We start from the raw sequence: 140981 nt of genomic DNA, 5'->3' as shown, positions 1-140981 counted from the left end.
AATATATATGTTTACACATGAGGGAAATGCAAAGTCTGCATCCAGCAGAAACAGTGTGGTGTGAAAGAGTGATGGCAGTGTAATGGCTGTGTTCTTGGCTGTATTACAGTTACCTATGGCAGAGATCGGTCAGCGGCTGTGGCTGCTCGAAGCCTGACTCGCAACCAAAACCACCGGGAGCTTTCAAGTGTCTCTGTTCATTCATCCAGAGACTGCAGCCTGTCCAGCAGGAGCAGCAATGGGACACTCTTGAGTAGATTAATGGCGGAGGCAAAGAGACGGGCCAAGGATGGAAGTCATACAGTTTGGTTGTGCTCGTGTTTTGTCAGCAGCGGGGGCTGAAGTACTGGAACAAGGCCTAGGTTTGGGTTTGGTTTTGCTTTGGCTCTGGTTAGTGGATGGAAATGAGCTAAACGGAGGAGCAGAGGTGGAACTTAAGCCAAGGTGCTCCTGCGTTTTGTCTGGATCTGTGTTTGAGAAGGAGTATGGGCTGTGACCAGGGGATAATATGTAAGTGTACCTGGAGCATGGTCACCCAGAGGACTTACTTCCCTTATCCAATAGCATAATACTCTACCTTTGTGGTCTGGCAAAGCCCTCTCCTGTGCTGTCTGACCTTTTGTCTTCTTAATAAGCAGCATGTCCAAGTACACTCTCCTCATTTTTAAAGCTGGAATGATGAGAAGGCCACAATACATGGAGAACCGCAGGAGAGATATCTAACAGGAATTAATGGGCCACTAAGGGAATCTGTGGTTTTGAAGGCGGGGATGTTGTAACCACTACACCTTCTCTGGGCTTTCACTGTTTACTTTCTCCACCCCCTTCTCTTAAAGTAGACATGTCTAAAAAATATATAATCACAAAATTTCCATTTTGGTTCACTGTAACTCTAGATTTCAGGGTTTGTTTGAAAAAGACACTTGCACAAATATAGCACTAACTCACAAGAGACTTGGCCTGAATGAGCTATAGATAAATCACAAAAAACACACAACATGGTGATGCCTCTACATGCTGAGAATATGCCTGTTTTAAGTTCCAGCACATAATTTGTTTGGAATGCAAAGGGAATTATCAGATGATCAGATGATGATGATGATGATGAGATGAGAGGGATTTTCATTCAACTGTCACTTTGTGTTTTTTCTTTTTATATTCTTTTTATGTACAATAGGGAAAGGCACCAAGTACAAGAAACAAAATAATACACTTGACAAGATGACAAAATGGAGTTGGGAATACAGTTGACAAGAGTACAAGAAAAGGGGTTTAGTGGCATTGTGTGCGGTGTAACCTAAGAAAAGTATGCAGCTACATCATTATATGGTATGATATGAGCAGGATATTTGCAATTCTGTGACAGGCATCAGTTCGAAGGACGTTAACTGACGACTTTGTTTCTCTTTATCTTTCAGAAAGCAGTGTTCACGAGGGAAGCACCGGCAACGACAATGATGGCAGCGTCTGTGGCAGTGACTCCGCCTTCTACAAACAGAGTGAAGGTGAGCGATTAGGTGATGACAGGGCAGCATTTTAATTTAGGCAGTTCAGATTAGTTATTTCAGCAACAGTATAGCAGGAATATAATTACAGTATAATGGACATAATCTTTTTCACTTTACAGTTCTTTCTTGCCCGATGTTTTTGCCATATTGATTTTTTTTCTCCACCATTTGTCCTTTGTTCCATTTTCTTAAAAGCCTGAGCTTTTATGTTTATTACCCATTAATTGTTGCCTTAACAAATGGAGACCATTCCGTAAAGGGCAAGAGTGTGGGGGGGGGGGTCTCATCGGTGCAACACAACACTGACATTAACAGCAAACGCACTGAGACAGTCGTATTTTCAACATTAAACTGCACACACATTAAAATTCACACACATAGACAAACATAAATCCACTGCACACATAAAACTGCTGACAGGCCTTCTCACACAAATGCACACACACGCAAAATTACAGCCTCCTACACACCACAGACAACACTTTTAGACCCACATGCTTGTTCCATTTACACAAGCACACACAAATAAATATTTAAACAACTAAACAGCCGCAATGTCATGATAAACCTCATTTCATTTATTAGGCAGTAATTACCTATGGGTTGTTTATGCAATGATCAAGATCTGCCATTTAGATAATGGCAGCTCCCACAAACAAACAGTCTCTATGTGTGTGTGTGTGGGATCTATGCTCTTTGCAGATTGTTGTGTTTAAATGGACCATACCAACAGAAACCCTTTTTTCTTTCAGCTAATGGTTTAAGGCCTGTACGAAATCTGCATTTTGATTTAAGTGCGGGTCAAATTAAGTGCTGTAATGCACAGCTGCTAAGCAGGTGCATAAAAAAATGAAATCATGCAGAAAAAAAGTTCATATTCCAGCTCAATTGGCACCAGTTTTATTGAAAATGCAACATTCTCGTCATACACTTTCATCAGGCATCAAACTCACTACACTGTTGCCATTTGTATCTTCAATCTTACCTTAGAAAAGGTAAAGTTACGTTCAGGCTCCCTCCTCCACCACTCTCCTCTCACCTTGAGACACCTCTGGACGCTGGTTGCTTGCTGTCATTAGTTAGCACCTAAACCCAGCTCTAGGTACTGTGCATCATATTTTCAAAGTTTTTGTTGGGTGTCATTTTAGTCTGTGATGTTCTTAGTATCAATAATTGCTTCGTTTTGCTGCCTCATGTACCTTACTTAATTGCCTCCAAGAGCTGTTTTCCTCGGCCACTGTTGCTGCAATTGCTGACCAGGTTGGAGAGTGGGCTTAATTAGCAGGCCAAATTCTAATCACTCAACATTCATCCTGAGGGAAACATGAATATCTGTACCAAGTGTCATGGCAATCCATACACAGCAGTCCATGAGCCATTTCACTTAAAAATAAAAAATTGTCAAATTCACAAAGGCACTAAAGGAAAAGGCAGAAATGATTTGGAATCAGTGAATTCGTTAGCATTCATCCCCAGGGAACTATGAATGTCTGTGGAAAATTGAAGGGTAAATTCATCCAATATTTGTTGAGTCATTGCCGTTCAGAGAGCTTTGCCTCAAGCACCAGTAAACTTGGTGTTGGCAGCGTGCAGGAATCAAATTTTTCTTCTCCATGTGGGCAAAAAGCACGGGTATGCATGTGTTTTATTGAATTAAAGAAGGTCTGTAGCCCTGTTGCAAAGGTGTATGTTTCACAGATGTATCTGTTGATATCAGGACACAGTATGGCAGAGACTCTCACAGTCGCCCTGCGCGTTGCTGAGGAGGCCATAGAAGAGGCCATCACTAAGGCAGAGGAGTTCAGTGACAGCTTGGTAAGAATCCTTCTGTTCCTCTTCTTCTTCTCCTCTCTCTTTCCATCCCTTTCTTTTCTTTTCTTTTCTTTTTTGTGTTTTTTTTTTTCCTCTTTGCTTTTCATGCCTGTATTTTCTATCCCCACTGCCTCTGCCATAGCCTCTTACTTCTCCTCTCCTCTTGCCTCTCTGTCGGTGTCAGTATCAGCGGGATGCAGTCATGGTTTTTGGCTAAGACGTCTGCACAGACCCTCTCCTGGTAATTCACAGTCACTTTGAACTGAATATATTTGTGTGTGTGTGTGTGTGTGTGTGTGTGTGTGTGTGTGTGTGTGTGTGTGTGTGTGTGTGTGTGTGTAGGAGAAGCAGAATGAGGCTCGGTATCTGCGGGACCACAAAGAAGAGCTCATAGAGGAACTTGCAACAACCATTGTACAAAAAGTAGGTTGAGTAAGAGAGAGTTTTATTTTGGCATGTTTACTTTCCCGCTTTTATATGAACACACTGAGTGTGGTTAACCTTATTTATAAAACGTATTCGCACACTGAAAAGTGATGCTAGGTCCCATCTCTGTCTTCACTTTCTCTGTCTTCACTGTCTGACTGACAGATCAGTAGACCACTGTCATGTTTAACAAAAGCATTTGCATTGATGATACCTTTTAGAGGAGACATGGCTCAGGAACACAGGAAGTTTAAGTTCTTTTGAAAGTCCTTTTGAAATTGAGATTACAGTATTATTTGAGAAGAGAGCAGACAATCTTTGAAAACGATATTTTATTCTGTCGGAATCTGCATACAAGTACATTAAAATTCAAACAACTGCTTTAATTTTAATCATATCTCCTCATTTGCATACACATAATAAGTGGAGACAAAGTTTGCAGTTGTTTGATTGCTTTTCAGTTTTAATTAACTTTTGTTGGCCATCAAGTCTTTGAAATAGAAACTGTATTTTTATCTCTACTTTAACGTTGTTGGTGCATAATATCACATGAAAATTCAAATGAAAACACGATTAATGGTTTTAGGGGTTTCATTATAACAAATTATTCATGGCTAAATGCAAAATACTGTTGTGGAATTGTATTTCCATTTTGCAATTTGCATTTATTATTACAATTCACTATTTATATAAGGCTTGCTATATGCCGACATACCACAAACCTCTGTCATTCTGTCTTATTTCACCTTCTTCTTCCCCTTCCTGGCTTTTTTTCTCAGATCATCCAGAGGAGGAAGCGTTCAGAGATGCAGACAGAGTATGACTTTGTCTGGCCTCAGCCTCAGTCCTTGATCCAGCCCAGTGAGCTGCCCTCTCCATCTCAACCTCACACTTCTTCACAAGGACCACAGGACCCCCTCAAGACCCCTAACTCCCTCTGGGTCAGTCCATACTGTCACTCAAACTGTACAAACTCGCAAAACACAGATGACACGACAACTGGCAACCATATGAAGTGAGGTCAAAACAAAACTGCTGTTAGTGGGTGTAAACTGCTGATTCTTGACCAGAAGGATTTGCTCTTTGATTGTGCAGCATGTGTTTAAAGAAGGGTGTTTTTTTTTTCAGTGTACAAACTGTACATTCATCACTTCATTTCACAGTACATATAGTATAATGACCTCTGTCTGTGTTTTGGTATGTCTTCATTGGGGTGGACCAGCCGTTGTCTCAGTGTTTTTGCCAGGTTTGAAAAACACAGGAATGTTGTGGTTGGCAGAAAATGACTTCAACTTTTCAGTATCACCAGCCACTTTGTCGATGTGGTCCCATTTAGCATTGTATTTTGTAGTCCTAGCGAAAACCTGTGGTCATGAGTCTGTCTCACTTATAATTAATCCTTTGTGCAAAGATGTGATACTTCCTGGATTAAAGTGTTTTCTAAAGTGACCACCGTTTTTATTAGGATGATGTTGCAGAGCCAGATACAGATTTAAAAACTAATTTAAACTAATTTAGAAGATGGTTTGGACTTGGCAGAGATATGGTGTCTCCATGAGGAATAAAAATACACTATGAGGCAGTAGAGTAGACCCAAAGGTGTATGGTTAATAGAACGTTTTCCACTGTTTTGAAGAATTTTACAGTGGATTTTGTTTTTAAGTAGGCAAAAGCAAAGCATGAAAAGTATTGCAAATGTGATTTGTACCTAGTATGAATCAATTCTGATTCATATCTTAAGAGTGAGGAAGGAGAAAAGCCAGAGACGACAGCTTACCTAGCATTGTTTTGCTAAATGTTCCAGTTGGTATACAAGTACACATACACAGCAGCAAACAGGTTGTACAGATACATAGAGAAACATAGTACGCACAGGATCGCATTCACAAGAATCAGCAGTACACACACACCTGACAGTGGTTCACACTACTAGTCAGCAGGGACTCACAGAGATTTGTCATCGTCCCATGTGAGAGAGGCATCAAAGCTGCGCTCCCCAGGCCTCTCCGTTCTGTTTCCTGCTGTTTCACTCAGCGAAGATCAAAGTCCTGTGAAATTCGGAGGGATCCTCTTCAACTGCTCGGCCTGCCATGGGACGGGCTCTGTTTATCAGCTCTTTCCAAACACACTCAATGAAACACAAAGCGTGCACACTCAAATCTGTGCTTTACCTTAACATTGATCCTTGCTGTAATGGTAAATACAGTTGTGGGTAGTTGCATGCTACCCATTATAATAATCACTTTTTTTCCCTCTTATTCTTCTGTGTCCTGCAAGATCCTGCTTTTTGTTCTGATGTTAAATCAAGATCTGCTTCAGATACACTGATTGTTCACCAATAAGACTGCAGCTGCATTCAATATCCCAATGACATAATGGCAGAAGCTCTCCCTCTCATACAGACACACGCACGCACGCATATATACACAGACACACACACACACGCGCGCGCGCACAGGCACGAAGAGAGATTTGTAGCGCTTCCCTTGTCCAGCTTGTTATTTAGTTGTTTTCTAGCTCCACCTGCTGTTGAGAATTATGACTCACAGCCACAGTTGTAGTCTTTTCCTTTACATCGTGTAATTACTATATCACTCTACTACCATTATACTTAAAAAATAAAAGCATCTGCCCATTGAATAAATGTAAATGTACTTTATCTGCTACTGTGCCACTGCAGTATTGCACTGTCTGGAGCTTCTTTGACTGGAAGTCTGTTTAGCTTTAAATTTCCAGAGCTGTCAAACATACCATTCATTCTAACAGTTTGATCAAATTTATCTGCTTGTGTGTGTGTGTGTGTGTGTGTGTGTGTGCAGCGGTCTCGGTCAGCGTTCTCCCTCACCAGTGACGACTCCCCAGAGAAGGGTCCAGAGGAGGAGGGCGCCGGAGCAGGTGGTGGCTTGCAAGAGTACGCTTCTCTGAAGAGGGAGGCCAAGGCCACGTCTCTACCGAGCTGGAAGAGTGTTGATCGCCTAGACAACTCCAGTAAATATCACTAAGGCTGAACAGACTTCATTTGACTTCTCTTGCTGCCAAAGTTGTTGCAGCCACTAATGTCAATTCAATGAATTCAATTCAGCCAATATTCTGTACCCACTTGTAGTATCTTTTATGTATGAGTTATGTATGAGTTGACTACACTCTCGTGTATAAACAGATGTATCTATTCTTTTTTTTCATGTTAGATACTGTATTTTCAGAACATGAATTAAGATTAATGCAACCTTTTGATTCATGTCTCCCTTTATGTCCGGGTCATATTTACTGTCTCTCAGCAATGTATTCAATTCTAATTAGCCTTTGTTTTACATTGCACTTTTAGTGGTACTTCACCCAACATCCCCCTTTTTCATTCAACCTGTTACTCTAATGGGTCAAACTCTTGCATCCCCAAAGGCTCTTGTAGGAAGTACAGGTGGAGATACACTGTAAGACTTTCTGCTGCTGTCTGCTCATGTGCATCCAGGTGCATCCTCAGTGCTCCAGAGCCCAGACGGTAACTGGATCGCTCTGCACAGTTCTCAGCTGTCTCGGCCCAGCCTGCTCACCAAGAGGAAGAGCCTTGTGTTCAGTGTGTTGGAAAAGGAGTCAGGCGTCGTCTCAGCATACGACGAGATGGGATCCGACTCTGACGAGGACAATGAAGGCGGCTGGGGTGCAGCGTTGAGACAGTTCCGGCGCAAATTGTCCGACGAGACTTACTACACGGACTCACAGCACGACCCAGAGTGGACGTACACCCAGCACCTGCCCATTACCTCACCATCCTCTGGCCAGTACACCAACACAGAGACTCTCAACTCAGACTCTGAGGCTTCGTCAGTGTTGTCCGCGTGTCCTCGCAAAACACCTCATAACCTGTTGAGGAAGAAAGGACCACCGGAAACACACCTGCATCCTCAGCACCAGCCCCTATACCACCAACACCATCAGCAGAACTGCTCTCCGTATCCTCTCCATTCAGATGCACTGGATGTGAACTTTAACCCTAAGGTGATTTGTTTTTAAATGTGTAACATTACATAGTCTAGCATACAAAGTCTGGTGTAAACATAGTCTTTTATGTTGGTAGATAAGATGAATTTACACAGAACGTATTGTGTCTCACAGGTTGGTCATGGAAAAAACAGTATATCTACATAAATACATTAAAAGCATGTGAAAAAGTAGACCATACAATATCTACTTTTCAGAAGTTAATAATAAAACATATAAATCTATAGGCAGCAGTAGAAGAAATGTTCACATCCTTTGTTTAAAAAATATCAATATGGGCCTCTCGGTGGCTCACCTGGTAGAGAGCACACCATATGGACTTAGTCCTATCTGCAGTGGCCCTGGGTTCAAGTCTGGCCCTTTCCTGTATGTCATCCCCCCTCTCTCTCTTTGACTCTCCTGTCTCTCTCTCACTGTACTATCAAAAATAAAGGCAAAAGTGCCCAAAAATATAACTTAAAAATAAATAAATAAATTATATATATATATTAGCAAATTAACTTAAAGTAACAAAGAATAAAAATAAAAATACTCATACTGCAGAAAAATGGTTCCTGTAAGTGATGTAGTATGTGATAAGTGATACTGATAATAATAATAGCTAGTAATGATAGCAATGATATTGATGATAATTATAATAACAATGATATAATATAGTATATTATTATTACTATAGTAATAATAGTAAAAATGTGGTATGTTTTGTGGCGGCCACAAGATAAATCGTGAGATGTTTAATGAGGCAGGAAAGAAGAAAAAGCAAACTGTGCTACACAACTTTGTATTCGTGATGTGTATTTTTTCTTATCTTTGCTCTTTCTGTGAAATAACCATTAACTAAGAGATCATCTTTGAGCCTCTGACAATTATTTAAATGAAAAGGGAAATGTCTCTTTAGCTTAAACTAGACTCTTAATCGGAGAACTAGGTAGTAAGTACAACTGTAGTGGAGTGGAAGTATTGCAACATCAAATGGAAATACCCCAGTAAAGTACAACGACCTCATAAGTGTGTTTAAGTACATTACTTGAGCAAATGTACTCAGTTCATTTCCACCACTGTTCCTAGGTGATGGGAGACAGCAGTGAGGCCGAGGAGAGACAGAGCGATCCTGTCAGGAGGTCACGGCGACGCAGGAAAAGCAAGAGGGAGTCCTCCACAGAGCAAAGCAGGCTTGGAGGCCAGAGCCACACACAGTCCATCTACCCCATAGTGCAGGTAAATTATCACAAGTATAGTTGATTATTAATAATGTTTTTGACTTGAAACTCTGCCAGAGAAAAAAGTCTTTGTGTGGTTGTAAAATATTGTTTTACCAGTTAGAGGCAGTATTTGTATTTGCAGTTCAATCAATTCTCTTCAGTAACTCTGTAGTCTTTAGCATTTTTGCATTCATGTTCCTCCCTCTTAATTCAAGGAGAACAGTGGTTTTCTGCTCAACGCCCTGCTGAAGAGGGGTTTAAGTGAGGAACATCCAGTACCAGACACTATGCCAGTGGCCACAGCTGCACCAGACGCCTTCAAATTAGATGCCATGACACCAGAGCCAGAAGACTTGGACACAGTGGCCCCGAATTCAGCGTCCCTGAGCCCCCCCCAGTCCCACTCTCTAGCTCCAGAGTCCCAGCTCTCGGCCAGCAGCTCAGGGCCCGGAGACCCTCTGGAGGAGGAACTACGTTCCAGACTCAGCCAGCTGGTCCACCGTGCCAACAGCAAAGACAGCAGCTCATCTGAAGAGGAGTGCTCAAAGTGGCCTGTGGACAAGCAGATAGATAAAGAAAGTGACAGACAGAGAGAGAAGATGAGGCTGAAGGACACGGAGAGAGAAAGGCAGAGAGCAAGTGACAGATTGAGAGAGAAAGCAAGTGAAACAGTGGAACAAGTGAATGGACAAGAGATGAAAAGAGGTGAGAGACTAATAAAGAGTCCCTCTGTGAGAGAGGAAGGAAGAGTGAGGGAGAGGAGGTTAGAGAAAGCAGTGGAATGTTTGGAAGAGAAAGTAGATGACCAGGAACAAACGAGAGTAGACAAGAGAGAGCCAAACAGACAAAGTAAGAGACAGCATAAAAGAGATGTGGAGAAGGAAGCCGCACAGAGAGGAGGAGGAGGAGGAGGAGGAGGGAGGAGGAGTGGCTCAAGCACAAGTTCACCTGCTATTACACCTTCATCCCAGGAGGGGGTGCTGTCAGATAACCAGGTAAGGAGATTTTTTAAAAGTACCATATATATTTGTGTCCGCTGCTCATCTTCTGCTTTTGTCGCTGCACTGCTAGAGCTGTACCTTCTGTCTGTCTGCCTTATGATACATTTCTTTTCCTTTCTGCTTTACTTCACCCTCTTCATCTTCTCACCGTATCCATGTATCTGTGTGACAATCACTGCTGTCCCTCATCCTGTCTTCCCTCTTTGTGCTTCTCTTCTTTTTTGCTGGCCTGTGTCTTTCTGTGTGTGTGTGTGTGTGTGTGTGTGTGTGTGTGTGTGTGTGTGTGTGTGTGTGTGTGTGTGTGTGTGTGTGTGTGTGTGTGTGTCAGGAGGGACAGAGTGACTTGGAGCAACAGCAGAGGCTTCAGTTGCTCTCCTCTCTCTTACAGCAGGTGAGATATCGACTAGAAAGCCAAGGCATCCTGTGATATCATGTGCAGGATGCTTGATGACAAACTACTGTAATTAAACCCCCACCCCACTTCAGTGCATAAATACAGCACACACACATTTACACACGGATGTATGTGTAGCGGCTTTGTACTCTCTCTTTGCGTAACTTGCCGTTTATTTCGGACATTGGCTGGCCTGGCAGAGGGATTAATAATACAGTCAGTCCCGATTTTCCTCTCACACACACATACACATCTGAAAAATGTAAAATGAAAAGAAAGTGCCGGTTAGCTAACAACGTGTAGCACTAGCCATTTTGTAAACAAAAATAAAAGAAAAACATCGTCAACTTTTTATGAAAAAGGACGTGCTCGACCTTTCGGGAGCTATATGTTTAAAAAAAATTCAACTTAAACCACCCCTTACTATTGAAATTAAAGTAATTAATATGACACAATGGCGGAGCTCATAGCTCATGCACCTACCAAGGGTACCGCGAGGTCCGACTGTTGCTACCCCCCGGGGTGCACGACCCTAAACCACAGGGGTGCTGCATTTAATTACCTTAAGGCCAAACAAGTTTGCGTGTTTTGAGATGATTTTTTATGGCAAGTGGAATCACACTACTTCTTAACTCCATATGTAACATATGCATGCACAGATGTGTAAATATGTTAAACCTATTCAGACAACACATCCATTGTCACTAAATGCACTGTAATGTATTTACTTCTCGCTTAAATGTACAGGCATGCTGGTTGTATAACGGTTCTGTACATGTGTTTATAATGGTCTAACTTTGTGTACTGGTGTTATATTTCTGTATTTCTTTATGCAAATAATGTAGACAGTATCACGTCACATCCAGAAAGGTAAAATTCAGCCCCTTTAAAGTAAAATGGCAAAGTCTATTTTCTAGAGTCATGGCTTTGCATGAATCATACAGGAAGGCATCTGACAAAGAAGAGCTGCAAATTTAATTATTCCATTAATAAAAACCTCAAAAGGTCAGAATGCAACCGAGCCACAGGCTCGATTGTGTTTTGTGTGAGAAGCAATTTTTTACTCTTTCTGACTGGAAAAACTGCCTCTGCTCTGTTGCTATCACTTTCTTCATCTACAGGTTTAACCAATACAACATCTTAGCTGGTAGTTGCTCCGTTCTGTGAAATGTAAGAAACAAAGGCAGGCTGAGTTAAAATGGGTAAAGTAAATTTAAAATACTTCCTAAAATGCACAGAGCATGAGCATCCTAGATGAAAGTAAGTAAATTCAGTTTTAGTTTAAGTTTAACCAAAACAAGTTCCAACAAAAACAATTAAAATTTACTACACAGTGAAAAGAGACATCCATATTTCAAAGAAATTAAAATGACACCCTTTAAAATATTTAAAAAAAAAAAAAAAAAATCCCTAAAAAAAGAAAAATACAGAAACTCCCAAAGTCAACATCAACATCTGCTTTAATTCTAGTTCTGTTCTATTTATGTCATTTTAACACATGAACGATATCACAGCTTTATAATACATACTAAATCTGAGCAGGTTTGGGAATGTACAGTAACTGTAACTAGTATTAACCTACTCAACCTATGAAAGAAGAATGTCAGTATGCGTACTAACCTGTCTAACCATTCCTGAATGTGCTGCTAATCTACACTATTGTCCAGCAATGCAATGTACAAAGGAAATAAGGAAATACTAAGGCTTCTGCTTTTCTTCTTTGTGAATGTGAATTGGCAGTGGCATCCCAAAGTTGCAGTTCGATTGATGTCTGCTGGCGAGCACATTGCATTATTTCCTTTTTAAATTGTTGAAGTACATTGATTCCTAGTATCCTAATGACACAAGCCCGTATAGTATATATGTAGTAGGCTGCATACTGAATGTTGTTAGTATGTATTGTGGTATTAGAGGACAGTGTAAATATCCAAAAAATCAGACACTGCCCTCACTTCATCAACTAGATGTCAAACCTATATTCCCTTGGGTTAAAAGCAGTGTTGATATTTTCACATAGTTAATCCATTAAATTCATGAGTCTAAGTCTAAACCCACTAAAACTCAAGCAAAGAAACACACACACACACACACACACACACACACACACACACAAACATACACACTTGGGCATGAACTTATGAGCTCACCTCCTGTACTATTATATTTGATGTGTGTGGGTTGATGTTGTGATGTTGGTCATTAGTCAGACGTATTATTAGAGCTGCTGTGAGTAATGCTTGTCTTTTACAATGCAAATGGCACATGTGGTGGGACCCATTTCTGCTGGTTTTTTAAATTTGCCAAGATGCCTCAGTTTGATGTGAATTGAAGAAAACATTTTTTCATTACATACATTATATGTATATACATATATATATGTGTGTGTGTGTGTATGTGTGTGTGTATGTACATGAACTGACACATACATACATGGTGAGCAGAGATTTTCTAAAGCTTTTATTCACTGTATCATTTGTATAGATAGGTATGAGTCTGCAGCTACGCTAACACCTCTTGTACTTAGGCGCAGCAGTTAAAATGTCCTGAGAGAAATGAGCAGACAAAAGACAACAATGACCTTTACACTGAATCTATCAGACTGTGAAGGACTGTGACAGTGTAAATGAGGTGTTGAACCTCAGGATGCTGAGCAGCATATTGCTTGTCAAGAGGAGAAGGTCAGTGAGTTTTCTACCGGGCTGAAAACGGAGACTAAAGAGAACGAGTCTCTGTCAAAACAGGGAGGAGTATCTTACCACCGAGCTCCAGAGACAGCAGACCTGGAGACTGCAGAACTCATAGAAGCAGGAGAAGTTTGCATCCATCTAAGACTCCTACATCTCAGCCGCTTCCACTATTAACAGCTGTATGTACGCCACAGGGCAGCATGTATTTTGTTGTAATCGTAAAGTTAAGTTGTTAAGTGGTATTACACACAACACTGAATGATCCATTTTGAGGGCAGCAGGATTGTTGGACACAAAACGTTCAAATTGTATTTATCACTGGCTCCCTATCCCCGTAGCTTCCCTATCTTGTGGTATATTTTTCCATTTATTTTAAGGTCATAATTGTGTCAGATTTATGCACTATATAGTGTTCCCCAATTCCTCACAGTTAAGCAAAAAGAGTACATTGCATGTACACTACTTTCTGCAAACAATCCCCTAAAGGTCTTGCATTTTACATGAAAGGTGCAAAAATTATCGCTGAATGACAAAGGAAGTGATTTCAGACATGGCCTATATTTTACTGTCTCATAGCACAAATATCTATTTTGATTAATATCGGTGTTGTATAGACACTGACAAAAGTACAATACATTATATTTCTGTCTTAATATGGAACCACAATAGAATTTTTTTGTTGAGTTTATCTTACATTCATAGCATTGAGACATATATGTATCTGATTTTGATCTGCTTGGTGACGGACTGGTTCTTTGGAGTGGATGAGAACAACAGACTCTCACCAAACATCCATTTCTGCATTGACCAACCCAATAAATCAATATCTCAGAACGTCCATCTCTGCTGCTCGGGCTCTTCTTAAGATCACCGAATGGTGATTAGACAAAAGATAAGAGGTTTGGTCCTCAGCCTTTTCATTTCTCATCCAATTCTGTATCTTGTCTTTACCAAAGCAATGCCCCTCATCTCTTACTTATCCCTACCTGCCTCTCTGGTCACCAGCTTAGACAGACTGTCCCACTGTCTGTCTGCCTGAGAGAGATCAATATGCGTCCGATCCCAAGATTAAAGCTTTAGCCAGTGATTCATTCATTATTGATTTACATCTGTCTCTCTTTACTGCCCTCTCCTTTTCTTGCTCTGTGTTTTCATCTATTCAGAAAAAACAGAAGCTTTCTTTAAAAGGCATTTCCATCACTGAATTATTATTTGTCAGAGACAGCCTGAATTTGGAAACTATCTTGGATTTGAATGAACAAGCTGCTCTAGTTAATCAAAACATTGACAATGACAATGACTCACGTGGTTTTTCATTTTTCTAGTGGCATTTTCTCAAATTAATTAACTGACCTCTGATATTTAACGACTTTATTTTTTACTGATTATTTTTTATCAGCATGTTCTTATAAATATTTTTTGCTTTTGCCTATAATGGACGGGCAATTGATCACTGTTTAAAATTTATAGCTGATTGAATTCCTGATTCTTTAGCTGCATAAGCACCATAATTCCTATTCTAGAGATCATCATACATCGCTTTTTGAAATGGGCTGCAAAGTAATAAGAAAAATTCTGTCCATTGCGACATTTAACTGTTCAAAGCCCGAAAAACAAAAGATAAATCATTCCTCTGATTCAACCCTTCTTTGTTTCCCTCGCTCCTCCTCCTTCCTCACTACAGCATTTTTTGCACCGTCCGATTTGTCTTCCAGGTCAAGCATGTGCAGATGTGCGTGTTCACGAAACACTTGATTAGACGTCAGAAAAAGTGTGACAATAATGTGTGTGTGTGTGTGTGTGTATGTGTGTGTGTGTGTGTGTGTGTGTGTCACCTGCACAATGTTCTTTTACACAACTTTGCAGCTTGAGCACACGGGGTTAACACAGGGTTAAAAAAAAAAAACACAAAATGTTTTAAGCGGTAAAGGTACATTAAGTTTATTTGCTCCTCTTCAGTTTCAAATGTTTGTTCCTACTCTAATCATTTTTATAATATCCCAAAATTATCATTGCATAAATGTATTTTGTTACATCCCCTTCCTCATTATTATTTCATGTCATTACACTACATTAAACCCTTGTTTTGTCGTTAATGTGGTGTTTATAGATTTTATGCACATGCCTCCCAAATGTTTCCCCATACATTAATGCCTTTGTCTCTTAAAAGGTTTCTCTGTTCTCAGGATGTACCATGTAGACTAATGATAGTTCTACTGCGTGTGTGTATGTGTGTGTTTTTAAATGAAGCAGAAGTACTCGGCGGCCTCTCTCTGCAGCATCACTACAGAGGTGCTGAAGGTTTTGAATGCTACAGAGGAGCTGATTGGTGAGGCCGGAGGTGAGAGCTACACCCCGTCTGAGTCCATGAGCGCTTCTCCCATCTCCAGCAGCTCGGAGAACCGCAGGCTGGACCAGAGGCTGACCAAGATGGAGGAGAATGTAAGTCCAATATTTTAACATCTCTACGGATTTCTGCTCAATAGAAAAAGGACTTGGTGAATCAATCTTAATGGGAACTAAAAGTCCAGGTCATGTTCTCCATGCAGGTGTACCTTGCTGCCGGTGCTGTCTACGGCCTTGAGGGGGCACTGGGAGACCTAGAGCAGTGTGCCCGCAGTATTAGCAGTGGTACCACAGACACAGAGCTGGCCTTCCTGGAAGACCAGGTGGCCACTGCAGCCGCTCAGGTCCAGCAGTCTGAATTACAGGTACTGAAGGAGAACACACTTCTCGACCTTGTATGCAACTGCTTTGATATTAAGTTGGCTTTGCGCCCCAAAATATGGGGGCAATGTTCTTCCAGCTCAGATTCTGGGATTTTATGGCATCTTTACACGCTATCTCCTGGCTAAAACTAAATAAAGATTACAAGAAGTATTGCATGAATCATGTTGTATTGGTCTATCTTTGTTGAATTAAATCTTTTTCTTTTTTGAAGATATCAAACATTGAGGCCAGGATATCATCTCTGAAAACAGCTGGGTTGAATGTGACTGTCTGCAATCGCTTCTCCAAGTACAAGCCAAAGGCCAAGGTATCCCGCTGCCCTTCAAGTTTCCTAACCACTGTCACACACCGCCATGCATACAGTACACTTAATACCAATTTGTATATATATATAAAATCAAGAAAAATGAGTACATATAGAAGCATATATAGCTATGTAATCAGGATGATTTGCAATTTTTTTTTAAAAATGTGCTTTAAGTGTATAACACAAAATTCTCTGATTACAGCCTGAGACTCTGGACTCATCACGCCATCAACGGAGAAAGCTTCCAGCACCTCCACTGAAAGGTACCCAACAAGTTTATTTTGCTCTGTTCAGAAAAACCATAAAGTACACACACAAAATAAAAAAAATGTGTAAGCAGAAATATATAAAATGTAATAAACAGTAAGGATAAGTATCATTTTCAATTTGACAAATCTGCCCCCAAATCTAAATATTTATTGAAATAAATTGATGTGAAATGAGACTGTAATTTAGTGTTTATAATAAAAGAATAGTTTATTATGTGTCTTGTCACTGATTATTAAATTTAAACCAAAATAAAAGTATTTGCTCAAATTGGATTAGCGTAATTAGAGTTATCAGCATTGAAGCAAAATTAAGGGGTTGATGTCTAAATTCACACCAAATACAATAATTACTTTTCAATTGTTATTACTGGGGAAAACACAATCATCTATTTCACTCCGCAGTAGTTGATGTAAGGATCCAAGATGTGGAAGGTGTGTACTGCTGTGATATTCTACCCACCTACTACTTAATACTTACCAGTCATCAGGTTAAGCAAAAGTAAAGTGAGTTATACAGTGCACCGCATCGATCCATACTCTCCTAACCACAAACACTGCTTAACAGGCTTGTACCCGCTCTCTAAGTGTGTGAGTGTGTGCATGAAAGAGAAACAGCTAGAGATGGACAGTGAGACAGAGACGTGGGGACACTTTTATTCACCTTTAGTTCACGTCACACATTTTGCGCTTTGTCCTAAAAGAAGAGATCGGCCGCTGAATGGATGCAAAAGTGAATACATCTGCTAGAAAGGGACTAAGGAACTGAAAAGCTCCATTAGATGTAACGCAGCCAAATGGAATCACGCACAGCACAGGAGGATAAGGCTGTTTTATCACACAACAAGAAGTCGGTTCCTTTTCATGTCAGTGAAAGCCTTTTTCTGTTGGGGCTTTTTTTATTTTCTTTTTGTCTTATTTTTTTCTTCACCAGCATCCACACAATAAGCTCTGATTCAGGGTGTCTTTTTCAGCGGCTTCACAGCTACAAAGCCAGCATGCCGGACAATGGGGCAAAATCAGTGACCAAGACATGTAATCATATCATTGATTTCAGCTGAGAGTGCCCTTTTTATCAGTCCGTCATATAGCATGCTCTAAATTCATGGCCAGGAAGATTGTCCTGACATTTTAGTTATAAGTCAGCTGTGTTCCTCTGGATCATATGTGACTGATAGTTTCTCTTTTTCTGGACAACCCAAGCTTTTTTGCAGGAGATTTCTTTTTAAAATGCTGCTTTTTCTTAATGCTGGGCTATCTTGCATTTCAGAAAAGTTGGAGCCAGAGCAGCAGGTGAAAGTGTTTCGGCCATAGTGACAGTCAGGCAGCACAACGAGTCCCTCAGGGCCACTTCAGAACCCCAGGGACGGGGGCCGTTCTCATCCAGTGCCTTGACCCAGCGTCCGCCTTCAGCTCCAAGCCGAGCAGGGACCAACACCTGCCCTGTGTGACCCACCAAGCACTGGCTCTTTCCCTATTTCCACTTTATCCTCCATTTTCCCCTCACATAATGCGTCAAGCACGGATGACTCAACAGCTGGTGTCTCTGCCTTAAAATCTGCAAACACTCCTCATGACCCAACTCCAAAAGAATACCTGTACAGACAAAGAAAAAACTCTCATTTCCTTTTTCTATCTGTTTGCAAGAGTATTGTGGTTTAATGTACAATGAAGATGTGGAAAAATCATGTGAAACTTTCTGTGATTCAGTGTCCCTAAAAGAGGCTGAGCCGTGTTTTATACTGCATCTTCTTTCTCACCAAATGATATGTCATGAGGAATTTTATCATACTGTAAGCCCCTCCCCTTCAGAGCTTTTTTGGATGATTGTCAGTTCACACACACACACTCACACACACACACACACACAAAGCTATCATTTTAGGGATGATTGTAAAACCTTTGACATCTTAACCATTTTAATGCACTTACCAGAAAATAGTGTTTAATTGAAGAAAGTATCAGGGTCAAATCGTTTTTGTCCTTTCCTGCCGGTAAAAATACTAAACCATAATAAATGAAAATAAAGCACAGTTGAGAAATATGTCAATCATGGTGGACAGCCTAAAACAAACCAGTTAAAAGAATAATGCAACATTTATATAATGTCCTTATTCACTTTCTCACTGAGAGTTAAATGAGACAGACCACTGGATTGCACACTAAATATAAAGAAACTACATTATAGCTATCTGATGGTTAGTTAAGCTTAGCATAACAATGAAAAACGGGGAAACAGTTAAAACAGTTAGCCTAGCTCACAAAAAGCCTACCTCCATCTCTGTAAGTGGCAATAAGTGATTTTTTAAATCTTTTTTTTTAAAAAGCAGCTGAATCAACGAACACATCACTGATCACATATTAAGTTGTTGCTCATTTATACATATTACAGTTATGGATTACTATAGTGATGGCTGTCATTTGGATTTTGCCACCCAGTGAATGTAAGTCCAACATACACTTTACTTTTAGCCCTGTTTTTAGTCTCTAAAAACTCTTGAGGGAAGTATCTGGCTCTTTAGCTGCTAAATGCTCCTCTATTTTCACCAGCTAGCCACTAACTGTGTCTGTCTGATGTTTTAGTGGACAGACATGAGAGTGGTGTTGGTCTTCTCATATAACTCTCAGCAAGAAAGCAAATTAATGTATTTTCCAAAATGCCATACTATTTCTTAAATAAATGCCAAATGTAATGAGGATTTTTTTTTCCCCAGTCAGCGCTCTCCCATTCATTTAGAAAAGGAAATATTGGTAAGACCTGATCAGTAGATATACGTATGCTAAAGCCTTAATGTGGAAGCTGTTGGCTTTTATAGTGAAATTAGTTAAAATAAGGTTTGAAGTCTGAGTGTCAAACCCATATTGGGCTCAACATAAACCTGCATAGGTCTGACATTCAGGTCTGGTTTGAAAGAGTTTTTTTTTCTTAACTTTATTTTTATTTGGAAAGGACAACATCAAAGAATATACAAACAACTGCAGTATTTTTACAGGAAGCCCTTTTCCATTTTTTATATGTATGCATATGTATGAAAAGAAGCAACTCAAGACAGAGTAGAAATTGTGGGCCATAATTCAGACTTCAGGTACATTTCCATTCACCTCCACTTCACCTCCAAAAAGAGTTTATCTACCTCTTTATACACTTGTCCTTATATAGGTGTTAATATATACTGCATATCTGCACCCACCCACATACCCGCAAATAAACAGCTAATAAATACGTGGCCCTTTTTCCTCTCTCCATCATCAAAGTTTTCAATTTTACTTTCTTAGATATGTTCCTTCCCCCTCTGTTAGAAATGCATTAGAACCATGGGAGCTTAATTTATTTCCATTCCCATAATGAGGAGGAAAAAAATAGAATACAAGATATTAGTGGAATCAAACAAAGGCTGCTCGCATTGTGGTTATAAATTCTATTCTCTAAATACTTTTGGATTGGAGTGTCAACTTTTTCCAGTTTAAACATTTCTAATGTGGGTGATACTTGGTTTAACCGCTTTCTAGTAATCAATATATCTATATCTGTCCTCTGTTTAAAACAAAACATGACCCAGATAAAGTGTCCCCAAGTTCAGAAGTATTTGAGTGATGAATACTGTACTTAATGTTCTGTGAATAAGCTCATTGTAGTGCAGTCCCAAAATAACTGAAAATGATTTGCATCCATTGATCCACATTGTCTCCAACAAGCCAAATTTGTGTTCTTATATTTTTCCAGGTGTGGGGTCTTAAAATATTTTATAATATTTTTCCAGCAATGTTCTCTCTGTTCTAGAGAGTTAGGTGAGGACCACTGAACGCTGCCAGTTCTCCCCCAGGCCTCCTCAGAAAGCATCGTCCCGGCCTCTCTTTCCCACTTTTTCTTTAATGAACAAGGTGTTTTCATTTTTAGCAAGAGAGCATTGTACAATTTATCATTGTACAATCAATGGACTTGAAAGATGATTTCAGGATTTAAAAAAAAAAAACTCATATTCTGCTATTGATATGTCTGTAGATTTACAGTTCTGAGAAAGCATTCTCATTTTTGATACTTTTTTTTTTTAAATTCTTTTCTCAATGCAGTATTCTTCAACGCAAAGTTATTTTCTTCCTCTCTGTCATTTTCTTTGTTTACTTTAAAACATTGTGGCCTTTTGTTTGAACAAAAAGGTATCTTCATGTTCTCCCTTTGCTGGGTCATGTCTGAACTTTTTGTGTTGCATTCAGAAAATCTTGTAAAGATTTTTACAAAATGAAGTCTGATGAGCTTTATAAACAAATGCCATGAAACCATGATTTTGTTACAAGCAATTTATTTTTGTATTTAATGAACGTTTTTATGCAATACCACTGAGATAAGTACTATTGCAAATTAAAGGCTTTATTCCCTCCTCAAAGGAGCCCTCCTCAGTCAGTCCTATCATATGTGATGACTCAAAGTGCTTTCAGTGTATGTCTGCATTTACCATTTGATATTCTGCAAGTAATGACGATGGTAAATGCTACAAAAACACGAGTGACAACAGGCATTTTAGGAGCGGCTGGTACGATTCATACTGTGTTTGTAGTTCTTAAATGCTAGATTTGAGAATACTGCCTTTCATTTTTTGGGTTCTTTTACTTTTACTCTGTGACCACTTACATCAGTTTGAATATCAGTTAGCCATGCACATAGTTGTCAAAGTTTTTGCTTTGGCTACAGCTTAAGAGCAGGGTTGGCTTTCCTGCTGGACTGCTTGAACTAAAAGGTGTGATGATCTTCTGTATGAATGCTCTGCCCCTTCTATTAGTGACCTTTTCATCCCAGCCTTTCACATCTCTGGTTTTGCACACTGATCCTGTACTTTTGTCAATCTTGTTCTCCAGAAGTGTTGATGTATAAAAAGCATGTTTCTGGTTTTATCAAATTGATGTAAAAATTTCCCATGAGAAGCACAGCCACAAGGGTCCAATCATCGGTGTCCTGTATTTTTCTAATGTAAAAAAAAAAATATTATCTCACCACAGAATTTGTTAATATATGTATATGTGTGAAAAGATGGATATGATATAGAATAATGTGTGTATTGCCCAATCATAGTTGACCAATCTTTCAGTGTTGTGTGCAAGAGACTGTGTATAATTGTTATGACTGGATTCGCGCAGGAAATCTAATTTTCTACCGTAACTGTGTCCCAGATAATCAGAAATAATGAGATCCACACAGCTAAAAACAATATGACTTTTGTTCCTGTTTAAATCCAGTGTGAATGACTATGAAGAGGTTCACTGTGCACAGCTCCACAGGCGGGCCATCCACTTTTATGTGCAATTGTTTGTTGCGATCCATATGACATGTTGGGGAAAATATTAACGTGCAAAAAATACAGATTCTCTATGTGCCACAGTACTCTGAGAAAAAATGTATAATGAAATGAATAAAATTTCAAATGTAAAGCTTCCTCTTTTGAAAGAAAATCTCTGTTGCGCACCTGCAGATACAGGAAGGGGGTATCAACACATGTAATCACAACATCCTTATTTATTAATCAATATAGAATACATTTTTATGTACAGATACATTTGGAGAAGGATTACATCAAGGATACTTTCAACCAAGGCCTAAGAACAGACACCAGAGAGAAATACAGTTTAGAGGAAAAGAGTAAATAACCTTAATCAAGATAAAAAATAAAGACAACTCGGCGTTTGTGGATGGGAGGACGAGGGCTCGCTGTCACGGTAACCAATCTCTGTCTTCCCCATTCAGCACTTTCCCGAGGTTCTCCTTATTCCTCAGGCTGCTGAGGAGCAGCTCCAGCGTCCTGACCACAGGCTGCATCCCCCCGCTGCCCAGAGCCTCCACGCTGCTGTGTCTTTTCCCAAAGCGCCCGATGGGTCTGACCCCGCGCCCCACGTACCAGAAGGGGTCTATCTCTGGACCTGGACCGCACACAAGTACATCATCATCAATGTATCATAGCATATGTTCAATATCAACTGCTCAGTTTGGGGACAGAATTCATGTTTGAAAAAGTGTTGGTGCGTACTCAAAAATCATCTCAATAAGTGATGAAAAGACCAAAATTACTGCCACAACCAATGATTTTATGATGGGTACATTTTATAGTCTTAAAACACAAAATACTAATAATAATGATCATTTTGACATGAAATTTGAGAGATATTCTAATCCATAAAGTCAAACATAAAGCAATTTTTAAAATCTCAACTTTGACTTTTCAGGTTGTCTTTTTAAAAATTATATAGATGTAAATATTATTTTCCCAGCTGGTTTAATGCTCCAAGAAAAAAGTATATGGAGAAATTAGTTATCGGTTTTCAATATTTAATCTTCAATTTATTCATTTAAATCAGAATAGGAGAGATCGTGCTACTAGATCCTAGGTACTAGAACATGATTGTCCTATTCGTTCTACAATTTCTTTGGTATATATAAAAGAATTATATACTGTGTAATACAGCAGAATTATAAAGTATATAGGAAATAATATACCAACAAAACATTCACTCTTCATACTATGTGTAAGCAATGCAGACATTCAAATTATGTGAATATATAGATTTAAATACAGTAACAGTTACATTAGCAATTTAATAATGACAATCAACACCTCAATAACACTACCATTTTTGTGAATTGTGACAAAATATGATACATTGCAGATTAGATAATAAGATACATTATTGGTAAAAGTGTACCACAAATTACCAGACACTGCTATGCCCTCATTTTTAGCTAAATACAGTCTAATAATATTAAGATTCTGTAAATGCTCCCATTAGTTAAAGAGAGGTTTTGTAACTCACTGACAACATCATAAAGTTTAATAGTAAACACTTTGTAAAGAAGGATATTATTCCGCATGTAAATAATAGGAATATTGATGGGAAGCCATACATATGAGAAAGTAGTAGAAGGTCACTGTAAACTCACCACTTAGAGTCAGAAACAGACCATAAAAACTTAGGAAAAGTAATAAAATATGAACTGTTTTCTTTCTGTCCTCTTCATATCTTCACACTTAGAGGCTTGTCACATTTCCCTCACAAGGGAATTTCCCTCGCTAACCAAGCCTGAGAAAATCCAGCAAATAACAAAAAATAATATATTAAACAAAGCCAAGTCTTACTTCTGTTGTCGACATTGTGTACAATGTGGAAGTCGTGCTCCACCGTGGTGCTGTGAGCACTGCTGAAGCTGGAGGAGAGGAGGAGGAGCAGCGCCAGAGCAGCAAGCAGCCAGCGGCTCATCAGGACGCAGTGCCGGACATCAGCCACTCTCCCAGGCAGCATGCTGTGGAGTCACTCAAGGAACTGAAGAGGACAGAGGGACGGACGCTGGTGAGTAACAACGTCACTCACTGTTACAGAACACAAGACAAGAAAGCCTGAAGAAAGCTGAAACTGATGTAGTTAAAGATCAAAAATATCTCTAAATCAGGTAAGATTATTATAAATTCAATTTTGAATACCATAAAAACTGTACTTTAAGATAGGAACATGGTTGAACATTATTGGTATGAGAAGAAGAAAAGAAAAAAAATCAGATTTAGTCACCTAAACCTCATTACTAAGCACCACAGGAATATTATGATATATACTGAATTTACTTGGGTTTGAAAAACACACTGTGATGACCATTAGAAACTCAAATTTGTCATCATAGCTCATTATATCAATCTATCAATATCATATTATAATTATTCACCCTATTTAGTGATGCAGTCACACAGTTTTAATTGTCAGAGTAGTTACCACAAATCCACCTGGAGCATGTAAAGATCATAAGATAATTGTCTAAACACATAACCTAAGGTATCCTTATTATCTTGCATTGAATAGAGTGAATTGTCAGGCTGTAAATATATATAAATACATAATGTAATCTCCAAACAGCAACCTCTTACCCTGCACTTTGGTAACAGGCTGAGGTCAGTTGGCGGAGGTCTGAAGTCGTTATTGTTGAGCAGGTGTGCTCCAGCTTATATATCCATGCTGCCCGTGAGGTTGTTGAATGATGAATCAAGAACGTCAGTCACACACAGTGATCCCAGACTACAGGATGCATCACCCCCCTCGCTTCTTCTCCTCCTCCCACTCTTTAAACCCCCTCATCCCTTTGACAAAGGAGGTCTGGTTTTGGAGTTTTCCTGATGTCTGTCACGTAGCAGAGCAATCCATCAGGAAGTGGATGACATGCGGACAAGTTTAAATTAGTGCACATGGGGAGACCCACCATCTCGAGTAGGTCTGTCAGACAGTGACTGTGGTGGGTGGTTTTTGATGAGTCTTTCATCAATCAGCTTCTTTACAAGGGACCGAGCAGGACCAAATCAGCAACTGCAAAAACCTCTTGTCACCGGAAACTAAGCTTTTGTAACTGTCTTTTTAATTTGAAAGAAAGTCTTTTTAATTTTTTGGCTGCATCTACTTTCACTTTTACAATTGATGCGATACATTTAAGACATTTAAGAAACAATCTGTCATATCATACTGAAATACAACATTAGAGCTTAGTGCTGCAGCTGGAACAGTGACGGAATAAACAATGGTATCAGTGAGTGAGAGCTTTAAATATATATGATACATAATATATGTATGTACGTGTTGAATTTTGTGTTGAGTACATGTCACCACTACATGTGCTGAGAGGTGAAAGCAATGAGTCACAAGTGAGAGTTTATGTTGAGGAGAGCTTCACCCAGTTAAATGTATTCAGGTGTAAAGTCGCCCTCAGGCCTAAAACAATGACTGTAAAGGTCAAGTTACATGACAATGGTATTCAAAATGCAACACTAAGATGAGTGTGACACACAGCAAGGGGTTTTGGGTATAAATACATTATTTTCAGCTTAGATAGTGGTTTTTAGTGAATTATTGAAGGATACATGCTTGTTCATTCTGACATTTTCATGAATAGAAAACCAAATAAATAAATTCTTTGAGAGATGTAGAGCTAAAACAATGCATTAATAAGTCAGTTAATCAATAGATCAATAAGAGGTTAAGCTGTGAACCATCAAGATCCAGTTGAAATAAACATTTTCCATGTACGATACTCTCAAATATAACTACACAATTTATTAGAAGGATATAATTTTCTTATGTAGCGTGTGATGCGACTGCATGTGTGTCCATGTGGGTGTGTAGAGTTTCACCCTGCAGCAGCACTTTGGTTCTCCTCCACAGATTTGGGCAGGCATAATTTGTCACCGACTGAGATCAGATTGTATGATGCAGACTATGGCTGCTATAATGAGAAGATAACTACCCGAGGATTTGTAATCACACAGCAATGTGGAAACACAGGTAAATAATAAAGCAGATATGATTTATGACAGCTAGTTCTTATTCGAAAATGAAATTTGTGATTTGTTGTTTCCAGGTGTCCAGTAACAGGTAGGTGTGTGAGGTTTGGTGCTCTGCTGAAAATACATTCAGGAACAATTCATATGGCTCTGTTGGTGTTATGAATGTATTTTAGGGAGAAATCAGGGATAAATCTAAAAACTCTTCTTATAATTGACACATATGTAAATAGATAGATAGATAGATAGATAGATAGATAGATAGATAGATAGATAGATAGATAGATAGATAGATAGATAGATAGATAGATACATACTCTATCTATCTATCTCTCTACATCACTCTTCATATAGGGAAAATATGTCAAAGTATAGTATACTAGTATATGCATAAAAAACGTCATAGTATAGTAAGGCATAAAAAAGCCATAATATACTAATACATAAAAACATGAGAGGCGACAGTTCTAACCACTGCACCACCCTGCCGCCCCACAAATGAACTATAGTATAGTTAGGCATAAAAACGTTATAGTATAGTATGACATAGAAAAGTCATAATGTAGTAAGACATAAAAACGTCATAAAAACATCATAGTAGAGTAAGGCATAAAAAAGTCATTGTATAATAAGGCATAAAAACGTCAAAAAGACCTCACAGTATAGTAAGGCATAAAAAAGTCTAGTGAGGTACCCATAATACATAGTTATATGTTCTTTCCGTCTCTGATTTGTGATTGAATTTCCCTCTCTTCATGGTCTCATTAGCACCTGATTGAATGGCTTCATCTTGCCTGTGTCATCTGTGTTTCTGTGAATGGAGGCACAGAGGATCAACAGTCAAGTCACAGCATGTGGTACCTCCCTACCTCCTGCTTCATTACACATGGTGTGTAAAATCTCTGACATTTGATGAGCAAGAATATTGTTTTTTAGTAAGAATAAAGGTATTTCATTCATTAAAAAAACAACAGTAACAACATATATAAAGTTAAAAGAGATTCCCTTGGTATTGTGGGACATGAGAGCACTGAAAAATGTGGTATTGATTGAGAAAACCCTGCTTGCAGACTGATTAACAGCTTGACCCAGCAGTGCTTTGTGGTCTAAATCATTCCCTTTTTGTGCTACAGTATATTTTGTTAATTGCCTCACAATTCCCACACAGTGTGTGGGCTGGGACATTCATTGACCATGTTTGGGTTCCTCTCTCTCCTAAAAAAGCTTCAACTGGGAAGTCAGCTTGAGTCAGTTACACTGATGGCATTTCCTGTTGAGCTTTCATCCAGAAAAAAAGGTATCTGGATGGCAATTTTACAAACATGAATGCTTCACATTACGAAACAAATATCTTAGCGGTTACACAGATAGTAAAAGCGTACATGTATGCTGTGCATACAGCAATACATCAATCAATCGACATCCAACTAGGAAATATATTCAGAAATAAAAATTTTAGCATTATAGTGGCCCAGTGGCCTAATGGATAAGGCATCAGCCTCCGGAGCTGGGGATTGTGGGTTCAAGTCCCACCTGGGTCATGTGATTATCACCTGAATGGTGAGGATTTATAGTTATATGACTGCATCCTTCCCATACTTGAAAAGTCAAGTCGGAAATAATTGCATTGTGATTCACATTTGTGAATTGTGAATTTGTGATTACAGATGCAATGCAAATGTAAATAATACAATTAATAATAGAGTAATTCCATTAATATTGTAATTGGACAAATCTGACAGGTCATTGTCTGCTGTGGAGAAGACCGATATGAATGAATGATAACATTATCCTAATATATCTCCATAGGTTTGTGTCAGAGATGACTGTGACGAGCCAAGAAAAGTGTATGAGAACAGTGTGGTAACTTCTAAGTCTGATGTCTTGAGTTTTTTTTTATTTATTTGAGAAACATTAGTACTAGAACTATAAAGTTTTATTTGTATTTTTATGTTTAATATATATGAAAGATATAAGTTACATCATAAAAAATATGGTTCTAAAGTCATAAAAATTGATTCTCAAAAGAAATGCCACAAGATGCAAAAGACTGATTTGAGCAGAATTTTTAAAATGAAGATGAGGGAGGACACAATACTTTTTCTTTGCTTAAATAAAAGTAGCAATACCACAATGTAAATGTACTTTGTTACAAGTAAACCTAAAAATGTTTGTGCTACAAACACATTTCATGTAAGTTTTTTTATGGGATCACTTGCTGCCCCTTTGTGGTCAAATATGTGCACTGTATGCATCAGCACAAGGTTTAACTGCATTGCACTGAAACCACAGACTTAAACACTCCTCTGATAAACAGCATATATGGCTCCAATTTAAATATTACATTTATTAAACATTAAGTTAGCTAATATGGGAACAAACCGAACTCCTGAGGGTCATATCGCAAAAAAACAAACAAACAAAAAAAACCTTCATAAATATTACAACAGCGTACGTCACCCCCACCCCCCACCACCACCACCAAACAACGCATGCGCAACACGGAGTTAAAGCGTACGTACATAAACACACTTCAGTGTTACTAGTATCAAACTACTTCAATAACCTTGACAGTTGGAAGATGTGGGGTGCCCCTAAGGATACTCTTAACGCTTGGCAGTCTAAAAGAAACACTAAATCTGCCTGAAACGGAGCTTTAGCGACAACGGAAGAAGGGAGAAGTGAAACCTCTAGCTTGGGCTGTAGTTTTTTGAAGTCGCTCAAAACAGTTGTCAGACTCTACGCACTTGCTTCCTGTTGTCAAGTGAGGCTATTAAATATCTAACAGTGAGATACAATGTGAGGCGTATCGCGAAAGAGTACTCAAACCAAGGGAAGGAGAAAACGTGGGAAAAGAGGTAAACAACCCAGCGGACCCCGTGTGTTTGTGTTTGCTTTCTACATGACTATGTTGGCAGGATGTCGCTGAGTTCAGGCGGTTGGACTTGCACCCCTGGAAACACACCGGATCAGTCCGCTGCTCTCCCAAGTCACTATGGGGCCTCGCAGTCACAACCAGGCTGCCAAACCGTCCTCATTTCAGTTCGGGTGTCGGTGTGCCATTCTGGTATTCGGCCACTGTGTCTTCCGGGGGCAGGTGATGAGTCACTCCGCCTGCAGCTCAGCATGGACCCGGGGAAATCCGGGGAATTCCGGTTGTCGCTCCAGGACAGCAGCGGGACTGGCCGGAGTGTGGTGAGTTCACGGCAGCACTAGTGTTGGGCTTGTTTTGATGTGTGTCTCAAACACTCTGTTTTATGAAAGATTTTTGATTAATGCTAGACATGACTCCATACTAACTGCCATCACTTGCTGTGTGAAAATTGGTGGAATAAACCCAAAGTTCAGTTTATATATAGCTCTGGCTTCTGACCAGGGCTGCATCACGAGGTTAAAAAGGAGTTGTGGACCCTTATTGACCCCTCTGTTCCTCACGTCTAATGTGTATTGTATGTTCCCTGTTTAGGAACCCATCAGTTAGCCTCCACAAAACAAAGTGCACAACCCTTGGCAGCTTTATTACGTTTCACATTTTTATTTGCTAGTTTGTGGGAATTTTTGTCATTAACCATAACTTTTGGCATATGTGTTAAAAGTTTAGCACAGGACCCCTTTACAAGACAGGGCCTCAACACTGATTAGAAGTGTTTTTTTTTTCTTTCTTTTTTATATATAGAATATAAATACTTTTACAGGCCTAAGGAGGTAAAACTGTCCAGTATTTCACATGAAAATAGCAAAGAAGACAAAGAAAATGAAATAGTGCAGCTACTGAGCCCTTAGAGGCTCCTGACTCTCAAGTTAGAGATCACTGGCTGAGAGGATGAGGGTTTAAGTCACTGTGTTTACCAGTTTACCACTGTGTTTACCAGCATCCAGCCTTTTTAGGAGTCCTCGAGTTCAGCTCCAAGGGTGCTGATATTTAGAAAGTATTAAGTACAAACACACCATCAATTCTAAAACCAACTAGTCCTTGAATAGTGGTCACTTTTGACAGTTACATGGGAAATTTACATACAGAGCCTTTATTCTTTTCAGTCATTGCCTTTTTGAAACAAATGTTAATTATTACTCAGTACACTATACTAAACCTGTTGTAATATAATACAACAGTTTTCCTTTCTGAAATTTTCTAATGTTTACATTTTTCTTGCAACAGTTTCAAATTAAACCTGATTGTCATTTTGGAGAATGGAGTTGGTGGTGCAGCTGAAATGTACTGCATTCCTCTAAAAAGCTTTTTGCATAGTTTGAACTATGGGGTGGAAAATATATGACACACCTCTCAGTATGATGCATTGCAATTCAGCAGCTTGGGAAAGTTTCATGCAAATCCGTTATTGTTTTCCATTAATTGCATTTTAAACTAATTCATATTTGTTCTGTTTTTTTATATTTTTCTTAATTACATTCAGTAACAATGTGTATCTATATTTCAGTTTGTTACAGTATAATGGAATATTAAAAGTAGGTTTTTACCAAACCGTGTGCGCACATGCAGTGATGCACATAGTTGCTATTTTGGAATAACATAACCTATGATTCATTTGCCTTCCCCATTCACCCTGCCTCATTTCATTTCATTGTTGCTCGCTCTTCCTCTTGTTCCAGACCATCGCCGAGTTTGATCTGAGGGCAGTACACTATGAGGTGAAGTCACCAAAGTGCCATGAGCTAAGTTTGGCAGCACCACCACATGACCGCATCAGCTTTAACTTCCGCTGTGAGCAGGAGGCTCATGAGTGGGCTACCGTGGTGATGTCATCACTGAGAGAAGCACATAGAGGTCAGTAACCTATCTTACCAAGTACTCACATTTCTGTTTGAGAGCAGCCACAGAGGAACGATGGTGAAAAACATAGATATTTTCTTGCAACAGGGTCATGTGAAGATTTTCAAATCCACTTTCAAATATTGAAGGACACTTTTGTTTTGTATTCTCAAGTGCTGGAATTCATTTAAGGAAAATGAGCTTGACTTGTCAAACAGAAGACCTTTTCACTGGCTTGGTCAATGCTTAGTAAAATCACTAGCGTCAGTCTCAACCACTGTAACCAAGCTTCATATTTTGGCTCTGAGGGAAATTCAATAAATTGGTCTGTGCTGACGCACATAATATGTCTTTTTGGTATTGCCAAGTGTATGTAAGTAATAAAGTAAAAGAAACGAAAGATGACAGTGAAAAACATATATTTATTATAAATATAATTGTAGAATGCTAAAACTGGTAATAAAACAGCTTTTATAACCTATATAGGCTAACATCATAATGATACTTAAACAGAACTGCACAGTATACAGCCATGGATTATCATTGAAGTCAACAGCTGTAGCTGTAACACAAACCTAGGCCCTTATTTTTCAACTATCTTAATATAGCAGAAAGTGCTGATGTTGGAACCTCCCCTGGGAATCTCCCTGTGTAGGTAAACTGGACTTTACCAGCTGAGAAGAGACCTTAAAATAGATGTAGGACATGCATAAAGGACTATATTTCCTTCCCAGTCTGGGAGGATCATAAAATACTACTTCTAAGCCATGGGGAAGTGGTCTGAGAAGTACAGCGTTTTTTTGGGACTGACAAAACATTCAAACTGACTTAAAGAATGTGGAGGTGACGGTGCGATAGACAAATTAGCCCTGTGGCACCAGACAGAGAAGCCTTTCTTTCAATTGATCTCATTTTAACGCTTTGTAAGTGAAGATAGAGTGGGAGTTGAAAAGCTGAATGTTTCCTGTTGGTCTATTGTGTTTTCTATTTAAATGTTTTCACTGGTTTTCAACATTTTTCATTGGCTGCAGTTCCACAAGATAATGGTCCTCAGCCCCCCCTGGATGGTCTCCATCTCCAGAACACGTTGGCCTTGCAACGAACAGGTGTGTACACTGAACATTTTCCTGTTAATATAAAATATTATATATATATCTTTTAGATGTGATTTAACTAATTCACTCATTTGGTCATTCATTCTACCCATTCATTCACTGAACCATTGTTAGCCCCATAGTGACTCTTTGGAGGTGTGGAAACATCCTCTGCACAGTTGCCTGTACTGTATGTTCACCTGTGTGGGCTTGTCTGTTTCCTTGTGCATGCATGTGTGTATCCATCTGTAGAGGAAAACTGCATAGAGTTGACCCAAGCCATAGAAGCAGGTGACATGCAGTCTGCTTCTGTCATTGCGGTCACACTTGCCCGACAACATGCTGCGCTCAAGATTAAGCCCTTGGCCAGAGACCCTGAAGACACTGAAATCAAGTAGGAACATGATTTTTAATATAACTGATGCTCAGTGATTGTTTTACGTTGTAAAATGTGATATAAGGTATAATATAGATTTGGCTGATGGTTTGTGTTTCGTTTTATTTAACAGTTTGGCTGTTGTAGTTGAAGATTCTTCCTCATCCTGTTGTGTCACTGTGAAAGTTTTCCCACATATGACGACCGCAGCACTGAAACAGCAGGTTAGTCTGAACCTCCTAATTTATTTCTCTCACAAAACCACTATTATTCTGCCTAATTGTTTCTTTATTTCACTGTTATTCTCTCCTGGTTGCTTCCTTTCATTTTTTACCACTTCAGATGTTTCTTGAATATGGCTTTCACCCGCGGGTGCAGCGCTGGGTGATTGGCCAGTGCTTGTGCACCAACCAGCGTTCTCTTGCCTCATACGGTGTTCGTCAAGACGGCGACACCGCCTTCTTGTACCTCCTATCAGCCCGTCATGCTCATTTGACGCTCCAAGTCCTGCAGCAGGACCAGGAGAGTGCCCTCCTCCTCAGTCCTCCATCATTGTCCCTCCCCACCTCTCCCCTCCCTTCTACCTCTGCGAACGGCCCCTCATCTCAGGACCGGAGGCCATGCACCACCCTGCCCCCTAGACTCAATACCGGCAGCAACATTGGTGAGTGAAGGCATTAATATGTTGGATTGATTGATGCACATGAGGAACAACAAATGGTGATATCAGTGTAACTTGTTTCCTGTCACAACACTCATGAAAACCCTAATCCACTGGTTTATTTCTTTAAGTTTACTATAATCCTCTTTAATTCATCAAACTCTTCTTGGTTTTTAGGATCCACTTAAAACAGCTTGCAGATGAATACTGTACACCAGACTTAACAGGATTCTGTTTCATTTTATATATTAATATGATGTCACAATTGAATACATTAATTAAGAAGAAAGAAGGTATTAGAAGAAAATGCTTCCATTTTTAGTTCTAATATACATCTATATATCAAATATGATATTTGAGATGAACTGTTTGTAATTCTAGCATGACTTTATAGCACCACAGTCACACCAATTTTTAATTGAATCAAAATACTGAATGTAGAGATCAGTGCTCCAGATAGACATTGCCTGCCGTATCTGTTCCTTGTGCTATCACTGACTATATAGTGACAATATAACAATGCACAGTAATGGAATGTGTCAGAATAGACCAATTTAAATGTGCTTAACTGTGTATTGAAGTATTGTTAAAAACAAAAAATTCGATAATCTAATATTATTCAAAATGATGTATTACTTTCCATAATGCAGCGTCGTTTCCTTTAGACCTAATAAAGAAGGTCAGTAGAACAGACAGTGGTAACATCTATAGGAAGGTTTGCACTTGCATGCAGTGCTTGTATCAAAGCTTATGTAACACATACAGATACATAGACATTCACATACTAGTTGAATGGGTACACGCATTCATTGCAGACCTTACCGGTTGCTCATTATTTACTTTTTTTCCCTTTTTTTATTTCAGCTGGGTCAGAGAGAGGAAACATCAATGAGATCAGAGATCTCATCAACCTAGAGATGCCTCAACTCAATGAAGCACTGTGCGCCAACATGTCTTCCTCCCAGGTAATACACAGGAGCAGTTATGGTGGTATTGTAATTGTAATATGTTTAAGTGTTTCATTATTCAAGTTTATCTAGGCAATTGGAAGCAAAAAATAAAAGTGCTAATGTGTGTTACAGGGTTGGTCATGCCCCTCTTGCACTTACATTAACAAACCGACTCGGCCGGGCTGTGAGATCTGCAGCACAAACCGACCTGAGAACTACATCATCCCAGGGGGATACAGACCTGATGCGCTGGAACTTAGGCGAATCCAGCAGGAGAAGGAGGCTATCAGACAGTACCAGCAGGTAGGAAATACACACACAACTGAACACACTATGCACCCTTACATATACAATCATACACCTGTATGCATGCAACTACAGTTTGTGTCACCCATATATACTAAACAAAACCTTATTTTGGCATATGCTCCAAGGGATAGAGATATAATGTCTCGAACAAACACTAAGAGTAGCGTACCTTTTAGTGACAATTACAAAGAAGGTTTCCATAAACAGGCCTGGATCAAATAATATTTTGTATATAAAAAAAAAATAAAAAAGGTGCTAGGCAAAAGAGGGTTCCAAATTGGACAAGATACTCAAAACTAATAATGAGAGGGAAGTATGAAACTGATTCCAAGCTGACATTTGAATACAAACTTGCAGGCTCTCTCAGGTTGACTCTCTTCTCTTCTGTCTCTGTCTTTTTGAAGGAGAAAGGGAGAAGAGAGGTGCTGAGGAGTGCTGGGGCTCAAAACAACTCACTCCTGTATAACCTGGACCAGGACTACTGAACACACAGAGACACAGGCATACACACACACACTCCATGTTCATTCATGTTTCATTCACAGACAGTTTGAACTTGTAGCACCAGTTTTGTTGCACTCTTCAATCGCTTCCTTTTAAATCAAGTAATAAATCATCATTCACAAGCCTATGTCTCGATGCATGCCTACAGATATGCTTGAATTGAAAGCATATGGTATTTCTATAATGAAGTTTGAATGTTGACTCATTTGAGATGCACGGATTCCACTGCAGACTATTTAAGCCTTATTTCTGCCTAGTATTGGCCAAATAAGCAATATGAGTGATGGTGTAGGTGCATCTCCGTCTCCAGTGTTTTGCATGTTCATGATACCCCACCGTAGAGAAACTGTATGAGAACAGATGATTTCACATTTTATGAAAATGTGCAAACACTGTTATGGTGAAAGAAGACCAATATAAATCTTCTGATGCCATTATTTACATTTAATCTGAGGAAAGATGGATTTTTTTGTCACAAATATATAATAATGAACTTGTTTGGCCCTGGTGATAATTATCAATCAGGATTTGATGATAAGACTATGAATGAATATTTGTCTTTGTATTGACCCATCCAGCTGGATAATCATGATCACTGTTGACTTTTTACATCAAGTGGCTTTTTAATGGACAGAGGTTGCCACTAAATTGAATGTAATATTTGTTAATTTAAATTGTCTTATTGTATATACCCTGTGAAACAGATAATAAAATGTTTATACACAATGTGTGTGTCTGCATGTATGAGCATGCCTGTACATGTGTGTGTGGATGAAAAGTTGTAAATTTAGCCCACAGTATTTTTTATGCATTACCAGTCTCATTGTGCCCCCTGAGGGGAAGTTGTTTATGGAATATACTTTTAACCCTCCCAACAACACCGCTCCTTGTCTCAGGCAAGGGAAGAGGAGCGCAGGGAGAATTTTGCTCGACTGGTGATGATGGACGGCCAGGATCTGGTGCCTAACCCAGGGCCTGTGGACTGTAGGATCTGCTATGTGGACCTGCAGCCTGGAGAGGGGGTCCTGCTTAGGGAATGTCTTCACTGCTTCTGCAGGTAAGAATCAGGAGGTTTGGAGGAATCAAAAAAAAAAAAAAAAAAAAGTGACAGTACTGTGTACAATACAATTGAGTTCACCCCTGGTCAATATCACTAAAATGTTGAGTAAATCTTGTCAATTTAATACAATTTTATTTATCTTTAGCCAAAGCCCAAGAAGAATGAAAAGAATCAACTGCAACAAAAGTCAGTACACCCCTCATTAGTGAGATTCCATTATTGTATATATTTTTTTATTGTTTGTATATCTGTCTTTATTTTTGATGATGGATTTGGTCGTCTTTGCTGGAGGGGTTTTGTTGCTCGAACTTCTGCTTTAAAACACTCCTAAGATGTTCTATTGGATTCAAGTCAAGTAACATTCATAGTCATAGGTTTCACTTTTTTTTTTTTTTTTACATCTTTATGAAATCTCACCATCTGGTTTACTTGTTCAGGCAGTTCCTTTTATTGTGGAGCCATGTTGTATTACACACAACCCAGGCCAAAACTGAGAAAAGGAGTTATTTATTAACGTTGTTTTATAAACTTGTTTATGTTAGCCTTAATTTGAAATCACAGGAGTACTCACTTTTGTTGCATTGAGGTTTTACTCTGGGTCCCATGTTTTCAATGTAGTACCCTACAGTGTAATACCCTACACTTCATCTTTAAAAATACAATCATTCTAAGATGATACAATTTTTAATCATTTCATGTTTTGGTGATATTGAACAAGGGTGTACACTGTTTTTTTGTGGTGTCACATCAAAGGAGGGAGCATAAGGGTAAAAGGGAAGAAGCAGGTGTGTAGCCGGGAGAGGTACTTCACTGCTTTTGCTAATAGGATGAGGAGTAAGTGTTTGTTTTTTTTTTTTTAGACCGATAAAATATCCTGGATGTTTCACTTGATTCAAACAATTCTTTTTCTGTGTTTGTGTGTGTGTCTGCCCAGAGAGTGCTTACGCTCAGTCATCATGTTAAGTGAGGAGCCTGAGGTGCCCTGTCCCTACAGAGACGACACATATTCCTGTACCTGCTCCCTGCAGGAGAGGGAGATCAGAGCTGTGAGTTACATCAACAAACATCTTTGTTCTGATACAACAGGTTAAGATACAGTACCTTTTGTAACTGGTATATCAGCAGTCAGTATTAGCATCCTAAACGCATCAGAATGTTTAAATCAAACTGTAAATGATGTTTCAATTTTGCAAGAAAAGCTCCTTTCAACACAGTCAGTTCCAGCCAAGAAGCTGGAGCTACTGCTCTGCTACTTGGTTTTAGTAGTGTTTGGCCTCTCCCCCTGTGGAAAGTCTAGCTGCTCCAACTGTGATGAAGAGACAGTTAGCCATATGGACATAGCTGCTATGTGTTAATCAATAAACTGTGATCCAACCAGGACAGGCAGTGGTTTTAATTTAGCCTCTGTGTGAAGCGTAAAGTGGGTTGTAGGAAAATGTGTTTGAAATGACCACCAGTGAAGCTGGTTTGGCACTACATGAGGATTGTGTAAAAGAAAAGTACAAGAGAAGAAGTCCCACTCTTCACTATGCTTTCTTTCCCTTTCTGCTTTACAGTTGGTGCCAGCAGAGGAGTATGAGCGCTGGCTGCAGAGGGGTCTGTCAGTGGCTGAGTCTCGATGTGAAGGCAGCTATCACTGTGCCACTCCAGACTGTCGGGGCTGGTGTGTGTACGAGGACACAGTCAACGTCTTCCACTGCCCCGTCTGTGGGAAACACAACTGCCTGATTTGCAAGGTATGAAGTATATAAAGTATATACACAGTGAATTGTCTTGGTGTGCTCAGGGTTAACACATGAGATTGTGTGTTAAATGTGCATTTATGAATATATGCACAACTGTAGTATAACTGGGGTAAAGCTTGAACCTTGGATTAATCAATTAGTAAAAGATGATTAATAACAAGTCCTTTGAAAAAAAAAAGAGAAACTACAGAGCTGAAAGTAGTCACAGTTTTGTAATTAGTCTGGTCACCTCAGGCTAACTTCTGCTTAAAGACAGAAAGGTTTCTATTTTTGTGCATCAGACTTCCACTTAAGTTGAATACCCACACATCTTTTTCTGTTCTTGTTACTTCAGTCAATTCATGAGGGAATGAATTGTAAGCAATACCAGGATGATCTTGCAGCCCGTGCTATAAATGACTCTGCTGCAAGGAGGACAACGCATCTACTCAAGGTGAGCTGTAATGGGATCTTGTTAATATGTGTATACCAGTAAGAGAAAAGAGATAGCTCTTCTAAGCAGTCCATCTCTGTTTTTGGAACTGTGATTACTAGTACAGTATTAGTCAAATGTATCTGTGGTATAGCCAATCCATGTCGAAGTGTAGAGGTATGTTATAATCCATTGATAGATGGCAGAAACAGAAACTGGCATCTACGACATCCTTTCATCTCATATTCTCTCTTTTTTCCTCTTCCTCTCCATCATACACCTTCTTTCTGTCTCACAGACTCTTGTGCAGTCAGGGGAGGCAATGCACTGCCCCCAGTGTGGCATCATTGTGCAGAAGAGGGATGGATGTGATTGGCTGCGCTGCACTGTCTGTCACACTGAGATCTGCTGGGTAACCAGAGGGCCTCGCTGGGGACCTAGGGTAAGACATATTTCTTTTCAATTTTTTTTTCCAAATTAACCTACCTTAGCTCCTACATCCACCGGATTTGTAAATAGTGATTTAGGAACCAACAAATTATTGTTGATGGTCTACTTCTTGGAACGGTGGCAATATTCATTCCTCAGTGTCGACAGATTCTCAGAAAGACTGAATATCTATAAAGTCCAAATCGCTAGTTTTTCACATAAATGTGATTATCATCTTTCCACTCTTATTCTTTTTCCTTTCCAAGGGTCCTGGAGACACTAGTGGAGGCTGTCGCTGCAATGTCAACAATCAGAAATGTCATCCTAAATGTCAAAACTGCCACTGAGAATCTCTTGTGGTCAGATTGAAGAAAGGAATGAGAGACTGAACTTGAAATAAACTATTCTCTAAAACAGGGAAAAGAGCATCGAGTTATATAAGAAGATATATTTAAGCCAAAACTGACTGTGCGGGATTGTTACATGCAATACATCCCACTGGTTATAACTGGAGACATTCTCAGCGAATTTCTAACCATCACTTACTGCCAAAATAATCTGTGCCCTTGGCTTTTCAGTGTAATCAGAATGACAGGAATATGTTGACATTTAACTCAACAAGGAAATGCAAGCTGTGTGAGTTTAACAGTACAGTGTTACGCATAATTTCACTGATCACATTTAACTGTAATCATAATAAGTATGGTTAGAAGTACGCAGGAAGAGTATTTACTTTTTTGTGTGTGGTGCCTTTTTAAAATGACTGCACTGCAGATTTAGCAATACAGGGGTGTTTTCTGTTTTGGTAGTTACATACCAGGATGCATTAAACTGAAGTGACCTTATTCTTGTGCACAAAAGCTGTAGCAGGGTGTTTATGATGACATTTTCTGGGAAAAGTCATGAAATCCTTGTTGTGTCCTTGATATGCAATTTTCTGCATTGAGATAGATTAAACAAGTGTAAGTTATATATAGTGTATTTTTTTGTGTCCGTGTGATAATGCAATTGCATGTGTTTCTCGTCACCATACACGTTTGAAATGAGAATGCGTCTGATTGTTGGACTGATTCTGATTCGCTGTTTATGCACCTGACCTAGAGTGGAACGAGACTGTGTTCTGTTTAGCACTCACAGGCTTTCTGTATTTGACAAGAAGTGCAAGGATGCAGCATTCAGAGGCAGTATCCCTCCTGCTGACAAGCTGAGTATTGTATGGTAACATTCCCGTTTAGGTACTCTATAATAGGATGTATATGGTGATATTAGCTCGCATACTTAACTGCTTTTTGTAATGGTTTGTGAAAACTTTGTATCCTTATTGATATTTTGAATATTTTCTAATTCATGTGTGCATGAATTTGTTATTCTAAGACGACAACAGATTTTCACATCATCACCTTAACTAGGATAAGAGCAAGTATGTTCACCAGCTGCACCATGTCCACCAGAAAAAAGATTTAAAAAAAGAATAATAAAAAAAAAAGAATACCACAGTATGCCCTCAACTACACTACTGCCCTGCACTGAGAAGCCATGAATAATTCTTCACTGTTACTTGTGTTCAAATGACAGCAGTGTTGCTGATGTTCTGCTGTGCCTTAATGATCAATAAATAACCTTTAAACTCACAGACCCTTTGTGCATGTTTCAATGTCCAGTTTTGACAAATCTGAAAACTACCAAACTCAGTCATCATGTCTTTGTATTGCTGGAATGGCCAAATATGGAAGAGCGAAAGTTGGAGAACAAACCCACAGTATCAGGTTAGTGAATGTGAGACCTTCCTTTTTTTGACAAAACAAAGAGAACATTATCTCAGTTAAGTCATCAAATTCCCCTTTTGGGGGATTTTAGAAATACAGACCTCAGTGTTCCTAAAATCCTGACTACTACCCTAAAACTATCCTGTATTGTGACAGATGTTTTGCTTATAAACCATACATTTTAAAATGTTATTTCTTTTAATAAAAGGGATAGTATTTCAGTGCCAAATTCAGGAAACCTGCCCAACCATGCCCAACCCGTACCTTTCTGGACACTCCATTCAAATTCAAATGTGCTTTATTGGTATGAAACTTTCAAAAACGCTGTCGCAAAAGCATCAAAATATAATTTAGCTGAGTGGATGACAAGAACAGAAAAAAAGAACAATAACACATCATCAAGCTCAATATATACTGTATTAATATATTTACAGCACATTATGTGCATGTGCGTGTGTGTGTGTGTCATTCACTGTCCCTCAGTTTGTGGCATGCTGATGTGCCCTGTCTCCTTCTCCTAGGAGTATTTTTAATTTTGAGAAACTAAAGTAAATGTTTCACTGTATTCTTAATTCAAATGCGAAGTCATACAATAACACTAATGTGTTATGAAGTGGTGACTAGTTGATAATAATTTAGATAACAATGTTAGATTCATAAGTTAGAGTAGACTAGATTGTGCTGGCTAACATCCACAACTGTTATCACCCACACTCCTTATTCTTCTGTTTATACTGACTTGTATCCTTACTCAAAAACTGACATGGACAGCAAACACAACAAAGTATAATATATTGTGCTTTAACAGCTATGCCCAAGTTGTTGAGATGTTTTTTTTTTTTATCTGTGAAGATTCTCTTTCAGGTTGATGGACACAAGTCCGTCCACAAGAGGCACTTGCATTTCATGAGCAACCATTTAGTCATTAAATAAATCAAATCTTATAAAGTTCAAATCTTAGGATCCTTGTCTTTCAATAATGAATGAATTAGCTACAGTAACAGCACTTACATGAATTAAAATCCATCTTTACTGTCTTCACCTCTCATGTGGCTGGTGAAACACTGGAGCATTCCCTGGCTTCATCTTGTCTTCCTTGTCTTGTTATCAGCTTTGTTCCTCTGTAACACATACTCAGACACATAAACACACACACACACACACACACACCCCTTAATTAATAACTTTGAAACCTGTTTCTGTTTGTTATTGAAAACAATCTTCTATTCTTAGCATTGTAGCCTGGCACTGAACAAAGAAGATAGAAGCAGCTGTTGAGACACTGGAGCATCTACTGGCTTTGGACAAAGTCCTTGCAGCATATGTCTTGTCTTCTCAGTCCATATTTTATGTGCAGTATGCTGCTAAGAGTGTCTTGTTCTACGTCAGCATTCCTCAAAGGCATTGCAAACAACAGCAGGAAGTTCTCTGAAGGTTGAGTCTCAACTGCTGTCAACCAAAACCGCCTCTGCCTGTCTGACTGACTGTCTACCTTGTTTGTCCATGGGTGAGATGTAACAGCCTGATACTGTCTTTGAGTAGAGCTTCGGCACTGATACTGATCTGAGCAATAATTTTGCTTGTGAGTTTGGACAGATTGTGTCTGTCCTGCTGGAACAGCTAGTTGATCCTGTTGAATTCCTGTAAAAACACCACTACAAACAGCAGGTACAATTTGTTAACAGCATCACTGTATATGTGGTGCAGAATTTCAGCATCATAACATCTTTGGTGGTCTTTGGTTAGCTCAAAGTGAAGCTTCAGTTCATCCCCTGTATGTGTGAACAGCAGTCATGAATGTAAAGCCACCATGTACCAGACATCTGTACCAGCGTCAAAGGGATTTCACCAGGATTGTTGAGGTTATATATTTTTCCATATTCACAGTGGCGAAGAGCACTGTGTGAAAACCTGTTGTGACAATAAGAAACCAAGTGTTCAAGGTTGTGGTTGATCGACTATAGTGCTTACACACAGCTGTAAGGAATAGCACACACTTTTTTCAGCAGCTGAAGATTTTGAATAAGAATTCTCGTTATTAGATTTTTACTGATTGCTCTTGTAATAATGTAGTAATGACTACTGAGTACTCATTGCTGGTGTGATCCCATTGCAAGTCTCTAGTTTCAGATTGCAAAAGATTGTTGTCATGTAAGCTTCTTATCATTTGATTTCAGGACACTCCTTCCCTTTTTTAAAAATTTAAATATTATGGTAATATTAACAAGAGACCATCTTGCGATGGGATCATACCAGCTGCAACGCCTGTTAACATGTTGGATTCAGAAAGTATGATTTGTGCTTTAAAGAACAGCCATGCTCAAGTCACCGTACCCTGCAAAGAACCCAGTAACTATTTTTGAAAATATACCCACTTTCTCTTCATCTTCCTCCTCTTGATTTTCCTCTTCTCTCCCCTTCTCCTTCTTGCGTTTTATTTTTTCTTCCATCTTTTGTTGTTTCTTTAGCAGCTTCTTTCTTTTACCCTGTTGCCTCCATGTTCTTATCTCCTTCATTTCAGAAGTATCATCTGAAAGAAACAGAACAACAAATATAAGCCTGGAGTACAGTTGAATACCTGCAACCCACCAATCATTTAAGTGTCAACATTAAGACCTTGTGAATCTGACATCTTGGAAAGACATTGAAAATGACTGTTTAACAACAGGCAGCAACACAGACATATATGAAATACATTGTACAGTATGGAAGCTGACTCTCTTACCACCAGCATCAATGGCCTCCTCCTTCTGGTAGGTCTTCGTAATGGCCTTGATGATTTGGTCCTTCTGGTGTTCGAGGTACAGTATTTTCAAATTTGAAACTAGTCCCTTTTTTTGAAAAGATTTATTTCTTTCTGTCTTCTCCTCCTGTATTTCTCCATCATCCTCATCTTCCTCCTCACTCTCCTGTCTTTCTCTCTCCTCCCTTTCCTGTGTCTCTCTCTCCTCCTGCTCCTGTTTTAGTCTCTCCCCCCTCTCCTGTCTCTTTCTTTCTTCCTTCCTCTCTTTCCTCCTTTCAATCTTCTCTTGTTCCATTTCCTGTCTCTCAAGCCTTTCTCTCTCCTTTTGCTCCTGTGTTCCCTCTCTCCCCTTCTCCTTCTTGTGTTTTATCTTTTCTTCCATCTTTTGTTGTTTCTTGAGCAGCTTTTTCCTCTTACCCTGTTGCCTCCATGTTCTTATCTCCTTCATTTCAGGAGTATCATCTGAAAGAAACAGAATAACAAAGATAAGCCTGGAGTATAGCTGAACACCTGCAACCCTCCAATCATTTAAGTATCAACATTAACTTCTTGTGAATCTGACATCTTAATAAAAAATACTGAAAGTGACTGTTTAACTACAGGAAGCAACACAGACATGTATGAAATACATTGTACAGTATGGAAGCTGACTCTTACCATCAGCATTAATGGCCTCCTCCTTCTGGTAGGTCTTCGAGATGGCCTTGATGATTTGGTCCTTCTGGTGTTCGAGGTACAGTATTTTCAGTTTTGAAACTAGTCCCTTTTTTGGATATGATTCTTTTCTATCTGTCTTCTCCTCCTCCTGTTTTTCTACATCATCTTTCTCCTCACTCTCCTGTCTTTCTTCCTCCACCCATGCATGTCTTCTTCTATGCTCTCTAAGTCTCTCTCTCTCCTCTTGCTCCTTGCTCTCTCTCTCCTCTCGGGCCTGCCTCTCTCTCTCCTCCCTCCTCTTCCTCCTTTTCTCCATCCTCTCCTGTCGTTCAGCTTCCTCTCTCTCCAGTCGCTCTCTTTCCTCCCTCTCACTCTCTCTCTCCTCCTGCACCTGTCTCTCTCTTTCTTCCTGTGCCTTTCTCTCTCTTTCCTTCCTCCTCCTCTCTCTGCTATTCTCCATCTTTCCTTGTCTTTCGTTCTCTCCCTGCTCCTGTCTTACTCCCTAAATCCTTTCCAATCTTCCTTCCTCGGTCCTCTACAGCCTTTCTCTCTTCTCTTTCTGTTTTTCTCTCTCTGTCCACTTGTGTTCTTCTCACTGCGTTCCCTTCTGTTGTTTTCACTGTCCAGTATTCTGAAAGATAAATTAATAATATTGGTTTAATTTAATTGTAAAATAAATTTTAATTAGACTTTAAAATTTTACTTTTACTACATTTCTATAGTCTGTGATCATTTTAGTTTACAGACTGCTCTCTTTAAAGATGTGTAACAACAATTGTACCAGCTATAAAGCTCTGGCTGGATTTAAGACCCTCGCTACTTTTAAGTCATCAGGAATGGATGCACATTACTACAAAAATGTAATCAATTACGCATTATGTATTGCTTATTGAAAAAGTAACCAAGTTATACTTCTTCTTATGGAGAAGAAGCAAATAACGCCACACCCACACAGGTTGCATTTACCTAATACTGTAGACCTAGCAGCTAGTCTATGGTGGACGTTTTACTGACCACCAGAGCTAACGTCATGGTGACTGCACTCCACAAGTCCTGTCATTCCACGCGGGTTCACACACCTCCCATCTCCTAGAAACTCCCAAACCCAAGTGACCCCTAGGTTGTCACAAACCGCTCCCGGTCACCTCCAGCACCAGTGCCTAAGCTACCTGACAGGTACCGATCTTAATATAGGGTATTCACTGTTCACAGCAGCAGTTAATATCAAGCCTCCAAACAAATCCCGGTGAGACTTCAAACATACCGACCTCTCCAAGTACGGTAAGTATTAAGTATAAATACCTTATTATCATTACTGAAAAATTAGGTTATTATTGTTATGCTTACACTTCATTGTTACTTAATGAATTGTTCCTCAACATTGTAAACTAAAATGTATGTAATAAGACATTAAAATTATTTATTTTCCGACACTGAAATGGTTAGCTAAGATGCTAGTGCTAGGCTAATGCTAATGCTAGCAAGCTAGCTAGCTAACCAAGCCTAGTTCGGTGAACTAAATTTGACCTACCTCTCCGAAGGTCTCGGTGATAGTGATGGATGCGAGCTCCACGCCTGTATTTATAATCCACCAGCATTCTGGAATGCAGTTGTTATGGGTGATCAGCAGGTGGTTTCCATGCACATAATTTTATTTTATGTTTTATGTAGTTTTACTTGGTTTTATTTTTGTTTTATCTGATTTTCATAATACCTTGTAGTTCTGTTTTGTTTGTATATGTTTTTATGTACTGATCTCTAAATTAAGAAATGTTGTGGCGTTAAGGGAGCTGCTGGTTGCTATCGGTTGCTATGCACACAGTTGACGACCAATTTGTTTACATATATTATGCATGTTTGTGCACTTGTGTTAATAAATAACGGTAATAATTTATTGAATAATAAATTGTGAGTGTAATATAGCATTCATAAAAAAGATTTTGATGGTTGTCACTGACGATCTGACTGCAAAATATTAAATATTTATAAATTTTAGATTTTACGATCCCCCTAGACATGTTTTAAGGCATAGAAATACTATTTTAAAATTAATTTGTTTTATCCACAATAAGTTTACTGACAAAGTCTTAAGATTAGCCTACATCTAGCTACTACTTTGTACTTCATTAAATATCCAGAATAAAAAAATAAAAAAAATGTGTACAGAGAGACAAAAATAAATATTGGTGAGGTTAAGAGGTATTGTAGTCCATATCTTACTTATAAATCACTCAGACTTTCTCTCTTACATGCTAATCATACCCATGGTAACACGGATTAAACGTTCATATAAGTCGTGAAATAACCAAAATTAATAAATATATTTTCTACCCCTTCCAAAACTATAGTCAAAGCCTTTAAAACAGTTTATTTAAAATATAAACAATAGAAAGTAAATAAGAAAAGTAGGCCAATAGAATGTTTCTTACATTGTTGCAGTTATTAAACATTAATGGTGTTGCACAGCTCCCAAAATAAAAACGCAGTCTAACATTTTAAAACATAGTCCTTAAAAATGTTGTCTTGCCATGTATTAAACACTGATATATGAAAATATGGATATCTAACGGTTAACATAAAATATAGTTAGACATTTGTTAAACTAATACATAGCTAATGTTATGTAGCTATCGTCCTAATATAAGGCTAATTCATGAATCTGGACGTGCGTTTTGAAGGCTAATTGAATTCATTGAAGAAAAATTATATGTAAATAAATAAAGGTTTTATTTTCAAATGACATTATATCCTCTTTTGAACAAAACCCAATGTGTTCCTAAATGGACATGCTTAATTTTACTTTAGCTAGCTAGTTGCAGTCAGTAGCCTCACCTAAATAGTTGATTTTGCTGCGTGTTGGAAAATGTTTGGCAGAAATATAAGAAAATAATCTTTCAAAACTGAAAATCTTGCCAGATATCACTCACTAGATCAACCTAATCAAAGAACACATTTCAATAGAGGAAACAGCTAAGTCGTTAAAAAACCTGGATACCTATCATGTGATTTACATGAATCTAGATCTGAAAAGTAACTATAGTAATAAAAGCATTGGGGTAAACTGTACAAAATGTTCTCGCTAAATTGTTACATTTCACCACTGCTCTCCACTCAGTCCTATGCAGCAAACTTTTTAAAATTTATTTTGACAACAGCAGACAGGAAAGGGTTGTTGGCAGGGAATCAGCTGTGACCTCTCGCTGCGTTATCGTGGTGGATATCCATGGATACATCCATGCGTATGCGCCAGGCGCAGACTGTATGATCCAGAGCTACTCAAATTTCAGACCCCCGGCTTCTTGCACCGGGGCGGAGTTTAAGCCCCAGCAAGCTGCACACAGAGAGACTGACTCCTTCGATGTGAGTTACGAGACCAAGCAGAGACGTAAGGGGAGGTGGACCTGACAGTTAGCGGATTATCAAAGATTAAGAGTCTGCCAGTGTAGCACCAGTGGACAGGTGGGTAAAAATATCGGTTGGGCTTCGTTGCTTCGGACTGGGGATGTGCATGCTCCCCTGCACACAGACAGTGAAGGGGTTGTAGCCATAGCACGCTCACAGCAGCTGAGCCGTGTTGGAGTAATCGGTGTGGAGATCATTTCGATTGCATTGGGGCAGTGCAGAGTTCTCATTTATCTCTGGAATAACCCAATCAATCCACATTGAGGTAATCATGCACTTATCTTAACGGTTGCGGTCTGGTCAGTGACATTCCTGCAGGGTGGATTCTGGGGTTAGCATGTTCCTTTAAAACTGAACTGCCCTTTCACCTTGTTTTAACGTCACAGCAGCAGACACAATACTTTCCCGTGTGTAAAAAAAACAAAAACAAAACATACAATATGTAGACTCTCACAGTTATGGCTTATTTTGGAAAAGGTAAGATTGAAAACGTATATAAATAGATACAAATGGCTTAAAGTATGTGACAACAATACAATTACAATGAACTTGTATGTAGATAAGCCTGAGATGTGGTTGTTATGATATTTCAATGGCGATGGAAATGTATGGATAAGTGTGTCTGTGTTTGTGTGTTTGTGTGTGTGTGTGTGTGTGTGTGTGTGTGTGTGTGTGTGTGTGTGTGTGTGTGTGTGTGTGTTCTCAGTAGCAAAATGTCAAACTAGAGATGTGGAGCATAGGAGAGAGAAAAGTCAATAAGCTTGGTGGTTCATTAGTTAACGCTGATACAGGCTTTCAATTGCTAAGCAGGTGTGTTTTTGATTTTTGTAAATGAAAAGTGTTTCTCTCGCTCCCCTTCCAACAGGTATGTCGCCTATTCCCTTATCAGTACATTATTGCACAGTTAGAGTGAATACAGTCTTTCTCTAACTCTGTCTAACTGTACCTTCTCAGACTCCACTCAGTCCCAGATTCAGGAGCAACTTGTTTATCACTTCTCACTATGGCTGAAACTGAGGGGAAATTTGACTTTGCCATCGACCGGGGTGGCACCTTCACCGATGTGTTTGCCCGGCTGCCTGATGGCCGTGAGAGAGTCCTGAAACTGCTTTCGCGAGATCCCCAAAACTACAAAGATGCTCCTACAGAAGGGATCCGCAGAGTCCTGGAAGAGGTAACATGACAGGATCAATGGATGCATTAATACATAGTTTTCTGAAATATTAGAAAGCACATCATAGTTATATTTCATTTATACAAAAGCCTTTGAAGGATTAGAGGTCACATGGAGGTTAATAAATACAAGGGTGGTTGACTTGAGGTTTTAAAAGTTCTGCAGGTTGTTACTGGAAAGTTACTACACTTGCAGTTACAATCAAGGGCCAGATTTTGATTGGAAAAACTGTAGTAAAAAGTGTGGTTGAGCTTGAGATGTTCACATTTTTGCTATTGCTGTTTATGTGAATGGAGCTGGTCATTTGGCAAAGAAGGAGATTGTGTTCATAACTAACATCCAGCACATGAAAAGTGGTGTCATTGTCAGTGTAAAGCATACAGGTGCTTTTGTAGTTCACTAAGGTGAAAATGGAGAAGTTGTGTGTATCGTTTGATCATTAAATCAGTAGTTAAGCAGCAATTAGATAGATAGATAGATAGATAGATAGATAGATAGATAGATAGATAGATAGATAGATAGATAGATAGATAGATAGATAGTAATATCATGTCTTGTCACGTCTTTTATAATATTACACGTACGTCACTGCAGTATCGTAATAAGAGCAAATATGATATATACATATTTGTATGCATTTGTTGACAGGAAACAGGGCGGCTCTTTCCTCGCGACCAGCCTGTAGACACTTCACTTATTGGCTGGATCAGAATGGGCACAACGGTGGCAACCAACGCTTTGCTGGAGAGGGAAGGAGAGAGGACTGCGCTCCTGGTCACAAAGGGCTTTAAAGACTTGCTTCACATTGGCACACAGGCCAGACCAAAGCTGTTTGATTTGGTTTGTAATGATGGTTTTCTTAACACATGAATATGTACATAAATGTTTCCATTTAAGGGGTAAAGCAAGTACAGCATATTTGAGCAGATCAGCACCATCATGTATTTTTAACTGTACTGTATATGGTGTTTACAAGTAGCCTGGATAAATGGCTATTGTCCCTGCAACATAAGGTTGACTTATTATCTTGTATTACAGTAACTGAGGGCAGATCTTGGAATTTGCCCCCAGACCAGTTGTACCATTAATAGTTGAAATGGTCACAAATCTATGAAGCTGGTGCTCTCTTACAGAGCAAACTGTCACAAATGCAGCAGACGAGAAGGTTAAACAGAACAACATTTTAAAATGATTTTTCTCATTTGAAGTGGCATTCACATACAGTAGAGCATATGACAAACATATGACAAACACATGGAGATTTACCTAATCACTGGCTCAATTACACTCATGCTGCTATAAACTGACCCAACCTCCCACATGCATGTTGCAATATGTTGTGTTCTTTTCTTTTCTTTATATTACTGGCATGTACTGTTATATCAGATGTTTCTCTTAATGGTACACCTGTTTTGAATTCACATAACACCTGTGTGTATATTAACAGGAGGTTGCCATGCCTGATGTGCTGTATGAGGAGGTAATAGAGGTGGATGAGCGAGTCGTCCTTAGGCAAAATGGCTGCCAGCTGCCCAGGAAAGATCCCAAACGTATTGTCACAGGTGTGAAACACAACTATGCCATACTTTTCTTTTATAGGATGAGCGAGTCGTCCGTTAGCATTATACCTGCTAAACATCAGCATGTTAGCATTGTCATTATGAAGAAGGCACATGCACATATATTTTTTAATCAAGTCAAAAAATCAGTTTCTTTTCTTTTAACTCTGCTGCCCTCTCTTTTACTATGTCCACTTCCAAATGTCTTCCCGCATTTCATTGTGTTTCTGTTCTTAACACCTTCACATAATGTATCAGCAGTGACAGACATACAACAAATGCAACATACTGTATTTTTTGGTTGGTAATGGAGGAATGTAAGCTCAGTCCAGTGGCACACACGTGGTAAGCTGCTTTGTATGATAGCATTGCCTCAAGGCCTTAATGTGTGTGTGTGTGTGTGTGTGTGTTTCTCAGGCAGTACTGGGGATTCTCTGGAGGTGTGGAGGGAGCTGGATCTTGAACGTGTGGAAACAGACCTGAGGGGAGTTCTGTCCCGCGGGATCACAAGTCTGGCTGTCCTTCTGCTGCATTCATACACGTCAGTATTACAGCTTGTTTCTGTCCTTTCAGGCATGGAGGCATATTTATTCAAGCTATATTTACTCTTTACTTAGTTATCTTTTTTTCCTTTCACAGGCAATCTCTCTGTGCCTAAACAAATGATAACTTTAAGTCAATGCCCACTTATACTGCCCTTTTTTTTTGTCAACGTATGCGCAGCTATACAGTTCACCCTCTCAGTCTCTTTCTTGTCTCTGTGGGAGTAGTGGTATGTACACTGAACATGTTTGTGTCTGGTGTCCAATAGCCTGTTTCTATTGTATATATGACCCACGTGGATTACTAGGTGGAAGCTCATGTTTTTCTACCTATCTTTCTTACCTTCAAGTCTGCTCCCATTGGTTCCTAGAAATCCGAAGCAGTTTGCAGTTCTTACATCTTAAGTTTCTAAAAATGAAAGCAATCAAAGGGAAAAAAAGCACTTCCAGTAGTTAAAATTTTTTTGCTTCCTGTCACATGTCACAGACAAAGCACATGCATACTTTTCTTTTCATGGAGAAATGGAGAAAAACGTGATTTGGAGGCTTTTAAGTGATAGGAGGAACATAATGTACAATAAAGCAGTGGTGAAATTACATAAGAGCTTTATGATTGACTTGCATTCCAGCCTCAGTCTCCACCCTTTCTCTCTCTCCCTTTCTCTCTCTCTCTCAGATGGTCCGATCACGAGAAAGCAGTGGGGACTCTGGCACGTAGTCTGGGCTTCACCCAGGTGTCTCTGTCCAGTGAGGTCATGCCCATGGTGCGGGCAGTGCCTCGGGGCTACACCGTCTGTGCCGACGCCTACCTTACACCCAAAATTCGTCAGTATTTAAAAGGCTTCACCTCTGGCTTCAAGGGTGGCCTGAAGGTGTGTTCTGTGTATAGTGCATGTTTTTGTGTTGATCCCAAATACCACATTTTGTTTAGACAAATGCTTAGTAATACCTTGGAGGCAAAAATCAGGTCACTCATGCCAGAGACAGAGGCAGGATTTTCCAGATGTTCCAGTTGCTGGGTGTCAGTTTCAGACGCTGTTTCATCTGAACACTGAAGTGATCTCCTCCATCTCTTATTTCCCTCTGACCTCAGGATGTAGACGTGTTGTTCATGCAGTCAGATGGAGGCCTGACTCCCATGGAACAGTTCTGTGGGTCACGGGCCGTTCTGTCTGGCCCAGCGGGGGGTGTGGTGGGATACGCCATCACTTCTTACAGCCAGATGGAGAAAAAACCTGTGATTGGCTTTGACATGGGCGGTGAGTGGGGAGAATACCTTGAGCAAACACTGATTGCACAGATTATGTGAGGAACCTCCTGCTATTGTTTTGTAGTTACTTTGTTAAACAATTTACTGTGCATCTTGTTTGTAATAGTCTTTTATAGACTTCACTTTTCTTATCATCTTCCTGACTTGCTCTCTCTTCTTTGTCCCTCCAGGAACCTCTACAGATGTGAGTCGATACGCTGGCCAGTATGAACATGTGTTTGAGGCTACCACAGCTGGAGTCACCCTGCAGGCACCTCAGCTGGACATCAACACTGTGGCTGCAGGAGGAGGGTCGCGACTCTTCTTCAGGTCAGTTGGGCTGCATACATGTGTTTGTATCTGAAATATTTTGATGGGCTGTGTTTTATAGATCCAGTTCAATTTGGTGTTAAGTTATCACCAAGAAAAGTAAATTTTGTTTTTAGTTTTGAATAGTGACTACTTAATATTTCCAATGGATCTTGAACTCAGTGAGGCACCTGAGATATTTGGACTGTAAAAGAGTAACAAGTACTGAAGCACCTGGCACAGCTGTAACAGATTCATTTGAAATATGTTATCAGTCTTGTCAGCGTTATTGAAGTTTTGAATGCTTTGATGTAATAATTGTAACCTTGCCAAGTCTCTGATGTAAGCCTTTTGTAACTGACAGTAAGCAGGTCATGTACTCATGTTTCAATTTAACTTCATGAATTGATTTATTGAATTATCTACTTTAAAAAATTTGCTTCTTTCTTCCTGTTCTGTGACATCTCTCTTTTCCTTACTTCTCAGGTCAGGGATGTTTGTGGTTGGACCAGAGTCTGCAGGTGCACATCCAGGACCAGCATGCTACAGAAAAGGTAATAGGAATACATTTCCTCCACCATTCTTGAGCTTTTCCATTACACTTTTCCAATTATAATTATTGACCGTATCTGTCCACAACCTGGTAGATGGTTAACTATACATTCCCAGCTCGCTTTTCCCACCCTCTGTGGTTTCATGCACTCTTTAAATCATTATCATGCATCCAGCTGTTTCAACCGTCATTCATCCATGCAAAAATCCAGGCATGCAGAGTGGGAGTGGATTGTTAACCTGATTTAGCTCTGTGAAGGCTAGAGGTTGGCACAAATCCAAATGTCAGATGATATAACTGAAGCTTGCCTCTCAGTTCTCAGTTGGAGCTGTAATGTGTGCTAACAAAAAGAGACAGCGTCTGACTTTGTGGATATACCCTGTTGGAGAGTTGTGTAGCAGTTAGCTTTGTTTCATATTACATGATCTCCAGTGCCTTTCCACAGTTTTATTTAAACATTTCTCACAGAATGACCTAAAAAATTTTAAAGTACAAGCCTGAAACATCAAGTAAGCATCTCACATAAAAGCAGCCTTTGAACAACAGAGTCATGGTGAAACAGAATTATAGTTAATTCACTGTGAATTTTCTTAGGTGGCCCTCCTACTGTGACTGATGCTAACTTAGCTCTGGGACGACTCCTCCCTTCCTTCTTCCCAAAAATCTTTGGGCCTGGTGAGAACGAACCACTGTCTTTGGAGGAGACCATGAAGCATTTCCGTCATCTCACCCAGGAGATCAACCTCTTCTTGTCTTCTAGCCAGTCACAGGCACTAACATCTACTGAAATATTGATAAGAGCACCAATTTTCTTTTGTAAGGGAGTAATAATGAGGCTAATGTTTTTTTTTTTTGGTTGTTTGTTTGTTTGTTTTCATTTGAAGATTAGCGCAAATGGGGCCAAACACTCACACAAGAGCATGTTGCCAAACAGCCAATCAGAGATGAATGTGGAGGAGGTTGCCATGGGATTCATTCGTGTCGCTAATGAGGCCATGTGCCGGCCTATCAGAGCCCTGACACAGGTAATTTGGGTACTAAAGTTGTCGCTCCAGCTTGTTGAAATAATTATAAGGAAAAATTACACTGTATTTGGTTACATTTTTTTCTCCCTCTTGTCTTTCGTTCTTTCCCACCCCTCCCCCACATCTTTCACCCTCATAGGCCAAGGGCCATGATACATCTCAACATGTGTTGGCGTGTTTCGGGGGTGCAGGTGGCCAACATGCTTGTGCTATTGCCCGAACCCTGGGGATGAAGACTGTCTTTATACATAAGTAAGGTTGACAGACTGTGCTTCAGTTTTGTGTTTGTAGGAAAAAGACCAGAAAGAGAAGAAAAATTGCATGTTACTTACAAAGCTACAACACAGCAGAAAGCAAAGAGAGTGATATATGGGTATTAGTTTTTTTTTCAGTTTAGTAATTTGGCAGAAACCTGGCTGACAGTTTGCCAAGAATAGCAATAGACACATTCATTTAAAGTATGTTTGGCTGTAATGTGTCTGTGTGTGTGTTGTGCAGGTACAGTGGTGTGCTGTCAGCCTATGGATTGGCTCTAGCAGACGTGGTGGAGGAAGTGCAGGAGCCATGCTCGCTGCATTATGAGCAGAACTGTTTCAGCGAGCTCGACCGGAGGGTGGAGCAGCTATCAAAACGCTGCCATGATACACTATGTGCACGTGGCTTCACCAGGTCAGACCCCACAAAACACCACATTCTTTGAGGTTAACCACCTGTCCTCTCCAGCCCTGTTAACAAAAAATGATCCATTATTAGAACAATCTTAGTTGTAAACTTTGACATAAGCACACCAGGCTAAAGCAGTCTTGTGTTTCTTGCTCTCTTCAGCAGTCAGATAACCACTGAGGTTTTCCTCCACCTGCGTTATGAGGGCACAGACTGTGCGCTCATGGTTACAGCTGCCGGTTACCCCAGCAACGCCCAGTCCTGTCGAGCTGGAGACTTCCGCAGTGCCTTCACCAAACGGTTAGCTACATGTTTACTCATTTGTTCACTTATGTCACATGTCCTGTACTCACTCATGAATGAATAAATCATTGGCTCGTACACTTTGGCTCCTTCGTGCCTTATGTTTACAGTGTGAAAGCAAATGCACCATTAAGTTAATGTGTCATTTTTCCATAGACCATAAGCTTAGTAAACTTTGGAACTGACATTTATATACACTATTCATGCATTCATGTCTTCCCTCTAGCCTTTATCACTCTGTTTCTTTCTCCTTCTCTTATATCACACACCTCCTTTTTTCTTTCTAGGTATTTGAAGGAATTTGGATTCACTATCCCAGACAGATCCATCGTGGTTGATGACATCAGAGTGAGGGGTTGTGGAAAATCCGGTATCAAATCAGTGCACAAAACCAAGATGGGATCTGGACAGGCCAAACCGGTCACGGTATATGGAGTCACTTCACACAAACACAGACCTGAACATTTTGTGTACTTGTACACACATGGACAAACTCTCTCTTTTAACAGGACTTAGGAATCACATTGTTCAGACTTATATATATCTTTTCCATCAATATTTAATTTCCTCCCTTTCATATAATATATACATATGCTTTAATAAATACCAATCAATACATTTAGAAAAGCATTTACAGTGTAATGAAAGAGTAATAACAAAATCCAAACTAAATACAAAATACAACTTTCTGGTTTGGAAACATATGTGTAGTTATTAGTGTCTGTTCTTCTCTGTAGATGACCAAGTGTTACTTTGAGGATGGTCACCTGGACACCAGTGTGTATCTATGGGAGGAGCTGCCATGTGGTCACAGCATCCAGGGACCAGCCATCATCATTGACAAAAACAGGCAGGCATTTTCCACTTAAGCCTTTTTCAGACATTGAAACCTGCTAAATATGATGAAATGCCTTTTCACTACTTTACATCTATAGATGTCCATATACTTTTTACTTTTCTGCGTTTGATGTGAACTTGGTCTTTAAAGTGTTTCAAATGGCAATAGTGCCTGTATTCACCCTGCCTGAATATCTGTGCTTGCATAAATGTATAAAGTTTTTCCTGCTCCTTCCCCTATCAGCACCATCCTGGTGGAGCCATGCTGTGAGGCTCATCTTACAGAGGGGGGCGATGTTTGCATGACTGTAGGCTCTGACCCTCACTGTGCCCTCGGCACCGAGCTAAACACTGTGCAGCTGTCCATCTTCTCCCACCGCTTCATGAGCATAGCAGGTATACCAACAGAGAGAAAGGGTGGAAAGGAGAGAATGATGACAAAGTGAAAAGTTGTTAGCGAGAAACTAGAGTTAAATAGGGATCTGTGAAGCCTCGGTCAAGTTCAGTGTTAATTTCCTATTTACTTGTTCAAGTTTGTTCCATCTATCTTCCTCTACAGAGCAGATGGGCCGAGTTCTCCAAAGAACCTCCATCTCCACCAACATCAAGGAACGTCTCGACTTCTCCTGTGCTGTGTTCGGACCAGACGGCGGTCTGGTGTCCAACGCACCTCACATCCCTGTCCACCTGGGTGCCATGCAAGAGACCGTCCAGTACCAGGTAAGGGGTGGTTAGCTGTGTATGTTTTTGAGTGCAGTCGTGCTGCTGAAGCAACACAGTCCATTAAGGCACAGTGGCATAAAGTAAAGTTCTTTCCCGCTTTTTCTCTGTGCAGATCAGATCACTGGGCAACAAGCTGAGAGAAGGGGATGTCATTCTGAGTAACCACCCGTGTGCTGGGGGCAGCCACCTGCCAGATCTCACAGTCATCACACCAGTCAGTTTGTCTAGTTTTCTCTCTGCATCTTTGCTCTCCTCAGTATCATTTTTTCCTTTTTCTTACCTACCTCTCTTTTCTTTTCATATCTCTTTCTCACTAACTTCTTTCTATCTTTTCTCACCCCAGGTGTTTAGAAAAGGGGTGAGCGGTCCAGTGTTCTTTGTAGCCAGCAGAGGGCACCATGCTGACATTGGAGGCATCACTCCAGGCTCCATGCCCCCCCATTCCACCTCCCTTCAGCAGGAGGGCGCTGTGTTCACTTCCTTCAAACTTGTCACTGGTGGGGTCTTCCAGGAAGAGGGTGAGAGATGAGGAGATAAACTTAGAATGAATGTGAAAGGCTGATGAAAGGAAGCAGTGGACATAATGCAGAGCTGTATCTTATTGTCAAGTCAAGATAAAGAATCCTTGCTTCTTTGTTCAAATTACTTGGCTTAGAAGAAGTATTTCTTTGCAAATATACAGTGGATTTAACAGAGACCATGCTAAACCAGTCACTTTGCATATTAGAGCCAAGCAATATAACACTGATCCGGAAAGTGAGCTCTGTCCTGGGCTGCCCCCTAGACTCCATTGAGGAAGTAGGTGACAGGAGGATGTTAGCTAAGCTGACATCCATCATGAACAATAACTCTCACCCTCTGCATGACACTGTAGGGTCTTTGAGTAGCTTCTTCAGCAGCAGACTTTTACATCCTCGCTGTAAGAAGGAGAGGTTCCGCAGGTCCTTCATTCCAGCAGCTGTCAGACTCCACAACTCCTGCTCTTCCTGACCATGTGCAAACTTGCACTTTTTCATGTACATATCGTGTGTATTGTGTATATTGTATTTATTAGTGTATATTTGGTATATTTTTGTTGTATATTTCCATAGATGTTTATTCTATAGATGTTTATTTTTCTGCTGTGGTAAATGAATTTCCCAGTTGTGGGATAAATAAAGTTAATCTAATCTAATCTAACAAAAATAATGGGACTGAATGTTTACTGTCAACTTATGTGACATTCATCATTTTCTTTACTCTTTGTTCCCATCATGCTTTTCTCCTTGTCCCTCTTTTCCCCCATTGCATTCCTCCCTCTGCTTTTCCTTCCTTCCCCATATCAGCTGTAACTGAAGCTCTCATGGCTCCGGCCCAGTACCCAGACTGCTCTGGGACTCGTAATCTCCATGACAACCTGTCAGATCTGCGGGCTCAAGTGGCAGCCAATCAGAGAGGCAGCCAGCTGGTGGGGGAGTTGATTGACAGCTACGGACTGGCTGTGGTTCAGGCCTACATGGGGTACATTCAGGTAGGTGTGGCTCCTTGTGAAATAGTGTAAAAGAAAAACAAAAAATATTGTTATACTGAAAAGTATTAAGTACTGCGTGTTGTACTACTACAGCCTTTTGTGTTAATGTTTCAGAGTAATGCAGAGCTGGCAGTAAGGGACATGCTGAGAGACTTTGCACGTCGTCGACGGCAACAGACTGGCTCCTTGGAGGTGGAGTCAGAGGATTTCATGGATGATGGGACACCGATCAGACTGCGGGTCAGGATTAATGAAGAAGAGGTAAGCAGGGGGAATCTCCTCAGGATAATTCTGATTTTATCTCACACAATGTGTAGATCAACTTGAAAAACATTACAAACTTGCATTAGGAAGAAATCAGATCATTACTGAGTGTGAATACGCAAATAAACTTAAAATCCTCCTTTATTACAGGGCAGTGCGGTGTTCGACTTCACAGGGACTGGGACTGAGGTGTGGGGGAACTGCAATGCTCCACGGGCCATCACTCTCTCTGCCCTCATCTACTGCCTGCGCTGCATGGTCGGACAGGACATCCCCCTCAATCAGGTAAAGATGTTTTATCCTAGGAACCATTGGGTGGATCTAAGTCAATGTTGAGGTTTGGTTGTCTGTAGGGATGAGCAGGTTCCGTCCAGTTGCGAGTTGGTAAAAGAACTGGATCTGTGAAGCTCCGTGACCACCAAACCCGTTCGTCCCCATTTTCTCTCTCTCTCTCTGTTACACCACAGACACTGATGACCTACAAAACCATATGGTAACTCAGCTACACTGTTGTAAACAAACATTGTGTACCAGCTTATACGTTCCAGTGTCAGTGAAACAACTGCGAAATGCAATATGTAATGTGAATGAATTCATATTATTTTCACTGTGTTGTTTTTACCTAATCGTCTTCACAAGCCCCCCAGTGAGGAGCAAACGCAGGAAATGAAAAAATGAGTCAGGACAGGTTTGATGAATGACACAGAGCAGTAATAAAATATATGGTGAAAGCTGTACAGTCCTTCAGCACAGTAAAATATTTTTGCTTGGGTAATTACGAAACGAATGACGAAAATTACAAATAAGATACCCAACTGTGATGTCAACATGAATGGGGAAGCTAGATTCTTGAATATTAAGCTAAATCATTTGTTACACAAGTGAAAACACTACACTTTTTTTAACCAACAAATGTCTCCATTCCCCACCAGACAAAAATCTTAAAATGATTTGATGAGGGAGTTGAAAGGATTCTGACTCAATAAACGGAATCAGAACTGGAGAACTTCAATAAAATGCTGTCGAACTCCATCCCTAGTTGTGTGTGTGTGTCTGCGTGCGTCAGGCTGCTTTGAGACAGTCAAGGTCAAAGTCAGAACCAGATACCTACTACTTACCAGATACTGCACAGCAAAATCTGTGATTTTTTTCCTCTGCTGTAATGAAACAAGTTTAAAACTCATCATTTTAATAATCTGTTTCTTCCCTAACACTTTCTCTGTCTGTGTAGTAATTCATCATTCACCTAAAAAAAAATGAATTCAATTGCTTAAAAAATAATATTCAGTTCCATCTAACCACTCTTCATATCATTTTCATCATCTGTTTCCTTTTTCATGTCCAGGGTTGTCTCACACCGATTAAAGTCATCATCCCCCCTGGCTCAATCCTCCAGCCTTCCCAGAATGCAGCTGTGGTTGGAGGAAATGTCCTCACATCCCAGAGAGTGGTCGACGTCATATTCAGGGCGTTTGAAGTGTGTGCTGCCTCACAGGTAAAAAAGGCTGGATTTGTCCATAAAAAATGTTTTTTCACATTTAAGGTAGTTCAGTATACAATATATGTTTATTTTCCATCTGTCTTGGGAGAGATATTCTTATTATCCAGCTTAAATTTCTTTATATTGTCATTCTTGTTTCCATCAGGGCTGCATGAACAACATTTCATTTGGCAGTGAGAACATCGGTTACTATGAGACTGTTGCTGGGGGAGCAGGGGCGGGGCCAGGCTGGAATGGGCGGAGTGGAGTTCACAGTCACATGACTAACACTCGCATCACTGACCCCGAGATTCTCGAGAAGAGGTAGGACATGAGTTCAAGTTTGAGTTAAAGAAATTGAAAGCGTGAATTTGTTGTGTCCAATGGTAATGTTTTGTTGATATTATTGCTTTGTACATTGGTTCCTGTATGGTTATTGTTCAGGTATCCAGTGATTTTAGAACAGTTCTCTCTGCGGCCCGGCTCAGGAGGTGCAGGGAAATACTGCGGTGGAGATGGTGTGATCCGGAAACTTTTGTTCAGGAATGAGGTGGTTCTGTCTGTACTGACAGAGAGACGATCCACTTCCCCGTACGGCCTCCAGGGTAAACTCTCAGCCTTTTTTTTTCTCACTAAATGAAGCTAGGTTATTTATTGGTCTTTGACATGGTTTTGCATTTTTCCTCATAGCTAGCAGTCTCTTTCTTTCTTTTACTATGTAAACTTACTCACTTGTCTATTCGTCAGGGGGTGGGGACGGAGCAGCAGGGCTGAACCTGCTCAACAGGGCAGATGGCAGAGTCCTCAACCTAGGAGCCAAAACCAGTGTCAGCCTTCAGCCCGGGGTAAGATGTGAAAACATTATCAGAATAACAGTTACAGCTCTGCGTATTCCAAATACAAGAAAACTAATTTTGTTGTTGTGCATGAAAATGTTAAAGGAGTACAAATATAAAAATAAATAAATAAAAAAATAATTATTGTTTATTAAGAGTGTTAGCAAATGGAAGGCACCCACCAGTGCTGACAGAGAAACTTGAAATATTTTTCAGTTACTGAAAAGTGAGCTATTTTTTCTCCTTGTCTGTCTCCCCCTACAGGACATGTTCTGCCTCTACACCCCTGGAGGAGGAGGATATGGAGGAGAAGAGGAAGCAAACAGACCTCAGACCAAGCGCAGGCGCTTGAATGAGACTTTCCTTGAGAGGGGCAGTGTATTTGAATACCGAATGGCACAAGAGGGAGTGTGATAAGAAATAAGAAATCAAGAAAGTTAACAGAGAAGCCATAGGAGAGGAGGGAAACAGATGGGGAAATTATAGGAACACAAGCACAATGAAAGATGGAAAAGGAAAGTGAGGATCTTTGATAAAGATGAAAACATTATTTTAAAGGAGCAAGGAAAACTGTGGTAGCAACACTCTCATCATCATACTGTGAAAAAATAACCTAGATGTAGGCTAGCAGCTAGCTAACAGCTGTCATCATCTTAGTCAACACCACTAGGACAAGAATGTTTTTCGGTCACACTCTTGTAGTATCTGTGTGCTAACAAATAATTTCATAGACGTACATAATGTCATTCAGAAATGTCATAGGCCTATATTTTCAGGATTTATGAAAAATATTCTAACACAATGGTTGTACTTACATTAGTAGGCAAAGTGTTTGAATTCCAACAGCTCAGGCAAAGGAGCTATTTGTTAAGTTGCTCTATTGCTACATAGCCAACATTAGCATTAACAGTTATTTACTTAACAGTCTAGAGGAAACGTTCAGCAGCAAACTTCATTCCTTTACTTGCCAAGAACTGTCCCCAGCAGTGGAAATTTCTCTTACTTATTTTCTTGTACTGAAGTTAGTGTGCTAACCAGCCAGACCTAGCCCAGTTGGACTGTCTTGTCGCTTTCCAATACCGAGGTACTGTGGCGTTTAGTCGGTCCTGAAGAAGTTGCGCTGCTCAGAGGGCGTATTATAACCTCTTGTATACACAACAATGGCTGAAGCTGCTCCAAAGACTGGTAAGTAAACAGCTGTTAATGCTAATGCTGGCTATGTAGCAATAGCAAAACTCCCAAATAGCTCCTTTAAAGCTGTCTACAACAAACTATACATGGCATCAAAAACATTTCTGTGATCGATGCATAAAAAGTGTTGCTCAGTTAAAACATTCCACTTGTTAATTAGATGTTTTTATTAGAGTGACTCTGGGCATGTTTAGTAGTCCCATTTTGATAATACATATTACAAGGTATGTTTACAACAACCAGTATTTTATTCTGACTCCAAATTTGCCATTATATTTTTGCCTACTGAAATGTTTTCCAGTTATTGAATTAATTATGGTTTAAGTATGTAAGATTAAGTAAACCTGTTTTAACTACAACAGCCACTTATCTAACACCACAACTTGGATGTTCTTCTATTAGGCTATTTCATCAGAAAAGACAAATAAACCCCATTTCTACCAATGAGATTGTCCTCTTTTTCCAAATCATGTCTTTCAATGAAAACAGTAGTTACACATTTCTTGTGTAGGACAGGGGCAATCTGTTGGAAGGAGTTTATAAATGTAATGCTATATATACAAAGATCTATCAAGACATATTGTGAAAATGATTATGTAGCAGTTGTGATTTTTCTCCATACCATATTATTTATGTAAAGTCATTTTTGGGAGGGCTCTGTGTCATCAATTTAATTCTTAGTTAAAGGGTTGTTTGGTGAAATTGTTCATGAACATTGATTTGGCTCATTCAAATTTATGTATGCAGTTTGTAAAAGAAGCAGGAAGGCTGTACAAATAGTTCAATTAACACTCTGCTGCCTCCAAGTGAAAACAACAACACATACAATGCACATGGGTTTTTGGTCACTCACTTCTTACAGTTGAAAGAAGTGTCATACATGTAAATTCATGAGAGGGAGTGTTGAGATAAAAACCAGGATGGTTGTGTGTGCTTGAGGGATGGAGACATGGTGTCCCTTCCTCCCGTCTCAGGAATGATCAGGGAGCAGAGAAACAAGGACGGTGAGGGAGTGCAGGCATGCGTAGGCAGCTGATAAAGGGATAGTGGCCACAGCAGTGGAAGCAGCAGGAGGCTGATGGCTGCTGGACTGTTGATGTAAATCAGCTGTGTGTGTGTGTGTGTGTGTGTGTGTGTGTGTGTGTGTGTGTGTGTGTGAGAGAGAGAGAGAGAGAGAGGGAGAGAGTGTGAGAGTGGAACTCCAATGCAGATACCATGGACTGTGGATCAAAGATAGTTTCCTTGTTTATGGATCACAATTCCTGTGGTAAAACAATCTATCATACTGAAAGGATTTGGGACTCACACCCTGCTGCTGCCTGGAACGATCTTTCTGTCTTCCCACTTTATACACTGACTAATGATCAGCTTGAGAATCTGTGTTCTTGTTATGGGACAGTGTGAAACTCTCTGTAAACAGAAAACAAGCATGAATCAAGAGAGATGTCCACATTCAAACAAAGGAACAACACTCATCTCAGCCAATCTGGAAATAAAAATGCAGCCAAATAATATTTTGTTGGACTGCATGTCATTAGTCCAAGTACATGACCAGTAGAGTCATAGATCACCTAATGGCTCTTGCAACAGGAAAATGGGTAAATTATGGAGGAAACATTGAACTGATAAGTAGATATAAAAGAAAAAAAAATGAAAAGGTACACAAACACTGGTATTCAAAGTCTAGTTAACCATACAATGAGGTATCCTGTTGTTGTACATTGTACTTGTAGTTCTTATGATTGTTTGTTTTTTAACATTTTGAGGACATTTACTTGTGAAAGAGTAATTTATACAGCATGGTATTGATACTTTTACCAGTGTTTCTCTACATTTTAGACACCAAAGGACCAGTGCAAAGATAATGGCAGAAGGCAGGCTGTGCAGATGTTTTTACATTATTTTGTAAATTTCTCATTTGCTTCTTGAGTTAAAACAATTAAAAGTACTCGGGGGGGGGGGGGGGGGGGGGGGGGGGTTTGAAATGAAATGACCTCTTCACTCCTCTGATGCTGCTGCTTCAGCTCTCCCTCTAAGTAGCTGCCATGAGAATATAAAGCTTCATATTTACCAAGGGGAGAGACGCCACCCACAATTTCGTTGATATAGCATCTATGCTCTCTTGTGAAAATGGTTAAACTCTAAATATTGGACTATTCACTATGTATAGATTTCTGGAAACATCAAGCATGTTAGCTGAACTGTGCAGAACCAACACAGTCCAGCTTTAGAGACAAAGAGGTTCCAGCAAATAAACCAGACGTGCTAAAACTAGGTGACATAAATGAAATGATAAAGTAGAAACCAACATGCACCAATTCACATACACACAATCAAAAGAGTAAGTTGTATAAGATGATTGTGCAGTTTCAGTTTGCTTATATATATATAGAACACTGAGCAGCACAGTTAAAATAAACAGCATTTTATTACATACCCTGTTAAACTCCATGACATTCTTTTGATACTTAAACCTCTGAGCTGACCTTTCTCTTCAGCTCAGAACTGTACAAAGCCTTAACAAGACCACAGGACAATGGCAAGAAACTAACAAAACATTCACCTGTCAAGGTAGGCAGACATTTAGAAGCAATTTCCTTTGGAAGATGATAGTGATGACAATAAAATAGTGCAAAATATCCGGCAATGCAAAGTCCACAGGAGACACGTCCCAGTTTGAGGTAGATGCTGGTAGTTGTGCAGTAATAGTCTTGAGGACATTCAGCATTTTTACAGATTGATTAGAATCTAAAATTGACCCCACTTCTATGCTAAATCTGTCAAATTCACTATCATTAAACACCAACATGAAAAAGCTGATCATAGGGCCACTGTCTATCAGGTTAATATGCTATTGTAGCTGCACAGAATCAATTCAAACAGTCCAGACTCACTGAAATTTAAGACAGGAAAACATTACAGTAAATGACTTATCCTGTATAATAAAACATCTGAACAAACAAACTCAGAAACCCTGACTAAGAAACAACGTTTGATGTTTTTCACTGTATTTGACAATTTGAAACTCAAATTTACTGTTTGTACCATCTACATTCCAGCCCATCAATAGTATTTCACATGACTGTAAAATCCAAGATAAAATCCAACAATACATTCAGCAGTCACAATAGGTAGACAACATTCAAAAGCAATTCATGTAAGAAAGCAAATTCATGCCAATAAAAAAAACAGTGCAAATAACATTGGCAGTGCAAAGACCTTGTAGTAATACACACTCTATTTAACTGAAAGACTGAGGTAGATAGGTTTTGTTGTATAGCTGTTTGAGGTAGTTTGCTCCTAATGAAAGCATGTAATACTCCACCGAAGAAGGTATTTCTTTAAAAATACTGCGCTTGAAAAAAGTAAAAGATTGGCTTTTCCTCTTGCTAAAAACATGAATCCACCAATAGCAATGACGGCAGTGTAGCGCCCTTTGCATATTACTCATAGACAGTCAACTTCGCTTGAGCTGGAGGAAATGATTGAGACTCAGTTCAGGAAGAGCTGCTGCAGACCTGCGGTTCCTTTGTGGCTCTTGATTAAAACCTCACCCCCTGCATCATAGTGGTTTAGCATCCGTGCATGTTTGAGCAGCAGTGGAGCTCAGTTTGAGTGGTGGTAATTTAGAGTCTGTCAGTACTGAGGGTACCTGTTTAGGGAAGGTCCATTCTGCAGGGTGTACTGACTAGGTGGTTGATGATGTGAGTGAGGGTTCTGATTGGCTGGTACTAGGACATCAAACACACTCTTATTTGGAGGCACAGACTGCAACATGTTGTCCAGGTCCATGATGAGGGGAGGGGCTTGGACTGAAACTCGCCCGCTGGGGAGGATGGGCCAATATGCGTGACCTAGGAAGTGACCAGGTGCTACAGGAGAGCTACCATAGCCATAAAGGGGAAGCCCACCATGCAGCGGCATTAGAGGACCTCCGTTGAACCGCATGCTGGGTGGGGCAACAGCATTGGGGGGAGCATATTTGGCGTAGGATGTAGGGAGCTCCCATGGAGGTGTAACAGCCTCCCGTCTGGCTGATTTGTGCAGCGGAGGCCTGTAGTCCTCATATCCGTCCGACCCTGCTTCACCATCTGGAGGAACACGCTTCCCAGACAGGGACACTCCTTTCCATTCTTCATCAGAGGAGGAGGAAGAGGTGGAGGCTGGGCTGGCAGAGCTGGCAGAGGCACTGCGGGCAGAGGATGCGTAGCGTGGTCGTGGAGGAGGAGAGGGCCGAGGGTGCACCACTTCACCCCAGCAGTCCCTGGTAGTCACATCCATATCCCCAGAGGCACTGGTGGGTCGCAGGCTGTGTAGCAGGGAGTCGATGGCAAAGGACGAGTCCAGCTTAGGCCGGAACAAGTCCTCCTGTGGTGGGGAGGGATTTCCAGAGCGCATAGGAGGGAGGGAGGTCACAGGGTCAGAGGTCAGTTCAGATTCTGGCTTGTGTCCCTGTAGGATGTAGGGGGCCAGATCCTGGGCAAAGATTGTCTCGTCCTGGCGCGACACAGCCGTGTTCTGCCTCTTAAGGAGCTCCAGAGGAACACGGCTCAGCTCCACTGCCCAGAAGTTACCTTTGCCCTGAGGCTTACCTGGGTCCTTCAACACCTACAGGTGGAGGGAGAATGGACAGTGAGATGAGTGCTTTACAAGCCAGCCAGGCAGTACTGACTAGTTTCGCAATTAACCATTACAATAACTCCACATTCTAACTTTCATATACATTAGCTGTATAATAATATAAACTTCTAGCAATATTTCCCTCAAGGCCAATCTGACACAAGTTTTTTATACATCTTCAACATACAAACCTTAACAAAGCAGTCATAAGAGGAGAGGTTGTGTCGTACGGAATCCCGCCAGCCCTTGTAGTTTCCTTTGAAAAATGGGAAGAGGGTACTGATCTCCTTGAGGATCTAGAAATAAAACAAAAATATCAGCGGTCCGACACAAGCATCAAAGATGAAGCTTCTTGACAGAGAATTTTAGTATATATGCACCTAATTAAGGCACATTCTTAACTAAACATACACTGATTTTATGACTGATGACTTTACATAGATCTATTGGGGCTTAAAAGTTAAAGTTACAGTACTTGAGTATGTTCAGTGCTGTACACTGGAATGTTGCAGATGTTTACCCTTGAGTATAAGAATTAAAATTAAATAAGCATGAAGAATAAACGTGAATACACAGAGCTTATAGGCCAAGTGAAACCTGATTTTACCATGTATTGTATCTTATCACTTTCCTGTTACAGATCAGTGTCTGGTTTCACTGCAGTCCAACCTTATCAAAGCAAACCAAGAATGGTAGGGATGGTGGTCACTCAAGTGTCACCAAGAGGTGACTGGTTTGTGTCACTTAATAAACTGTAAAATAGCAATCTGTCCATGCACTGACAATACAATTAAAAAGAAGAAAAAAATATGGGAATATAGGAAAGACCTTTCCTGGTAAACAAACTACAGATTACATATTTTGTAACTGAGTGACTTTCCTCAACAGAATATTGTGGAAATAAAGTGAGTTATAAAGCTGCCTAAAGCACACCATGCACTTACAAACACGAACGATGTGTTTTCGTAATTACCTCAGATAATGTCAGTTTCTTCTCTGGGGACCTTTGGATGACCATAGCGATCATAGCAAGATATGAGTACGGTGGTTTTGGATACCGCTGATAATTCTTTTTCTTCCCATCGCCGCTCCTACTCTTCTTCCTTTCGGTGTTCCAAGAGTCCCGGGCAATAGTTTCCTGCTTGAAGTGTGCATCTTGAGCATTCGGGTATGACGAGCCCGGTGATATTGTTTTATCCATAAAGGCTGTGGCACCGTTGAGATGTTCGGGGCGCGCTGCGGGCTTCTCCGAGCGCGGCGGGTGCTGGGGAACCATCTGAGCCGGATGGTGAGACCAATGTTGGGCTGGAGAGTTCCGCGTTACACCGCTGGTAGGAAAACTCTGCTGCGCATTTCTGTGGAAGTCAAGTTGATGGTCGTGGAGTTCTCCGATGTGGGACAGAGCGGGTGGTGCCAAGAGGCTCTGCTCCGGCCAGTGCTTTGTCATGCTGATCAGCCAGGGGGAAGATCGGCCCGCACGTTCGGACAGGAGCGCGGAGAGGGGGAGGGAGGTCAAAGAGCCGGTCCTTAACTTCTGGCAGACTGCTGGCTCCAAGCTGACTCTATTTGAAGAGCAAACAATTAACAGTTTCATGTAAATCCCGCTGCGTAATCGAGGAGAGAATGACGCGTTATCTGGGAGCTGAATGACTGATCGCCCCGGGGATGGGGGGGACTGGGCAGGGTCAGTGTACAAGGAGGGGAGAGAGAGAGAGGAAGACAGTAAACCTGTAAATAACCCTTAAGATAATATCAACATGCCACTTAGAACATAGATTCCGACTTAGTTTTGGAAACAGTGTTTAAAAGATTTACGCACAAAAGCTTAATGTAAGTGATGGAGAAGGCAATACATTTCATATAAAGTTTATTTTTGAGACATCTCAGACACTGCGATCAATCTCAATCTTAGTCTTAATATCTCCATAAAAAATTAGTATCAAATAATACTGAAGACTTTCTTGTCGAGAGTGACACTTCGGGCTCAGAGGCGAAAAGTATAACTTGTGGGGGAAGGGGTGGGCTAGAAGAAAGAGGAGTAATTTCGACTGAAGCTTACATGCAATCAACAATTTTTGGCGAGCAATATACATAAGGAACGGCTAATATACAAACACTGAAAGATAAGAAGTTGTCAACTGCAGTAATTGAGGAATCATTGCTATAAACAGGCTACATCAAATAAATGATCAGAATTCGTGGAATTTCTTTTGAATTGTGACAAATTCAAAGTATCAGTATCATGTTGGCAGGTTAGCCTTATTCCGGAGATCAAGCCATGCATGTGTCAGCAACTCAAAAAGGGCTTTTCTATTTTGAGAATAGTTTACAAATTGGAGTTGGTCATCAGATTCAGAGTAAATAATAAAATAGGTATTATTGTGGAGCTCTGAGAGCGCGCAACATTCTGGGGGTGTTGTGCGCACAGTGGGGTCACCCCGGGACTTTGCAGGATGGCATTCAACGTTGAAAGACTAAAGTTTCGGGAATGTATGTCCTTTGTTCATGTTAACGCAGTGCTAATGTGCAAACCCTTGCTTCCCAGCAAGACAGTGAAAACAAGTTGGATTAGAAGGAACCCCACTGGCGAGCTGGAGACTGCTCCTTCCCGAAGAAGCTGCTTAGCATGTGACGAAATACAGGGGCTATTCAACACCATTTGTGGGTTTTCTGGCGCTTACAAGCTGCAAAGTGTTGTAGTTGGGTAGGACATTCACACCTTAAAACAGGAGCAATCATGTTTTCCCCAACTGTTAGAAACTGCCTCGAAGTATCTCTCAAACAAAAACCACTTTACTCGATCTGAGAATCAACAACCTGTAATTCCACACGGCTAAATCTTACAATGACCTCTAAAAGTTGTTTTTTTAAACTGTTTATTTATTCAGCGTTTTTATTCCACTTGTGGATATATTACTTCTGATAAGATAAAGAAACACAACTGTCCCCATTCAAGTGATTGTACCGAGATTAGTCACCAGAAAGACACAAAAACTAACACTGCACGGCTCAATTACGACGTTGCTTCACCCATAACATTAAGCATGGCATTTAACCCACATTTGCATGCTGTACCTGAAAAATGGATTTCACCTCATCGAAACCCTGGTATCGTTTTCAGAAATAATTCCCCTTTGTGAAAAACTTACCACGTGAATTTGCAGCTTTTGCAACTTTTGCAGGGATTGAAGTGTTTGAGCTTGTTTTGCAGGTCAGATGGCTTTCCTAACATGGTGAGCAGCAAACCTCCTTCACCTGCAAACAATTGCATGAGTGAGGTTCTTCTCCGGTTGCTACACACGCGCATAGTCACATAGTTTGTCCCCCTCTAGCGGTTTCACTGAGAATTCAGTGAGAAGCAAATAATAGATGCAACAGCTCTTCAGGGATCAGTCACTTGGAGACCATTATCATTTCAAAAATGAACGATGCATTTTGTTGTCTGTGAGAGTTTGTTTTTCTCTTAGTGAACTGGACATGTAAACATGTGCAGGCAAACCCCTCTCCCATCATGCACAATGTTTAGATCCTAATTTACATGACTTCTCATAGTGAACTGCTCAGTGCCAAACACGCTGATTTAAATACAAACTGTCAATCTATCTCTTCCTGTCTGCTGGAGTGCTGTTTAATAGGTTTTGCCTGGATTAGTGAGTCATGCATGAGAAGAATGGAATACCAAATGAATAGGATACTATCCGGGACAAGGCTGTTCACATAAGGCTGATTGTGTCTGGACAAATCCCCCCTAAGCTGTGCTGGGATGCATCCTGAAACTAAGATGGAGAAAGGTTTAGTTTTTCTGTGACAGAGAAAGTGTCACTACCTCATTATGGCAAGATTCTTATTTTTCTTTTTCTTTTTTCTTTTATTGATTATTTGATGTTTGAACAATACATTCATTGCACCAAATATAGCTAGAAGCTTATTTCCATCTGGGCAGAGTCACATGCAGGATGATGAAGTACTGTATTGTGATATACATCAAAAGACTTATTCAGGGTATTCAGGACCTACATCAGAAGATCTTGAACTTTTGTCAAACAAAATTAATCTGAATTTAAGATGCCCAGCAGATGTTTCTGCTTCTTCCACACTGTACAAGGCTCTATTGTACAGCTTTAAGTGCTGTTTCACTGAAATTATGAAACAAAACCCACATTTTTGCTGACACCTATAGTGGAATCTAGTCATGCAGATTTTGAGATATCCATTGCTGAGGTTTCAACTCCAAACCCTGTTATAATGAAGGCTCTTACAGCATTGACAAGTAAAATTTAAAAAGAAAAACAACAGCAATCTCTTTTCAGAAATGGTGTCCTGGTTGCAATAGAAACTGTTTCCTGCAAAGTCGAAGTTGAATTTTTCAAATGTCATTTTTAAGCAGAGAGCATGATGGAGACCTATCAATTTGGGCACATAAAACCAAAAATATATGCACAAATTTGACGACAGCTTGATACCATCAGGGGAAAGTGTGAATATGCTTTGTTATGCTGACCTTTTATCAAAGCTGGTTTATTTTCTTATCATTAATATGGTCCATTCAGTTTTAAAAGCTGACTATTGTTTTCTATGCTCATTTGTTTGAAATCACATGGTGACATTTAACACTACTACTACTACTTTATTTGTGTTGCACCTTTCATATGTACAATGCAATAGTGCATACAATACAAGCACTTGACATCATTGTGTATACAGTACATATATTTAATCCATTTAAAATAAGGGAAACATCTGCAGACAAAATTAAAATCAAAAGAATTAAAAAAAAACTTGCAGTAAGAATAAATAAAGAGCAGGAGACAGACTACATAAAAGCACAATTAAAAATGTGAGTCTTAAGAGTCTTAAAGGATTTAAAAGAAATTGCATTCAATGTGAATGTTTCTATCATTGATAAAAGTATTCCATGGTATTTTATCCTGAGGACCTGAGATGGTAACAGAAGCTCATGATCCCAGGCTGTGCCCTTGTTGTGTCTCTGCAGAGCATCACTGCCATGTTCATTTGTCAGTTGATCTGCTGATCTGTGGTCAGCAGATCACAGGGTTCAGTAACTGTGATGCTGCAGGGAGCGCCTTTTGATTAAGCAACCAGTCAGACAATCAAGATCAAAAATTGTTTACCTGTTTGACTGGTTGGCTCTGTTAAATTGATAGTGAATCATGAGGATGTGAAAGGAACATGTGGTCAGGCTTGTGTCGAGTGTATTGTCAAGAGAGAGAAGAACCATGACACCCTGACAGCATATTCATATCTGTCAAACCACATATATTACAGATGAGATGAACTCCAGCACACATGTAGTTGTACATACAAACACTTTTGCATGCATACTCACCCTTTACATTCGACTTCATAAGAAAGGCTGCTTTTACACTATATTAGCTTGCTATGCTTTTACTATATTAGCTCAAACAATATGGGACAAACTCCCACTCAATATCAGATCAGATGAATGACTGTCCAAAATTTCACTCCAACGGTTGTATATTGTTCTAGTCTATACGAATTGAAGTTATTTTGTCTTTACTTTTTTTATGTAACTACTTACATATCAGTTTAGTGGACTCAGTGGACAGTTTTAAAGTAAACTGAAAAGGCCGCAGACCTGCACCACAGGCTGCAGCCTTTGTCGCCCTCTGGTGGAGCCTGTCCTGTGGGAGAAGAGGGCGCAGGTCCGGTTGTTATGGTGAAGCATTCCCCCTGAGGGCTGCCTGGAGCAGGAGCAGGGGACCGCAGCTGATTCAGTTTCACAACCTCAGAACTGCACAGGAGCTCCCGGTGACAGTCAGCTCAACAGGTAAGATGTCGCTACACTATTTTCTGTCACTTTACGTCGATACTTTTCACCCTGCTCGGGTAACTCGCCTTGTATCACTTGAACTGTCACTGAGGCAACATAACATCTAATTTACTTTTAACACCAGTGCGACTCGGACTGTCGTGTAGCTGAAAAGTAAGCTAACCTGAGGCTAAGGTAACAGGTTAGCAATGACATGACATCAATGGCAGCCGACTTTAACGCTGCTCAACAGGTGTTCTTACCGTTTTTTAACAATTAAGACTCACCCAGCTAGGATAAACTCGTCGGTGTTAGCTTTTATCTGCTCCCGGGCACGATGAATGAACCCAGGTAGCTTAAATGAGCTGCTTACGTTACCTGTCAGACTAGCTACCTGTTGAGCCTGTCTGTGGACCGCTAGGTAGGTTAGCTAATCTGCTGCTCACAGTTAATCCTTCACGGTGTGGGACATGCGGTAACGCTTCCGTTGTTGATGTTAAAACTGTTTTTATGGACATTTACAGTGATCGTACCAAACTGGTAAGGTGAATAGCGAACAGTTACCGGGTAGATTATCGACCGTTATGACAGTTTGAATATATCACAGCTTAATATAATTTTAATTTAATATAATTAGTGATACAAAGGCTGACACAAATCACGTATGACACTGTTATATTACAGGCTGCAGCTCGTAGTCCAATGTCAAAGAGATTAATTGCAATCCAATACTATAGCCCCTGGGTTACTGTAATGTAGGTGGACAAAGTAATATAAACAGTAAATATCATACTAATAAATGAGAAAATGTCTTTCTTTCTTTCTTTCTTTCTGTCCCTTGGTTTTCTTGACAGCTGTACTTTTTGTCACTTGTTGGCACTGCACTTGTATAATAGTTAATAAGAAATAAATTTTAAAATAGAATCTATGACATCTGTAACATCATAGATTCTATCCTAGGAAGAAATGAATATCAATTCTTCCTGTGGGTTTGATCTCAACTCTGTCGTCACAACTGAAATGAACATACAGCAGAATTCTTCTCAGTACAGACACTAGTGGAGTAAAGAATGATAAAACACATAAGAACATGTATGTCGAAGTCCTCAACATAGAAGACAAGTCTCAAGAACTTGTTACTGAAAGAGACAAGACTGTTGGAAAACAGCCATCTGCAGACCCAGCAGAGAGGGAAAAACCATAATCTGCACAGTCTGCAGAGACAATTCTAAGGTCAAACTGGACACTACTACCTTGCAAGAGAGATTAAGGAAACCTCCAAAGTCAAAATTGCACTGGCCCAGGCTGAATACAAACTGGAAAAGTTGCATTGCCAGTGGGAGCAGGACAGGTCCCTTCTCCTGGCAGAACAAATGCAGGTAACCTTCACTCTTAAGGCAGCGTTGATCCAGCTGCAGGAAGACCTGGACAAGGAAAGGCTCCAGTGGCATAAAGGAAAGTCCTGCCTCATGGAGTCTCTCACGGTCGCAATGCAGGCTCTGGAAGACAAGGACAAAGAGAGTGAAAAATGTAGGGATGAACAGATGGGCAGATTAAGATGAAGATTAAGATCAGATGAAGGAGGTTTAGAAAAAGCCAAATAAATCAGACGATTCATCCAGCTCTTTAGATGAACTAGGGGGGTTCCAACTGCGTTCTGATATCTCTTCTTTTTCTTCCTGCTCTCTCTGTCTCTTCTCTCCTTACCCACACTAACCCCCTAACCCTCTGCCCCCAGCCTTCTTCCCTAACTCTCCATTCCACAATCTTCCCCCCTCCCCTTCTCCCCCCTCCCTTCGCTCTCCTTTGAGGGCGACACGGTGGCTCAGTGATCAGGACTGCAGCCTCACAGAAAGAAGAAGCTGCTAAACCAGCAAATACTTCTTTCTCTGTTTCTGTGTACAGTTTTTTATTCAGTCTTCAACTTTTATTCCAATGTCAAACAATGTACTGATTCATCTAATGCAACAACACCACATATTGCCTACCTTTAAAATTCCATAGAGTTTAATCAACACCTTGACATGTTCTCAATTACATTTAAACAATTCTAGCACATAAGCAGGCTTAATGCATTGGATTGTAAAGCTTGTCATGTTCTTGTGCCCATCCCCAGTATGTTATATACTGTAGTTCACCAGCTACATCACTGACTTATTAACTTAAACAAACTCACAGTCATATTCTTGTTAAGCTAGCCTTACCGGTCTTGCTCACAGATATTGCCACCTGTGGTCAAAATACTTCTTGAAAAGCATTTCCTCAGTAATGTATGGTCAAATATTTGCAGGTTTCACAACATAAACCAAGATTAGTTTGTAGGCTCTTTGATACTCAACGTGACCACACACACACACACACACACACACACACACACTCACACTCACACTCACACTCATGACATCAAACTCAGGATCTTGGAGGAAATCATAAAAAGGGTTAGATGAACACAGCAGTTATGTTAGTGGACTGTAACCTCTGTGATCTTGGAAAGAGGCATGTTGACTAAATATAGATTCAATGTGTGTATCCTCAGTTGCAGCAGGTTATCGCAACTGAACAAGCACTTTCTTAGATACTGAAGAAAACCATAGATCTGAATGCAGTGTGTAAAAGATTTCTTGATTGTCCCAATATAGTTTTTTTTCTCTTCATGATAAGATAATTCCAACAGGTCAGATGACTCAAACAGTTATTTTAAGGTCAAACTGTTTTTGCTAGCATTTGGCTCTCCTTTACATTCCTTCTCTTGTGCATACTCTCCCCCTGTTTTTCTGTCTTTTCTTACTGAGGCATCGTGTCTGCATGTTAAAATGTGAGATATTCTGCGGGTGGATGTCATAAACATCATCTAATCCTGCACCATTTAAAGTTTCTTTATCGCAGTTTTTTTCACCACCTCTGTGCCTGCATGATGTGACCCCCACATCCTGCTTGGGAGCAGTTAGAGGAGTTAAAGTAGGCTAGTCTATCTGTCTCCTCCCCATCCTTCCTCCTCCTCGTATTCTCTTCTATCTCCTTCACATTCTGTCCTCCACATCTCTTGCCCTCTCAGTCGACATCCTGTCCTCCAGAAAAAGCTGCAACCCTTTGTCTTTTTGTCTATATATATCTTTAAAAATGCCAGAATATTTACAAATCTGCCTCCGTTATACATGCAGTCTCTCTGAGTTTTTCTAATGGCCTCTTACTCACCAACTACTCCTGCTACTCTGTGGCATTACTGAGATTTCTGAGTGATTATATGGAGCAGCTCAAACCTTTACACATGACAGGACTTAATGTGTCCACCTCTTCTCAAGTAGATCCCCCTCCCTCTCTCTTTTGTAGTCATTCTTGTTGTGTCATTCTTTCAAGGGCTGCAACTAATGTTCAGATTATTTTCTTGACGCATCAATTTAAAAGTTTGCTCTACAATATGTCAGAAAATAAAGTAAAACACTGCCATTGCATTTTCCCAAAGTTCAACATTATGTCTTACCAACAATTGAGAAATTAATTGACAAACCCTCTGCTTCCCTCATAAGTGAATTGGTAGTTGCAGAAAAAAGTGTGACAGAAAAAACAACCCTTCTCAATATTTGGCAGGCAGTTTAGGTCGTTTGGCGTTGTTTCAGATTGCAGGCGGGATCATTCCCGAATCATCAAGCTGTATTGACTCAGCATTGTTTGTTTCAGTGTGAACGGGAAGGTCCTGCAGGTCACATCAAACAGTACACTGGGCTGGTGGTCGTACACAACAGCTGAGCAATGTCGTTCTATGATGACAAACCATTATTGCAGCACATGACACCCTCTGCCTTTTCCCGATGTAGCCAGGTTTAAGGCTGAGTAGGAGTTTTGGCTGTGTGCTCTGTTGTGTGCTTATAAGTTCACAAGCTTTTACACTTAGGTACCACCCACTTGATGAATGTATGAGCTTCTCTGTTTGTGTATGTGTATATTCATAGTAGTCTATTCATTCCAGCTGTTGAATGAAAGTTTATGTTCATGAGCAGTTGTAGACAGCCCTTCCTGTTAGGTCAGTAAGTGGAAAAAGTCAGAGGTCCACAAATGTCACATTGATGCAAGGACACGTTTCTAAACACACAACATTTAGTCTTATTTCTTGTTGTGCATGTGCTGCATTGCCAGCGTTTGTACAATATCAGTGACCTCACCTCATCTTTTCCTGTTTGTCTGGTCTCTGCCTGACTCAGAGAATCACAAGGCTCTTACACAGTTTAGCCACCAACAAATTCCCCATTCCCCATTGGTGCAGGGGCTTAATTTATAAGAGGAAAGATTAGCTAAGACTAGTGAAATGCTAGTTCAGGTCACTGCATCCACTGATAGCGGACCAGAATTTCTCAAATGGCCTATTCTGTCAGTCTATTGATTAGAGCTAAGTCTGTAAGACAGATACATCACTGAGGTAAGATCACAACATCTTTCATCCGTTGAATTGATTTAATATCTTTTACCTTTAGTATCAGTTTTGTATCTTTGTGTATGGGTCCTAGACTTTTGGACCCAGCTGTAAGTGGTATGTCAGTATAGTTTGTTAATAATAACTCAGATCTATTTTTGCTCTTGTTGGTGTAGAAATTACCATTTGGCCATTTCGCCCTCTGCTTTCTCTTTTTGTTTGTTGAATTTTTGGGGCAATATTACTGATGTGGAAAAGAAACTCTTGCATTCTTTTTATAAGCAACTGACTCCAAAATGTCATGTTAAAAATACCATTTTAATCGGTTCGCTTGACATATTCTTACATGACATTGTGTTGTCTACTTTCAAATACGACTAAGCTACAGAGATGCCCAAAGAGGTAATTATTTACCAGTAACTGTTGATCTTTCACTCTTGCTCCCAGTTTGCTGATGATGAGTGAGACTGCCTGAACTGCCAGACTGTCAGACCAAGACCAAGCAATCTCATGCTGTTAGGATCCTGAAGATTTTTCTTTCTTTTTCACCGCACCCTGCCTTTTACTTCGTTTGGTCATGTCCAAATCATGGCCCTCAACTACACTGTCTTAGAGGCTACTTTCAGACTCGTCTCCACGCTCAGGCTCTACAGTGTACACTGAACTGAAAGGCTATAGTTATGAGAGAGTAAAATTTAAAAAAAGAACACATGGCACTCTTCACTTCTGTTGAGTGTTGGTTTACACGGACAGAGAGTCCAGAGAGTAGAGAAACAGTCGGAGTGGTGACTGACATGCACTCGTTCAAGACTCCTTCGCTTAGCAGGAGTGTGTGCAAACAAGTAACACAGAAACACATCCTGCCTTCAGGTAGTTGTCAGCTCAAGTCAGCCTCAGCTCCAGCTTCTGCATACTGCCTGTTATTTCTGTTTTAATATATTTATTTATGACATTAGTTTCATTTGTTGCCTAATTATTACAGAACAAGCACTTATTTCTCTAATGGTCATTTAATTATAATGGGAACATACATTAGTTAGTGACCTGTGCTGTGGAACTTCCACTTCAGTCCAGTTTATAAGATATCAAAGTCAGTACATGAATACAACTAACTTGTCTGATAGCTGTGGCATGCACTATTTTCTGCTTACTCTTAGATTGCTGACATTGTAATATATTTGATTTACAAGGATGTCATGTCATCCAGTTATGTGCTCTCAACTGTGTAAACAGTAAAACATGCAAAATGGTCAATCTCCCCTTATCTGTTAACCCCCACCATTTACTTAAGCTAACTTGCAGGCCTATGGGAAGAAGGTTCATTAGCATACTCAACGCTGAAAATATTCATGAAATATTTGATACTACTTTCAAGTTTGGAACTTGGAACTTGGATACATTTAGGAAATACTGGATTAGTTTAGTCATAGCCCGTCACAACTGAGTCACTGTGGAAGCAATGAAGTGTTTTGTTTCAGGCTTGTCAAGGAAGAAATAACATTACCCTCTACTACAGTGTGTAGGAGCAGAGCTGCTGTTCTTCCAGTGGTGTTTTTTATGGGAATTTATAGAAGTCAAAACAAATTGGGCAGGAGCGACAGTACTGCAATGCCTGGACTGTACGACTTTGTGGACCTGACAGCAAATAAGGGTGCTTGTTTGGACCTGTGTTCTTGATGGGACAAGATGTGTCTCTCATGTTTTTGTACCCGTACTAGCCGGGTTCGAAAGTAAACGTCACAGTGTCTGAACCTCAGCTACGTTCTCCCGGTAACGTGCACTGGTTGGCTTTCGTTGAGATTTGACTTTGTCCGGCTAGTTCTGCCAAAACCGGTAACTTTTGCCCAGAGTGTGTGTTTGTGTGTTTGTGCATGTAAATGTATTATGAGAGGGAGAATGAGAGTTTCTGTAACTTTGAATTTGTGTGTTGCATGTGTCAACACTGGTCAATATTTAAGGAGTGCTGTGATCACAAGGTTCCAGCGGTATCAACTTGTTTTCCACCAACATATACCATTTCCTAATGGTACACGCCTTTTAACACTGATATGCCACTGCTGGCTCCACAAGTAACTGACATTAGACTGCCACACTTGGCCACCTGTTGATGAATGTGCAAATTTGGTAAATACAGATACTTTTATTACAAGTACAGCTGTAAATCTTTAACAGTTTTACAATTTTGTATTATCTTTATTGATAATGTACCATGTCATAGCAAATGAGTTTGCCATTGTTTTGGCAAATTTATTTGTCCAACACGATCATGCATTGGGTCACATACATTATGATTGAGGGAATAATATCTGTTGCATAATGTTCATTATTCCCCATAAATTCAAATGACCCTCAATCTGCCTTCCTTTTCCCACTTCTGATCAAACAGCATAGGCCTTTTATTCACTGACATACCAATGCTGTGCTAATAGTGACACTTCCTTATTTTTAAGTGCATATCTCATAACAGCTTTTTTTCCTTTCAAAAACTTCACATTATTTAATGAGTAAGCCAAATTACTATTGCCACTTAGCTAACGAATGACCCATCAAATGATTACATATACCCATGTTCTGCAAAGCTGATCATTTATGTAATGTAGCAGCATATCAGCAGGTGTTATCTAGCTTAGTTAGCTGACACAATGTCAGTCAGGTCTGTTATGGTCCAACGTTTGTTGCTTTCAATGTGGGCTACAAATGAATTTACATGTAAATAAAATGACTTCTCACCGAAACTAAAATGTCTTGTATCCAACAAAAAACAGTAGTAGTAACGTTGTCACTGATTCCTTCAGAAGCCATATAATTACTGTCATCTTCCCAGGGTAAAGTTAGTTTGATTTCTGTATGTCTGTGAAACACGCTGTGAACCTGCACTTACAGGTAAATATACAAGCATCACAGTACAGTGTAGTATCAGGCCATCACAGATCCTGCAGTCAGATGAGGCAGTATTTTCTGGGTGAGGGTGACAACACAGTAAACTGGTTTTATTGTCATGATCACATGATCAGATTGGTGCTAAAAGAAAATGGAGATGGAGACAAAGGGATGCACATTTTTTTGTCTGCTCAGTCAATAGCCCACACTTTAATCTGCAAGCTGCTTTATACATGGATGTGGCCTTTTAGTGATGTTATCTTAATCCAAATCATTTCATTCACCTCTAAGAGGTGGTTACCCGTTTCCAATGAGGGCAGCCTTTATTGTCACACTGTTCTCTCACAGGGTAACATTACAAATCCAGATCATGCTGATTCTCTCTGTGTAAGACGATCAAATTAGAGTCCTTTATGTTTAAAATTGTTTTCTCTGAGAATGTGCTCTGTCATCAAATTGGAGCTCAAATAACCTTGTTATGGCCTATTTAAAATACAAAAATGTTAATGGACACCAGTTAAACAATATAATGAACATTGAAAGCATCTAGTTTGCAAAAAGTTTAAATATTTATTGAAGCTCTGGTGTGTACAAATCAAAAAACACAGAGCAGCAGGCAGTTAAGCAGCTGTATTGGAACATGCAGATGGCCCAGTTGGTCTTTTGTTTATGTCTGCCTGCATTTGACTTATGAATCAAATACAGCCTTATAAGAAAGAATTCTTGATTTAAAAAAAAAAAAAAAAAAAGCATTTCATTTGTTAGCCAAACAGAACTAATGTTTAAGATTAGGATTTTTATTCCACTGATCTTTCAGATTGTGCCTAGAATTATCCCACTAATACAGCAGTTAAGTTCCTGCAGGGATTTTCCCTGTTCCTTCAATCCTTTGACCATTTAAAGCCCCTTAAAATACCACAAAACATTCTCCCTTTTTCATTTGTTAACTGTGGTTGACCAAAAACGGGTTACTAAATCTATATGGCCTGGCCTTAATTGGTCCTTAAGAGCTTGGTATACAATATATTTGTTTCCTTGACCTTTCAACATGAACATGGACTTTGGATACCTTGGCTTTTTCCTGTAGGAGGAAGACACGTCAAAGAAAACCGCTGCGTGGATCACTGGTATGTCATAAAAGCACCTAACATTTATCACCCATGCCTTGATCCTGGGCATTCCAAGTCCATGTTCCTGTTTGTATTGTTTGAATGAATGATCTGTGTAGTAGCCAGTCTGTGGGGGAGTGTGAGGTTATTACCTCAGTCTAAGGAAATCCTTACATTGTAGCTTGTGACAAAGGGTGAGGGGTTGGGTATCCTAAAAATAGTAAGGGGGCATAGTGAAGGAACAAATGATAGACCTGTCATGATTTTAGTGTTGGTCAAGTTAGAGGCCTGATGCAAATTGACTGGTGGAATGTGCTTTTGGATATAAACTTCTTTTCTAGACTTATGTTGTAATACTTACAAATATTGGTGGGTATACTGCTGATATATGTCATTCTTCAAGTAACAATAGTGTGTAGTATATTATAGTATTACATTTTAATAAGTCACTATTTATCAAGGATTTATATGTTATGAGAAAAGGCTTTATTCATCATTTAAGAATACAAATGCTTTATATATCAGTTATAAGAAAAACAAGAAGAACTTTTGCGGTTACTGAGTTGCTGGCTGATCTAATAGGCCACACACCTTATAGAAAAACCTGCAGCATATTTCAAACAAAAGCCACTTATAACTTGACTTGGTGGTTTATAAGAAAGATATATTACATGTTACATGAAACATGTATAAATTCATCATTATCAAACAGCAAGTATTCAAATCATGCAACTCAAAAGTAGCTATTATAATTTGTATATAACAGATCTATAACACATAAGTTATATACGAACCATAGTGAAGCCACTATTTACAACTTCAAGTTCTCCATAAAGAGTGCTTTATTGAAAAAGGTACCTACCAGCTTTATTGACTTGCTGCCCTGTTTGCTTTGCCACCAGCTCAATTATCTATCTATCAACTGTCACAAGTTTTGAAGCTGGTTGGTCTAGATCTGTCTAAAAACCTGCAAATACCTTTAATAAATACAGTGATTACTTTTTAGCACTGTAGACCAGGACTGCACTATTTTAAATTCATCTGTTAATTCATATACATCCACAAATATAGCATAAAAATTTAAAAATGTAATAATTTTTTAAAGAAAGATTCTTGGAAAAACGTATTAAATATATTTTCCCAAAACACTTAAATCAGTTACTGTCACCTTATTGAGATAAAAAGATAGAGAAACCTTATAACTGCTTCTGGTCATTATAACTTTACTCTATTACTTTACATCTGTTTGCCATCTAATCAGCTGATTTATGGCGAGCTCTGGTCGACCCACCGCCCATCTTTTCAGGTAGTTGGCTGCTTGCTGCAGTGACTCTGTGGCCCAGGACTGCTGTCTTGTCAGTCACTCTCTCTATCCCACTGAGTGCCTCTAGTTGACCTTCCTCTCAGCGCTCACAGGCCTAGATTCTAAATAATAAATGAATCACCTGGAAAGAGCCAAGTGTGTGCGAGCCATGTAACTCGGCAGGGAAGTTAACAAAAGGTAATGAGAGCGATCGTGCTGACCGAGGTTAGTACTTGCACTGAAACATGTAGCATAGTAGCTATTTAACCGCTTTTCCACAACATCATTATGTCAGTGTTGCCTTTGCAGTGCGAGTGGTAGAAAAGTGTTTGTCGGGCTGCAGGGAGTGTCAATCATTAATGAAAAGCGTCCCACCATCTCAAGTTTCCTTCAGGAGAGGAGTGGGAGAGGAGGGAGTAGGGGGAAGGAGCTCAGGGGTTAAAGATAACAGGATTAGGAGAGCAGCATGAGCGGCGTGCCTACGTTATACTGTAACACAGTACTCACATTTTCTCTCCCTGCCTTTTCTTCTTCTCTCTCTCTTTCTGCCCACAGTTGCAGACAGAAACAATGTCATTGAGCAGCACGTCACTGAAGCCATCACACCTAACTTCTGCCAAAAAGTGTATCAACAATAAAAAGTTGACTTTGAAGTAGTCTCCACTCACCATCAAGAAGATATTTGAATGCTGTGACTCAACATTACCTGAAGTAAACTTTGTGTGAATCCTACCATGCCCCTTATTATTGTTGTTGCTTAAACTCCCAAGTTCTTCCTACCTTGTGGATTTATCGCTTTCTGCAACCATATTTTCAACATGGATTGTCATGAACTCACTGCTGTTTTGGAACCAAGTATTGGACGCAAAGGCCACCGCTATGAAGTAGAAGCTAGAATGGAGCATCTAACCTGGGGAGTAGTTTGACTCTGCCTTTTTGAGCACCACCTTTTCCCTTTCTGTCTCTCTTAGCCCCTGTGGATTATTGGCCAAGTTACCCACAGTCGACATGGATGGGAGGACTGACAATTGGCTACAAACCCTAGCTTGGATGGATTTGGTTACGTTTTGGACACCTTTCTCTTGCCTTTTTTCTTCGGCAAGATAAAAAGTTGTGCTCTAAAAGATGAGAAAGAGAAATTGCAACAATTTTATGTGTTGCTTACTCACCTGATGATACAAAATAAGTTGTTCTGATTCATCATTCACCAGACCCTAGCTACTTGCTTGATGTTTTTGTTTTTTTGAAAGGATATTTTCGCAGCATTTTTTTTTTTTGGTGCTACCCCCAGGCCTGTTTGGCCTTGACAGGAGGGCCTCTTCAAGGGGCGCGTAGGAGGCATATGAGAAATGTTGGAAGCCTGAAACTTTGATTTAATATCCTTGTGGATTAAGATAAACAAACAGGCACTGAGAAGCGAAGACACAGTGATAGTTCGTGTTGTTGTGTTGGCATGGCAGCAGATCACGGCGAGCTGCTGGCTGAGATGGCCACAGTCGGGCGTCTGAGTGCCACTGAACGCCTGAAGCACGCCCAGAAGCGTCGCGCTCAGCAGCTGAAGGCTTGGATGCAGATGGAGAAGGATACAGCACGAGGGTCGAGGGCCAAAGCGGATAAGAAGAAGGCACGCACCACCAAAGTGACATTCCCCAATGCCATCACCCTGCTGGATGCAGCTGCCCGCAATGATCTGAACGAGGGTATGTAGAAGCACACGCGCGCACAGAAGAGTCATGTTAGGGAGCCTTAAATTGTATTTAGTGCTTTAATACTGCTCTTTATTAAATCAGAACTAAATTAGTCAAGTGTAAGTACGTGAAGGAACTCAAGACAGGATGGGTGGTCTCAGACTATTACTGTACTATACCAATCTAATCCAGTGCCTTCTCACCTAGTGAAATGACCATGTTGTGAAAGCAGGTCCATTCGAAAAGTCATGGGATGATATAACACCTGCATTTTGTCTTCTTTGCACTTATCAGGCAGTGGCCCGGTGCGCTGTAAAACCCACAAATAAAAGGAAGTTATTCGTGCATAATTAATACTGAATACCTCACAGTTTAATTATCATAGGCCAGGCATTTTGTTTTCAGTGGCTTTATTCAGCCGCACGATCAATGCTCATTATTGTGGCAAATCTTTTAAGTTCATTGTTATTCTATACACACAGACACACACACACCCTAACTTGGTGTCATTTGTTGTATCTATTTATAGCAGACAGATGCGTGCCAAGTGTTGAAACGTTTATGTGGACAGGACTCTGCCCAGGTGGCCAGTCATAATGCCGCGTGTGTGTGTTCATGGGTGTGTACGGTTGTGCTTCTTCTAGTGAGGGAACTGCTTAACACTGGCATCAGCCCAGATCTGGTCAACGAGGATGGACTGACTGCCCTACATCAGGTACACAAACACATTGTTGTGGAGGTCACCAGTGGACATGGTCCTTCAGCGGCTTTTGACCTGCAAACGCTGCTAACTGTGGTTAACTAAAAATTTTGCCTCAGCTAATTATACCATTATGTTCATCTATCACCTTACTCAGCGCACCAGAAAAACATAACCTTGAAAATGTGTCACCTGGCACTTTTACAAAGCAGAGGCCATATTTCATAATGTAAAAGGCATTCTCAAACAGTGTAGCTATAGATTTGTATTAATTAAGAAATTATCTGTATTTGTAAAAAAATAAATAAATAAATAAATAATATCAGCACTGAGGTTACACAGAAACACCAAAAGAAGAAGTGCCTTCGTGAATGTGTGTACAGATACAAAGCAGAAAACTCAGTGCTCAAAGTTCCCACGCTGTGTGTGACGCTCAAGTAACAAGTACAGATTTTGACCCTTTTTTTTATACCTGAATCTGATTGGACACTGACAGTCCAATCACAGACTCCAATCAGAGGACACATGGTACTGTTACCTACATCTCTGCCACAGGTCCTGAAAGGTGTAGTACCAGCTGGGTTTGCATACATACACACCATGTTAAATGTTTTCCATTTTTTCTACAGCATCATCAAACCTTTCAGGATCTTCGCAAAAGCACTTCCTCTTTCACAGTTTCTTTATGTAACATCACCACTGTCATTATTTGTTCATTTTTTTCACGGTCTCTTTTTATCCTACAAAACAAATCATTTCTACATATGCAAATTTTCTTTTTTTTTTTTTTTTTTTTTTTTACAAATACCAATCTTTTCTACACATGCACAAACTTGAACTTGAAACAGGTTTACAAAGGTTGATTGCCAACTACAAACTTTGGAATTTTTTGTGAACATCACTTTACATGCTCAAAATCCTTTTGAGCCCATAAAATCATCCGGCAATAATCTCGTAATTGGTTCAAATTCAGGAGCAAAATTGGTTATCATATCCAAAATGAACACCTACCCACATCTTCTAAACACATTCCACATGCAAACCAAATACTGTACATACACTACTTTCATTATTTAAGCAATTGAGATGCCTTCCAGTTATACATTCACAGGTACCCTCTCCCATATGTTCATCACCATATATAAGCACAGCCTAGCAACAGCTATTAAATTGCTTGCACAGTTTTACACTCTGTGACTCCCCTTAACAAGGCAGGTCACCTTTACTGCAGCGTGTGTGTTTATGTTGTGTACGTAGCTTTGTGCTCACTAAGTACTGTTTGCCTTTATTTTGTCTGAACTTTAACTTATCTTAAGTCAGCTAACATAAACACACTGATTCATTCCCACCGTTTTTAGTTTGAGGAGGTTGGAAGAGTGAGGGCAACTTTCCTTTCCTGAACAGTTAGTCACATTCAGAAGAAACCATCATAAGATTCTTCCCTGTGTGTTTGGGAGCTCAAAACACACAAATCTAAAATTAAACTGCAACCTTTGTAATTCTCTCTTTTCTTCTCTTTCTAATTTAACGCATACACATTCAACTACAGACTCATGAGAGCGGTACTTGTGAGCACAGTGAACTCTTTATAAAAGCAGTTGACTCTGCTCTTCCCTTGGAAAACTTGGTATTTACACAGCAGAGGGCTGAGCCATGCATGCAAAACATTTTTTTTATTACAGTGGCCACTGTATTAGTTGTCATAAATAGTGATGCATAGATTTCCGTTCTGTTTGTGCCTACACTATATTTTTTCCATATTTGTCTGTGCCTGTTAAGTCTTCTCTCTGTACTTGTGTTTGCATTCATCTGTATATACCTTTTCTTACATATCTGCATTTGCCCTCTTTTCTCAGTGCTGCATTGATGACTTTGTGGAGATAGTGCAATGCCTGCTGGACGCTGGCGCCTCTGTGAATGCCTGTGATAGTGAGTTATGGACACCGCTGCACGCTGCTGCCACCTGTGGACACACCGGTCTGGTGCAGCTCCTGATTCAGGCGTGAGTTTGGCCATGAATGTCATAACTTTACTGTAACTCATAACCTTTCCTTCCCACAGTAAGTTTTTCCTACAGTCATATTAGCAACAATGTTAAAAGTAGAAATTCCTAGGATGATATTGATGGGTCTATGATAAATGTTGCTTAATCCTTCCATTCATGGATATTATTCTCTAGACAAAAGTACAAACAGACTGAGAGTCTTCTTGGCCAGACTTTCTAGTTTACATAAACAATGCAAATACGGCTGCAGCCTGACTGTCAGAACACTTTGCAAGTGTGTGAATATTCCTGAGTGGCTTTGTATATGTGGGTGTGTCACTGTCTAGTACTCTAATCCAATTGTTTTTGCCTATTTGTGTATGCATGCTTCTAGTGGGGCTGACCTACTGGCTGTCAATGCGGATGGCAACATGCCCTATGACCTCTGTGAGGATGAGGCCACCCTCGAGCTGCTGGAGATGGTTATGGCTGAACAGGGTCAGTGTGTTCAGCTTCTCTGGAGATACACGTAAACGTCAGACCTTCACAGAGAAAGGTGTTATGGGTAACTTTAGGTGACAGAGGCGCAGTGCATTGCATGGACCTCCATGTCCAGAAAGCTGATTGATTGATTTAACTCCTGTCAAGACAGGGGTTCCAAACCATGATGAAAACAAACGTAAACGTATGATGTACAAGTATAAAAGAAACACTCATTTACATGCAGCCTGGAGAAGTGTAATTCTTGCTTCAGTCAAATCAAAGCTATTACTGACATGTCAAATTGTTAAAGTTTCTTTAACAGCATTTTACTCTTTACTCTGAGCTTGTAGACCAAGGTCACAGGAGAAAAAAAGATACATGAAGGGAAAATGTCACATTTTGTGTACATATTAAATGAAATGCTACACTTGAATGACCAAATGTCCAAAACAGAAATTCAAACAAATGTCTTTACTCTGAAACTGGGCTAACTGGTATCTTTGTTTCTTTGTGTGTGTGTGCGTGTGTGTGTGTGTGTGTGTGTGTGTGTGTGTGTGTGTGTGTGTGTGTGTGTGTGTGTGTGTGTGTGTGTGTGTGTGTGTAGGGATAACTCAGGACCGTATAGATGAATGCCGAGGGGCTAAAGAGAGAGCCATGCTAGCTGACATTCAGGCTCTGGTTCAGAGCAAAGCAGACTTAAACACTCAGGACGATAATGGAGCAACACTGGTGAGACAGAGGGATAAGTGCAGATAAACACAACTTAGGGGAAAATTTAAGCTGCCTACACAGTGTGATGTAATTAAGATGTAGCAGCTCAGGGATTTTAACTGTGTTGTGTCACTGTGCATTCACAGTTGTACAAAATTTGGTAAAATCTGGAATATCAATGCAATGATTTAACAGGTAACAGAACAGTTTAAAATTAGTCTTATATTGCTCTGATACTACATAGAAACATTACTGAGTGCCAACCAACCATGACATTCAGCCAAAAATACAAAAGGTGTGGAGAACATTCAAAATTTCAAAATGGAAGATGGCATAGACCTTGGATTGTGGTTTGTTTTTTCATTTGCTTAAAGATGTAAAATGCATTCCTTGGCTGCCATTTTAGTATTATCCCATCCTACAATTTAATATTATTATATCCACTTTGTGTTCTATGTTGAATTTCTTTCCCAGCTCCATATAGCATCTGCTAATGGCTACATATCAGTGGCGGAGCTGTTGCTAGAGAACAGGGCTCAGGTGGAATTGAAGGACTCTGATGGCTGGACACCGCTACATGCTGCCTCCTGCTGGGGACAAGTAAGTGCTGCAGACGATGAAAACCGACCACTTTTCCTAGCTAACTTATTAACAGCATACTGTTGTTTTTATTTATTCCTTAGATTCAAATGGTGGAACTTCTGGTAGCCCATGGAGCCAGTCTGAGCACCAAGTCTGTCCTGGAGGAGACACCTCTGGGTAATGCAAGAAAGCCTTTTCGGTCTTCTGTTCTCATAGCAAAATAATGTGGATGATAATACCTTCCACCTTCACTGATACTGATACTTAATCCTTGCCTCAAGCGTGATAACAGTCTCTGTTAAGAGGAACCAATCATCCGGACCCATTTCAGAAATGGCCTCTTTCCTTTAAAACCTCAGTGTCTAACCTTTGCTGCTGCTGGCTTTTCAGATGTGTGTATGGATGAGGAGGTAAGAGCCAAACTAATGGACCTAAAGCATAAACACGACGCCATCATGAAGAGCCAGGACCGGCAGAAGGGCACACTGCAAAGACGAGCCTCTAGCACTGGCAGCAGAGGGTGAGAGAGGACATTAGGCCACGATACAGAGAGCTCAAGGGAACTGGGGGGCAAAATGACACTCATAAAGGTAGAGAAATGTAGTGTTTTATGGTTACCCTCTCTTTTTTCACCTACACAGTAAGGTGGTGCGTCGTGTCAGCGTGAACGAGCGTTCCAGTCTGTACCGACGAGAGCACCACAAAGAGGCCATGGTGTGGCAGGAGCGAGGACGACAGCCCGATCCACAAGACGACGATGAGGACAGACAAACAGACAATGAGCTACACCAGCATGCCACCATGGTGAGTGAGCTCAGTCCCGAGGACATTTTTAAGGAAATGTTTGTCATTATTAGTGATTTTGTCGCATTTTTTTCAAAGAGTTTACAAGTTCTGTTGAATGATGTTGTGTTTCAGGCTGCTGGTGGTACAGCAACATCACGTTTAGGAGAACTAGAGGCCGCAGACAGGAAAATAGTATCCAGCCTAGGTAATGGAGGGACATCTGTATCCCTGGCTGCCTCTGTGCCTGGAGAGCTGCGGAGTGGTGGAGGTCTCATGGAGCGCAGCGCCTCCTACCAGCTCTGCCCTGCACCTGGAGCTGAGTTAGGGTCTCGGTCTACAGAGGGCGAGGGGGCCGACAGTATGACACGAGAGAAATCGCACCACACGCTGGCTGACCTGAAACGCCAGCGGGCAGCTGCCAAGCTCAATAAATACCCTGCACCTCCACCACCTCTGCCCCCTCCCTCAGAGGAGGAGCCTCCAGTTGCAGTAGTTGAGATTACAACTACTCAGGCCCAGCCAGAGCTCCAAATGACGCCCAGTACAGAGCAGGTAGCCTCCCCAAGCCAGGTGTATTTCACCCCAGCCAGCGGAGATCCTCCACTGCTGAAACTCCGAGCGCCTGAGGAGGAGCAGTCTACCAACAAGGAGCCCTGCTGTGGACTCATGTAGACACATACAGCCTGACACACTCAGACATGCACATGAACATACTGCCTACAGAGTAGAGGAGCGAGGCATGTAACACTCCAAAGTGGCAAAAACATTTCAAAACACACGTTTGAAATGAATCATTGAAGACTGTAAGCTAAGGCCACATGCCAATGAGGATTTGATCTACACTGCATTTCACATAACTAAAGTGCAATCTATGTGCTTATTCTCTCTTTGCTTGGCTTTTTTAATGAATATTATACACTTTATACTTTATACTAAAGGTCCCTGATGCTCCCGCTTAATAAGAGGCTGCATGATCAGATGAATTTATGTGGGACTACAGGTGTCCATCTAGTGACTGGGAGGAGAACTACAAGTTTCAGTGTTGCAATCACAAGCAAAGATCTGCTTTGCTCAGCCTTTATGGTTTTGCTTTACTCATCGCTTGCTTGACTACTCAAGTAGATTCATTGAAAAGCCTTAGAATCACGTGAAAGTTGAATTATCCACATAAATCTAAATGAAATTGAATTGATTTATTTAAAATGAAGAATGAGTGAATGAGGTTAAAGTTCTGTTTTCTTTACTGAGTGACTGCTATGAAGGGTACGTTATTCTGTGTATTTGCATACATTTACATTATAAGCAAGAGGTTTTTTGTGGTTGGGAGATTACTTGGTTATGATGGTTACAGTATACCATATAACTATTCTGAATTTACATTTATACAAGGACTTTTTTCTTGCTTGATTTTTTTTTCTTGGACTGAAAATGTACTGAATAGTTTCTTTTGTTACTTTTCCAGTGCACAAAAAAGCCTAAATTTCAATATGTGTAATTGTGCAATTTGTAAATTAAATATTCTCTCTCTATTTCTATTTTTCTACCCTCTGAATGGAATCACATTATTTATTCTATCTGATATTGAATATGGCTCACAGTGTACAGTTATTGTACTTTTTTTAAAGATAAATATAATTCTATGAGGAATAAAAGTGTGAGGGCAACATATTTTTGTGTTAACAGAAATATTGAAGAGATGGTAGATAGATAGTTTTATTGTCAAACCAAGTAAACTTGTCATGATAATCTATCAAAGGTTGGTGCCTTCTTTAGGTGGCAGATTTGACATAGGTTTGCAATACTTACTACAATACTGCACAAAGTCCCACATGTTAATTTGGTGAGCAGTGCGATTAAACAACCTACCAGACATGGACTCCAATTTGATGTACCGTCAATGCACTCCAATTTCTGTATTACATTTCAGTTTTATTAGTGATTTTTACTGAGCCCTGTTTAGAAAAACAAAACATAAAATTCTTTTCAAAAAAGGTTTTTTGGATATTTCTTTCTGCATGCAAGTGGTCTTATTTAATGGATCTGGACATTATGATTTATGTCTATTGTTTGAAGAGAGGGAGCTCAGATGAACATGTGTGGAATGAAACATTGTATCGCAACTTACATGTTTGTTTTTGGATGTTTTTATACATTTCATTTAAAAAAAGCTTATACAGCAGTATAGGTTTAGACCTGTGTTGGAAGCCAGGTCAGGGTCAAAAATAGCGTCATGGTGAGAGAGATATTTACCTTCTTTACATGAGTTGTTAACGTCTTCCCCTTGTGGTAAAAATGAGCTGTTGCACAATTTACACACTTAACCACTGACGCCTGTTCTTCTTACGTCATACACTCACTCACTCACTCATTGTAAGCACATCTCGAATATCACAGTACGTCCTGATCCATCTGCCAGGGCACCACATGATCCACATAGTAAACAGTTCAATACTCATAAGTTACAGTTACTGAGTATTACAGTTGTAAAACTGCATGGACTATGTTTCAGGTTATTATAACATTAAGAGTTGTAGAGCTACCTTTGAAAACTTGTTTTAGTGGTCTTCCTTTAAGATGCACCCACAAGATTTACACACACAAACACACTTACATGAACACAGACACTGTCCAGGTCATGTTGTATGTGGCCTTTGCAACAGTTATGCGTGGGGTGTGTTAAAAATGGAACCTACTTATGTTCTGAGTGTGAGCCAAGGCTACTGACCTACTAGGATTGGTCCTGTAAATCTTCAGATCCTCATATATTAGTAATTAGGGAGCTGTTTTAAAGTATTGATGTGATGTGTTGATGTGATTTAAAATTATAGGCTAAATGGAACAGACTGTGTTGTGTGATGCTGCCAAAATACACAGCATGACACACCGTTGTCAGCAGGGCATCACATGTTTATATATGAACTGTTTTAGTTTGGCGTATCAAATGTCTTTCCTAAGCCCGTTCCAAGACATCTGGGGGGTTTCTCTGTTTCATACTCGGTCCTTCTCACACACAGACATTTACATTTTTGTCTTGCCCAAACAAAAGATGTGGAAAGAATTATTTTTGTACACCAGCGTCATCCTTTGATATTCTACCCTCTTTTATTAACTTGTCCCTCTGCATTCTCAACTCGATAGATGGCTTTTCTTGAGTGATATGATTCCCTTTGCTGTTCCCAGATGCAGGGTCACCGTCCATATAAGGGCAAAGGCCTGCCTTTGTGACATCATCTTAAGCTTACAATGCAGGGGAATGCAGAGATGGCTGTCCCACACCTACATGCCAAAACTGTCCAAATGGTGGAACTGCTGGTAGTGTCAGACTAGTTTCAAAGTCTTTTTCACCTTCTCTTAAACTGAAGCAGTTGTTTTGGCAACCCCCTAACCCCTAACCCCCAAACATAGTGCTCTGCTGCACACTATTTGAAGGAGAAACAGACTACCACAAGATTTGCTTATAATGGGTGTGAGCTACTGTCTATTTTTTGTCAACCCAATTTTATTTAGAGAAAATCTATATCAACCTTTCAATTTAAGGGTTTTTCTTTAAAAAAAATCTCCTTGTACGTTATGCAGGACACGTAGAGATTAAAGGATCTCTGACAAAACCTGCTGCCCAAGTTCCTTATAAGACCAATGCAACACACCCTAGCTGTGCAGAAGTCCGTTGTAAGATATACACTCTTATCTCACAGCGGCAATCACAAAACCCTACATGTGTTCATTTACACACGAGAGCCTTCTACAAAAGCAAACAAGTATCACATCAGTGCTGGAGAGTAACTCCATTTACTCAATTACTGTATTTAAGTACAACTTTCAGGTACTTGTACTTCACTGAAGTACTTCTAACCAACACTTGTGCAGTTCCCCATTGCACAATGTAGCAATATAGCATCTTCCAGCTTTTTGTTATGCTTTTATTCCTGTAGCTTTGCTGTTTCGGTTCACTCTTGCCACTTTCATCAATCAGGTTTCCAGCTGTTTTTACACAGGAGACAGACAAAGTTAGCAGTAAGCTGATGAACTATTTGGACTTATATTGGCCAGGTGTAAAAAACAAACAAACAACAATTTCAAGAAATGCTAATGTTGTTCTGTCTGCTAGAGGTGTGAATGAGCTGCCATAAATACCATGTTAAGTATATCAACTTTGTAATGTGCAGAAAATTTAGTCAGTGTTTATAGCTTGTTCTGCCACCCCCAAGAGATTAGGTTACCACTAAAAATAAATTAGCTTACTACCACATTAATTTAGAAATTAACTTTAAATTTGGGTGTAAAGCAAATCGTGTTTCTCAGAGCGATTCCAAATTATTTAAAAGATGGTTATTACAGCTTATTTTGCTTTTACAAATAGTGCCTTACCAGAAATTTCAGCCCTCCTAAATTCAAATTATTATGCACTGGCAATTACATCTCTTTACTAATGTTCAGGTGAGTTAGATAATCCATTAACCCCTAAAAGTTGCCTTTTAAACTTGAAAGATTTTCATATAAAGCTGCTTCTTTCCCATTGCAGCACGCGAAGGCCCCTTGCATTTAAGTGTTATTTTCCCGACAGCACTTAAACGTGTCATTTGGCACGCTAAGGCCAGAGGGGAACCTAGTGAAGAAATCCAACCAACCACGAGCAGAAGCGAGCGAAGGCGGGGCGGTCGGGTGGGAATATGAACACGGAGAGACACAACTGTCAGTTGGAGTAAACACACGAGCAGAAGCGGCTCCAGTTCCAGTATCCCGCGACTAACTGGTAACAGCGAGCACACTGTATCCAGTTATTTACAGTTACATTTAATGTTTCTGCTTAATGTAACTATTTCTTAATCTTTTATGTTTCAGATATCAGTCCAGCGTGCGGCAGCGACGGAAAACAGCGTGCGCGTGACATTACAAAAATGTCCCAGCAGGCAATGAACGGGGTCCCGTCCCGGGGCAAGGTGCTGACTCTGGATAACATGAACCCAAATGTGAAGCTGGTGGAGTACGCGGTCCGAGGCCCCATAGTCCAGCGAGCGGTGCAGATAGAGAAGGAGCTGAAAGAGGTAAAGACAGGTGCAGGGCTACAACTTGCCTTTGTGCTCAAGGAGCGGAGAAAAGTTTGATCATGTCGGCTACGTGAAAAGCAGAAAAACGTGAAAAGAATTTTAAAAAGTTGGTGCAGTAGAGAGTTACATTAAGTTATGAAAGGCTGTGTACATTATTGAAGTCATATATGTGTAACTTTTCCTATGGACAGTTTCAGTGTGACACATCCCATTTTTGACCAGTATCGTTTTTATTCAAGAAAACCGATATTGTGAAATCAAATCATGCGTGTCTGTGTGGGGGATAAATAGAGGAGGAACAGGGGGAAACTGCACAGCTGTTGATGCACTTCAACAGCTGGAATTTGACAGCAGCCAGATAGGCTACTGGTCATTTTTAGCCTAAAGTTTGTAGTTTTATTTGATGTCAAACACCTTTTGGGAATTCCATTTTTATTAAAAACACTGCAGCTCAAAAAATACTAAAAATGCTCATGAATGGATTTTGCTCGCACCAGCTACTGTGGACTAAGCAAAAAAACCAAAACAAAACTGTTATTTCCTTGTTCTGTTTCCTTGAGATATGGAAAGAAATTAAAAAGAGAGGAAGGAAAAGTAGGTTACCCTGACGAAAAAGATGTTTGCTGTGGACAGCTTTTGCTGACTGGCTGAGAGATTACAGACATGACATAGACAGTAGGTCAGCTTTTAAGAGCCATGTTCTGCTTCTGCACTGCCATGCAAAACAACTCATATTACACTATGTTGGGCTGATAACAAATGAGTGTAAATGTAACATTGATGTACAGTGATTTCTTAAGGACGGCCAAACAGGTTGAACATGGAGGTTTGATGCAACCCTCCCTGCAGTTACATACTCTTCTCAAAACATGTAATGAGCTGGGTGTGGGGGGTGGGGGCTGCAGTTCGAACCGGCTTTGAGAACATTTCACTTTTATCTAGCCTGAGGTGGCTGTAGGATTGCGAGAGTGGAGGATGTGTATACTGTGGATGGATATTATATAAGAAAAGAGGGTACATTCTCTGTCCTCTTTTGTCTCTCTGGCTTTGCCTACCTCCCTCCTCCCCACAGGGGAGAGAGTTCATTGGACTGAGCTGCAGCTGTGAGGCCCAACAGCGTCTGAGGCCTTTCTGTGCAAGGAGGTTCAATACAAGCAGCCCCAGTTCTCCTGAAAGTGCTTGGGTTCTTAGTAGTCCACTTGTTTTTCCTCTACTTAATAGAGGAAAACCAAAAAACAAACCTATTCTTAATGTTTGACTGGAATAAGTAAAATCTTGCTGGAATGCCCTAAGCATCTTGCTAGGAATTATAGCGGTTTATATTTATAATATTTGAACATATGAATATTTTATATATTTGTATAGACAGGTCATATCCAAAATACAGAAGAGAGAGTGTAGTTTTAGACACAAACATTAGTTTAGACAATCCTGTTTAACACATGATTTGCAAATAGTGTGTTACATTAACAGGAGTTGCTTTAAATAGTGTGTTTTTCCTTGCTGAGAAGCAAACATAAAGTTTACTCTTTTCCTTTTACTTTCACCTGTTAAGTGGCACCACATGCAGCAATGCAAATGTGGGTATATAAAAAAAACAATCTGAAATGTAAAGTCCAGGAGTTTTCTGCGAGGTCAGGAGGGTTTGTATGGCAGCAGTTGCCCAGTCATCTGGGGGCTTACTTCCTGTCAGATCTGTGACTGGAACACTTTTACTGATGGCTCAGCAGATTTTATGCAAGTGTGTTTGTGCATGCGTTTGCTGGTGTGGTGATGACCCTTATAAATCCTTACCCAGACATCTGGCATGACAGTGCCTGCACTGCAGTGAGCTCATACACGCTTGGATCTCAGCTGCTGGCAAGTCTGCATTGTCTGTGACAACAAAAGGGTGACAGAGCAAGAGATCAGAAAAAGAATCCACCTGTACTTTCAGATAAATCCTCTTTATCCTGCGACTGTGCTCCTTTTTTTTCTGAGTGAATTGAGTTTCATCTCAGTTGACATCTTGTTAGAAATATATTGAGTTAGAAAAATCACATGAGCATGGTTATATCTCAATTTGCATCAGTTAGAGATTGAAATAGTACGGTTCCAGACAGTTATTCCAGCATGCCTGAACAGTCTTGGAGGGATGACAGTTTCAGATTACATCATAAGACTAAGTAAAATGTGAATTCAGGACAGTTGTCAGGCCAGGCTCTATTCAGCCTGGTGACCCACAGGGTTTCTTGGCCTGGTTCACTGGTCCGGCCTGTGTAATCAGTGCCTGGTGCTGACTGAGCAGGAGAACTCAGCGCTGAGCCGGGGAGGCGACTGGCTTCTCTCTTTCCCAGAGAACAGCAGCCTCTTTGTTGCTCGAGAGCAGGCAGGGACAAGGACTCAAAAGGAAACGTGCTGCATCCAGTTACTTAAATTTCAAACGAGCTCACTTCGAACATAACGCTAACCCAGAGAACCTTGTAGATCTTACTCTAGCTCTCGCTCAAGGACACAGAAATAATAATATTGACTCAGTTAAAAGGAAAATTCTCCCTGTGCCCTTGGAGGCCTTTTGCCTGGTATTTTATCTTGTAGAAGACACTGAATCATGTCAAGGATCATGTAAACAGCGTGAGCTTTGAAGACATTTAAAAAGACACATAAATGAGTATCCTGTCTCTTTCCTATGTACTGATGGCTCAAGTTATATAAAGGTTAGATGAATGTGGGAAGGAAAGACAGAGCTGGCTAATTGTGCTTTATTCCTTTGGGGTTTTTCCTGTCCCAACCTCTCCAGAGTGACATGACATACAAGATTTGTGATAATGGGCTGGCCTGGGAAGTAATATATGGAGTGTATTACGACTATACAGTTGACCTAAATTCAGTATGGGGAATGTTATGTAGGTTTGGGCGGCTGACTCACTGATCCTCAAACACTCAAGGCAGGTTCCAGCAAAGACCGTACTGGCAAACAACAGACAATTATATATGACAAGATGATTGCCCGGTGCAATAGTTGTTAAATTTGTGATTCAGTTTGTATTCTAAAACTCTAAATATTTCAAATAATGTTATTGGGAGTTTTCAGTTTTGTTAGTTTAATGATGTGCTTTTGAATGCACAAACCATCATGCCAAAAAAAATCCTTGTGAGTATCATATGTATCTATTTTAACCTTGTTGCTCATCTATTGTCACATTACCTCACTTGATAAAGAGCAACAGGTGCAGCATGTTGTTCTCAGCAAACAGACAAACACCAAACCAGAGCTGGCAAGATCCAATTTGGAACAACAACAGATAAGAATAAAGGACATGCTGATATAATAGAGGGGAACAGTGAGTGGATCGAAGGAGCAAAGTGGTTCAAATGAGGAGATGAGGAATAAAATGAAATAATCCAAATTTATTAAGCCAGCAATTCTGGAGTAATACCCCAACCATAAACAGTGCGGGGTTTGTGTTTCTGTAAGCCCCAGCAGCAGCAGCAGCAGCAGCAGCAGCAGCAGCGTCATCGTTGCCCAGGCCGATGGCTCCTGCTCCAAAGGCCAAACCAGACTCCAGCCAGGGTCTTTGCAAAACAAAAGCGTGCTAATGAGAGAAGATGCATGCATGGGTGTTCAGGGGACCAAAGGGTACCGGTCTGTATGAGATGAATACAAGTGGCTGTGATTTGATTTACACACTGAGCCATCATGTGGTAACAACACAGAGTGGTGGGAGATGTGATGTAGTTATTAGACTTTGAAAGATTTCATTTCCCCAGCACAGAGAGCCTGTGCTTTGATCTGAAACACAGGTGTTGAAAGAATGTCTGAGGCCTGCAGCCAGGTTAGTAATGCTGATGGGCGCTTTAGAGTCTTGAGCTCATGTGTCTCCTTCGCACTTTTACATGTCCTGACATATCCTTTTCGTTGAAAAGCCTGTGATTATATGTAAGAATGAAAAACAAAAAACCAACACTCTTGCTCTTTCCACTGTCTCCGTATTTATCTACACCTTCTACATCTGTAACCCCAACCCTGTCCTGAAAACCTGATTCTTACACTTCTCTGTTTTTATCTCTTCAGGGAGTCAAGAAACCTTTCACAGAGGTCATCAAGGCTAACATAGGCGACGCCCACGCCATGGGCCAGAAACCAATCACATTTCTCAGACAGGTTGGTGCACTTTTTACCGTCTTGCCTTCAGTCATTTGAGTGGTTGTGTTTCATAAGCTGTTAGTACTCATAATTATAGTTGTGTGTGAAACTGGATTTTCTACTCTCACATGCACCACTGGTCTAAAGCTTTTAGAACAACTCCATTCTTTTACAGACAGAGGGTTTGTGAGTCATCAACAAAAGTTGGGGCACCTGCAAGAATTGTTTGCATTAACTTTCATTTACTTCCACCTGGTTGTAGTAACACTGCATATAGAAGCAATGTTTAACTAATTAATTAATTAATTTTTATTTACCTTGGTGTTGTCTGTGCTGTGTGTTAAATGTGTATGTGTAAGACTGATGACACCAAACTGAATTTACCTACGGGTACAAACATATAACCTAACCTATTGATACAGGAAATCTGTTAATTAACCAGTTTCCTAATCCCTGTTAAAACCCTGTGTTCTGTGTCATTTATATAATTGTTCAGTTCTTGGTAGTTTACCACTTGCCTTTGCACTGCTGAGATTTCAATAAAAACTAGAAAAACTGGGGATGTTCTCAATCTTTTGAACTGTAGTGTTTGCAGAATCTATAGGACGTCTGTTAATGTCAGATATGTTGTGATTGTTTTATCCTCCTCTCTCAGGTCTTGGCTCTGTGCTCTTACCCTGAACTCCTGGAAGACAACAAGTTCCCAGAGGATGCTAAGAAAAGAGCGCGGCGTATCCTCGAGGCCTGTGGAGGCCACAGTATAGGTCAGACAACTCCCCGTTATTCCACCAACCACATTCACACCGTCGCCTTTCAGCACACGCGTCACTAGCTTCTCCCTTCGTTTGTGTATTCATTAATAATTTATTTGTTCAGCCTGAGTCTGTACAAACATCAACTGATGTAGCATGTTCTATGAGAATCAAAGTTCATTTTCTTGTGTTCTAGGGGCCTACAGTGCCAGCCAGGGGATCGAGTGCGTCCGTCAGGATGTGGCGTGCTACATAGAGAGGAGAGATGGTGGAATCCCCTCCAGCCCTGACAACATCTACCTCTCCACTGGGGCCAGTGATGCCATTGTGGTATGGGTTACACTTCTTATTGTTCCTGATTGAAGTGCTGACATTGTACTTTGGAGCAGATTTCCCAGAACTGTTTTACGAGTTGATACGACACACATTGCACCACTTTTGGTATAATTGGCTTGTGAATCTGTTCTTGATTCAACTTTTGTTAATTATATACTCAGCTGTACTTTGCTCATCTGTGACATCAGTCCACCCGCAGACCTTTGTCACAATCAAAACAGCGTTCTCTGGTTTTATGTAACCTAATCAGGCTACTGAATGACCTTAAGATACGCTCAACTACTGCACCTAAGTTATCTATTGTTGCCTGCAGTGTTGAACTGTGACGTGTTTGGCACAGAGTGTATACTTGTAGGTGTGTTGGTTTACTCTGCTGTTATAAAGATAACCCCCTTTTACATATTGTCCTCCAGCTTGCTCAATACAGTTACTCTTCTTCTTAATTTACATGAATATCCTGCCAATCCGTATACATTTTCCAAAATAAAGGTTTCTGTCCCTTCTACCTCCCCACACCTTCTAATTCCAGACCATGCTGAAGTTGCTGGTGTGCGGTGAGGGTCGAGACCGTACAGGAGTGATGATCTCCATCCCTCAGTACCCTCTGTACTCGGCCGCCTTGGCCGACCTGGGTGCAGTGCAGATCAGTTACTACCTGGACGAGGACAAGTGTTGGAGTCTGGACGTCACAGAGCTCAGGAGAGCCGTCAATGCAGCCAGGCAGCATTGCAATCCTCGTGTCCTCTGCATCATCAACCCTGGAAACCCCACCGGTATGTCTGGTGTTAGCAGTTTCTCCATGTGAAATGAAACAGTGGCTGGAATTTTTTGATTAAACATAGAAAATATGGAGTTGATCAACTTTGTTATTTAAAAAAAACAAAAAACAATCATATCTTGGGTGGAAAATTCTTGGGCATTGTAGACATCACGCCGTATTTTGAGATTTGGTTTTCCTTCTGTCTGTACACTGGTTGTCCTGTTTGGCAGGTCAGGTCCAGAGCAGGCAGTGCATTGAAGATGTGATCCGATTTGCTAAAGAGGAGCATCTCTTCCTCATGGCTGATGAAGTAATTCACAAATGTCATTTGCTCTTTTCAAAAGCTTTTCACTCACAGTTTCTTTTGTCCAATAATGAACAATAAATCACACATGGGAGAAATTTTAAGAATCTTTCAAGCATGTTGCACTTCAGGCTTCACCTGATGTAAAGTGACATTAAAGCCGTTTTTTTGTTTTTCAAAGGCTGACCACCTTCTTTCACATCACTATGCAGGATGCAGCCAGAATTATAATATGCTAATAAGTTTTGCCCCCCACACAGAGCAGCACAACGATCAATTTTCTGCAAATATGCCATCCCACTCATTTATGTGCACTAAACAGGGTTGACAAAACATAGAAACACCTGAATGTAATGGAATCAAGTACAGCACCTGGACTAACTACAGACTATGGTCACATAGACTGAAAAAGTAAAGAGAGACAAAAATGTACTTATGTATTATCCTTTTAGATGACTGAATACATTTTTAATTCATTTAATTCATGACGTACAGAGGTTAAATACAGTAGATCATTTGCTATGTGCTATCTTCTTGACATTTAAATTATCCTTTTTTAGTCAACTTTTATAGCGAACCTGCACATTTCAGCTAATTCTTAGGTACAGATGTTTTTTTTCTAGATTTTGTTTTTTATGAATAATGATGTGTTTTTAATAAGGCTGTCTGTATTTAAGCTACTTTCCCATTTTAGGTCTACCAGGATAATGTGTATGCAGAGGGCAGTAAATTTCACTCCTTCAAGAAGGTGTTGTTTGAGATGGGACCAGAGTACTCCAGCACAGTGGAGATGGCCTCCTTCCACTCCACCTCCAAATGCTACATGGGAGAGTGAGTAGCCAGACACACACGTACACACAGAGTAGATGTGTGTACATAGATCAGTTTTTTTGTATTTATATTTAAAGGTAACCTGTGGAGTTGTGTTTTGTTCACCTCACACACAAGCACGTGGGTGTCACAATAAACAGCCCTGCCAATGGTTTCACACTATGAACACTGATCTACAAGGGGCAATAATGTGCCAGGAAACGTAAGAATTCTCAACAAAAAATGGTTTGATTTCATCTGCAATTTGTAATCTTTACATCATTAGCTTCATGAGTAAATTATCAGTGTTGCTGACTAAACTTTTGACAGTCTCTAGGGGCAGCTGTTCACAAAATCTTTTCAATGGACACGACTTGCTAGCACCTATTTTACAATAGTTTAGTGTTAATATGTAGATTGAACCTCGCTAGTATTACAATAATCAGCGATTGATAAATGAAGCAGTATTTCCTTTCTTCCATCTTCACATGTTACTGAGGACGAGAGTGAGTGGTGAGCTGCTAAAGCATGATGGCTAAAATACTGTATATATCAAGCAATCACTTGCAGCAGTTTACAGGTGGTATTTATTACAGTAGTTGTTCCTTATTGTAAAGGACAAAATGTCTTCTTTTGCATTTGTCTTATGCCTAAGCCACAGTAAACACCTAAACAACTAAGAAAACACAGTTTTGATAATGATAATATAATATCTTATATATCAGCAAATCTCATAGTAAAAGTTCAACTGATTGTTCTCAGTATATTTGCTTCAAACGTAGCATGATTATATAACATAATTTATTTTAGTTGTGAAAACGATAACAATAAACAAACAATACAGGATTTAGAATGTTAAAAAAATCTCAGCGTTGTTTTATTATAAAGGAAATGCATTCAACACGTTTGTTTGATGTATATAATTAGTAACAGTGACTGTAAATCTTTGTTAACAAGAAAACTCCATAGGGCACCTTTAAATGACCTACTGCCTGTTACTTCTGCTAACTCTGCTGACGTGTACATGTTACCTGCACTGAGAGTGTACTTTGTGTTTGACTTTCCTTTCCTCTGTTTATTTTGTCAGGTGTGGATTCCGTGGAGGTTACATGGAAGTGATTAACATGGACCCCGAGGTGAAGGTCCAGCTCACCAAACTGGTGTCAGTGCGTCTGTGTCCTCCAGTTCCTGGACAGGCTCTCCTGGACCTGGTGGTCAACCCCCCGCAGCCAGACGAGCCCTCCTACACCACATTTATGAAGGTCTGAATAACACACAAAGCTCACCAGCTAGCACACATCCTGGTAATGCTCTGAGTGTACGCAAACACGGAATTATTTAAGTAAATACTCGCCATGTAATCTATGCACACAAAGGCTGTATTGAGTGTGCTGAAGTCCTCACACGCCACTCAGTCCTTTGTGAATAATCAGCTTTTGATTGCTGAAAAATGCTATTACATGTGTTCACTTGTTTCTGTTACATTTTCACGCGTGCATTATACATACTGTTGTAATGTTGGTAGCTTGTGTCCGTCAGACCCACAGTTAGGCTTAAGCATTGTGTTGTTCAAGAAAGCCATTAGGTTGATGGTCATTTGTGTGTCCATGGGTACTGTGAGTCTCCAGCTGCAAAGGATGTATTGTTGTATTTGTATTTTTATTTGTATTTGCAGTGCATGACTGCATGCTTCAGCATCCAGGACACATTAAGTCATCAACTGATGATTAGCATTTTCTTTATTTGAGAAGCTCATCTTGGAATGGACATTCAAAATTAACTTAGACGATGCTGTAAATGTTGTGGTAAAATAAAATTAAAGTAAAAAAATTAAGTAAAACATCTAGTGTATTGATAAACACATATGTTCTTTCATGACTAACCTGGGAAAGGATTTGATTACAGCCTGAAGTCACCAGAACGCCCAGACTTATGTGAATATTGGTCAACCAAACAGAATATGAATAAAAATGTTTAAATGCAGTTGACACAAAGTATGAAATCTCATCCAGTCATCTTGCATTGTATTTGATAGATAGGCACTAGTTCAATTCAATTCAATTGTATTTGTATAGCGCCAAATCATAATATACACTAGAAAATTCCAGGGAAATTTTGAGTGCCACGGGGGCTACTGCCGGGATGAGTACATGATTTATTTCCAGTGTTCAAAAGTCACCCTAATCATACTCTGGTTTTGAGAAATGTCTTGATATAAAAGACTCTGATATAAAACAATGTCACATCCCTCCATCATGTATTATGTGGGAAATATCTCATATTCTGTCTTGTTTTTTTTAATAAAACAAGAGGCAACATGTCTACAAACTGGCATTTAAAGGGTTAAAATCCTGAAAACTAATAATCATTTGGTAGGTTTAAGTGGTTTAAGTGGTTTAAGAGATTTATGCAAAAAAAGCAGAAAAAAATATTGATATATGATAATTTTATAGCATTTTCTTTGTGTGTCCTTTTTTGGACGCGAGGAACCCCAGCGGGTACAAAATGTGTTACCAGTGTATAATAGACCTGTAACAGTAACTGACATTAGATTTTAAAAATATGTAAAAAAAGACACTTTCTTGCAGAAATCCATACCTTCAGCTGTAACACAGCCAAAATGATCAGCAAATCAAAAAAGAAAAGTGAAGAAAATGTCCAAAAAAGGACAGAGGGACCCCTGAGGGTTAATAAATCCCATGAACCGCTATTTAAATTACCACTATTATGTTTTTTTCTGTGCTAAATTTAACATTACTGGGGAGGAGAGCAACGCGACTAGAAGTGACAGCGAGAGAGGGCTAGTAGCTTCTCCTCGTCTCTGTCTCAGCGGAGACCGTCACAACTTCATTCACTCTTTTAACAAAACAAAAAAAAAAAGCAACGAAGGAAGCAGTAAATGGACTTACATATTTAAGACCTAACTAAATGTAATTTAAGACCTAACATGCGGCTAATGTAAAGCTAGCAGAGCTTGGAGAGTTGGTTATCTGGTTGCTAGGCGCACGCAGGCACGCACACAGGTCAGGAGCTGCCGTTGCCATGGCAATGTGAAAATCTGCCCAGAATTTGGCTTCTACATGGCTTCAAAACAACTGCAAATTATGAGAAAACCGTTACTTCTTTTCATAAACCGAAAAGACCGTGCCAGACACTGAAGCCAGAAGTTTCTACAGTCTCTATTTTATTCAGATATTCCTTAAAATGAGTGAGTAAGGTCAGTGCGAAGACAGAGAGAGATTCTTTTGAAAAAAAAAGCCGATTACATTAGGTGTCAATGAGAGTGAGACAGGTATTGCTGCCGGACTCGGCACCCCCGTTTAAATTTTGTGCAGACCCTGCCTGTCAAAGTTACATTTTATGAATCCCAACAACTATGTCTACATTTTCAGAAAGAATTATTTGTCTCCTTTTTACAGTTTGGCCGCGAGCTCGAGTTAAAAATAAAAATAAAGGTTGTTTTTTACTGCTTCACGCACTCTAGCCAACTGACGCTTTCACTCTAACTTTGAAGAAAAAGTGATTTGCACTCCTCCTTTGAGTGCTCACAGTTTGAAAAGTTTACATGTTATGTAAAAACAGTTCCTATCTTTTTGAGAGAGCAGAAGTTTTCCTCCGTTTTACAGTTTGAATCACATTTCTACGTGCAGGTATGAGAGAGCTGGGTGACTCAGCAAAAAGGTGCAATTTTGTCGAAAAAAGGTGGGTTTCTAAAGAAAATTCCAATGCATTTCTAATGCATTATTTATTCCCAGTTTTTTGGGAATAACTTTGGGAAAAATTGGAATTTTAACACCAAAAGTCATAGCACCCCTTGCGGGATCAAGATGCACGTTTTGATGTATATATTACCGGGGTTTTCTCAAAGCTGCGGGACGAGTTACGCGCCGAAATTTGGCGGAAGAATAATAAACCCGAAACAGAAGATTAATAGATGCCTTGGAGCTGAGCACCCGTGGCACTAATTATCTCATGGCACTTTACAGGGTAAGGTCAAGACCATACTTTATCATGGAGAGAAACCCAACAGTTTCCACAAAGAGAAAGCACTTGGCGACAGGGGGGGAGGAAAACCTCCCTTTTAACAGAAAGTAACTACAACAGAACCGGGCTCAGGGTGGGCAGCCATCGGCCTCGACCGGTTGGGTTTGAGAGAAGAAAGAGTGGGTGAGGGAGGAGAGGAAGGGAGAAGAGAGAGAGAGACCATGAACAGCAATATATACTGTTGATTGTTAACTGTAACAGCGAAAATAATAACAGATTTACCCATAGGTAATGGTGTTATCATATGTACTGTTAATTGTTATAGTGGAGATAATCATACTAATACCTATAGGTACTAGTGTTATCGATAATACTTATAAATAACATTAATAATAGTAATGATAATGACTAGTGTCCTCCACCTTCGGAGGGTGTGATGTTACACTGGAGCAAGTGCATACAAAGCTGTCTGCACAGTTCAATAGTGTTACTGAGATTAGGTGAGTGGGAGATAGTGGTTCAGTTTGTTGGTAGGCTGCATATTGTTGCGCTCTGTTGACCAAAAGGGCGGGAGGGGGTGGCGCCTAAGTAATCCTGGCTAAAAGTTTAAGGACTGAACTCCACATCTAAACCAGACACAACGAGGTTCCTCCAAATGCAGCTTTCATTGCACAGAATGTGTAGAAGAAAACTAGTGTATGCTTACAGGCACCTGCTATCCCACAGTTTGGCCCAGATGGTCACCAATCAGGAGTAAATACATCACATTAACCTGGCCAATGAAAACCCATTGCTGGATGTAAATAATGAGAGACAGGCATTAGACTGTAATTCCAACCGGGGCCTAGAAGTTACATGGATGACTTACCATGAACATGGACACTTGAGACACTCTTGTTAACAGCCTGGTGATAAACTGAAAAAAGTTGATGATCATTAACTTGTGGAGGATGTGCAGCTTCAGCACAGACACAGAGTTCATGTATTCATTCCTCCCTGACAGTTTTACCATTATCTTCCGCTGCAGGAGCGGACAGCGGTGTTAACAGCTTTGGCAGAGAAGGCCAGGCTGACGGAGGAGATCTTCAACACAGTACCTGGTATCACTTGTAACCCGGTCCAGGGGGCCATGTACACCTTCCCCCGCATCACTCTACCTCAAAAGGCCATTGACAAGGCCAAGGTCTGCTCTACACACACCCTGCATCATCCTCATTTATTCATCTGTGTAGACAATTACATGTACAAATATGTGCATGTGTGTCTCTATAGGAAGAAGGCCAGGTCCCAGACATGTTCTACTGTATGAAGCTGCTGGAGGAGGAGGGGATCTGTCTGGTGCCAGGTAGTGGCTTTGGACAGAGAGAGGGAACCTTCCACTTCAGGTTAGTGCTTTGACTCAGGCAGTCTCACTACAAACTGGATTTTTTTTGTCATTTAAACTTGATATTGCCTCTGGTTTGACTACAACTGTGACAGTGTTGCCATTAACCCACGTCCCTCTTCCTGTTCTGTCCTCCTCTGTTCAGGATGACCATCTTGCCACCCGCTGAGAAGCTGAAGTTTGTGCTGCAGAAGATCCGTGATTTCCACCTGCGGTTCACACAACAGTTTTCCTAAACAATCCTCCACCCTGAACTACATCTCAAGAACCAACCCGTTCAGTGCCAGTATCTTCAAGTGCCTTAATATGTGAATGAGACTGCAACTTCTGCAATACCCATATCTCACCTCAGAGCTGTGGTCACACCAGAGCAGATTTTTGTAAAGATATTTTCTGTGTTTTGCAGCAGTGATGAAACCATGAAAGTTTCCTTTGGATAACTAGTGAAAACATGTGCACAGAATGATGCACTGTTCATATGTACATACAGCATGTGAAGACGTAATCATCTTCAGTGCATGATGCACTTTCCCAAAGTATAACCCGGCCAAGTTTGTGATTTTAGATGTTATTATCTATAGAGTTATGAGGTATTTTAGATGTCCTTGTCACAGAAACTGCTACAGGTGCATCTCGCTCCTGCCAAAACTTTTTAACAGCAAAATTAGTTCAAAATGATGAACATGTTAGGTGATTACTGGATGAACATGACTGGCTGTAGAAGATGCACCATAATGAGGATGACTGAGTACTGCCAGGGCAATTCTTGCCTGTCTCAGAATGTAGCCGTTTGTATTACTAATGTTTAAATTGTTCATAAATGTGATTAAAAAACACTTGAATTTCTAAAAACCCTTGTTTTCTGAGATGTATTCAATGCTGGCTCTTACATTTGAAATGACAGTGATTTACAGTAACAAAGAGTCACATTTGAGTGTTGGCACACAAAGCTGACGGCATTTTGAGTTTTATTTAAAAAGACTTAAATCTTCAACAGTGCTTACATGCTTTTAGAAACAGAAGAAAGCTGACTCTCTTCAAATGAACAGAAACTAAAAAGGATGATTGAACATAATAATCATCATTCAACTCAGTAACACCGTTTAACTCCACTGTGTTCCCTTCACCTTCCCAGAGGCCCCTCTCAGCTTCCTCCAAGGCGCCGCCTGAGAGCGGTAAGAGTTCTTAGCTACTGGTCAGGAGAGAAAGTTTCAAAGTTCATCTCTCTTCTGTAGTTTTGTGGCATGTTTTTCTATGAACTTACTGAATCCTTCTATTGTTCTGTCTCCGCCTTCAAATTTGACTGGGCTCTGCTTGCTGTTGCTTGGGGCAAAGTATATTGTGGGAAAGCCTTCCACTTTGTAGCTCTCGTTTGGCACGTCGTTGGCTGTGGTGTCCATCTTGGCGATCACCAGGTTCTTCTCCCCTTTGTACTTTTTGCCCAGAGCCAAATAATCAGGCTCCAGTTTCTTACAGTGGCCACACCAGGGAGCATAAAACTCAATCAGGACGTCCTTCTGGGTATCCATGACAATCTCATCAAAAGTTTTTCCTACCACAACTTTAACTGGTCCTTTGTTGTTCTTTGGCACTGGCTGGGACTTGACAATGGGTTTGAGCTTTCCTGTAAAAAAAGAGAAAGAAGTAGTATACATTCAAATCCAACAAAGAAACTATTGCAGCTAATCAAATCTGAGAGCTGCAAGGTTTCATGTGCTGCTATCATCTTGTGGAAAATTGATTTAATGTTACATAAAAGTCAATTCTCTCAAGAACTGAAATTAATTTCACACTTCAAAAGTCAAACTTAAACACTACAAGAAAAAGTGCATGTGCCTCACAATCCTAACCAAACAAAACATCTTTTACATGATCTCATCCTTCAAAATTCACCCCCACAGTCCAAAAAAAACAAACAAAAAAAAAAAAAACACCTCAACACTCACCTTTCTTAAAAGCCATAACAAAGTCTTGCAGCACCTCAGCGTCAAACTCCTCGGGCTCCATGGCAAACTTTTTGCCTCCATCTGCCAGAATTCCCACATTAACTTCCTCTCCGCTCTCACTCAGGCCCAGGCTCTTCAGCTCCTCTGCGTAGTCTTCCTCATCAGCAATGGCAAACGTGTATTCTGGGAACTCTTTGGCCACCTCCAGCACCTTGGACCTCCAGAACTGTGTAGCTGAAAATTAATTAGGAATGAAATAAAGAGCTTCATTACTAATGCATGAAATGTACTCTTAAAAGGAAGAACTTCAAAACAAAGCTATTTATGCTAAATTTTAAACAATGAAATCTGCTGAATAGCTACATTAAGAATAAAAGTCAGATCAAATAAACAGCATTTTAACAAACTCACCTTTCCTGTAGTCAAAGCTGAAGTCTACTCCATAATACACAACCACCAGGGGTCGTTTTGTGTAGCGCTTAGCATCATTGCTTGGTTTCCTGTGGCCCACCAGAGGAATCACATGCTTTTTGAAGAACTCCTGTACTTCTGACACTGACGTAGAGTCCTACACAGTAAAAAAAGTTGTTGAGTTCACTTTTTCTTTTAAATGTCAAAAACTAGAGGTCCTTTTCAGAGTTGGATAATGCAGCACTTAGAAGTAGAGATGGCTGTTGAGTGAAACCTTTCACTGACTGTTTATTTTTATACTAACATTAAAACTGAAAGAAAGCCAGTCAGAGTTTCATACCCAATGAAACCAATTCAAATTTAACTTCTAAAAAAAAAAAAAAAGAAAAAAGAAAAAAAAAAAAGGATTGAAATAGAAAAAAAAACCTGTACCTTGACTGCAAGTGTGTGTGACGCTGGCTCAAACTTGGAGCGAAACTTCTCAGGCTGAACAATGACAACCTGACCAGGTGACGCTTTGAGCAGTTTGCTCACTTCAGAGCTGAAGGAGTGACGGAAGGTGAAGTCTTCCCTCAGTACATTACCTGCCAGACAGACGAGTAACACAGATCTGTTTGATTGGCATTTGTGGAAGAAAGAGTTTGGACGTTTGACAGAAAAAGAAAGATGACTGAATGTGAACTGTGATGGATTACCCATCACAAGCAACTTTCAAGTTTCTGCAAGTTTCATTTTATAACATTCTGTTCGAATGTCACTGCACAGAGACAGGATAAAATATGTAAGGTAAGTACAGGTCAGTTCATCTAAAATTTGACCATTTTCAAGCTTACTGCATCATTATAAAGAACAGGAATGTTATGTTTTTTTTTTACTGTCTTTGGGACCATGAATTGCAAAACATACATTAACCATAATAAAAAATAAATAAATAAAAAGGATGGATTATATCCAGCTCATGGTGGAACTACTTACAAGCCTCGATGTAGATCTCATAGGCTGCATCCTGCTCGCCGGAGAACACACCAACTATGACAGCATCATCCCCATCCTTGATAAGCTCCTGCACCTGTTTTGCTGCCTGGACCTGTTTGGAGGGAGGCCCTGCTTGCTCACCCATGTAGTCAACAATACCTACAGAGAAGGTGACAGAGGTGCATCACTGCTGATGGATGAACAGAAGTGAAATATCCAGACAGATCCGCATGCATGCATGCATGCATGCACGGAAAACAGCAAAGACAGGCATGACACAGTCAGTCACCTACCATACTTCTCTCTGGGTCCGCTGTAGTCAAACGCCTTGCCCTTCCTGAAGATCTTGAGGGTGGGATAGCCTGTGACTTCAAAGCGTGTGGCGATCTCATTCTCCACAGTGGCGTCCACCTTGGCCAGAGGAATGGGAGGAGAACGCTGGCTCAACTCCTTTGCTGCCTTCTCGTACTCTGGAGCCAAACGCTTACAGTGTCCACACCTGGAGGTCAGTTATAACAGGTAAACAATGAGGTTTTATTTGCTTGAAGAGCTGCTTTTTAAAAGATCCACCATTACCCCTGTGGATGCATATGTCACTTCTAAGCCAACAACATTGACAATTACACCATCTGTATTTCATAATTGACAGACTGCTGACTGACCATGGGGCGTAGAACTCCACCAGGATGATGTCTGCATTGTTAACGGTCTCATCAAAGTTATCTTTGGTCAGCACCAGTGTCGCCTCAGGAGGCGGCTTCCAATCCGGCTGAGCCACCTCTTTCACCCGATCCACAATGGCTGCAACAAACAGATATTCACCATACAAGTAATATAATTTTTTGTTATTTTAAAAGAGGACATGTCTATATTGAAAGGTTGTGAATCAACTGTCTTTACCCTTCGGTGTCCTTTCTCCATCGTAGTCCACAGCCTCTCCATTTTTAAGGATCTTGATGGTGGGATACCCCGACACTTCGAACCTGCTCGCTAACTCACTGGCTACTGTTGCATCCACTTTGGCCACAGGTATAGGAGGGTCATTCTCCTTGAGAGTCTGAGCAATTTTTTCATACTCTGGAGCAAACTGTTTGCAATGGCCACACCTAAAAGGAGAAAGAATACAGAGATGTTGGGAAGTTTTAAAGGATGTGAAAGGAAAGAGGCATGTTGCAGAATTTGCATAGGAAGTGACTTGAACATTGAAATATTCTCAGTTTCCACTGCTCCTTTAGTTTTCACTCAAGATTCTCAATACATTTTGATTGTAACCAAGTTTATAATCAATTGTAATCATAGAACTGTGATGTGGTTAAAAAACAAACTTCTTTAGATAAGAAATAGCAAACATACCATGGAGCATAAAACTCAACTAAAACGGTGTCTTTCCCTTCGATGAAAGTCTCATAATTGTTGTCGGTGAGAATCAGCACCCCGTTCTCTTCTTTCACCTCTGTGTCATCTCCTTCATCTTCATCCTCATCCTCCTCACCCTCACTGTCCTCTTCATCACCTTCCTCCTTCTCCCCTGTCACATCTCATAAGAAAAAAAGACAGGGGTTGATTTAAAGAGGAGTAAAGCTTGGACAATGTGATACTGCTTGTTGCACAGATTACAACAGGGGCAGGGCAGGCGTGGACATCACATGTAGCAGTTGATAGCAACAGACATCCTGTCAGTAGCTGAGTGATATTATCATAATGTTACACACTGACAAAGTGTAATGGAAACGGGACTGGCTGAATTAATATTTTACATGGGCCTAACGTAATTCTAACACTCAGGAGTCAGGTAATTGCATAATTGTGTTTGTGGCAGTACTGTTGACATTAGCTGACCCGTCCTGTTAGCTAGCGTGCTAACAGGACTAGCAGAGTATCTACAGTAACTTAGCTAGCTAGTTTGCATAAAAATAACTTGCAGGAAACACACGACAGCTGCACTGTAGCTTTATTTGAATAACTTATTCAGCTGTAATAATCGCACAGAGTTGTAAAATGTCTCACACTTACCATCTTCACATCTGCTGACAGTTGCAAAATGTGCAACGCCGAGCAGCACAATCAACAACAGGGCAACCTTCCTCATTGTCCACAGATGATGCGGCCCCGTATTAATGACACGCTTCCCTGAAGTAGCCTGGCTAATTAACTTAGCTAATAACGCTGATGAATGTCATCAAAATACTGTCGGCTGCACAGACCCGCCGTCCGGATCAATACTGATATGTGGCTGTAGGAATCTCTGCCTCGTAGTTTCATACAAACTAATCACTCCTGAAATCACTCACGCCGCCTCCTCCGTCTGGAAGTTGTCTGACTTGCCACGTTGTGGTTGGTTCCCACCATCGGCGGTCCACCAATCACAATTCGCCACTCAATTCCTTAGTCTGAGACGTTGGAGGATGCTATTGGATGCTTGTTTCCCTCTATGACTTCTGTGCTTGTAGGACTGGATCAGGACTGGATCCATGTTTATGGGCTAGTGGGTTAAAGAGACTGTTATCTGATATACGAAATTTATTTTTTAATACTTAACATAATAATTTCATTGCAGCTCTGCAGTCCACACATCTTCACCAAACACACATCTTCACCAAACACAAACAATGAATATTTAGAGAACAAATCAGTACAGTTAGAGAATGTAACTGCTTACTGTGTTTGTGTGTGTGTGTGTGTGTGAGAGTGAGAGAGAGAGACAATATCCCAGATGCTGTTCTTGTAATACAAACAATGCTTTACAAAACAATGATATTCCACTTTAATGCATAAATACACTGAAAATACATTTTTGAGTGCCAGGTTGCAAGTCTACAATTAGGTATATGATTCCTTTAGTTGGTCTGCATCCTCTTCATCCATCCAGCACAAATGAAGACTGCAGAGCGTGTAGTATAAAAAGCATTTATTTATAACTTACTTATATTCATAACTGCAGGTTTTTCCAATCCTTATTGTAAATGAAAAATCACAAAATCACTTTATTAATGATTTTTTTTATCCACATCCTAGAAACAAAAAAAAATCACAAAGGTTTCTTTTTGTTTTATAAACTGTCAATAAATTGTCCATTGTTAAATCATTAAGTCATGAACTATTTGCCTAGTATCAAAATGTCTTGTAAGATGTATTTCACTGGTTCCAGAAGTAGTTTGGGGGTTCAGGCAATATATTTTGAGAGATAGTGAAATAAGATAATTAGATGCTGGGCACATACAATAGTGTACCATTGTATACATCTTAACAGAAGAGAAGATATTACTATGCAAACTTTTGGGACATCTTGTTTTTGGAATTGCTTGAAGTGTCCCAGCATGAACTGTCATCTCCATAGAGACCCTCCTGTTTATCTGGCTCTACACTTACAGGCTCCTCATGTACCAGAACCTCCACCACCACCTCTGTATGAGTGGCCTGAGTTTTACTTAACCAGCAACTCTCATTTGTTTTAGTCCAATGGTCAGATTGTGTCTCTACAACATCCTCTGTCCAAATCCTGATGAGCGATGCTGACTCTGGGAGGGACAGGCAGTTTTGTCCACTAAAATAAGTCTGGAGCTCTCTGTCATTTGGATTTTCTTCTGCTCTCTCTCCAGTATGCTGCAGATTATCAGATGCTAAAATAATGTCTGAAGAGGGAGTGTTTCTCTGTTGGCCTCTCTGCTGCAGGAACTGCAGTATCTCTAGTTCAAGCTTGGACCTGGTAATGCAGAAAAACAAGAATTATTATCATTTTGTAATTTATGACATGTCTTTATTGGCTCAAGAATGGTCTGCAGCTTGAGTAGATGCTAGAGAAATCTCGTTACCTGCTCAGCTGAGATGCAGGTAGGGTTTCTCCATGGCCACTGACATCTGTGTGATCATTCACCATTGTGTCTTTTGTCATTTGTGTTCTTACAAAGTTCTGCAACAGAATCACACAGTGTCCAAACAACAGGAGACACATTGTTAAAGGTGTGTGAGAGAACACACAATACCTGAAGAAAGTATATGGGTGCATACACTGCATGCATGTGTGTGTATGTCTTTTCCACATTTGACATGAGGCTGGCTCACCTTTGTGTCCATGTTGGAGGGCTCCTGTATGGGTGAGGTGATGGGACTCTCTTCCTCCAGGTAGTCATGGGCTTTCGGGGGCAGGGTGTGGTGCAGGCAGTTACAGAGGGCACTCAGTCTGAACAGCAGCTCATCTACCAAGCTTTCAAACTCTTCAAGGTAATAAGTCTGAAAAACAAGAGTCAACAGGATTTTTGGGAAATGTGGTCTTTATGGACACTTGCAGTACTGTGGCATTGCGAGTGGCATAAGCTAGTCTACCAATAACCCTAAACACAGATTTGATGTTGTTTGTCTGTTGACAGTAATTGCTCCAAGATAGTTTGACAATGATATATGCAGTAGAAATTCAAAATGCCACACAGCAACATGAACAGTCAGCAAAATGAGACATATTACCGACGTTTCTTAATTGAGAATTGCCAGTAATACAGTAAACTTGATAAACTGCTGTTTCAGGGCCTACACAGTTTTTTTTCTCACTCTGCTCTCCACATGGTTATCAATCCATGTTGATCCACGCTGCCCAGTGAACTCAGAAATCCTCTTTCTGATGTAGCTGGCAAATTCTGCTACAGTGAAGACATCCTTCCTTCTCTGGGATCTTCTGACATTTCTGACCAATGAGGACACCACACCTATCACCTTTAAGAAAGACAGATGTCTGTTAGAACGTAAGAGTTATCTGGACTCTTGACAGATTGTTTCTTGTGTGTACAGATGTTCAAGGACTTGCATGCATAAATAAGTCAGTCTCTTATCTATTCAGTCACAATTTTTACTAAGAAAAAAAAATATATGTACCACTGCTGTCCACACCACAGTAGAAGACAGATAGAAAGCTCCACTGTAAAGGAAGTGATGTCCAGAGAGGAGGAGGCCCCTGGCAGGTCTGAGACCCGAGTACTGACAGAGCAGAGACTGAAGGGAGCGTGGGATGGAGCTGAAAGCCCAGGAGCTTTGTACAAACAGAAGATTCCCTGCGCAAGACAGCGCCACCAGCAGGATCAGACCTGAAATCTAAGACACAAGAAGGTGCTGATTTTCAGTCTCTGTCTGTCTGTGTAGTGAGCTTGGCATTCGTTTCTAACCACATCCAAGATTTACAATCACAAAATGATCAAATGTAGAAAATAATACCAGCATTACATGTCCGGGTAGGACACTGAGTCTCTCAAAATAAACCTGCATTAATGAGACAATGCACACAAATTGCACATGATATTGCACCTATATAATATTACAAATGCTCCATTTGGTTTTCATTAGAAATGTATTGCCGGTGATGACTCCCAGCTGAATAAGATGGGCTACTGTTATCTGTGTCGAACATATAAAAACCTGCAAAACAATTCTTTATTAACTTTCCCTATAAACAGCATTCTTTCTGAGGATGCAATAACTTGGAAACTGAGACTTTCTGTTTGTAGAGTAATATTATAAGAGGTAGTGCTTGGGATAAACATCTTTTGAACTTGTGTTGCTGCCTTTCATGTTTACCGTTGGCCAGAAGAGGCTGGAGAGTGAGCGGGTCAAGAGTGTAACAGGGATAGCCAAGGTCCTGTTCACCCTCAACATAGTCATACACTTAATGATGAGAAGGAAGAGTGTAAGACCACGCAGAGTACGAATATCCTGCAGAGACACATGAACAGTTTCATCACTGACAGGCACTTCTGACCTCTTTAATTCCCACATTGTGATCTGTGACACAACAGGACTTCTCAACCTCAAAGTTAGGTTTTCCTTGTGCATCTGATTTAGCAAAAAACAACAAACCTTGTACACTTGTGACTTCTTAAAAGGTATTATAACTACAACTACTGCCAATAAACTCATAATTGTAATTATTAAAGATGGGGCGCTTTCATTTTTCAAGGGAAGGTACTGTAATAAATTCAAGCAGGAAAGGCAGTAAAATGTTTTTCAACATTATATATTTGTTTTTCTGTATCTCTGTTCCTCCTTTCCCTGCTTTCATTTGTCGCTTTCTCTCACTTGTTCCCAGGTAGCCAAGAAGCTGACATCAACATGTCCTCTGTGTCTCTGCAGCACTTCCACAACGTCCATGATAATTATGGAGTGATAGATGTAATACACATAGTACACTAGGATCACATTCAGCAGAGTGACCTGCAAAAGAAAGAGACAAAGAGAAAGTGAGGTATATTTATTTCTACAGCAGTAAATTATAACCAGACACACTTCAAACTCTGTATTAAAACCCTGCTGTGTGCTTTGACCTTCAAATACTTTTTCTGTGTGGTTTATTTCACAGGTATGTTTGTTTAAGAGCTACAGGTTACTTTACCCTTACTATTAGGTCATTGTGATCTTGTTTGCACTGGTGTATGGCTGAGTGTGTGCACATGCCTGTGGACGTGTTCCTGTGTAAGCCTTAATCTTTTTTTTATTATGTTGGAATGGTTTCTTTTGCTCATATGTGTTTATGTATAATTGGTAGACTCACTTCCAGCCAGTTGCAGGGTGTCCTCCAGTATCCCATCAACCCTTGCTGCCTCATGGTGCATACCTGATGGCAAAGTTGCAGCAGAGACAAGAGGAGAAAGAGGAGCTGGAAGAGAGGAAAAGAAAACATGAGGAACCTTCAGGCTTTTGACAGAAACATAAAATCTGACGAGTGCTGGTGCAGAGTTGGAATATTACAATATTGTGTTTGTTTTAAAATCAGTTGAATCATCAGTTTTTTGTTGTGTAAATCTTTGCGTGTAGATTTTTCTTTGCTCAGCTGCTGAGTGGCTTTATGATGGACTTCAAGACGAGTTGTTTTTACAGATAAAAAGTGAATGAGCCTTTTACCTGGCACACCATAACAACATAGTCCCACACAGCAGGAGTGTGATACACCTTGACTGACTGGACTTTGAAAGAGGGCAACAGGACATTGGTGGGGCTCTGCTCAGTGAGCAGGGTCACACTAGTGAACAACTTGGGTGCAGGGCTGAACAAGGTGAACTGGACCTTCAGGGCAACTGTCTGTCTGCCCAACCAGCCACATGAATGCAGGAGATTCAGTTTGGATGCAGCATCAGACCTGATGATGATAGTAGATATCACTGATATGAAGAATACCTGATCCTACAAGAAATGACCTCTTTAGAAAAACTCGAGTTCTTGTGTAACTCTCACTTTGTGCGGCCTAAGCCAACTGTAGCATTTGGCCATGAGGAGCAGCCCAGGTGACCACATGTAGTTAGGGGTGTTGCTGTGGGAGTCGTGACAATGGAAAGTGGGTAAGAAGATGTTCCCCTCCCTGACAAGAATGAGCGAAGACCCTCTGGCACAAGAGTCACACTGGAGACCTGAGAAGTCACAGACAGAATACACACAGGCAGAAAAAACTAAACATCAAACTAAATCAGACTGCAGTAATCGACACTCTGTAACTTCAACAAACATACAGAAAAGGTAAAGTGTTCTAAATTTAAGGATAGTCATCAATTTATGTGATAAATTCAAAGCCTTAACAGAAACTTTAATTCACCACTCTTCCATTAAATTACATTTATAATTATAGCAGAAAAATACATTGTTTTTGTTATAATTAATGTTCAGTACTTGGATTTTAAAGGAAATCTGCCGTCTGAATAGTCTACAAAATTCATGGAATCCACCACTGCACTGTCCATTTGTGGCCTGGGCCCATATTTGTGAAACAGCACTCTCTACAGGGGGTCTAGTGTAAAACACAATGGTATGATGACATTAGGTGAGGAATGTAATTCTGCTTGAAATTAATGTTTTTTTTCTTAGATTGTTGTTATTTTAAAACACAGAATTTAACACGCTTTATTTATTATGTAAAACTAGTCAGTCACTTTCACTGTTTGCAAAATGAGAATCTTTTCTTCCTGAAACACATTTTCTCATAACAAAACAGAAGGGGTCGTTATGACATTGAGGTTTTCAGTGATTCCTACGTGAAAATGTAGGAAATGTAAATGTCTCCTTTTGATACTTACCTTGTCCCAGAATGAGCTGGATGCCTCCTCCTTCCACAGGATTGCCTCTCCAATCAAGATATGTGACTGCTGCTGGATGATATCAAACAATGAGGTTGTGAAAATGTGTTTGGTTTCAATTTATATTGATAAAACATGGAATAAGATCTTTCCTCAACAACATTTTTTAATGGATCAAAGAGACTAACATACATAGTCAAGGTAAATTATTTTCACAATTTCAGAACATTGCAATCCAGGACAGAATGAGCCTACAACTGTTTCACCAGCCTGCTTTACTTACATGAAACTTAGTGAGTTTTTAGTCATTGCTTACCTCAGTTGTGGCTGATGCATTCTTGTACAGCAAATTTAGCAGACTGGTCTGTGTCCACTTCCACCAGTCCTCATGCTTTTGTATTGACATGAAATCAATATCATCATTCCTGCTGAAAGATAAAATACGATTTCAGAGTACGTCAAGTGTTTTTACTAAGAGAGAGAAGGAGAGAGAGCATGTGTGTGCAAGTGTTACCTTATAAACTGTTTTCTGACAGCTTTATTGAGGTGGTAATGGTCACTGACTGAGCTGCCATATGTTACACACAGCATGAGAAAAGCCATGGAGACACAGACAGACAAATCCCTGGATGACAAAGAAAAAGAGATAATTCCTTATGCTGCTTTAAATCATATACAATCACCTGCCCACACAGACAAAGACACACAGACCCACCTGAGAGTGTTATGGATAAGAATCTCTCTTCTTTTCCTCCCACGGGTTTTCCTCAGCTCAGCTGGAGTCAGTGGGCGCACGAGACGTAGGTACCGGGCTCGCTGACGAGCTGCAAGCAGCTGTCAATCACAAACAATTCACTTGATGTTTCAATGGAAAATAATAGAATAGATTAAAAAGAAATAGATTCTGGCTATCACCTTTTCAAGGTATGAGCATCTTTCCTGAGGGAAAACAGATATTCTGAACTGCTCCTCTGGCTGATGAGCAGCCTCTAACTCTTTTATTCTGGAGAAAGTATGAAAGTCTGGTCTTTTTCTGTACCAAAAGGAGACAGTAACTGCCACAGTAAGTATCTGTAAAAGAAAAAGAACAATATTTCCAATATAAAGACCATTAAGTATTGAACTACTTTTATTTTGTTAATAATAATAATAAATAAGAGTTATGGATTACACTTTTATTAATTCCAAATGCATTTGGTTGTAAACAGGTGGGTATAATTTACCACAGCTGGCTGGATGAAGAAGATGCAAGATATCAGGGAGAAGAAAAGCGAGTGTATCCAAATCAGAACTTCGCTGCTGCTGAATCTAAAACATCATACAGAGACACAGTTACAAAAGTCACACAAAAGTCAGTATCATAGTGGCAGTGGCTTCCAGTCCCTCATATATACTTGAAAAATCATCCATTTAATGGCATCACACAATTACTACCTCATTCCCAACACTGCAGAAAGCACCAGGCAGGAGAGGGACAATAGCAGACATAAGGCCCAGGCCAGATAGTGACACCACTGGGATGTTGGTCCAACTTTTCTCCCTTTCATTGTGTCGACTATGTGGTAACCACTGCTGTGACCACACCATGCTGCCTGGTGATGGCTGCTTTCCTCAAAGCCACAGTCCGATGAACATATTCCTTGAGGATCTTTCTCCTTCTGAATGGCTCGATTTTCATCCCTCATGTTGCACAAAAGCTCTTTCTGGATTCCTTGAAATTTGTTGCTTTCACTTAAAAGATCAAATGCTTTTCCCTGATTTTCTTGATCGGCATTATTCTCCTCTGAAATCAGCAACAAATTCTGAAGTACTGGTCCCATACTGCGCTCTACTGCAGGATCATCATCCTTTCTTATGATCACATCTGGCTGGATTACAGGTTCTTTATCTGTGTCTTTATTTTCCAGAATCGTAGGAGACAATGAGAGCACATCTGTGCCCTACAACACAAAAAGAAAGATTAGACAGGAATGAAAAATGCTTTGACAACAAAGACATAGAGAAAGGGAAAAAAAGAAAACAGAAAAAGATTGATGCTCTAATTGTAACCTGGTATTTCTTCCTCCAGGCTCCCTGCATCCACTGCTTAAGACTGCTCCAAGAGAGATGGAGTATGCTGTCATTTACTGAAAGAGCATCTGTGAGGACGCAAGACAACAATAAAATAAGAGAGAAAGAGGAAAGAAGGTGTGGAGACAAGAAAAAAAAATGCTAAAAGAGCTCAGAAAAATTTGCATAAAGAGGTGAAACACAACCACGAAGCTAAATGGTAATTTACAGTAACCAAGCACTGTCTTAGGAACACCTGTACATCTGCTTGTTCGTGCAATTATTCAATCAGCCAATCATGTGGCAGCAATTCGATGCATAAAATCATGAAGATACAGGTCAGGTTCAGTTAATGTTCACATCAAACATCAGAATGGGGACTTTGGCGACTTTGACTGTGGCATGATTGTTGGTACCAGACAGACTGGCTTGAGTATTTCTGAAACTGCTGATCTCCTGGGATTTTCTTTGGCGCTATACAAATAAAATTGGATTGGATCTCAATTTCTGTTGAGACACACAGATGGTAGGGTCAGAATTTGGTGTCAGCAGCATGAATCCATGGACCCAACCTGCCGTGTGTCGAGGCTGCTAGTGGTCGTGGTGTAATGGTATGGGGAATGTTTTCTTGGCAAACCTGGGCCCCCTTACCACCAACAGATCATTGTTTTAATGCCACAGCCTATCTGAGTATTGTTGCTGAGCATATGCGTCCCTTTATGGCCACAGTTTACCCATCTTCAAAAGGCTACTTCCAGCATAATAACGCACCATATCACAAAACAAAAGTCATTTCGAACTGGTTTCAGGAAGATGAAAATGAGTTCAGTGTACTTCAGTGGCCTTTCCACCCGATCTTGACCTCTGAGATATGGTAGAATGGAGCATTCAGAGCATTAATGTTCAGCTGACAAATCTGAATCTGAAATTGATACTGTCATGTCAACATGGACTACAATCTCGAAGGAATGTTTCTAACATGCCATGAAGAACTTGAGAGCAAAGATAGGCACTACCCGGTATTAGCATGATGTTCCTAAAAAGTGCTCAGTGGGTGTTCAGTACTGTAGAAAAAAAAATTCTATGCTGAAGGTAAACTCATTCTATGCGAGTCCAAACTTCACCTTCAAAACAGTGCCTTTCAGTCTTTTTACCCTTTGCATGTTGGACTCCTGACCTCCTCAGCTTGACCTCATGCAGTCGAAACAGGAAGGATATCATTGTTGCTCCGGGCAACACTGCCACCACACTTAATGCTCCAGTTGTCACAGAGACAGCGGATACATCAAGAATACCCAACTCGAACGGCAACTGTAAACAAGGGATTAAAAACCGAAGCTGTAGGGATAAAGTTTTAAAACTTTCATGCACCAAATTTTGAATTTTGAATATCTTCTTAACCCACCTCAGAATCTATTTGTGATATGATTACTGTGTTGATGCATGCGTATCCCAACAGCAGCAGCAGGCACACACTAAGTCTTTGAGTGTGTGTGAACAAGTTAGGGCAGGGGCAGCTGTATACAGACATCCAGATGTGGAAGTCGGCCAAGTAGTTGGATAGCTTAAAACACAACATCTGCGAGCATACAGATGGAGACGCTGGGTCACATGGGAGCAGAGAATAGCGGGGTTTTTTTTGTGTGTGTATTCAGATGTTTATGTGAGTGCTCTACCTTAGTAAAGCCTAATCCATGGGTGCAAACACGCAGCATTCTTTCCACCTGGCCATCACCTTTGTTCACAGCCAGCCAGCACTGACCGACAAAGAGCCAAGCACGTCCTTTCACATGCCCTCTGTTCATCTGATTTAAAAGTAGACAAATAAACCATCTTGATAGTCCAAGCACAGAGCACATTTACAAACACAAAACACATGGTCCTCACCTCAGATACCTCCACTTGTCTGAGGTACCAGGTTGGGGATGGTCCAGAGCTGTCGTGCCAGATGTGAACCCCCCACATACGACCCAAGCTGTCTGCTGTGCTGTGATGTCAGAGGCAATGATTACACTGAGGCAGTAGTAGTTTAGAAATAAGCAAATCAAAATTAATTATTTTTTAAAGCTACTATAAATATTATGAGGTATTAAGTAGTAAAATGTATATCATGCTGTATTTGTCAAACTTAAAATAACACCTTATTTTTCAGTATTTAAGTAATATTTGGAGATTTTGGTGGATTACCTGAGTATAAACGTGACTTGAGAGTGCCTCCTGAACAGAGTGCACCCTGGGACTTGTAGTTCTCTTGTGTGTGAGAACCCATCTTCACCATACAGCACAATATAAACCTGATAAACATGCAGAGACAGATTCCCAGACACACATAAGTACTGGATTTAAAAGGCTTTTATAGCATTGTTTAATCTAAGGCTGGTAACCCCCCCCCCCTCCCCACACACACACACACACACACACACACAGGTTATGCACTGTAGACACTGACTTATGACTATTAAAGTACACAAAAATACATTATTGTGACATTTTATCACAGAGATATCCTATTGTTTCCATAGTAACTATTTATACTGACATCAGAAGCAGCATATCTACACATATACATTAAACTCTGTCCTGTCACTGTCCAAGTCCAACCAAGCACGCAGATAATTTTTTATGAAATAAATTGTTCTCTATATGTATCTTTCCACAATCATAAACACTGTCCAAAGGTGGCATTCTCATACTCATACAGGATGAGTTGGACCATTCAATACAGACATAACAGTTCAATAAAGTCTTCACCAACTTTGGCCAAGCCTACATCCCACTGCTTACTTTTTTCCCCAACACACACTTTTTAGACAAGGAGCTTTTCCTGATTTTTCATGGCATTTATGTGCAGTCAGATCCAACATGAGTAGGACCTGGTGAGGATGAATGACTGGTTTAAAGGAACAAATGACAGTCTTACCTTTGCACTCATATTGGCTGCAGAGCAGAGACCAGTGTGGATGGTTATGGCATAAAGATATGAGTCAAATGGAGAGTTGTCAGAAAGATAGTGGACTCTTCGATTCTTCTTGAACATGTCATCAGCTCTCTTGCACACCGCCAATCTGGGGATGTACAGGCACACACACAGCACCAGTACACCCAGCACAGTCAGATTGCAGGAAGCACTGAAGTGATAGAATGGCAGAGAGGACGCACAGGAAGATGTTATGCTATTATTTATATATATACATACTATTTTGATTCTCATTAAAAAGAGCCTCAAAACTGCAGACAAAAATGAGCAGAATGATGGAGGATTCAGTTGGTTAATGGCTGCAGAAAATGTCAAGCTTAAAGGAGGAATGCGGTCACCTTAGGAACGGGTCCAGATCGGCTGTGTCACGGCTGCTCTGGATCTGGTGCTGCACCACAGTCAGCGGCCTCAACTGATGACAACTGAGACAAAGGGCGAGCAAAGTTTTTCATTTATGTCATTCATCACCATGTCCACTTCTTTCTTCCATGTCAGTGTCTGTGTTTGTTTATCTCTGCAGGTCTCAAGTCACTTAATCCATGCCTCACCTGCAGTTGACAGCACTGGCTGTGTCTGCTTGCTGTGTCCTGCAGCCCTGATGTGTCCAGGCCCCCTGGTGGCCATCCCAGGACAAACACAGGCTACTGACAACTGTGAGACTGTAGCTGATCTGTTCACTCAGATACTTGTGTCTGGGTGCTTTCCCAAAATCAGCATTCAGCAGTGCCAGGTGACCAACCCCTGCAGCTAGAAATTTTAGGGCTTTGGTGAGTGAGTTTCTTTTCAGTTACCCAAAGACACATGTGAAATGTCCAAGCAAGCAAATTACCTTGGTAACTTAGAAGGTTTCATAAGGTAAATAATACACATCAATCATAACATGATCACAACTTATTTTTAATCTCATCCTCAGAAAATAGTTTTTTAAAATGTTATTATTAACATTGATTAATTGTCAATGCTCATCGTGATTACTGACTGATAATAAAGTTTTATGGTAATTTTACTGTGTCATTGTTTATGTTTTGTTCTGTTTCAAATGTATTTTCTTGCTGATTTTTGTCTATTTGTATAAAGGCCCATCTAGAGAAAGGAATTACAAACTAGCTCAGACTATAAATGCTGTGGTAAGTGCCACTCATCAACGTTGTCGCTATAAAAATAAACATTAAATACATTTTCAAGTAATGTAATGACAGGTATCATTCATATTTGTGACTGACATGTCTCGATTTTAGGCACACATGATACTGTTTAGCTTTCCACTGCTGTTTAACACAATGCTGAAGTCTTTTTTCATCTATATCCAAACTTCATTCAGAAAACAAAAAACATTTTTGTGGATGATGAATTTGATATATTCTCTCTAGAATGACTGGTGTTCTAAAAGATGGAGTAGTAGAGCAGAAGGGAAAAGAAATACAACAAAACATTTGATTGGTTGTCAAATTTAGACTCTTGTGATGATATGCATTGACTGAATTTTTATATGTATATATAGTATATAACTGACTTTTTGCCCATTTTACACTTGACTAAAGCCTTGTTAAATGACTTCAGTTACACATTTTGTATAAAAAATTTGTTAAAAAAAGGCATGGTTGTGTTTTAATGGATGTTTAATTTGATGTATTCTTTATATCAATATAATAATCATCATCATCATCATAATCATATAGTTTAACAAATGGAAACACTTGGAGGAAGAAGGAGTTACAGAGATAAAAAACGATAGATGGAACCAAAGGGGTTTTTACCATTGAGGTAGGATGGGGGCAGAGTAATGCGTATGGTGTTGGTCTCCCAGTGGTGAATTCTGTGCAGATGGTTTATGCTGGGCGTCGGCCTCTCAAACATCCTGTCACAACAGAGACTCTTGGTTTGGTTTTGTGTCACATTCTTGCTCCTACCATCAGATGGTAATATCCGTAAAACATCAACCCAAGTTACTACAAGTCTACCTGAAGAGCAGCATGATGGGAAACACCTTGTTTGGCGGTGGCGTGAACAGCAGGCTCAGCTGGATGGCCCTCTCCAAGTGGTCCTGGGTAATGTTGAAGCTGTGGTAGTTGACCTGGGTGCGGAGGAGGATGTACTCATGCACAGAGCTCTTCTACAGCAAAGATGTGATCACACATTGTTGGAGTTAATCATTTAAGACAAGTCACTGTTATAGTTCAACAATCACATCATACAAACACAACACATGAAAGATCAGCTCCCCATAGTATCACTGGCTCTCTCATATCTAGCATTTTCTGATGTTACTGTTCACCAGCTTTCATTATGTACACTACAGATGTTGCACAAGGGCATTTAAAGTTACCCTGTGGAGTTTTTGACCTCTATGGAGCAGTTTTTTAAGGAGTGAGTCCTTGTTTTTTTTTTTTGCGTACATGTACACAAGGACGCAGTGTGTCGTTTCACACTATTCCACTGATCTACATTAGGTGGTAATGTGCAAAGAAAGGGAGCAATGTACCAACAAAGGCAAGGAAGAAGACTGCAAGCCAGTAAACATGGATATAAACAATGCATTTTCAATTTAGTAAAAATCAGCGTTGCAAATATTTTCTGAGGAGGGAAAGGCATTCTAACATGTTTGTTAGACCTAAAGGACACACACAGTGCAATTTGTTAAGTAACTCTAAATGTGAACATACCCTTCATTTGCAAACAACAGAAAGAAGAAGTAGCAACATACGTTTCCTGGTGGCTGTTGCAGCTCAACGTTGATTGGCAGAATGAGGGAACGAACAGGGATCTTTCTCCTCACGCTGCAGTTGTACAGACTCAGGTCAACCACTGGTCCACTGAGCTGGAGATTGCCAGAGGAAATAAGAGTGATGCTTTTCCTTTTAATCATTGAATGTCCACATATGAGCTACCCTCACCTGTGTAGGATGTTGGACACAGGTGTAAGGGCTGCGAGCGAGTTCAGTCACCACGCTGAGCACACAAGGCTGCCAGCTCTCAGTGCCTCCACTGTGATGAACAAACAGAAGCTGGATCAGAGAAGCAGATATGTAGAAGGTGGTCGAGCCACTGCTGATGACTGTGGAGGTTTGGTTTTGGTATGTGGCGTATAAGGTGATAGGATCTGTTCTGACTCTGTGCTCCTGGACCTTGTGGAACAAAATGTACTTCTGAAAAACAGAGAATGGATGTGAATAGAGCGATAAACAGAGATACAAAAAAGCCTGTATGGAGAGACATGTTTACACACACAAAAACATGTTTGTTTTCTCTCACCAGCATCAGGTCTGACGCAGTCTGCAGGGTATCAACAACAAGCTGTGCCATCTGGTTTGTTGCAGGTGATCCACCCAATTTGATGTGATCACTGGTGGCTGAAGCTGGTATGCAGCCAGGAAAAGCAATGCTATTTCTTATATTTTCACCTGTGGGTGAGTCCAGTTCCAAAACTTGTGTAATATTGTCCATGTTGGGCATTTGAGGTGTGAAGTTATGATTTTTACCAGCAGCCTGCAGGATGTATGAGAGCAGGACAACCAGGGTGTTGAGGGTCCTGTGGTCCAGATGATAATGAACTGGAGCTCTGGACTCCAAAAACAGGTCTGAGATGGCCTGGACGTGAACTGCCACTTGTCTGGCACTTGCTAATGTTACCTAAAAAAGGATAAGAAATAAGGATGCAATGAATAAAAAGGACAAAGTGAGTAGTGTCTCTTTGTCCATGAAAGGAGATACCCTTCCACCAACCTGATTTGTAACTTGTAAAAGGTCTTTGAGAGCGCAGATGCTGTCTACCATTGATGCCTATGGATTAAACAACATATTATTAAAATGTTCCAGAGGTGGAAAAGATTGTTGAAATCTCACTGTGTTCTGTTTATCTTCGAGTACAGTGTAGGTCTATATGTGTGTACCTGTTCACTGCTCTCGAGCTCACACACTGTGCTAAAGAGCACATTGCGTAAATGTATCTGTGCATGTGTGTTGGCCTTGGTGTCCAGGCTGAGTCTGTTCAAAATGCTGGAGAGAAGACTGATGTAGTTACGAATCTCCCTACTGTTCCCAAGCCGCACCAGAGCCGACAGGTTCCTCAGACCTGACTCTGAACTGGAGAGAAAGAGTTACTAACACCACAACAATACACTGCACACATAGTATGACAGTTTTCACGGTGTAGCAGATCTGCAGCGCTTAGAAGCATAAACTGCTCTTTTAATGTTTTTTTTTTTTTTAAATAATTTAATAATCTGCCAGTTTCAATTTTTGGGCTGTCAGATTATATAAAATCCTTGTATATCCTCCAGCATAACATCCTTTGTCTTTTCTCTAATAGACAGATTGACCAATTAAACCCACAGGAGAAAAGCTTTAGCGTATCTAGAGCATTTACTCAATTTACTAACATTTGATTAAAGTTTCCATCTCCAGGTATGATGGCAACCAAACAGTCGAATTTAAGGCTTATTCCACATTTAAAATTCATCAGCCATCAACTTAAAAACCATTTATAAAGAATGAACTATTTAAAAGTAATACTGGCTTATGTAAATACCATAAACTGGCAAGATAAAGTGTCAGAGTCAGTATGATCTGTATTTCTTAAATCAAAACCTAGAGAATCTAAATCTCTTTGAGTAAACTCCAGCTTCCTGACACATTATGTTATTGCAATTATCCAGTATGATTTACAAATATAAGTCACCTTGAACTGTCATGGAGCACACACCGGTGCATCTCATCTAATAAAACCTCAAAAAATTAACATAACCATAATGTCCATGTGATGTGATGGCATGTTTATGGGTGATTGGTTTATCTTACAGCTCCAGATCAGGATCATCATGGGAAGAAGTGTCTCTGAGGAAGCTTGGTTGGACTTGGACGGTGACAGGACAGGGTTTAGTGGCTGTCCCATATGTGCTGCTCCTGATTTCACTATAAATAGTTACTACGGAAACAACAACAAGAAATAATTTCAATTAATTAATCAATGGGAAATCTCTGTGATAATGTACAATAATGTATTTTTTTGTACTTCATAGTCAGTGTCTATAGTGTGTAACCTGTGTGTGTGTGTGTGTGTGTGTGTGTGTGTGTTTACCTTTATAGTCATCACTTGGGTCACCTGAAGGCAGGCTGAAGTAGTACTGGAAATCTCTCCCCTGGTACAGCAGCTTTGGGGGTCTGCTTCCTACACTGAAGCTGTGCTCATACAGTAAATCCTTCACCACGAATCAGTGAATGGGATGGTTGATTAGTAATTATGAGGTAGTAAAGAAAAGAAAGCCCAGAAAATGGGGTATTGATTAAAATCAGAGAGGTAGCAACTAATTATCGATTTAAGTGAAATATCAAATCTTTCTATCATAAGAAAACAGCAGTACTGAATGAAAACGTGTCTGCATTGTTTCAATAGCAAAACCACCTGGTCAGATTTTATTTTTCTGGAACCTTAGAACCTTTAAAGCGCCTTTAAATAATGTAACAATTGTGAGTATTCTCACAGACTAAAACACACTTAAAGAAACACTTTCAACTCCCTCCCATTAAAGTACAGCCAAATTTGCCTTTCTTTTAAGTGGGAGGTTTTTGAGCGCTTGCTCATTTACATTTTTGTGTATGCATGTGTGTGTCTGGGACAGGAGATACCTCTTTCCCTGAGGTGCAGAAGATGCTGAAATGTGTGTGCAACTCCATCCCTTTGTCCGGCTGCACCTGGCACGTCATGCCCTTTGGAGCAGGTTTGGTTTTTAAGAATAGCTGAGTCCGGCCGAGAAAACTATGATGAGATTCTAAGTACAACAGATAACAATCAGATTACGATCAAGATCTCCATCCCCTCAATTTTCATTATAAACATAAATGATGGGCGAACATAGGACTGATTTTGTCATTATTATTTACTGTGGACACCACCGTGATGATTCCCCATCCAGAAAACTATCCATCCAAAAATCTGTTTTGCATCTCTATTACAGGACAATCAAAGGAACAGAAATATTCAATTGTGACTGCATTCACATTCATTTAACATTAGCATTTAGCTTCAATGATGACTCCTCATATGTTAGCTGACTTTGTGTTGAGAAAAATCTGGCCCATCTCTAAGAAATAAATGAAAAACAATCGTAACCAACAATAAGGAAGATTTTTTGTTCTTGGTACAAAACCCTTCCTAACAGATTTAGGACTTACATTGGGCTGTATAGAATTTGTATTTCAATTTCAAGTTCAAGTTCATGTTTATTCTTCATTCCATCTGTTCATTCTATCATGGTTCAGTGCTGATAACACATTAGATTTTGGCAAGAAAGCCTATTACTGTTGTTGTTATTATTGTTGAGAAACTTACTGGCAGTGACCTCCAACATGTATCTGCTCCCTGGCTTCAGACTGAAAGGTCTGAAACTGAGAAAAGGGGAGGAAATTCCTATAAAGATGGAAAAAGAGAGAGAAATGACAAAAGACTGAGATATAGAATGGTGGAGTGGAGGTGTGTGTATGTGGCTTTTCTCAGTACTGTACCAGTGTAGGTGTAGGACTCAAAAAGGCCTTTGTCTACTGGGTCTCGGGGCAAATCGAGCAAAGTTGGCTCCTGGATCACCGTAGTGGATCCTGGAACCACCAGATTACTCCCCTCATCGTATACTGCTGGATCAGACACTGAGTCATCTCCTGGACTAAAGGTCTCACCATCCAAATCTGGAATACACAAGTAAATTGACAAGCATTAACACTAGTAAAAAGATAAGATAGGATAAAATAAGATAAGATGAGATTAAGATAAGATAGTCCTTTATTATTCTTACAGTGGGGAAATTTACCGTTACAACAGCAAAGGGGACAGTACAAAAGAAATGCAAAATGAAAATATCAAATACATAAAATTTACAAAACATAGATAATAGATAAATAATATAGTATAGCAATATAATATGTACAGATAGATTCTAAAAAATATGTTAAAATATGTCAAAAAATAGCAGCAGAGGAATACTACACAGTTGGTGTGTGTTAATTATTGTTTGCCAGTTTTTGGTGTGTGTGGTCTACTGAGTGCAGTATTTGTTATATAGTCTGACAGTAGCAATAATAATAATTACAATATTAATAATTAGTTGATTAAATAGTTAATTAATAAATTGTTATTAGTAATCATTACAATAGCAAACATTTATGTACTATACCTGTCGGTCTTCCTGCTGAAATCCCTGGGTCTCCCTCCTCTGCACTTGGGAAGGGAACATCATAATCTGAATCTGTAACAACATGCACAATAGAATTACACAATGAAAATCTGTGCTGATTGAGCATATGTAAATATAAGATGTTACCAACTGTGTTAGACTCAGATAAAGAAATTAAAGATAGTCTACTTATATAGCACATTTCTTAACAAGGTTTTGTGCTATACTACAAAAAATATCAGACACCAACACCAATTAAATGACACAATATATGAGGAAAATAAAAAATATATAATAAGCATATAAAAATAAAAATCCCACTCAAAAGAAAAGATTTAAAAAAAAATCCAAAGAGCACAGTTAAAAAAATTAGTGATTAGGTTTCTTATTTGTACATGGTAAGTTAGCAAGTTGTTCTGGGTTTTAGATTTAGGTTGCAAAACAAACTTTTTCAATTTAAATATAAAATTATTTTGTTAAAACTGCTATAATCAATAGTTTTATACAATGGATAAAATGACTGTGAAATGTTAAAGTGCTTTGTAGTGATGGCATTCTGTAGTTCATTTTAGTATTAAAGCCTATAATTATACAGTTTTATCTTTATCTCTTTGTCTTACCACTCATTAGCATAATTTCTAGACAAAGTTGGTAGCTGTTTTCAGCTATACAGCTCTGACAAACCTACTTTATGCTAACGGCACCTAACAGGAAAATTAGCAACTAGCTGGCTAACACAATGGAGAATTTAGCAGCTAAAGAACCAGATAATTTTATCAAGAGTTGGCGGAGACCAAAATCAAAGCCAAAAGAGTGAATAGCCAGTTCTATGAGATTCAAAATGAAAGCCATGTTATTTGCTTCATATCTGCTGGATGTGTAACTGTTGGCTAATATGTTCAATATATACCTTTTGACTTAATGTTGTGTTTACAGCTTGGTTCTGCTGCCCCCAAGTGGCGAAAACATTACCTGACGCAGGCATACGGACCTTCACCACACACCATGGATGTGTATTATAAGACCAATCATCCATTCATTCATTCATGAACGTGGAGCTTCTATCCGTTAGCTCGTTCTCATAGCCCAGAGTCAAGATGGGAGTGACACCTGAGAAGGGCTCTGAGCATTGGCTCTGAGTGACACTACTGCGCATATTCAGCGGGCCGCATAACGCGGAAGTAACCCGGAAGCTAGAAACTTTTTTGTCATATGTTGCCAGGTGAGCAATTTCTATAGAAGTGAATGGGCGCCAATTTTAGATCCGGCATCCTGTATACGTCCATGCTACACACCCACAGCACAAGTACACAGGTGTTTTCTGTTGTGCTAGATTAGACCTCCTAGTTTTTGTAGTTTGTTAACCTCATTACCAGCATAGCTCCAATTAGCTTCAACCTGAGCCAGAATCAGCCAGAGTAATTGAAAACACCTGTGGTGGTCAGCAGTTTTATCATTCAAAGACTAAAGTTATTTCTCCAGCTCAGTTTTTTTCCTCACATGGTTGTCCTCCCTTGTCACCATTCTCCAGGACAGCAAAAGAAAATTCCCACTCAGCAGAGGAGTCCGAGTGACCTGGGAATTCACTGATAACGTCGCTTTGGCCAAAGTGCTCTGAAGGAAGGACTCCACTGTTGTCAACGGTGAGTGGCGGGTATTCAGTGGAGGTTTGATGCTTTGGCAGGTCAAACTTTCCCAGGGAATGATAAAAGGGCTCATCTCCTGGACATAAAGAGGACGAGTTAAATAATTCATAGACTATCCATTACTGTAACTATGACTTTACACAGTATTACTTCTTGTTAATATCCTTATTGATATCCAGCATTATGCTGACTGGAACTGAGACAGTTGAAGTTCAGACTCAAGTTTAGTGACAGTGGTATTTTCTACTTGAATACTCAAATTAGACACTGGGGTAGTAATGTTTAGTTTATCTCACAGGCTACAGTACATTTAATAACGCACCATCTTTGTTTGACATGTGTCTGCTCTTCTTTAATGAAATCCCACTGTCAGTGGGTCCCAGATTTTGCTTTGTGACTCTAGTTCCAGAGGCGGTCTCAGTCAGAAGAACAGGGGCTGAGGCAGGGACAGTACGGGTGTAGTGTGAAGAATCTGTGTCAGATGGATGTAGGGTGAAAGTCTCAAGAGTCTGAGGGAAACTTTCAGGACTCTTGATGATTGTGGAAGGAGAATTGAGATCCACTGTGGAACAAAATGGGACTGAAATAGAACAGAATAGAATTAAGTATTTCTTTGTAAATGAAACACTGGTAATTTACTATTACTAATGGAATCACAATCATTTCTCTAAAACTGAACCCAGTCCTCAACTGGGAGAAGTTGTCCTTATTTTACCTTCTATCACAGGCCTGGAGGAGGCATTGACCCAGTACAGACTCCAGGTGTAGTGGATGTGTTTTGGGGAAACATTACAGTCTTCACAGAAGGTACTGACAGAGAACGACTTATCCCAGTTCACCTGGTCTCCATGGCAATGAGGGCAATAAACTGACACCTTCCTGGATTGAAAAATTTACATGAATGTTAAAATGAGATGGTGTAACAAGGTTCATTCTTCTTTAATATTGATTTCAATCACTTCAGTATAGCTATAAGCAATTTAATCCTTAGCTGTTCTACAAGTCTTGATAGACTTCACCAATAATAACTTAAGATTTTTTATTTATTACAAATAACAGTAATAGTAATAAACAACAAAATTTAGTTTAGTTTTGTTTTTCCTTTTGCAATAATTTGTGCAAAATTTTAATTTTGTCATTACAGACAACCATATAATTAGACTCGAATTATGGCAAACTAGGGCATCTATTCAGGACAGAACACCTGCAATTAATTATGAACAGCAGAGGTTTGCCAGTTTGATCAGTTGTTGTTTAATACACATCCATAAACACACTTGAGATATAGTGATTTTTAATTTTTTTTAAATAGCTCTCACCCAAGCAGATTTGGTATTATTGTGAGGAAGGTCTCTGATGAAGCTGAACGCTCTCCACTGTGTATGGTGAGCGTGAACTGGAACTGATCAAAGTTGTGTTTTAAGAAACTAACAGGAAATGTAAGCACAGGTGAGGAAGTGGGAATGTATTGGTTGAAACAGGAAGTGGTGATGGAGCTGAGTGGTTTACATGTCCATCTGTAGCTATAAAGAGAAAATAAGAAAAAATAAATGTTAGATGTTAATTTCCAAACAAACTGGAATCAGATCTTTTCAGAAGCGAATAAACACATGATTCACTAGAGTTTGATGCAGGGTCTGGGCCAGAAGAGTTGTACACGCCCCCCCCTTGAAACCTGATGGGACACCCCTGATGCCCCCCTACCAGAGTCAGAAGGTGATAGGTAGTTGGCTTGTTTGCATCAGAGATGGAATACAGTAAAATACAAATCCAAAACCACAAAGATGCAAAAATGACATGTAAAACAACTGGAAGGAAATGCAAAACCACCAATTTTAAATGTTCAAAGCCCGTCTCTGGTCAGATGCCCATCAAAGACTTCAATGTCGTTTCTACCTGAGTGGGTTCATGGGGAAGTCAGGGTCGTAAGATTTCTGCCCGTCCAGGGTGACTACAGTAGTGTTCCTCTTGTTAATGAAGACGTTGGTGCCACCCTGGATAAAAGCCACAGGAGGGCTCGGCATCACCTGAACTCTCAGACTGTAGTTACTGTACACCACACTGCCAATGACTTGTACCTGCAGAGGAATTACAGCTATGGAGTCAAACCACAGTCACTCAGTTCTGTGAATGTTAATTTAAGACAAGTAAGAATAAGCATGAAATTGACATTTGGAGTTTGGGCAATTTTGTCCCATTTCTACAAGGGTACAATTATTAAGGATTTTTTTTTAAATTTCTGAACAGGAAGATTTACATTTGTCTTGTCTTTACACTAACAATAACAGAAATCATATACACTCTGTTCTGATTAAACAAAACTGGAGGAACCCCTTTCTAGGTTCATTTAAAACATATTCTTTTCACTATAACTCACCATTTACAGAATGCCAGTACCCAGTTTAAAGATCCAGGCTATGAAAAGTGATGTATTACTCTGCCTCCTCCCTGTATGACCGTTTTCAGCTACTTACCCTGGCTATGGCAATGTAGGTGTCATAGTGCAAGAGATGGCTCTGCAGTGTGAGACTCTGCCTGTGTGTGTCTGTTTGAGGCAAATAGTAGGTCTGGCCTGCAGAGTCAAACAGGGTCCAGGTGTATTGAAGACCTCCTGATATGTCACAGTCAATTTCAGTCTCATAGGTCACCCCCAGATATATAACCTCATATCTCCGCACCTAGAGGAAGAGGAGAATTTCCTTTTTAGCTATACTCTACTTGCATGTTAAGGTCAACGTATCAGTCATCCTGGTAATGTACCTGTAGTTTGAGAGGACCCATGTTTTTGACTGGTGGAGGCTGACAAGGTCGGTCCACAACAAAGATGTGACTGCTCAGAGAGGCAGAGCTAACCAGGTTAGACACTGTCACTTTGACTCTGAACTCTCCTCTTCTGCAAAGAGAAACACATACACTAAATGTACACAGGCACAAATACACATTACAGTTAAGCACAGTGGTTACTAATGATTTGATTGAAAGGAAAGCTAACAAGCCGACTAAGACATGCTGTAAGCAAAATAAATAATTTATAATAAATAAAGTGCAAGTATCTTCACTTTGAAGTCCATTATTTAGGTTCATTAAATAAGGATTAGCAAAAGAGAGTATACAATACTGTGACATAAAAATACAGAAAGTAGTCCATAACAAATAATTAGAGCATTATCTAAATTCAAATTTACTGGAGCGACCATAGTAAACCTCTGGCTCACCTGTGGAAGACATGCTGTTCAGTGCTCTGTCCCAGCCTGGATGATCCGTCTCCAAAGTTCCAGAGGAAGGTGAGGTTGGTCCCGACATTGACCCGGCAACTTACTGTCACTGTCTCATTCTGCAGGACTGAGGCCTGGTGGACTAGCCTGTTGAGCTTCACTGCTCTCTCGACTGCCAGTGGGAACACCTCGGAGGTGATGGATGTGTGAGAACTAGACGTGACTGCAACTACATCAAATCTACATTGAAGAGAGATTGGATTTGTGAGGTATTTTGATTAATGTATATGCACAAACTCTTAAACTCAATGTTGCAAAAAGACATTATTTTTCTTATACTGTAGATCTTATACTGTAGACTATTCACGCTCTGTGCGAAATGATTGGTTAGAGCTGTGGGCTCATTTAGGCTCCCACCCCCACTCCCACAGTGCATCACTGACACATACAAAATACCGTATACAGTCACATTTACAAAGGGTAACATTTAAGCTGCTGAGCTGCTGCAGGAAAACAAAACATTAATCTTAGTACACAAACATCAATCAAACATCATTTTTAAAATTCTTCATTATTATTACACCTAGGCCAGATGTTGTGTATGTTGTCTGTGTCCCATACCTGCCAGGTTTGTGGTATCGCTTGGTGATGGTGCTTGAGGTGGATTTGGCTGATGTGGAGTCTCCAAAGTGCCAGATAAACTCTACAAGGTCTGGCACATCCGCCAGAGCCAGGAAAGTTATATCTGTATTTGTGGGATAGGCTTGTTTTTCTGCATAAATCCGCACTGATAGGACAAAAAGGATATCACATGGTCAACATATTATCTATATGCCACAGAAATGTATATGCTCCATCAAAAGGGATTAAAAAAATATTGCTGCACAAACAAACTCTTTTTGAAACTAATGCTTGAAATGACAGGAAAAAAACTGGCACGATGTCCCATCACAAAAAAATCAGAAAATGCATTATGAGCATATCTACTTGATAATTTTGAAATTTACATTTTCTTTGATGGTGACTGAAAATGCAAGAACTAAATCTAGATAGTAAACTCCCCGACATCTCCAACAGTTTAGTAGTGTCACATTCAGATAAAAGCATGAGGCTTTAATTGAACTAAAGCTGTAGCTAAACAAATCATTTGCAGCTATATTGCATGGAGCCTGTTCAATCTGAAAAAAATTTATTAGGAATTTATTCTAGAAATTTGTTATAACACTGATCAGAAACACTTATACTGATTAAAGATACACTGTTGAGTTTGTAATATATTTTAACATTCGCAAGAAATAGTAGCCAAACTTGGCAAAAATACTTGATTAATGTTCAGATGTTTTGCACTGCTCAGTGGTTGTCAGTTAAAAGTACTTCCTTACCAGTGTCACCCACGCTGTGAACTGGACTGTGACTGGTGGGTGGTTGCCAATTTGGATTAACTCGAACTTGTGGGGACGGCTTCCTGTTCCCCTCTACACACACTCTTACACTTTTGTTCTGAGAAGACACTCGATTCTCAGCTTGAAGCTCAACCACAACTGTCCCTGTGTGATTGAAAAGCAAAACCACCGTTGTTTCCTCTCCTGTAATGTAGCTGCTGTTGCTGTACAGTAATGTTCCATTCACCAGCAGAGAGACAGTCATATTCGACCCTGCTGCGATGCTAAATAAAACTGACTGTTTGTGATTTGTTCTGATCACACTGGGAACATTCAACACCAGCTTTCCAACTAGATCTTGAACCAGCATCTGTGTTTGAAATGAGTCCCAGCTGACTGGGTTAAAGGCTTTAACTGTGACATTATAATGCCCTGCTAATGAAAGAAGCACATTTATGTTCCATTCCTTGGTTGTCCTGTTCATCACAACAGCATTATCCAAACTAAAGGTCCAAGTTATTCTTGACCCCATGCGGCTGCCATGGCTGACAACCTTCAGGTTTAATTTTGAGTGTGTTGGAACTACTGACATCCAACTCCCAGAAGACCTCAGGGCACAGATATGATCATAGACCATTAGGGCTTGAGGCAGGACAGTGGAGAGCAGCACTGATGAAGGATCAGAAGTGGAGACAACAGATGCTATGAGGTTATATTGTCCTGCTGTCGTGGGGAGGTGGCAGCAAAGGTGGAGGTGCAGACAGCAGCTGGACTGATTGGAGGTGTGGAGGGGGATGAAACGGTGGAGATAGGAGTGGGTGCCTCCATGACAAGAGATATTACTGTGGTGTTGATTGAGGCTGTGATCATCAATTATGTTGCCATGGTTACTGTAGTTACAGTCATGATCATTGCTGTTTTCCCAGTCAGTAACGTCAGTAATTTTGCTTGTATGACTCTCAGTTTCATTTATGTTAGTAGTGTTGGCACTGTTGTTATCAGTTTTATTACTGTCATCATTGCTTATATTATTCTTCATGTCACTGCTGTCAAAGCGGCGGCTGTAAATGTCAATGTTGCCCCCACAGCAGGTCTCAATGTCCTGTCCTTTGCTGCTGGGTTCGACACTGTTCTCATAATTGTGGTCATACTCTGCATTTAGTGTGAGGTTGAGGGCAAGTAGGTGCTTCATGGTGGTGAACAGCTCCACATCCACAGAAATGCACTCTCCGGTTCTCAGATGATTTCTTGAAACACTAACTTTAAGGTCAGAAACAGCAGGACTCACAACTACCTGCAAGAGCACAGAGCCACATTATGTTGCAAGTAAACAATATGCAAAAAAAACCAAAACATCGAAATGTGAGATGGAAAGATAAGTCTGGTCACACTTGATATTTTTGTTACTGTTAATAAATCCCATGAAAAGTCCAAAACCAACAATGAATGATCAGTTGCTTGTTTAGCCAAAGCTTGATAGAACTTATTACTCTGTGAATTAAAACACTATTTAAAACCATAACATTAAACTACATTCTTGCAGTGGGTGACATAACCGATGGACGTGGACACTGTAGTTTATTTTGATTCAATCCCACACCATCCTGCTGTTGTAAAATCTGCACCAAATGTGTATTAATCGACAGTTGAAAATAGTCACCCCAAAACTATTCACTGCAGTTTGAATAATGTTTGCTAAAAACTACAGTTCTCAACTGTTTCAGGAAATGATTTATCCTTTTTTTTTTTTTTTTTTTTTCTTTACATCTTGAGTAGGAACCAGTGACAAGAGTATGAGAGACGGACTAACACATTTTTGGTTTTGGTCTTTTAATTGGATTTGTTGACTATAAGATAAATATGAGTCTCGCCATCCTTACCGTATGATCATTAATGCCACATTAGGATAATATAGTCACTGAATGAAAGCATAGTACTTACAACATGTATTGCCTGCTGTGTCCATCCATTGGCACTGGAGGCATTCACTGACACAGTGTGAACTCCCTCTGATTCAAAGGTCCAGTTCTGGGGGAATTTAGAATTCAGATTTAAAAAATGGAAAAAAAACACGTTTGTTAAATGAAATTTCCTCTTTGATATTTTTTAATGTAACAAAAAAACTATTTTTCAGCAACATATGTGAATCAAAGTTTGATTATGTCCCTTTCTCATTCAGGAAGAGGCTATAGAGTTCACTAAGTAACTCGGCACATAGCAGCCAGTTAGTTTTGATGCTCTTTTTAACTTTTTCCATTCTTAGTGTTGACCCTTGACCTCTATGAATTCTGAAAGGTTTGTGACATAATTTAACTTGAGTAAAACCTAAGTAAAAGTTACATTAAGAAATGTTTGTTTTTGCACACCAGACCTACTATAAATTCTAACTGTATATAATCGATCATTAATCTTTAATGCAATTATTCATATTATATATTTAACCATTTTAAAAAGCCTTGGAAAATGCACATCTCCATATTTGAAGATGATACGAGGAAGAAAATGGAAGTAGGACAAAAACACTGTTTTTAGCTTGATATTGAATGGGTTGTAATCTCTGATATTCTTTCTTATAAATCAATTACAGGCCAGACTGTTAACATGAGGGGGCAGACATAAACATAATGAATTCACTGGTAGCATGTTGTTGTCATTTAAGGCCACCAGTATACCAAAGTCACTTCATATAGCTTAGGTAATGAAGTTTTGTTGATTTGTGATCAATAGAAACTGTAAAAAAATCACTCATCAAAGCCTTGGTACTAAATGATCACTTTAAAAAGGGGAGGATTCAGCTGTCATTACTCAAAACCTTTAATTCTAAGATACATGTATATCATGTAATATAGTATAGTAATAAAGAAATATTTTCTCAGTCCTACATACCAAAGTGCTGTTCAAACAGTCAGACTTGGGGAAGCAAACTGTATTTATAGCTTTTCTCTCTCCCTCCACCTCTTTGTTTTCCGTTCTCTTTTCGTGAGTAAACCACCAGCAGAACCCCGTTGCCAGACTTTCACCCACGTATGCCTGCAGTGTGACAGGGTCGCCCAGGTATGCTGCTTGCATGGCCACACTGTGCGAGTCTGTCTGTTGCAGATGTACACATGAGGGGATGCCCAAGGGCCCGTGGAGCACAGAGATCACCAAGCCATCTGGAGAGGGCTGTAAGACGGAGAGGTGGAGGGTGGAAGAGAGTGTAGAGAGGAGGTTGGAAACCCTGACATCTAAACAGAAAATTGCAAGATAGGGAGAAAAAGGAGAGCGATGGCTTTACTACACAGTAATATATATTTTCCCTATTAATTCATTAATTGTTCATCATTAACAAAAGTTTTCTTTTGTTGACTTACTAATTTCATATTTTCCTGGAGTTTCCAAAATCCAATCAGATGACACAACAAAAGAACCATCATCCAACAGGCTGACATGATGTGAGCTTTGACCTCTAGGGGTCGTGTCCAGGAACTCCATAGTGACATAAAAGAGGTCCTGCTGTCCCAGACTCCGAATACCTGAAAATCACAGAAAAAAATGAATTTGAACTGCGAAAAACAAAACACGGATGTATGCTATATACTTTTTTTTCTTTTAATTATCTAAACATTTATCAAATCTCTCTTGAGTTTTTTTTATGAGTGTAAATAGATTCTTCTACATAAAAACTAATTACAAGGACATTCTGAATGAAACACTGTTCAACATAACAAAAAATATTTTCTCAAAAATGATCATTTTAAGATCAGATCTTGATCAGTTATTTTGTATTACATCATTTTTTATAATTATAGAAATAATAAATTGACATTATTTTGAAAAATATATTATGCTAATTTCTTAACCACATTACACATCTGCAGCTGTTATTAAACTATTATGGATACGCATGAATGAATACACAACTGCTTCCAGTTTATATCCAGACATGTAAGTGATTAATTCTTTGAAGTGGCTTTAATAAAAAATTTTATAAAAGGACTGAACCTTTTTAAAAGTTAAAATAAATAAATAAACAAATGCTGTTCTAAAATTAAGTCTTGGAGCAGCCCTGCATGTGGACAAATCCTCTTCCTGTAATTTTAATGATCATTTTTTTATAATAGTAAATAATATGATATAACAATAGAATCATAAATAATATAATTAATTATATATAACATTAATTTAAACAAAAACCCAATCACTTTATATCAAACCATGAGGAATATACAACAGACAGAAAATGTATTTACACAATTACAGCCACAGAAAATGAATGTTAAGGAAATAAAATACAATGTTAAGTATTTTAAAAATGTATTTTTACTTATAAATAAAAAAGAAAGAACTTTGTTAAAAACAAAGTTTTTTGTAACTTCAAAGTATTTAAAATGCAGGAGTCAACCTCTTTGCAAACTGAAGACTCTATTTCCAAGAACATGTAAAATACAGTATCAGCTGACCTGTGGGCTGGTTGGGGCGTCCTGCCAGGTTTCCAGAAACTTCCACAACAAAAGTCTTCCCAGCCTGCACTCTGTCTACAGAGGAGGACAGACTAAGGCTGTGCAGAAATGGTCCTTCAGTTCTGTAGAGTGCCACAATCCCCTGTTCGCCTCCAACAGGCAAGTACAGCACACTGGAAAGAAAAGATTCACAGTTAAAGCATTCAGCATAGACAACACAAAAAGCTTCAGGGACTTTGATACTGGCATGCAGAGTGGGTGTAATTAATGAGCTGGTCCTTAAAACTCTAAACAAATTTTTAATATTTTACTCCGACTGAATTTGGTGGCATTGAGATGTAACACCTGGGTTTGTGCCTCCAGTCACTTCTGGATCAGGACATGAAACAGAGCTAGAGCAGTCATGGTTAGATGCTGAAAGCAAAAGGCTGCAGTCTGCCTCACCTTTGTCTTTCACTTTCCCCTCTGACATCTGACCCTCTGTCGGAAGATGCATTGAAACATTCACTGATGACCAAACCATGTAGGTGGTGGTTGCCACAGTAACAACTCTCCAAGGTCATCGCTGCAAACTGGTACCTTGAACAACAAATAATGAAGGTTAATAGTTTTTTTTTTATTTTATTTTTTTTAATAGTTTCTGAGTGTTACACATGCAGTGCAGCATAGTGGGATAAAAATGAAGGACTGTGGACCATATCATGTATTTTCTGTGAGAAGCAAGTCTGGTGTTTGACTTTAAATTCTCGGGTATATGTCAGGATGAGAACCTATCACAGCTGCTCAACTAACTACAAGTGTATGAGGAATTTATAAGAGTGCTTTGTTCATAGCCTACTTATTATTTTACTTATGTTTGTTTATTTAATAGAATTCAATTTGATGAGCAATAGGCAACAACACTGAAGCCAGTTTACATCCCCGTCCCTGTAGTCTTTGATAGATTATTCTAAAACAGGATTATCAGTGATTATAAGCGACATGGTCCTGAGAGGAGTTAATTTTTAAAAATCACAAAAGCAGAATTTCAATGTAATTTTACACAAGACATATCCCTACCAGCTTTGTCTGAAGTGCAACTGCCTCGGCTGCTCTACACCCTTTCCCCGAACTTACCCCTCATCCAGACAGCGCACAGAGCAGGTTACCGGGTCAAGGTCATGGGCACCCTTGGCTGTATAAAGTCGGAGGAAAGATGAGTCGCTGTCGTTGACGCAGCCCATGAACCACGGTGAGCTGGCGTGACCTGACGGATGGACTGCCGCAGACAGGATATTAAAAAACGGATGCAATGAAATGAACATACAAACAAAAGGAGTCAACATATCTGATCGGTGAAGTTTGTGGCCAAAGGCCGCAACAAGACAGAAGCTGAGGCGAACAGCTGGATTGACCGATGCATTTGATGTGGGCACACAAGTTAAAGACTGAGGAGAGGGGAGGAGAGAAGCAG

The 140981-nt window shown here is 40.0% G+C and overlaps 10 protein-coding genes and 1 non-coding gene across 21 annotated transcripts in view; 6 read left to right on the top strand and 5 right to left on the bottom strand.

Moving 5' to 3' along the window:
- myripb (myosin VIIA and Rab interacting protein b) overlaps positions 1-21760 on the top strand; it is a 129546-nt gene extending 107786 nt beyond the window's left edge. Inside the window, exons 5-18 of one of the 3 annotated variants that reach the window (XM_056364653.1) lie at positions 1419-1505; positions 3226-3323; positions 3663-3743; positions 4526-4687; positions 6566-6734; positions 7216-7742; positions 8814-8963; positions 9163-9942; positions 10277-10339; positions 15283-15471; positions 15579-15740; positions 15971-16066; positions 16269-16329; positions 17603-21760. In XM_056364653.1, coding sequence (XP_056220628.1) covers positions 1419-1505; positions 3226-3323; positions 3663-3743; positions 4526-4687; positions 6566-6734; positions 7216-7742; positions 8814-8963; positions 9163-9942; positions 10277-10339; positions 15283-15471; positions 15579-15740; positions 15971-16066; positions 16269-16329; positions 17603-17646 — 2669 coding nt within the window. In that variant the 3' untranslated portion in view covers positions 17647-21760. Of the gene's footprint in view, positions 1-1418; positions 1506-3225; positions 3324-3662; positions 3744-4525; positions 4688-6565; positions 6735-7215; positions 7743-8813; positions 8964-9162; positions 9943-10276; positions 10340-15279; positions 15472-15578; positions 15741-15970; positions 16067-16268; positions 16330-17602 lie in introns of all 3 variants that reach the window. The other 2 variants (XM_056364655.1, XM_056364654.1) reach the window with 2 other exon arrangements.
- A 61-nt stretch (positions 21761-21821) lies between these two features.
- prlh2 (prolactin releasing hormone 2) lies at positions 21822-24388 on the bottom strand. The gene is made up of 3 exons (XM_056364755.1): positions 24231-24388; positions 23454-23637; positions 21822-22242 (listed from the first exon to the last, which is right to left on the bottom strand). The coding sequence occupies exons 2-3, from the start codon at positions 23614-23616 to the stop codon at positions 22037-22039; spliced, it is 369 nt and encodes a 122-aa protein (XP_056220730.1). The 5' UTR covers positions 23617-23637; positions 24231-24388; the 3' UTR covers positions 21822-22036.
- Positions 24389-27099: 2711 nt separating this feature from the next.
- Positions 27100-27172, top strand: trnar-ccg (transfer RNA arginine (anticodon CCG)). The gene has a single exon. It is a non-coding gene; the product is annotated as a tRNA-Arg (tRNA).
- Positions 27173-28135: 963 nt separating this feature from the next.
- shrprbck1r (sharpin and rbck1 related) lies at positions 28136-39573 on the top strand. Its single transcript, XM_056364065.1, has 14 exons — positions 28136-28826; positions 30243-30417; positions 31434-31508; positions 31749-31890; positions 32006-32096; positions 32215-32536; positions 33398-33498; positions 33616-33786; positions 35193-35353; positions 36291-36402; positions 36913-37092; positions 37436-37534; positions 37812-37955; positions 38209-39573. The coding sequence occupies exons 1-14, from the start codon at positions 28551-28553 to the stop codon at positions 38287-38289; spliced, it is 2130 nt and encodes a 709-aa protein (XP_056220040.1). The 5' UTR covers positions 28136-28550; the 3' UTR covers positions 38290-39573.
- LOC130161088 (golgin subfamily A member 6-like protein 25) lies at positions 37862-44790 on the bottom strand. 6 transcript variants are annotated; one of them, XM_056364072.1, is made up of 6 exons: positions 44640-44789; positions 43109-43739; positions 42434-42913; positions 42084-42238; positions 40720-41619; positions 37862-37950 (listed from the first exon to the last, which is right to left on the bottom strand). In XM_056364072.1, the coding sequence occupies exons 2-5, from the start codon at positions 43566-43568 to the stop codon at positions 41590-41592; spliced, it is 1125 nt and encodes a 374-aa protein (XP_056220047.1). In that variant the 5' UTR covers positions 43569-43739; positions 44640-44789; the 3' UTR covers positions 37862-37950; positions 40720-41589. The 6 variants fall into 6 exon arrangements, with proteins under 6 accessions (XP_056220047.1, XP_056220046.1, XP_056220041.1 ...); XM_056364071.1 differs by having other exon boundaries at positions 40720-40829; positions 44640-44788; XM_056364066.1 differs by lacking the exons at positions 37862-37950; positions 40720-41619 and having other exon boundaries at positions 41631-42238; positions 44640-44790.
- On the top strand, positions 44284-61172 carry oplah (5-oxoprolinase, ATP-hydrolysing). Of its 3 annotated transcripts, none has more exons than XM_056364064.1 (28): positions 44284-44389; positions 47465-47684; positions 48333-48524; positions 49132-49246; positions 49661-49784; positions 50462-50657; positions 50879-51044; positions 51226-51364; positions 51830-51897; positions 52491-52666; positions 52781-52921; positions 53061-53173; positions 53420-53590; positions 53747-53884; positions 54175-54313; positions 54625-54737; positions 54969-55120; positions 55284-55444; positions 55560-55661; positions 55791-55965; positions 56773-56957; positions 57072-57218; positions 57372-57506; positions 58567-58716; positions 58868-59025; positions 59146-59306; positions 59449-59546; positions 59802-61172. In XM_056364064.1, the coding sequence occupies exons 2-28, from the start codon at positions 47514-47516 to the stop codon at positions 59949-59951; spliced, it is 3936 nt and encodes a 1311-aa protein (XP_056220039.1). In that variant the 5' UTR covers positions 44284-44389; positions 47465-47513; the 3' UTR covers positions 59952-61172. The 3 variants fall into 3 exon arrangements, with proteins under 3 accessions (XP_056220039.1, XP_056220037.1, XP_056220038.1); XM_056364062.1 differs by lacking the exon at positions 44284-44389 and adding an exon at positions 46429-46567; XM_056364063.1 differs by lacking the exon at positions 44284-44389 and adding an exon at positions 46618-46775.
- A 1965-nt stretch (positions 61173-63137) lies between these two features.
- foxh1 (forkhead box H1) lies at positions 63138-68598 on the bottom strand. The gene is made up of 4 exons (XM_056364583.1): positions 68498-68598; positions 66322-66910; positions 65540-65644; positions 63138-65336 (listed from the first exon to the last, which is right to left on the bottom strand). The coding sequence occupies exons 2-4, from the start codon at positions 66793-66795 to the stop codon at positions 64365-64367; spliced, it is 1551 nt and encodes a 516-aa protein (XP_056220558.1). The 5' UTR covers positions 66796-66910; positions 68498-68598; the 3' UTR covers positions 63138-64364.
- Positions 68599-71029: 2431 nt separating this feature from the next.
- On the top strand, positions 71030-89316 carry ppp1r16a (protein phosphatase 1, regulatory subunit 16A). 2 transcript variants are annotated; one of them, XM_056365112.1, is made up of 11 exons: positions 71033-71157; positions 81395-82539; positions 83172-83242; positions 85084-85229; positions 85606-85709; positions 86299-86423; positions 86880-87005; positions 87089-87164; positions 87378-87507; positions 87629-87791; positions 87906-89316. In XM_056365112.1, exons 2-11 carry the CDS (start codon positions 82293-82295, stop codon positions 88443-88445), a joined length of 1728 nt encoding a protein of 575 aa, XP_056221087.1. In that variant the 5' UTR covers positions 71033-71157; positions 81395-82292; the 3' UTR covers positions 88446-89316. The 2 variants fall into 2 exon arrangements, with proteins under 2 accessions (XP_056221086.1, XP_056221087.1); XM_056365111.1 differs by having other exon boundaries at positions 71030-71157; positions 87629-89316.
- A 3111-nt stretch (positions 89317-92427) lies between these two features.
- si:ch211-217a12.1 (alanine aminotransferase 2-like) lies at positions 92428-106129 on the top strand. Its single transcript, XM_056364256.1, has 12 exons — positions 92428-92526; positions 92616-92818; positions 96876-96965; positions 97603-97711; positions 97896-98029; positions 98565-98808; positions 99026-99105; positions 99794-99930; positions 100997-101171; positions 104921-105076; positions 105166-105278; positions 105423-106129. Exons 2-12 carry the CDS (start codon positions 92672-92674, stop codon positions 105511-105513), a joined length of 1476 nt encoding a protein of 491 aa, XP_056220231.1. The 5' UTR covers positions 92428-92526; positions 92616-92671; the 3' UTR covers positions 105514-106129.
- Positions 106130-106228: 99 nt separating this feature from the next.
- pdia4 (protein disulfide isomerase family A, member 4) lies at positions 106229-110915 on the bottom strand. The gene is made up of 10 exons (XM_056364255.1): positions 110623-110915; positions 109963-110146; positions 109510-109715; positions 109272-109410; positions 108903-109108; positions 108610-108768; positions 108067-108218; positions 107635-107791; positions 107224-107457; positions 106229-106901 (listed from the first exon to the last, which is right to left on the bottom strand). Exons 1-10 carry the CDS (start codon positions 110696-110698, stop codon positions 106489-106491), a joined length of 1926 nt encoding a protein of 641 aa, XP_056220230.1. The 5' UTR covers positions 110699-110915; the 3' UTR covers positions 106229-106488.
- A 362-nt stretch (positions 110916-111277) lies between these two features.
- Positions 111278-140751, bottom strand: LOC130161667 (polycystic kidney disease 1 like 1). Its single transcript, XM_056365082.1, has 53 exons — positions 140645-140751; positions 139529-139701; positions 138516-138601; positions 138111-138251; positions 136131-136380; positions 134326-134512; positions 133705-133944; positions 133250-133382; positions 132964-133167; positions 132386-132567; positions 131809-132012; positions 131205-131368; positions 130944-131051; positions 130344-130565; positions 128844-128915; positions 128182-128358; positions 128009-128086; positions 127306-127448; positions 126758-126878; positions 126478-126604; positions 125571-125763; positions 125404-125460; positions 124933-125310; positions 124575-124826; positions 124385-124498; positions 123642-123790; positions 123438-123538; positions 122229-122427; positions 122019-122102; positions 121624-121831; positions 120891-120997; positions 120591-120690; positions 120380-120508; positions 120109-120282; positions 119865-120014; positions 118704-118865; positions 118089-118594; positions 117878-117962; positions 117570-117725; positions 117370-117488; positions 117169-117279; positions 116971-117079; positions 116655-116726; positions 115822-115994; positions 115492-115726; positions 115142-115246; positions 114670-114804; positions 114172-114306; positions 113476-113691; positions 113155-113316; positions 112672-112839; positions 112422-112519; positions 111278-112312 (listed from the first exon to the last, which is right to left on the bottom strand). The coding sequence occupies exons 1-53, from the start codon at positions 140749-140751 to the stop codon at positions 111874-111876; spliced, it is 8700 nt and encodes a 2899-aa protein (XP_056221057.1). The 3' UTR covers positions 111278-111873.
- Between the last annotated feature and the right edge of the window lie 230 nt (positions 140752-140981).

The sequence above is a fragment of the Seriola aureovittata genome, chromosome 20 (assembly GCF_021018895.1).
Source record: "Seriola aureovittata isolate HTS-2021-v1 ecotype China chromosome 20, ASM2101889v1, whole genome shotgun sequence".
NCBI classification, from domain to species: Eukaryota; Metazoa; Chordata; class Actinopteri; order Carangiformes; family Carangidae; genus Seriola; species Seriola aureovittata.
Note: the sequence above shows the minus strand (reverse complement) of the source record. Positions and strands in the feature narration are given on the sequence as shown.

Coding starts and splice junctions, on each gene's coding strand:
- si:ch211-217a12.1 (XM_056364256.1), top strand. CDS start 92,672: ATGTCCCAGCAGGCAATGAACGGGGTCCCGTCCCGGGGCAAGGTGCTG. Junction 96,966..97,602: donor CAATCACATTTCTCAGACAG/GTTGGTGCACTT, acceptor CTCCTCTCTCAG/GTCTTGGCTCTGTGCTCTTA. Junction 97,712..97,895: donor CTGTGGAGGCCACAGTATAG/GTCAGACAACTC, acceptor CTTGTGTTCTAG/GGGCCTACAGTGCCAGCCAG.
- shrprbck1r (XM_056364065.1), top strand. CDS start 28,551: ATGTCGCTGAGTTCAGGCGGTTGGACTTGCACCCCTGGAAACACACCG. Junction 31,891..32,005: donor CCTGAAGACACTGAAATCAA/GTAGGAACATGA, acceptor TTTATTTAACAG/TTTGGCTGTTGTAGTTGAAG. Junction 33,499..33,615: donor CCAACATGTCTTCCTCCCAG/GTAATACACAGG, acceptor TGTGTGTTACAG/GGTTGGTCATGCCCCTCTTG.
- pdia4 (XM_056364255.1), bottom strand. CDS start 110,698: ATGAGGAAGGTTGCCCTGTTGTTGATTGTGCTGCTCGGCGTTGCACAT. Junction 110,147..110,622: donor TGTCAGCAGATGTGAAGATG/GTAAGTGTGAGA, acceptor TTTTCTTATGAG/ATGTGACAGGGGAGAAGGAG. Junction 109,109..109,271: donor GTGGAGTTCTACGCCCCATG/GTCAGTCAGCAG, acceptor ACTGACCTCCAG/GTGTGGACACTGTAAGCGTT.
- prlh2 (XM_056364755.1), bottom strand. CDS start 23,616: ATGCTGCCTGGGAGAGTGGCTGATGTCCGGCACTGCGTCCTGATGAGC. Junction 22,243..23,453: donor ACACAATGTCGACAACAGAA/GTAAGACTTGGC, acceptor TGTGCGGTCCAG/GTCCAGAGATAGACCCCTTC.
- LOC130161088 (XM_056364066.1), bottom strand. CDS start 43,568: ATGGAGAATAGCAGAGAGAGGAGGAGGAAGGAAAGAGAGAGAAAGGCA. Junction 42,914..43,108: donor GGAGGCCATTAATGCTGATG/GTAAGAGTCAGC, acceptor TGTTTCTTTCAG/ATGATACTCCTGAAATGAAG. Junction 42,239..42,433: donor GGAGGCCATTGATGCTGGTG/GTAAGAGAGTCA, acceptor TGTTTCTTTCAG/ATGATACTTCTGAAATGAAG.
- LOC130161667 (XM_056365082.1), bottom strand. CDS start 140,751: ATGGGCTGCGTCAACGACAGCGACTCATCTTTCCTCCGACTTTATACA. Junction 133,945..134,325: donor CGATACCACAAACCTGGCAG/GTATGGGACACA, acceptor TCTTCAATGTAG/ATTTGATGTAGTTGCAGTCA. Junction 120,015..120,108: donor TATCACAAATAGATTCTGAG/GTGGGTTAAGAA, acceptor CCTTGTTTACAG/TTGCCGTTCGAGTTGGGTAT.
- oplah (XM_056364064.1), top strand. CDS start 47,514: ATGGCTGAAACTGAGGGGAAATTTGACTTTGCCATCGACCGGGGTGGC. Junction 50,658..50,878: donor GCTTCAAGGGTGGCCTGAAG/GTGTGTTCTGTG, acceptor CTCTGACCTCAG/GATGTAGACGTGTTGTTCAT. Junction 59,307..59,448: donor TTCCCCGTACGGCCTCCAGG/GTAAACTCTCAG, acceptor TCTATTCGTCAG/GGGGTGGGGACGGAGCAGCA.
- ppp1r16a (XM_056365111.1), top strand. CDS start 82,293: ATGGCAGCAGATCACGGCGAGCTGCTGGCTGAGATGGCCACAGTCGGG. Junction 83,243..85,083: donor GACTGACTGCCCTACATCAG/GTACACAAACAC, acceptor CTCTTTTCTCAG/TGCTGCATTGATGACTTTGT. Junction 85,710..86,298: donor GATGGTTATGGCTGAACAGG/GTCAGTGTGTTC, acceptor GTGTGTGTGTAG/GGATAACTCAGGACCGTATA.
- foxh1 (XM_056364583.1), bottom strand. CDS start 66,795: ATGACAAAGCACTGGCCGGAGCAGAGCCTCTTGGCACCACCCGCTCTG. Junction 65,645..66,321: donor AGAAACTGACATTATCTGAG/GTAATTACGAAA, acceptor TTTTATTTCTAG/ATCCTCAAGGAGATCAGTAC. Junction 65,337..65,539: donor CTTATGACTGCTTTGTTAAG/GTTTGTATGTTG, acceptor CTCCACCTGTAG/GTGTTGAAGGACCCAGGTAA.